The sequence below is a fragment of the Protomyctophum bolini genome, assembly GCF_963924005.1.
Source record: "Protomyctophum bolini genome assembly, chromosome: 14".
Taxonomy (NCBI): domain Eukaryota; kingdom Metazoa; phylum Chordata; class Actinopteri; order Myctophiformes; family Myctophidae; genus Protomyctophum; species Protomyctophum bolini.
Window position 1 is genome coordinate 4,134,401 of NC_137875.1, and position 104,511 is coordinate 4,238,911.

The following is a 104,511-nucleotide window of genomic DNA, read 5'->3' on the forward strand; positions in this document are numbered from 1 at the left end:
ACTTTATACAGTGTTCTGGTCTATTCTATGTAACACTGTCTGCTACTGGTACCATTACTTTATACAGTGTTCTGGGTCTATTCTATATAACACTGTCTGCTACTGGTACCATTACTTTATACAGTGTTCTGGTCTATTCTATGTAACACTGTCTGCTACTGGTACCATTACTTTATACAGTGTTCTGGTCTATTCTATGTAACACTGTCTGCTACTGGTACCATTACTTTATACAGTGTTCTGGTCTATATCTGAGCTATAATTCCATCTGACATCTTTAAGAGTCTCCTGTCTAGATTATCATGATGTTTGTCAGATTTCAATTCAGACAATAGATTTTTAATTTCAGATACATTGGTGAATAAAAATTCAAATTTGCATTATAATTTGTTCTGCATGATATCATTTTTAATAATTGATCCAGATAGATGACCGTTTGCAGGCAGCATGTCATTTCTTATGATATCAACTTTACTTATGAAATAATTGTCAAAAAAAACAGCACATTCTCGGGGCTCGGTGATGAAGCGTTCACCCGATTCAATAAATGTTTTTCTCATTTTATCTCTACCCATGATTTGAGAGAGAATACTCCAGCGTTTTTTACCATCATGTATAATTTCTACAATTCTAGATAGTTTAGGCTTTTTTCTGTTCATTTAATGTGGTCACTTTGTCTCTTAAAGAGCGATAAGCCAGCCAGTCCTCTGATCTACCTGAATCTACAGAAACTATTTTACCTTCATCTCTATCTTTCATCAAGCTTCTCAGCGTTGTCAGCTTTTCATCTACTATTTTCAATACGCTTTGAAAAATAATCTGAAATATTGTAACAATACACATCTTCTCTCATGGGGTCTATGCTGTCACAGACGGGGGTCCACAGACAAATAGATCATTTTGGGGTCTATGCTGTTACAGACGGGGGTCCACAGACAAATGGATCATTTTGGGGTCTATGCTGTCACAGACGGGGGTCCACAGACAAATAGATCATTTTGGGGTCTATGCTGTCACAGACGGGGGTCCACAGACAAATAGATCATTTTGGGGTCTATGCTGTCACAGACGGGGGTCCACAGACAAATAGATCATTTTGGGGTCTATGCTGTCACAGACGGGGGTCCACAGACAAATAGATCATTTTGGGGTCTATGCTGTCACAGACGGGGGTCCACAGACAAATAGATCATTTTGGGGTCTATGCTGTCACAGACGGGGGTCCACAGACAGACAGATCATTTTGGGGTCTATGCTGTCACAGACGGGGGTCCACAGACAAATAGATCATTTTGGGGTCTATGCTGTCACAGACGGGGGTCCACAGACAAATGGATCATTTTGGGGTCTATGCTGTCACAGACGGGGGTCCACAGACAAATAGATCATTTTGGGGTCTATGCTGTCACAGACGGGGGTCCACAGACAAACAGATCATTTTGGGGTCTATGCTGTCACAGACGGGGGTCCACAGACAAATAGATCATTTTGGGGTCTATGCTGTCACAGACGGGGGTCCACAGACAAACAGATCATTTTGGGGTCTATGCTGTCACAGACGGGGGTCCACAGACAAATGGATCATTTTGGGGTCTATGCTGTCACAGACGGGGGTCCACAGACAAATGGATCATTTTGGGGTCTATGCTGTCACAGACGGGGGTCCACAGACAAATAGATCATTTTGGGGTCTATGCTGTCACAGACGGGGGTCCACAGACAAATAGATCATTTTGGGGTCTATGCTGTCACAGACGGGGGTCCACAGACAAATAGATCATTTTGGGGTCTATGCTGTCACAGACGGGGGTCCACAGACAAATAGATCATTTTGGGGTCCTTGACATGAACATATTTGAGAAGCATTAGGTTAAAGAGCCTCCATAATGTTCATATCCTTTTAGACCAAGTGTATATTGTACTGCAGGCTGTTTGCATTTCTGTCAAATAGTTTTCAATCAATCAAATAAATGAGAAAAGGGCATGTTGTGAGCTTTTACTTTCTGCTACTTTAACTAATGTTGTTAATTCTGAGCATTTTCCCTCCACATAATGACATGCCATTGCTACGTACACATACATACATACATACACGCACGTGTGTACACATACATGTACACATACATACACAGCTCTGCATAGGAGTGGCCAGCACCACTCAACAATTTGAGAACTACTTCTTCTATCACTTTGATTTGCTTGAACATTGCTTGAACAGTCAACAAACTGAACTGTGGGCCAATGCTGCCACCTGCTGGCTCATAACAGAAGTAACAGTTCTACTGTAAAAGGGTTGACAGGGTCGTCACGTCAGCTACAATTTACAGTGGAGTCATTTATCAGACGCTCTGAATCCAGAGAGACTTACAGTAAGGTTCAACACATGGTAATACATCAAATACATAAAGAATAGTCATCAATAATCATAAGTAAGCTAAGAACCTAACATCTGTCTAACAGTAGAATATTAAACTATGGTACAGTAACACAAAAGAGTGCTATTTCTATATAAACATGCCATCTACTCTCTAACAGGAGTATAAAGCATGTAAACACACATCAGTGAATGTGTGAAACACAATGACTGAACCCACAGAAGCTACCGGAGCACATCCTTCAGAGAATTAATTAATTAGGTGCATTCAGACAGTTTGTTATAATGACAAACATTTATAAAACGTGAAACAATTGTCCAGTACTACTCAACTCCATCCCCAAAGGCAGTCTCCAAGTAAGGTCAATATAGTAGGCTAATAGTTAAACAAAAGGTGAAATAATTGTCCTACAGTACTAACTGCATCCCCAAAGGCAGTCTCTTACTTGGTCAACAGTAGGCTATAGGCCTAATAGTTACATTAGTCTCTTACTTGGTCAATAGTAGGCTATAGGCCTAATAGTTACATTTAACAAGACATTCTTGAACACAAACAAAAGTAGATAATGTGCACAAACTTGGGGAAACTCGACAACAATTGTTTCAGGAGGATATTATGAACACAAAAAGCAGTTAATGTGCAACCAATAAGCTGTATAATAACATCTATCTATAATATGTTGGTACTTTATACACCTTGATAAGGAATATGTCTCTTCAACCAATAAGCTGTATAATAACATCTATCTATAATATGTTGGTACTTTATACACCTTGATAAGGAATATGTCTCTTCAACCAAGCTGTATAATAACATCTATCTATAATATGTTGGTACTTTATACACCTTGATAAGGAATATGTCTCTTCCAGACTCACTGTGGTTGAATGGCTGCACAACCCACTTCTACAATGGTCACTTCTCTAATGTCATCAACAACAAGATTTGATGTAGGCCTATTAGTTGTCTCGCACACACACACACACACACACACACACACACACACACACACACTGCAGCCTAGTGCTCACCTCAAAGGTGACCTGTCCACTCTGCAGCCTAGTGCTCACCTCAAAGGTGACCTGTCCACTCTGCAGCCTAGTGCTCACCTCAAAGGTGACCTGTCCACTCTGCAGCCTAGTGCTCACCTCAAAGGTGACCTGTCCACTCTGCAGCCTAGTGCTCACCTCAAAGGTGACCTGTCCACTCTGCAGCCTAGTGCTCACCTCAAAGGTGACCTGTCCACTCTGCAGCCTAGTGCTCACCTCAAAGGTGACCTGTCCACTCTGCAGCCTAGTGCTCACCTCAAAGGTGACCTGTCCACTCTGCAGCCTAGTGCTCACCTCAAAGGTGACCTGTCCACTCTGCAGCCTAGTGCTCACCTCAAAGGTGACCTGTCCACTCTGCAGCCTAGTGCTCACCTCAAAGGTGACCTGTCCACTCTGCAGCCTAGTGCTCACCTCAAAGGTGACCTGTCCACTCTGCAGCCTAGTGCTCACCTCAAAGGTGACCTGTCCACTCTGCAGCCTAGTGCTCACCTCAAAGGTGACCTGTCCACTCTGCAGCCTAGTGCTCACCTCAAAGGTGACCTGTCCACTCTGCAGCCTAGTGCTCACCTCAAAGGTGACCTGTCCACTCTGCAGCCTAGTGCTCACCTCAAAGGTGACCCGTCCACTCTGCAGCCTAGTGCTCACCTCAAAGGTGACCCGTCCACTCTAGTGCTCACCTCAAAGGTGACCTGTCCACTCTGCAGCCTAGTGCTCACCTCAAAGGTGACCTGTCCACTCTGCAGCCTAGTGCTCACCTCAAAGGTGACCTGTCCACTCTGCAGCCTAGTGCTCACCTCAAAGGTGACCTGTCCACTCTGCAGCCTAGTGCTCACCTCAAAGGTGACCTGTCCACTCTGCAGCCTAGTGCTCACCTCAAAGGTGACCTGTCCACTCTGCAGCCTAGTGCTCACCTCAAAGGTGACCCGTCCACTCTGCAGCCTAGTGCTCACCTCAAAGGTGACCTGTCCACTCTGCAGCCTAGTGCTCACCTCAAAGGTGACCTGTCCACTCTGCAGCCTAGTGCTCACCTCAAAGGTGACCTGTCCACTCTGCAGCCTAGTCCTCACCTCAAAGGTGACCTGTCCACTCTGCAGCCCTAGTGCTCACCTCAAAGGTGACCTGTCCACTCTGCAGCCTTGTGCTCACCTCAAAGGTGACCTGTCCTCTCTGCAGCCTAGTGCTCACCTCAAAGGTGACCTGTCCACTCTGCAGCCTAGTGCTCACCTCAAAGGTGACCTGTCCACTCTGCAGCCTAGGGCTCACCTCAAAGGTGACCTGTCCACTCTGCAGCCTAGTGCTCACCTCAAAGGTGACCTGTCCACTCTGCAGCCTAGTGCTCACCTCAAAGGTGACCTGTCTACTCTGCAGCCTTGTGCTCACCTCAAAGGTGACCTGTCCTCTCTGCAGCCTAGTGCTCACCTCAAAGGTGACCTGTCCACTCTGCAGCCTAGTGCTCACCTCAAAGGTGACCTGTCCACTCTGCAGCCTAGTGCTCACCTCAAAGGTGACCTGTCCACTCTGCAGCCGGCTGGTGCAGCCCTCGTGGAGGAAGTAGAGGTCTTTGATCAGGAGGCTGAAGAACGGGACGACGATCTGGGAGACAGAAAAAGACAGACGGGTTGGTTTCATTGAAAGTATACTGATGATTACATTACATTACATTACATTACATTACATGACATTACATGACATTACACATTCCCCCAACGCAAGGCAGCGACCAGCGGCGGAAAGAATACTCAAATGTTTTACTTAACCCATTCTGACCTGAGATCAGTCTTCTACATCCTGACAGTTTTCTGAAAAAGCTATGTTTCTGTGTCAGTCATGGTTCGATTCTTCAAACATAGCAGACCTACAAGCTCGTAACGCGCCACTCGGTGGCTAAAGCATAACATAACGCTAACGTTAAAATGACATTTATAAAAGCTAACTGAGCATAAATGCTTAGAATGCATCCCAGGGCTTCTCAATTGGGGGTTCCGTGGACCCCCCCGGGGCCCTTGGGGGTTGTCCAGGGGGTCCAAAGTAAAAGTAGTTCAATGGGGTATCACAGGGGTTTGCACACGAGTAGACAGCAGCACGCATCAGTCTGTTTTCACTGCTTTTATGGTATCATCACTCTGGTATGATGAAGCAGGGCATTCATTTAGAAAAATAGCCGATCTACAAGCTCACAACGTGAGCCAGCCTTTCATGCACACCTAGAGAGCCATGTCCATGTGTCTATAGTTTAGTTACACAAAGCAGACAAGCACCTCTTGTGCTTTGTACACATTGTAAGCTTGTAGATCATGTAGCTCTCGCTTATAATGTTGCAGATATAATATTATACACACACATCCAACCATGTGCATTTAAGCCAGCAGATGGCAGCAGACACATGCAGTCAGCTGCTTGAAATAAAACAGCAGTGCAACCAGAGAAGAGGACATCCCATTCAGTTGTAGTTTGAAGGTGGCTGCTGGGCATATTTTGAATGTAATTGAATTAAGCAATAGGCCTATTAGTCACGAGAGGGTGTTGTTTAACGTGATTATTGCCACTTCAGTGATGCTTGCGGAACTCGACGCTGCGTATCGGACGGTTATTCTCTTGAAACCACATGTTTTCATGGAAATCATCCACCCACATTTCTTATCTCTTTACACAACTAACAGTAATAAAACAAACAGGGGAGTAAATTATGCCAGTCAGTCACACATCATGTTGATATCAGATCTAATTGTGAAAGTACAACAGAGGTTAACGTTATGAAAGTACAACAGAGGTTAACGTTATGAAAGTACAACAGAGGTTAACGTTATGAAAGTACAACAGAGGTTAACGTTATGAAAGTACAACAGAGGTTAACGTTATGAAAGTACAACAGAGGTTAACGTTATGAAAGTACAACAGAGGTTAACGTTATGAAAGTACAACAGAGGTTAACGTTATGAAAGTACAACAGAGGTTAACGTTATGAAAGTACAACAGAGGTTAACGTTATGAAAGTACAACAGAGGTTAACGTTATGAAAGTACAACAGAGGTTAACGTTATGAAAGTACAACAGAGGTTAACGTTATGAAAGTACAACAGAGGTTAACGTTATGAAAGTACAACAGAGGTTAACGTTATGAAAGTACAACAGAGGTTAACGTTATGAAAGTACAACAGAGGTTAACGTTATGAAAGTACAACAGAGGTTAACGTTATGAAAGTACAACAGAGGTTAACATTATGCGACAATATTAATTGGGAACATATTATAAGTTATCGGATAATAACCAATAAATGACAATTTAACAGCATATTATGAGTTTTACGCAATTTACTCACACTTTATTTGAAATCTGAATATGTCATTGGATTCCCCATAATATGAAAACCTAAAAAAATATAAGTTTCTATACCTTTGTTGGTGAAAAAGATGCTATGTAATATATTTCAGTACAGTGGTGGCCGCCATCTTTAAAATGGTCAATTTTGAGGCCTTAGCATCCATTTTATTTTGTTATACATACAGCAGATTTGGACTCAGCAGCCCTTAATACCCCTAGAAAACATGTATGTAATAAATTAACACGATTTGCCTTCAGCACTTTAAATATAAGCACATTTTTTGAAATCAAACCTATAGTCCATTACCTCCCGGACCCTCCCTCCCAGTCCCACACCAGCTAGCTGGGAGTCGGGGGACTGCATGGGAGAGAGGACCAGGGCTAGAAGGAACAATACTAACCTTGTAACCATAAGCTTTGCTATTTCCATCTTGAATTAACCAAAATAAAATCCACACGTGAGAGGGACAGACTGAGGGTGTAACAGCGGTAGGTAGACCTACGTCATTCAATGCTAACTCCTAATTGCATGCGAGCCAACCGAATGTTTTCTAAAAAGAAAAAGGACAACTTTCTTTCCCCATCCTATTATTATTATTATTATTATTATTGCATTTTGGCTATGTGCAAAATAACTAACTGCAAGCCAATGAAGAATTAACTAATCAGTAGCATTGACAGTATTTGTCTTAATTTCTAATTCATATTTATTTAGTTGCCAATAGTTTAGCTGTAGGCCATGTGTTTTGAGACATATGGGCTGTATTTTGCATGTCTTAAGTACCAGGTCTTATTCCCTAACTTGAGTAAACTAAAGACCTGGAGGCGTGATCAATGCCATTTGGCTATTCTGAGTGGCCAAAGAGCATTGATCACGCCTCCAGGTCTTTAGTTTACTCAAGTTAGGTAATAAGACCTGGTACTTAAGACACGCAAAATACAGCCCATAGGCTATCGTCTTGTATTGCTATAAAGTTAATGGTAAATTCTACATGCATTAAACTAGTGGCCAGTGGTTACAATGGTGGGGCCAGTGAATCGTGTTCTTGAAAGTGGCAAATTTCAGTGGTGGAGTAAAAACAAACAAGGTTACTTAAATTCCTATCCGATCATAATATCGGCCATCATGCTTTTTGATTCTCCACTAATCGTCGACGGTAATCGGACATATCGGCCAAAATCCATATCGGTCGATCACTGAACAGATAAGCATCCTGAATCATAACCACGTTGGTAACGTTTGTAATAAACCAAACAGTTTGTAAATGTCATTAACATATATATATTTTTGCAAAAAGGGTGGAAAGAAGTTTCACTTTAATTGTTGTCAAATTCTGGCATTTTTGTTTTGAACCGGGGCCACAAATGTATGCTAATTAGTCAGGCCCGGCAGAGCCATGAAACACATTTATATGTATTTTCTTTTGAGTGGTGCAACAAGGAACAGCAATGTCCGTGTTCACCTACAGTATGTGACGTTAACCTACCTGGCTATATGTGACTGTGAGCACCAGTATGACTATGAGTACCAGTAGGGGCGCTGTTGTGCCAGAAACAGAGAGAGAGAGAGATAGTATTAGTGCTGCACTGTTGCCTGCTAATGAGAGAGAGAGAGGTATAATTATATAAGGAAGTGTCACCCACCAGTTCATTAGGTATGCCTGGTTTGCTGGTGATCCTGAACTGAAGCCACACCCACAGTTGTATGATAGAAAATATCACTGTTTTTTGGCACTTTTGACTGTCCAGGTTTCAGCCTCCAGGAAGAAACCCTAATACAAAAGGGAAGACATTATTGCACATAACACAACAAGCACACCAAGGGATCTAATGTAGTACTGTCACCTCTACTCATAAACACATGAAGAATTGGAAAGAAATAAAAAGATCACGGCACTCCATCTTTAAATAATACAAACTAGACTAAAGTGCCCCTCGGGGCACATGTCTCCACCAGGGCAGGTCAGGTTGTGGCCTCCTGGTGGCGCTATCATAGGCCAATGTGAAAAGGGTGGCATTTCTTTGGATGATTTGAGGCATTTTGTTCCAAAAATGTGTTTTGCAAAAGTCCACCTGTTGGTGGCGCTATAACAGGCCAATGTGAAAAGGGTGGGATATATTCCTCAGCCTAGTAGGAAAGTCTGTGAAAGATTTCACGTAAATTGCACGCTGCGTTCATGATTTGAGGCTTTTTGTTCAAAACGGGACAATCCTGCAAACTTTGAAAGACAATGTTAGCCAATTTAGGATGGAATATGAAATACCAGACAGATCTGTCTTCAACACATGACTATAGAGATACTGTGTAACGGTTTGCGGGATTTTTGGACAAAATCTGAAGGAGTAATATAAGACAATTTGTTTTACAAAAGGCGGCCTCCTGGTGGTGCTATAACAGGGCAGAGGTTCATCGTTGGCATCCAGGGCGTGTGTGCAAAATCTGGCATTGACCGGGTTTTAACGGTGCCGGAGATTAGCTGGTAACAGACGGACACACACACAGACACACACACAGAGTGCAAAACATACTCTCTCCCCATGCCTTCAGCCTGGTGGAGACAATAATAATTCTGCTCTCTGTTTGTGTATTACAATTTATATATTATGAAGATGGCGCTGACTGGCGTTTCCCTGTTATTAACCGGAAGCTAAGCAGTCCTATCACAAACAACCCCCCCACCCCCCCGCCCCCAGAGCAAAGCATAAGATAAGATATTACATGAACAACATTTAATTGAATAGATACATATCACATGTAGAACAATCCATGAATTAATCACTTTAACACCCATTACAGAACTAGATACTGTACCACATATCATAGTACAACCCATAAATCACAGAATCACCTACAGAACTAAATGCCACAGGGAGGAGGCCGGGGAGGTGGAGGGAACGTGCACGCTGACATCTGAAAAACTACCGTCTCTTTATTCCGATCCCCCATCATAGCTTCCACAAAGTGGTCGCTAGTCTTCCTGGGGTCCACACAAAAACGTATACAATAAAAACAGATCATTGAAATTTAAAACAGATAAGGTCTAGTTATCAGCTAAAACAGTGAAACAGTCTGCATTTAACAGACACAACAACGACCAGTAAACAAAGTGTTAATACACAAACAATTAAAAAATACAATAAGAATAAGGTACAAAACAAAGAAGAATCTATAAAGGACTCATCAATTTATGTTTAAGTAATTTTTTTAAAGAAAATCTGGCAGGCATGTAAAGTGAACCCGGAATAGTGACTGCTTAAACTAGCATGTCTGAGAGGTCATTTTGACCGTTTTTTTCCCAGATTTTGAAGTTGATTATCTTTGAGCCCATGAAGCTTTTAGAAGGTTTCCCATCCATGACCATCATCAACCATCACCATTCCATCATCTCAGAATGTTTTGACATCTGAAACATTTTCTAAATATGAATTTAAGCACATGCTACTTGTGTCCTGTTAAATAAACCGCCTGGTGTACTGTGGGCGTGTGTGAGTTTGCTTGAAGCGAATGAGAAACAGACTAGTAGACAGATTAGTGGGAGTATATGATGCTCTGATGAAGGCTGCATAGCCGAAACACGTCAGCGTTACTTTTTGGTGTTTGCCAATAAAGAAATGGAAATGTGAGTACCTTGTCCCCCGGCTTGTTTAATTTTTGGATGTGCTACCTTTTTGGAATTTTTAATTCCTATTTTTTTGATGTACACTTTGTAACATTGTTTTGAAAAGTTCTTTATAAATAAAGTTTATTATTATTATTCATAAAAAAAACAACATCATTAACATCATTCATAATTAGAAGTTCCCTTTCAACACACGTTTCCGTGGGAGCCTACTGCAGTTATGAGTATTGTTGAAATCTCTCTGCAACACTTTAGAGACCTTATATTAGTTTGAGACCAGAGAGTGGTATACCAACTCTCTCTGCAACACTTTAGAGACCTTATATTACTTGTACTTTAGAGACCTTATATTTGTTGTACTTTAGAGACCCTGAGCGTGTCTTAAGTACCAGGTCTTATTCCCTAACTTGAGTAAACTAAAGACCTGGAGGCGTGATCATCAATGCCATTTGGCTATTCTGAGTGTCCAAAGAGCTTTGATCACGCCTCCAGGTCTTAAGTTTACTCAAGTTAGGGAATAAGACCTGGTACTTATAAGACACGCAAAATACAGCCCCTTATATCAGTTTGAGACCAGAGAGTGGCATACCAACCACTCCAACCAGCTGAATGAGAGAATACATCCACTTTCAAGATGAAACTTACCGAGGTCCAGGCGTTCTCCTTTAACTTTAACCTCATCTTCAGGTTCCCGTTTAATAGACCCGGTGCTGGTTGGTGCTGGAGAACCCATCTTCACCTGCAGGCTGGACTCTGGAATGAAGGAACAGAAGTTGAATATAAGACGGAGAACAGAGGGTTGTAGTTGAAGGCGTGTTATTTTCACAGTGATCCAGCATATCTGTAGCTGAACTAGCCCATTCCTCTCCATCTCCCTCTCCCTCCATGTTACAAAACATTGCGTTACCGCGAGGCAGGGTTCAATCCACTGGTAGACACTATACAGTAGATATGATCAATTAAAGTTACCGTAATATCAAAAACCAACAGCCATTAACCTACACACTCACTGGTCATAGTTAGCATCCGACCCTGGATAGCCCATCTCCCATGCTCAGGACTATTCTCTCAGGGTACCTCTTGTCCTATGTATATAGCTCCCAGCCTTATATATAAGGATTATTTATTATATGTTCCATGGTTGTTTTGTCTGTACAGTATGTATGTGTATAGTTTCATGTTACAAAGTGGACCACAATGGAAACAAGCGAAGGCTTTTTTTGTGTCTAAGTCCATTTGCCGTTTTTTTAAATTATGTCATTTTCTGTAATTTTCTTAAACTGCCAATAAAGTATTCCATCTATCTATCTAACCCATTTTGTACGGGAACCTTTTTTGGTGTTTTAAGCATTCTGTTACACTTTAGCTATTGAAAAATAGCAGATCTACAAGCTCATAGCACGGCGCTACGAGCTTGTAGATCTGCTATTTTTGAAGAATTGTGACAATGCACATGCACATCTCTGAATATATATTCTTTCACACATTCACAGTGAATGTTTTTGCTTCTGGGGGAGGTGCCTGGAACAACATATTTTCAAATGGAGGTCGGTGGCCGATTACATATATTCTTGGGGGTCCTTGACATGAAATTGTTTGAGAACGACTGACTTTTCAGAAAACTGTCGGGATTTAGAAGGCATTTGTAGAATCTTCCTCAGGTCTAAATGGGTTAAGAGAGTTGGCAGGGAGCCATTATGGTTTGGCAAAGTGCTGTTCACTATTTAATATCATGCAGGATTTACACACTGCTTTAGCTCGTATTCATTGCCATGCTTTAAACTGTAATTTCTGTACTTTTGAAACCGCTATGGTTTCGTTTGGCCCGTGTTGTCAACTTGGGTGTATAAACTCTGCATAATAATACCCCACTTCCAATCGAATGGTGTCGGTAGCCTACTTAGAATTCACTAGACATCATTGATGAATGAATGGCTTTTTTAAATATATACATTATGATAAGTTTGATTAATCATATCTATAGAAAAGTGTCTCTTACCATGCAAATATATCAGGCCATTGTGTTGTGTTGAATCATGTCCAGAAGTCAAGGAAAACATTCCAATCGGACTCTAGGCTCGTTTCATTTTCTAAAGTTGCGTTCCTTGTCGAGTGGCAACAAGGATCTGTGCCTGTGATCTGGAAAGCCATGACGCCAACTTTTAAATTAGTAGTATTTTAAAGCATCTGTGTTTGAAAACCCATTAACAACCCACTGTTTATTCCGGTTGGGAGAACTCTGAGCTGTACCCAAGCTCCACCCCACAGCTATAGACCCTGATAACACAACACCGTGGGTATGTATGGGAAAAAGGAAAGGACAGGTACGTTTACCCAGGGTAACTGGGAGGGGCTGGCGCCACTCAACAAGGTAACCTGAGACCTCGTGGCTTATTGCTTTAAAATAAAACACTACATACTTATCCTGTAAAACGTCACTACAGGTTTAATTTAACTCACAGTAAATAAAACACGACATACCTATCCTGTACAACTTCACTACAGGTCTCATCCTCGCATCAATCAGTCCACATCTCTGGTCCATCTCTCTCTGTTCCTCGTTGGAGGCCATGTGTTGAATTGATCCAGTAGATCTCTCCCTGTGGTCATCTGTGGAAATCACCAGTAGGAAAAAATATAACCTTTTTGTACTCATAAAGTAACCGTACATACATACATTACCTCACAGAACAGTGGTTACATTCAGTAACTGTTGTAGCGACTACTTCTTCCCATCAATTCAAATAGAAGTATTGCTATGAGGCTGAGCTGTCGGCAGGAACTGTGTGACGCGTTTCAATCAAATCCAGAAAAGTTCTTATTATAGTTAAGTTGATTTATTGACAAAATAAACAAGGTCCAAAAAGAATGTACTGAAGATGTTGATAAATGAAAACGTAGGTATACTTATAAACGATTAAACGACTAAACGGTCAACAGAAAATATTGAGCCTAGAGCTCACCCCCATTCTCTCACTGAATGCCACTGCCCAGACACACAGCTGACATAAGTACCATGATTAGCAGACACACAGCAGGAGCTCATCAATCAAGTAAGGGCTGTGGCACATCGAAAACCCAAGCATGGGAAAAAATAAACAAATAGAATAAAACAACAAACAAAATGTATATTTTGGCTCCTACAGTAACCTTACATACATTACATACAGTAGCTCATTGCGAACGCAGTGATTGCGAACGCAGTGAGCACTTACTATGAGACCTAGCAGATCATGTCTGTGTGTCTGTCTGTGTGTCTGTCCCGCTTTTGTGCCCATATATGGAGCTGAGTGATTTGTCCCGCTTTTGTGCCCATATATGGAGCTGAGTGATTTGTTTGTGATTGATGCAAGTGTCTGTCCCGCTGTTACGTCACCATGACTCAGCCATAACCATATAAGGAGTCCCCAAAGCAGCTATACGTCCAAAACCCAAATATGTACGAGCTGCGTTCGCTTCCCGCGTTTGCGCGTCTTACTGGTAGTCACCACGAAGGCTCAGTCACCTCCGTTTTTAGGCTGACCACTGGCAAAAATAAATAAAGGGAAGCTCCGCACACTCAGATCTGCGCACAATCAATGTATTTATTTACACAATCAATGCACACGATCAATGCATTTATGTAGCAAGCTTTGGGTCTACTGACCTTCTCTTCAGGCATAAATCAAAAAGAGACATAGGACAGAATATATGTTCATCACTTGATTGGATGATTCTGCATGGCTGACCACTGGCACAACCAGCAGCAACTGATCGACTGACCTTCAGGCATGGGGTTATACACCATTTTGAAAGGGATGGGGTAACGTTCTACTGCATCTACAGACTACTGTACTGTGACTATAGTATAGCCTATAGTAAGGGATGGGGTAACGTTCTACTGCATCTACAGACTACTGTACTGTAACTATAGTATAGCCTATAGTAAGGGATGGGGTAACGTTCTACTGCATCTACAGACTACTGTACTGTGACTATAGTATAGCCTATAGTAAGGGATGGGGTAACGTTCTACTGCATCTACAGACTACTGTACTGTGACTATAGTATAGCCTATAGTAAGGGATGGGGTAACGTTCTACTGCATCTACAGACTACTGTACTGTGACTATAGTATAGCCTATAGTAAGGGATGGGGTAACGTTCTACTGCATCTACAGACTACTGTACTGTAACTATATATATACTATATATAGTAACGTTCTACTGCAGTGTAACAAAAGGACCCTTACAGGTCTATAACTCTGAGAGTGTAACAAATGGAACCAAATGGACCCTTTACAGGTCTGTAACACACACACACGCACACACACACACACACGCACACACACACACACACAGTCACACACACACACACACACACACACACACACAGCAACACAATAATCACACATCTCTTCTGTCTCTAGGACTAGCGTTAGCAGCTATGCTAGCAGCACACTATGCTATAGTAGTTGTTGTTATTGTTACGCACCGTGCGTGTGCATCACGTGACACAGTAACAATATTACTATATATAATATTACCTGAAATCAGCGTAGCTCTGCTTGGAAGTTGGAACTATTCAGGCCCAACTTGTCTTCAATCCGCTCCCTCACTGATGCAGCCTCGGTGGATGCTGAGTTGCTGACAAACAGACGAAACCCCGTGAGTTTTTGGATCGCCACTAGATGGCGCACCACAAGATGCACGAATCATAATGATGAAGCGTTTGGAAATCGCGGAGGCAACAGTCTGGTAACGCGAGACTACTCTGAGTGTAAACAAAACAAACAACCGTCAACAAACGGGTTGTCATGGCAACGCAATTTAAACTGCGCGGCAGGCTCAGCGTCACGTCACCATGGCAACGTCCAATCGCTGCTGGTCCTCTTCTTTGTTGACGTGCCACGTCACTCAGCGTGCCTCGGTTCATTGACCAATCAGAATGGGATTGTGTCCCTGTGACGTCAGAGCCCCTGGCTCAATAAAGTCTTCACACCTGTTGATGAACTTCTATAAAATTCATCACTTCACTGAGGCTGAACAGCGTCATTACAGAGACAGAGAGAGGTACAGCACTAGAGAGTCATAATCCTACAGTACATCACATGGCCATTAAATATATGACACAGCAGCAGCAGCAGAGGTCATCAGATTCTGACCTCAGTAGCGATGACGTCAGGCGGTGTCCTCACAGGTTCCACACGGAGGACTTCAGACCCTGCGTCACCGCGGGCGGCGGCGGTATCACAGACGCGTCGCGCCGCGGTAGATGGGCCCACAACGCAGGCCTACGGTCCGCTAGCGTGACCTGCGCCATCTGCGGCGAGAGCTTCCTCTGCGTGTCAGCGACACCGTCACCTGGCGGGCACGCCCCGGCGCCAACCCTCCTCGACGGCAAGAAGAAGCCACGACGGAGCAGAAAGGAGAAGGTTCTGAGGTTGCTGTGCTCGCAGGGACTTCTGGGACTGGGAGCCGTCGGGCTGGGTTTGGCGATGGGGGTGATGACGGGGGTGTTCTTCGGGACAGCTCTGGGGGTCGTGGTCGGTGGAGTCGTCGTATGCATTGTGTATGCATTATGTCAGTGAAAGTCACGCCTGACTGACTGGCTTAAAATGACTAACTATCCACTGAACTAATACAGTGTGATGAATGTAATAGTGTTCGTTTACATCACAACACAGATTTTTTTTTCTTTTTTTTCTGTCAATTTTTTTATCCCATTCATCAGATTGTTTCCTGTAATTTTTGTCTTATTCATTTCACTTTGTGTCTACAGTATTTTGCTTTGTCTTTGTGTTAAGTCTTGCTTAATGTTGTTGCTTGTCTAATTGCTTGATCACTTTCACCTATTCATGTCCCTTTTGTAAAAAATACCAATAAACAGATTGAATAACAAAACAAAAACATTGATTGAATTTGCTTTGATTGATTGAAAATTTGATTTCACAGCATGCATGGGTACATCTCAATGACATCAGTGATATCATGTCTTTGTACCGTTTCTGGTTCGAAAGAACAGATATGTTTCATATATTACTCCTATACATTTTGTCCAAACATAAAATGTATATATACGGAGAGAAATCAATGTTAGATTACCTTTTTTTATTCTACACAGCATATCGACAGACTTTTCATACAGGAATTTGATAAAACAGTTTAACAGAAACACATTTCATAGACCAGAGAATAGAGATACTTGCTTGAAAGATCATCTTGACAAATTTCTTTAAAAAGAGCAAATTAATTTAACTTATGAAGAAAAACTGCAGGAATTACATCTCTGGTAAGGAATTCAATTTTAAATAAACGTGTAATACAATTTGCCATGATTGATTCTGAATAACAGAAAACAATGTTGAAGAATTTATATTTAACAGTCTGATGAAAACGGGCAGATTTACTCAATTACAATCAATGAAACAAATGAAGGTGCGTTTAAATGTAGGAGGTCCATTGCGTGTTTTAACATCTTTAGGCAATTCCCTCTAAGGCACCCTTCCCTTCAATGGAAAGAAAAATCCATACAATTTCTTTTGTTGCATCAATTGACTAGCAGAATCAAACTTTTCTGCAAACGCATTGTATGTGCCTTCTCCGAATGTTTTCATCCAACCAAACATTGGATCATTTCAGGGACATAAGTGCTCCATGCTATTACAGTCTATTCCTGTCAAACTAGGCTCACTTCTTGACCATGCACACATTAAAAACAGGTCTATGCCCGACGTCATTCTGGCTTGTCCTCCTTCATTCCTCAGATTATTGTAAACACAAACAGGACTATTAAAAACAACGACATGTTCCAAGTGTCCCTTAACTTAATTGACTCGAAGAAATTGAAACAAATTACCTCATTTGAATTGAGAAAATGTTGTTGTTTAAAGAAAAAAGAAAACAAGGTCACAAAATGAAAGCCAGACATGGGCCAAAGAACACTACATAGGCCTAGCTACTAGGACTTACATCCTATAAGAACTAGCCAAGAGCCTAAAGACAACAGGTCCATGCTGAATTCCACAGTGACAAATAATACCAATGCTTACTAACCCAGCATGCAGGCAGCATCAATGTAAGGGAAAGTCTAGATCTCTACTGTAGGAATAATAACCCTTTTACAAATACGCGATGGTTAACTTCTTATAATAATTCAAGTGGGATTTGACACAGTAGTTTGAGTGGCCACAACTCTCGTCTAGACCATGTAGAAACATAATCATCATCAAAACATCTTACCAAGACCTCATGAAATAAACAAAATCAGAATCACAGCGTGCAATTCTAAAGAAAAAGGCATAACAGGTATGTTGCCCAATAGGCAGTACGGTTTTTAAAAATGACTAACTTAAGACTACTGGCAATAAATAAAAATGACGGCAGTGATGGAATATGATGGAGTTCCATTGACTTGATAACATACTTGAGAAGCTCTAAATTGCAAGCTTTCAAATATTTTGTTTTATAAATTTGCCAACACTGGGCGAGTTCATAGTGCTGCAACGCAATCTACATTAAGTAGCGAACAGGGGTCAATCCGATTCATTATTACACCACATGCTAGAAATAAAAAACAAACAATGCTTATATTGATGTGCTAATTTTGACAAAGCATAATTGATTTTCTTTATCCTGGATCAACTCCTTAGAATTAGAGTAATATCGTTAACTGCAGTATTTTCTTCTATCTTTTTTGTTTGTGTTTTACTGAATGGGGTCTTTCAATAACTTATAGCAAGAAAATAAAACTATACAAGCCACATTGAACAAGAACAATAAACATTTATATGTCTTTTTTTTCTTTTTTTTAAGTATCTGGTTTCCTACAGTTCGGGGCAAAAGGTAATATGATGCATAAGACATAAGTTAATACTGCACTACATGCGTTCCCACAAACATGCTCCGTCTTCAAAAGTCAAAATGAAAAGGTCAATTTATCTGCATGTCTGACTGCCATATCTTAAGATATTGCATTTTGTTTCATTTAAAAACAGAATAATGTAGGCTAATGGTGTATGTGTTGAGCCACAACACAGACCTTTTAAGAGGAATGTTTTGCTTGAGGAGATACCTTGACATTTGAAATTCTACCTCAGAGATATTTATAATATCGGGAGTTTTTCAATTTCATCCTTTCCCCTTTCCTAAAACGTCTTAGCATTTTGGGGGGGCGGGAACCCCTTTTGGTGTTTTAAACATTATGTTATAATTTAGCTATTGAAAAATAGCAGATCTACAAGCTCAGCCGCCGAGTGGCGCGCTACGAGCTTGTTAACCCATTCTGACCGGGCACCCGTTTTGGTGTTAGCATCATGTCATGCTTTAGCTATTGAAAAATAGCAGATCTACAAGCTCATAGCGCGCCACCGAGTGGCGCGATACGAGCTTGTAGGTCTGCTATTTTTGAAAAATTCGAAGAACGACTGACATTTTTAGAATCTGATCTCAGGTCAGAATGGGTTCATCAGACCAGTGTGTGTCCAGTGGAAACCTCGTATGAATCTGATCTCAGGTCAGAATGGGTTAAGATGGTATAATATCCCGTACAGTAGCGTACAGCGTTGAAGCCAAAGGCCCCATGTACTGTAAGATGCACTGCACACAATGGTGACCCAGTCGTAATGAGTATCTTGTAAGAGAACACTGACCAAGATAATGAGAACTGCAATTGAAAATGCATAAACCACGTTAACCCTGGCATCCCCATTTTGGGTAAATAATAAAATGAAAAAAAATATTTTGTACATTTTAAAAACAGCAAAAAAAAAATTGCAGATCTTCAAGCTTTCGGCGCGTTGTGACCTTGGTGGTCAGCTACTTTCGCTATTCGTCGCATGACGAAGTATATCGCGCTTTAGTGGGGTTTTTTTTACGTTTGCCTTTGTGTATCACTATGATTGATCTGCCTATGCCAAAACGACACACAGGCACACAGACCTCCCCAAACTAGCAATACAAATACAGTAACGGAATAGAAAACACACTCATGGTAACGCAGCAAGCTACACTGACAGTTTGCATCTTTTTTTTTTTAAGGGAGCATGGGTTGAGATGTAAGGCACTAAGGGCATCCCTCCATCTTCAGACATACACAGTCCGGGGGCACACCTCAGCGCACAGCCGCGGACAGATGAAGCTGACGCCCTCCGTCATTCCGGCTTTTGTAGACAGCTGGTGGATGGTGGAGCTTCTTTTCCATACAAAAGCCGGAATGACGTCGGGCGTCAGCTTCTTCTGTCCGCGGCTGTGCGCTAAGGTCTGCCCAGGGGGGATAATCAACCATCCACCTGGGGGAGCTTTGGTAACGGGCAGCACTAGATTTGAAGGGCATCTATCGTCATTCTGGAACTCCTATAAAAAACCACCGCCCATCTACCGGTTGAAGCGTCATCACTGGCCTCCTCATTCATAATCTGCATTTCTGTTCCGTGACTCACACCACCGAGGGTCCTTGACAATAATTACAACGTCACTTAAGAGCAGCACAGAGTCATTATTCCCCTTCAAGCTCGGCAAGCAAAGGATGCGTAGACGCTCGGCCCGAGTGCTAGTTTAGGAACGGCGACAACAAAAACAAGGGATTCGGTTGGGGCAGTTTGTGGGCTTACAGTCGGGTAAACGGGCCCACGTGAAGGGGTCCTCTGAGCTTGGGAGAAGAGCAGGAGTTGGTGATCATTGTGGAAAAGGAGGGCGAGGAGGAATAGGAGGAGGAGGAGGACGAGGAGGACGATGGGTCACTGCCACTGGTCAGGGTGAACACACTGGAGATGGCCACGTCCACAATACCTTGGCACAGTTCTGAATACAGCTTCCTGGAGGAGGTAGGGACGAGAGAGAGAGTCAAAAAGACAACGTACAGCAAGGACCAAAAGAAAAGAAAGATACCCAAATCTATTTGAATGAGATTCACAGTGAAGAATATCCTAGTTAATTATTAAAATCAGAATGCCAAGAATAGAACTTTTATTATTATTATTATAACAAGAACATCATCTATACTTGTAAGGGCCAAATGAGTACAATTGTCAAGTGAATTTGTGACCATGGGGTGGCGCTGTTATCCTTGGCGTCAGGTTCACTGGCATCTGTAGGGAGGATTGACCCGGAAGGGCAATGGTTTTTGAACAGGTGAAGCAAGCAATACATATTTAAAAGCACGAAGAGCTGCCTGTGTTTATCATTGGAGCGAACAGTACAAGTCTATCAGCAGCGCATCAGCCAGGTCCAACCACGGGATCAATACCTCGAGAGACGGAGGCTCTCATAATAGTAATACTGTCCAAAGTTTTTTTTTTAGGTAGGATAATTGGGGAGAATAAAGAATGTGAAGGTAGTTTAGTTTGTGTCATAATACTAATCGGTGGAACAGTTCAATTGATCCAATCAATTTAATAATAATACATTTATTTTCAAGCTGTGTTAACTGACATAGAAATTTGGTTTGGACACCCTAAGGTTTTAGGGTGTCTTTCATAAAACTGCCTTTGTTTTTTAGTGGGCCCTAAATGGGTTAACACATTTTTTACATAGGACAGACCTGTACGTCTTAAGGATTCGAACCGAGATGTGCCAAGAACGTGTGAGGACGTCCTCCTAGCGCATCCTCAATGATACGGGGCGAGATAAGAATATTCATGCCTTTCGCTTGCCGTATGCTAACGCTCTGGGCAATTATTCACTTTGCTGTTGACTTGCATGTTGACTTCCGTGGTGATGAATGGATCGATATGCTGGCGCTTCATTTCTGCTCCTCATCCGTCTCTCCCGCAAAATATGAACGCTTTTTGGATCATATATCGTATAAATTAAAATGATCGCAATGTAAGCTCATACTTTGTAAAGTCAACTTTTTTAGGAAATTGTTTCCGGGTCATGGCTTTCAGAGTAAAAGCGCTCAGACAACTCCGGCACCCCATGAGCTCCTATTTTGAAGCACTCCCGCCACTGATTGTGTTTTAATCGAAAAAAGAAATAAATCGATAAATACAATTTCACTCCAAATGTAGAAGTAGTGGTAGACGAGAATGGCCTCGAAATTCAGAAACAGCCAATAAGTCACATGTAGTGACTCACTGAAAGATAAGGAATAAATCAATGGATGGAGAAATGGATCCATTACTGACTGTGCACAGGCAGGAGCTCCGTTGATCTCGATCAGCCACACCTTGAAGTTGGCGTCCACCATGAAGTCAAAGCCAAAGAGCTGAAAGCTCTGGTAGGACAGGTGCTTAGTGCTGATCGCTGGCTCGGTGCAGCTCAGACAGCTCCTGGGAGAGAAGACAGACACAGCATTGCAATTGTTCAGAATGTGCTGGGCCCGATTCACTAAGCAATTTACGCTCATATTTTGGGTTTTCCCGGGATGTCCGGCCAATCCTACGTTAGGTGTGGGATTCATCAGATGATTTATTTTTATTTTTTTTACAGTGCCTTTGGGCGCACAGCACACTACGCCCATTCTCACGTCAACTCCGAGTGACTTACTTACAGGGATCAAAGCTTGCCATACATGTATTTAGAATGCTTTAGTCTTCATGCCGAATCAATTAATTGTCCCAAAACTCAAATAAAATATGTATTTATGTCGGGACTGTCAGGCAAAAATGAGCTACAGTCGCGATATGCACAAATGAAGGCAGTACGCCACGTTTGATGACCGGCACGTGAGATTGGGAGTACCAAAAATACACACTCACTTTATTTACACCTGAGTGTAAACTTCCTTAGTCGTGTTCAGACAAACGTACAGTTGCCATCATGAAGGGCGAACAATGATCATATGATATTGTTTGGTGCTGCACTGTCCTACTGCGCCAATTTGTACCAACCTATAAGCACCAACATTTTGGTGCTTGCACACATGGCATCAACGCATGGTGTTGTGTGCAGGCACATTACACTTTGTCCTTTTTTATCATTCATTTTTTAAGAGCCTGCCCAGGGACTACAGATAAAATTTAGCTTCGGCTAACTCTGGCCCATTTACATTGATGTGAAAACTGACATGTTGATTAATGAGCTTTGTCCCTGTCAAATAAATAAATAAGTACCTGTATGAGTGACAAAGAAAACTTTAGATTTCTATGTGTGAGTCCTTGATGTTACCGTCTGTGACTTTAATGTATTGTGTAGACCAGGGGTTCGCAACGTTTTTGGCCATGTCTCATGCCCCCCTGCCTCCCCCCCCCCCTCCCCACTACCAATACAAACTGACTGCAAAAATGACCTTAATAATAGAGAAAATATATCATAAATGAATACTGAAACCAGATATAATCAGTTTTTGCATGCACCACGTACTATGTAAACTCTTCATTTCCATTTATTTACAAAATAATATATATTTATTTTCTCTCTTTTTCTTTTAAATAATTTGGGACCCCCACTCAAATAATTTGGCAACCCCCGCAGGGTCGCGACCCACGGGTTGAGAACCCCCTGTAGACCAGGGGTGCCTGCAATTTTCTTTTACTTTAGAGCTACTTTCAAAATGACCCCCGCGAAACAGGGTCTACCCACGCAAAGATTATCCCATTGCTGAAAATAGTTTTAAAACAATGTACCGGAATCATTCGGGTACATTTTAATAGCGGCGCTGCTGGTGTTACATACAAGACAAACACACTTGGAATGGGAAATAGAGGGGGGGAAATAACTTTGTAATGCTACTGCTACACTCTTGAAAACAAAGTATTGCATTGTGGGTTTGCGCTGACACGCCCCATTTGATGTCAAAGGGGAAAAAGACAAGGACCTACTTAATGATTTGCTTGATTTGAGGCAAGATGGAGGTCTCCAACGTAACGTTGTGGGTGGTCAGAAGGTACTGCCTGAACTCATTGAAGAACATCTCGTTGCCCTCCTCGTAGCGTCCGAAGTTCTGCGAGTGCTCCTCCTGGATGCAGTGGTTGGTCAGGTGGCTCGTCATGTCCCGCAAGTCAGAGCTGTTGTAGGGTTCCGATGCCGTGCGCAGAACTCCCTCCCGATACAGGTAGATGTTATACTGATGGTCCACCAGCACCCAGCTCCTAAAGAACAACATGTTATACCGATGATCACCCAGCTCCTAAAGAACAACATGTTATACTGATGATCACCCAGCTCCTAAAGAACAACATGTTATACTGATGATCCACCAGCTCCTAAAGAACAACATGTTATACTGATGATCACCCAGCTCCTAAAGAACAACATGTTATACTGATGATCACCCAGCTCCTAAAGAACAACATGTTATACCGATGATCACCCAGCTCCTAAAGAACAACATGTTATACCGATGATCACCCAGCTCCTAAAGAACAACATGTTATACTGATGATCACCCAGCTCCTAAAGAACAACATGTTATACTGATGATCACCCAGCTCCTAAAGAACAACATGTTATACTGATGATCACCCAGCTCCTAAAGAACAACATGTTATACTGATGATCACCCAGCTCCTAAAGAACAACATGTTATACTGATGATCACCCAGCTCCTAAAGAACAACATGTTATACTGATGATCCACCAGCTCCTAAAGAACAACATGTTATACTGATGATCACCCAGCTCCTAAAGAACAACATGTTATACTGATGATCACCCAGCTCCTAAAGAACAACATGTTATACTGATGATCACCCAGCTCCTAAAGAACAACATGTTATACTGATGATCACCCAGCTCCTAAAGAACAACATGTTATACTGATGATCCACCAGCTCCTAAAGAACAACATGTTATACTGATGATCACCCAGCTCCTAAAGAACAACATGTTATACTGATGATCACCCAGCTCCTAAAGAACAACATGTTATACTGATGATCACCCAGCTCCTAAAGAACAACATGTTATACTGATGATCACCCAGCTCCTAAAGAACAACATGTTATACTGATGATCCACCAGCTCCTAAAGAACAACATGTTATACTGATGATCACCCAGCTCCTAAAGAACAACATGTTATACTGATGATCCACCAGCTCCTAAAGAACAACATGTTATACTGATGATCCACCAGCTCCTAAAGAACAACATGTTATACTGATGATCACCCAGCTCCTAAAGAACAACATGTTATACTGATGATCACCCAGCTCCTAAAGAACAACATGTTATACTGATGATCACCCAGCTCCTAAAGAACAACATGTTATACTGATGATCACCCAGCTCCTAAAGAACAACATGTTATACTGATGATCACCCAGCTCCTAAAGAACAACATGTTATACCGATGATCACCCAGCTCCTAAAGAACAACATGTTATACTGATGATCACCCAGCTCCTAAAGAACAACATGTTATACTGATGATCACCCAGCTCCTAAAGAACAACATGTTATACTGATGATCACCCAGCTCCTAAAGAACAACATGTTATACTGATGATCACCCAGCTCCTAAAGAACAACATGTTATACTGATGATCACCCAGCTCCTAAAGAACAACATGTTATACTGATGATCACCCAGCTCCTAAAGAACAACATGTTATACTGATGATCACCCAGCTCCTAAAGAACAACATGTTATACTGATGATCACCCAGCTCCTAAAGAACAACATGTTATACTGATGATCACCCAGCTCCTAAAGAACAACATGTTATACTGATGATCACCCAGCTCCTAAAGAACAACATGTTATACTGATGATCACCCAGCTCCTAAAGAACAACATGTTATACTGATGATCACCCAGCTCCTAAAGAACAACATGTTATACTGATGATCACCCAGCTCCTAAAGAACAACATGTTATACCGATGATCACCCAGCTCCTAAAGAACAACATGTTATACTGATGATCACCCAGCTCCTAAAGAACAACATGTTATACTGATGATCACCCAGCTCCTAAAGAACAACATGTTATACTGATGATCCAACAGCTCCTAAAGAACAACATGTTATACTGATGATCCACCAGCACCTAAAGAACAACATGTTATACCGATGATCACCCAGCTCCTAAAGAAAAACGGGGTGCGCACGCTTTTCCGACACACCGAAGATCCGAAGCGGGGGGACATGCGATGCGATGCGAAAAAGCGATGGTCCGACATGCGCTGCTCCCGTGCTTGCGGTTATGGGTTAGGTTAGGATTGAGGTTTCGGATCAATATTATGTCGGAACTAAAGCCTGCACCCAAGAAAAACATGTTATACTGACGGTCCACCAGCACCCAGCTCCTAAAGAACAACATGTTGTTGATTTAAGTCTGAATGAGTTCCATTTGAACAGTCTCAGGGTTAAAATCTAAATAACACAATGTATATGACTGTGCAGAAACCCTATGGTACAGAAATTATGATTAATATAGTTTTGCAATAATTAACGAATTTTATGCTTGGGGTTATAATAAGCAAAGCACCAGTCCATTAGTTCATTACCAAATGAGCCCAACAAGTACACTGTGATGATTTGCATTAACCCATTTAGTCCTGACATCGTTTGACAGTTTTCTGAAATACCTACTGTATGTTTCTATCTCAGTGGTGCTCAATATTTCACGTCAAGGACCCCAAAACTTATCTGTATTTGGCCGCCGACCGCCATCTGAAAATATGATGTTCCAGGGACCCCTGGAACATCAGTTAAAAATGTTCGCTCTGAAAGAATATATATTCCAAAATTTCACGATTAAAAGAAAATTGGCAGGTCTACAAGCTCGTAGCGCGGTGCCACGCTATGAGCTTGTAGACCTGCTATTTTTCAAAAGTATAACATAATGCTTAAAACACCAAAAGGGGTTCCCGCCCATGGGTTAAGACTCACCTAATATCAAACTTCCGATGGCCAGGCTCCAGAAGAAGAGGTTTTTCTAGATACTTCTGAATAACATGAACCTGTCCTTGATTATCGATGTACTCCAGCAGCTCATTTGCATCGTGGGATATCAGAATTCCAGCACCTGGAACAATGAGAGCAAAGACCATCATTTAATAAAAAAAAACGTTTAGAATGCAACCACAAAATCATCAAGTTCAAGTACAACTAAAAACCTATGTAGTGAATTAGTGCAGCCCAATGAGGAACCCACAGACCCCTCACAATAAATAATTATGTTTTGGTCCTTCAAAGTTTTATAAAGAGCACAATAGTATTTTTCTTTTAATATTTTTTATCCCACGATTTTGTAAGCCATTTTTCACCCCTGTGTCAATCATCTAATGTGATCCTGGGCTCTACACACCCTCCGCCAACCTAGTCCCCATATATGGGGGACAAGGGGAGAGCAACAGACTTGAACTCATGCTTCCTTCATGCCCGAGTGTCCAAGTTGCTCCTTTACACCTGACAGGGGGGAGTTTCCCTGGTTGGACGTAGCGCGTCCAAGCACAATAGTATGTACTGTATCTTATCATGTCAGTGTTTCCCCTAAGCCAGAAGCTGATAGTGTGGGGGGAGATTTCCCGCATGCGTCGGGCCCGTGCACACGAGTGGGCGTCATTTTTGTCATTGAATTATTTTACTACTTTCTTTGCATTTTTTTGCATGTCTTTTGCCGTCTTGACTCTTTTGCGGTTATTTGCCTTTTTTTGACCTATTCGCGACCACCTACTAAAACAATCATTCTGTGGGGACTGGTCATGGTTGTGTGGAGGCCCCCCACACAATAATGCATATAGTGATAACACTGCAGGTATATCAACTCAATAACACTGTTGAAGGTGATGTTGGCATGTTGCTACTAAACGGGAGGCGGCCTTTTTTCCCCGACAGCATTCTAGCCGACGGGGCAACGGTCCGATCCGCAGCGGGGGGACATTCGCTGCGATGCGAAAAAGCGATGGTCCGACATGCGCTGCTCCCGTGCTTGCGGTTAGGGTTAGGTTAGGATTGAGGTTTCGGATCAATATGCTGTCGGAAAAAAGACCTGCACCCCTACTAAACTAACTACCTACCGGTATATACATTTTAACTTGTTACAGTTAAGTCAATAAATAGCTGTCAATAGCTTTGTTTTTGCTGTAAGACCCAAAAACCAGTTCTGACTTTGAACTCTTGGGTTTTTCTATTCTGAAATATGAGGGGAAATGTGCCATAGTTTAACATGCTCTGATGAAGACCGCATAGGTCGAAACGTTACTTAGGATCCCTGGCAAATAAGACAAATATGCCTTAAAACATTATACTTGCCCTCTACAACTAAAATTAAAAATAAATAAAAACACCTTACATATTGTATTTCTTTCATAAATAGAGAATCTTTCACTCAATAAGAGCTGCTCCTGTCGCAAGTTGATGATGTCATATGTCCATGTGGTCTAACCCTATGGAATGTATGGAGTGCACATGCTAATAATATCTAATATGCTTAGCATATGCTAAGGATAATATCAAAGCAATATTTTAAATACTTTTTATTAGCATGTGCATACCATATATTCCATAGGGCTGGACCACACAGACATTATGACATAATCAACTTGCGACAGGAGCAGTTGCTATTGGGTGAAAGATTCTCTCTATTTATGAAAGAAATAAAATAGTGTTTTTAATTTTAGTTCTAGAGGGCAAGTATCATGTTTTAAGGCATGCGTGTCATATTAGCCAGGGTTCCTTTTAAAATGTCTGTGCTGCTCCAGTGTCCTCTTCTGAGGCGCGTTGCTAGGTAGGTTGTTGTTTTCGTCGACTAAAACTATGACGAAAAATGTTCGTCGACTACCTTTTTTCACTGACGAAAACTACATGGAAACTAAATGAAAACTAAGCTATGATGACTAAAACTAAGACTAAATATACTGACAATTTCGTCAACAAATAAAAACTAGACTAAATGTTAGGAAGGGACTAGTCAGTGGACAAGAGTTCCAGTATAAGTCATTTTACACTTGGTTGCATGCTGAAAATAGCCGCAGCACGACGCGTTGTGAGCTTGTAGATCGGCTATTTTCAGCAAATGTAAAAACAGTCATTACGACGCCATCAAGGCCCGCCAAAATGCATTTTAGTCGACTAAATCACCTGTAGATTTAGTCAACTAAAATCTTATGATATTTAGTCAACTAAAATCTTATGATATTTAGTCGACTGAAGCTAGACTAACACTAAGACATTCCAGGTGACTAAAATGTGACTAAAACTAAATGAAAACTATTCAAGAGACTATGACTAAAACTAAAATAAAAATGTGCTGACAAAAACAACACTGGTTGGTAGACTCCCTTTGTCCCATAGTTTAACTCTGAAACACGAACATCTCCAACTGTATGTAGTCAATAGGCAGGTGATGATTCTAACCTTTAGCTCCAGCGGACGACTTTGCTATCCACACGGTCCCCTCCTCGCTTTCCTTTTTGGAGTGGTACGACGCTAGGAAAACCTCCCGTTCGTCCGTCTTGGGGTTGCTCTTTAGGTGGCTTAAGCCATTGGCAGCCGGAGCCACTGGAGTGTTGAGGTTTGTGGGATAGATGATGTAGGACTCTGGGAACCAGCTGCACGAGTCCGACATCTCTGGGCTGGTCTTAATGAGCCTGTGTGACGTCAAGGATGGACATTATACTCGACCAACGTTGAATAATTTACAAACACAAAAAGCACACAACAACAATAGCATGAAGTAACCACTTAAGGCGGCAGTGGCTCAGGGGTAGAGTGGCCGGATGGTAACCGCAAGGTCGCCAGTTTGAAGTTGAACCCGGGCTCCCCTAGCTCTGGTCCATAGCCAATGCTTGGAACTCAGACCAGCCTCTCCTCCTCTTTTGCATATTTAAAAAGAACGTTTTTGCTACTCACAAAAACAAAGGCGGGTTGTGTCATTAGAAAGCCTACTTTCCTTAGTGGACGCACTCTGAGCCCCCCCCACCACACGTATAAACGGTACTTTTTGGCCAGAAAGGGATTTTTTTTCACCGTAAGTACTGTTTATATGTGTGGTGGCAGGCTCAGAATGCTTCCACTAAGGAAAGTAGACTTTCTAATGACACAACCTGCCTTTGTTTTGGTGAGTAGCTAAAACTTTCTTTTTGTTTACGTTAAAGAGGAGAGGCTGGTCTGAGTTCCATGTGAGAGTTAAAAGCGAAAGTAGCATAGCCTTAATGCAGGGCAGAATCATAGAAGCATTGGCTATGGGCCAGAGCTAGGGCTCCCCCAGAGTTAATGTCGAAGTGTCCTTGAGCAAGACACTGAACCCCTAATTGCTCCTGATGTGCTGGTTTGTGCCTTGCGTGGTTTCCGCTGCCGTCAGTGTGTGAATGCACTGAATGGGTGAATGTAATGCACAATCTCTGAAAAGCGCCTTGGATAAAGGCGCTATATAAATGCACCAATTACTGCATGTAGTCCCTGAGAGACAAGTTGGTCGATGGGAACTTTTCTCTAGATGGCATTACCTTGGCCTCCAAGGCCACTGTGAGGAATCTGGGAGTTACCTTTGATCAAGACTTGTCTTTCAAATCTCATATCAAACAAATCTCAAAGAATGCTTTCTTTCACCTGCGAAATATTGCAAAGGTCAGGCACATCCTGTCCAAAAATGACGCAGAAAAACTTGTCCACGCCTTCGTTACCTCAAGGCTGGACTACTGCAACTCGCTATTATCAGGCTGCCCAGGCAAGTCTCTGAAAAGCCTACAGTTAGTTCAAAATGCTGCGGCGCGTGTGTTGACAGGTACCAGAAGAAGAGACCATATCACTCCTTCACTGGCCTCCCTACACTGGCTCCCGGTCAAATACAGAATAGAGTTCAAAGTTCTTCTTCTCACTTACAAATTCTCAATGGTCAGGCACCACAATATCTCAAGGATCTCATTGATCCCTACAAACCAAATAGAACAGCAGTGCGTTTGCAATATGCAAACATGCTTACTGTTCCAAAAATATCAAAAGTTACAATAGGAGGCAGGGCGTTTAGGTCCCAGGCACCGCAGCTGTGGAACCTTCTCCCGGCTTCGGTCCGTGGGGCTGACACGCTCTGCACATTCAAGACTAGGTTGAAAACCTTTCTCTACGACAAAGCCTATGGCCAGACTTGTCTCCGGGTCTAGCTGGATACCATGGTCGTACCCCCCCCCCCCCCCCCCCCCGACACGGTCGAGGCAGATGGCCGCCCACCCTAGAGTCGGGTTCTGCCTGACGTTCCTTCCTAAAGGGGAGTTTTTCGTTACCATTGTCGCAATATTGCTTTGCTCTGGGTGGATCTTTGTTGGTTGTAAAGTGTCTTGAGACAACTTGTTGTGATTTGACACTATAATAAAATTGAATTGAATTGAATTGAATTGAGTCTACTTTCAAGGAATCTCACAACGCAGCACAATTTAGGGTGGGGGGGTTCATGTGGTTATTATAAACCTAAAGAGTTCTGGGCATTCTGGCAACATTTTGAGCATATACAGTAGTGACGTACTTGACCAACGATGCCTTTCTGCAAAGCTTGTCTGCTCCTCTGTAGTAATTCACCAGTTGCACCAGTCCTGGTTCATGACCTGCAAGAGAACAAAGTTTACATAAAGATGCATGATTCAAAGGAGTGGACAGTACAGAGTACGGACAGTATACTGCAACTGTGGTCACTATGGCAGCCGTAGGGTTGTAACATTTATGTGTTTAAAGGGCCGGGTCGCCCTCCTCAGTCCATTTCTGCCTAGTCACAGTTTATGATCCAACTTGGGTGGGACGTACTGGACAGAATATAAAACATCTGCGATGTGCATCACTGTTGTGATGCCCATCAACATCGGTGCTGCTATAGTCACGGTTAGTATATAGGCTATATAAATAAAATAAAATAAAATCAGAAAATGTCATTTACGGCAACACAACAAAAGGAAAATCATATTTACCCAGACGTCCAAATGGCAATCTGTTCCGTTCGCCCAGCATCAAGTTGAATCTTGGATTGTCTCTTTTCAGCCTCTTCCAGTGTCCAGTTGACAGGAGTATTTTGGCAACTTTTGCATAAACGGTGCTGCTGTCGTCGCGAGAGACAAAGGTATATGTCGGAGCATTCATGATGATGATGATGATGCCAGGCCAGCCACACAACCACAATGTTGACTGACAGACAGACTGGGAAGGTGGATGAATAAACTATGGCAGCTTGGTTCTTTAGTTACGACGAGGCTGCCTGCATCACATTGGTGTTCCACTGGACCGTTATCTTCTGTATCTGTAGCATGATGATGATGATGATGAGGCAGTCATATCCAGTAACACCTCCCCAGTCCCACGAACACGAGTGTTTTTTAGTTACGCTCTAATTCAGAGCTATGGGTTCAAGAAGTGAAGCATATAACGCGCTGCACACATCAGCCTACAATTACTTCATATGTTGCTTTACAGACATAGTTTTAGACAGCCCCCCCCCCCCCCAGACCAGATTAGGGTGTGCCTGTCTGTCTGTCTGTCTGTCTGCTTGGGGGGCTGGTCATCCACTGTTGATAGAATAGAATACAAAGAAGGAAAAAAAAAAGACCACAAGCCAAATTAAGGCAACAATAAACTACCCGGAAAACCCCCTCGGCTCTCGGTCTCTATAGCTTCATGTGTGCCACTATCCCGGGCACTACTTCTACTAGTACGCCGTAAAAGTCAAGAGGAGGTATAGCTTCAGCTAGCCTAGCCTAGCTAGCTACTTCTAGCAGATGTTGTGAACAATGGTGGTGGAATCGCGTAGCTATGTTTGCCCCTGTAGACCAGTGTTGCCAGATTTTGCGAGAGAAACAAGCAAACCAGGTCTATGAAAACAATTAAGGCCCAGGATAATTTTATTTATTTATAACAGTTTGCAGAATTACAGTACATTTCAAGTACAACTCAATACAAAAACTGTTAACTGTGAGTGGACGACAAAAGCATCACACTTGTTTACAATAGGGGGGGGGGGGACCATTTTCAATTCATCAAAACATAGACGTACGAATATGTACAACTATATAGTCAAAACAGGAAATCAGTATAGAGGAGGTAAAAAGGGAAAGGAAACATATTATACAGTGAGGGGGAAAATATATTTATACGCAACTTTATAGAAAAAACAAGCCCAAAGCCGCTTATAATAAGCGGACATGGCGAAACTGCAGTAGGCTTTTTGTCTTGAGCTCAGCAGCAGCTGCTGTCATATCCTCTGTCGTCACTACCCAGTGACACTTTGTTGATTGTTTATATTTACCTTTGTCAAAATATATATTGTTTTTATTATGATTTTTTTTGCCCTAACCATTCAAATATTAAGTGTCACGGGCAATACATACTACATAGGCTATCCCAGAAAGCAAAGCGGTCGAATGAATTCTATTTTTGTAATTCTGCATGATGGCCACAAGATGGCGTCACATACTTCTCTATTAACAAATACAATGAACAGTCGGCAGGCTCCGCGCGCGCGCACACACACACACACACACACACACTACTGTGCGGAAGAAGTGTGTTTACTGTGTTATATCGTGCTGAAGCAAGCCTGACATGTGTGTGATGTGTTTCCTGCTCCTGCATACGTTTCATTTCAGCTAAAAGCCTAAAAGTAGAATAATGGCTTCTTCTTTACTTACAGCCAATAAAGCAACTTACCGTAGCTCCTAAAACCAAACCACCCACACAGGGCGAACCTGGAGTTTAAATAGAGCGCTCCCAAATTCCAGGTCCCGTCCCATTACTTTTGTGCCAAAGTAGTTTTACTTTCTTAGTTTGGCATACCATACATGTATGTAAAAAATATCGCTTATGTAAACGTCTCTCTTTGTTACACTACATACATGGAAGTCAAGAATAACGTCAACATACTGTTGAAGTTGAAGTGAGTGAAATAACAGAAGTTAAAGAACCAGTACAAGGTGGTATAGATGGGATCCGAATGCGGCTCAGTACTGTCTCCCGGTCCACAGTGTCCACACAGCAGCAGCTGGCGGGAAGTTGTTTCACACATAGGACAGCAGAGACGAGACATACCAGGCAGGCAGGTATATTATGACCGTTTAACCGTAATTACAACTGTCATTTATAGGGTTTATTATTCTATTCATATATATTTGTGTTGTCGTTGTGTAGTAACTGCTGGTGTGTACGTCTTGTTCTGACTGATGAATTTGAAAATGGAGGACCCCGAAATGAATGCTGATGCAAACAACAACAATAAGTCTTGCTATTTTCTAGATTCTAGTTATCCTCGTAGGTAGCATATATTTTCTATTGACCTGTACTTTCGCTGAACTGTACCCCATTCTACAAACTGTGAATACAATAAATCAATCAATCAAACGGGCTGTGCAGCTATAGGTTTACCGCCTGTGTTTACATTGTACATATTAGGCTATCTCTCCCATGCAGTCCCATTGAATAGTAAACTAAATGCTTACTAATATGCTCAGCATTTAGGCCATGCAGATTCCAGCTGAATCTGCCAAAAAGAAAAGATATCCAGCTCGATCAATCAATCGACACTGATTGCAAAAACCTTACCCCCACCCCGCCATGCCCCAGAGCTAATGTTGGGGAATTAAACTTTTCTTTTTAATGCGTGGGTAATGTGTTTTGTGGTTCTGTGGCGTCTGCTGTGGCTGCCTTGGTGGGTTCATGTATTGTTAATGACTCCTGTCCCTCTATCCTTCCATGCAGGCCAAAGTATGAGCGGTGCACACCTGGACGAGTGGCAGAGGAGGTCCTTTGACATTTCATCTGGCACCTGCACACCTGAACAGACGGCAGACGCCTATCGACTGCACATCCTCGACATTCAGTATGCATGGGCAAACTCCCAGCTCTCTCAGGCCGGCGCGGCCAGCCTGCTCAGGACCTACTCGGAACGCTACGCAGCAGTTCTGGACTCGGACGATCCCCGCGCGGGTCTCAACAACTACGCGGACGGCGCTCTGCACCTGGCCCGCAGTCAGAAGAACCACAGTGACAAATGGGAGTCCTCCCTGACCGCGGAGAGCGTCCTGGGGCTGCCGTGCGTGCAAAAGATGATTCGGGCGACGGGCACGAGGGCAGGAGGAGGAGACTCCCTAGTGGCACCGGCAGATGTTAACATAACTGTTGGACAAGAGAGCAGAGGCAGCTCCCTGTCTGCTCCCCCTGCCCCGGTCAGGGCAGAGCCTCCATTATTCAAATCCACAGGACCCTCGTTGCCTAAAGCAGAGGGCAGTGGCGTCTTTACTAAGCCTCAGGGTGGATCCGCAGAGAGCCCAAGAGTCGCCGAGGGAATTTCTTGCAGTGCCGGCTCATTCACAACATACCCCCAACAACCACAGACGCATGCCTTACGTGGACATACGGCCCCGGCTCCTCCACAGGGAAACACTTACAACCAGCAGCAGGCCAACTCGTTCCCCGTCTCTAACCCGGCTAAGCGGAAGAACTTCTACAGCTCGGACAGAGACGGAGCGAGGGTCAGTGGCAGGGGCGCGCACAGTGCTCAGGCGGGACCCGAACCGCGGGCTGGAGGCAGTTTCAAAACGGCCCGAGAGCAGTTCATCGCCGATCAGCATAAAAAGAATAACCACCACCACCACCACCAACCCCAGAGAGGTCAGGCCCCGGCTTTGGCGGCCACGGCGGCCATGAAGAAATCCCTGGGATCCAACGGGCCCCGAGGGACCTTCTCCAAATTTGTGTCACCTCTGCCACGACAGGAGGACGAACCGGGCTGGACCGGCGACGCCTCTGCCCAAGGAGAGGCCCAGGTGGTCGACGAGCGCCTGAAAAACTTTGAGCCCAAGATAATCGAGCTCATCATGAGCGAGATCATGGACCACGGACCTCCCGTGGGCTGGGACGACATAGCCGGTTTGGAGTTCGCCAAGGCCACCATAAAGGAAATTGTGGTCTGGCCGATGTTACGACCCGACATTTTCACCGGCCTCCGCGGCCCGCCCAAAGGCATCCTCCTGTTCGGGCCCCCCGGAACGGGCAAGACCCTCATCGGGAAGTGCATCGCGTGTCAATCGGGCGCCACCTTCTTCAGCATCAGCGCCTCGTCGCTCACGTCCAAGTGGGTGGGCGAGGGGGAGAAGATGGTGCGAGCGCTGTTCGCCATCGCCCACTGCCACCAGCCCGCCGTCATCTTCATCGACGAGATCGACTCCCTGCTGTCCCAGCGGACGGACGGAGAGCACGACGCGTCGCGGCGCATCAAGACCGAGTTCCTGGTGCAGCTGGACGGGGCGGCGACCTCGGCGGAGGACCGCGTCCTGGTGGTGGGCGCCACCAACCGGCCGCACGACATCGACGAGGCGGCCCGCCGCCGCCTCTCCAAGAGGCTGTACATCCCGCTGCCCGCCGCGGCCGCCCGACGCCAGATCGTGACCAACCTCATGGTCCGCGAGAAGAACCGGCTGGCGGAGGAGGAACTGGACGGCGTGGTGGCGGGCACGGAGGGTTTCTCGGGGGCCGACATGACCCAGCTGTGCAGAGAGGCGGCGCTGGGGCCCATCCGGAGCATCGAGCTCAGGGACATCGCCACCATCACCCCCGATCAGGTGCGGCCGATCCTCCACCGTGACTTCCAGGAGGCCCTGAAGACCGTACGCCCCAGCGTCTCGCCCAAAGACCTGGAGGTGTACGAGGAGTGGAACAAGACTTTTGGATGTGGACGGTGAACTGGGCCGTGTTGATTTTTCGTTGACTAAAATGAAGACGAAAAATGTTCGTCGACTACCTTTTTTCACTGAGGAAAACTAAGCTATGATGACTAAAACTAAGACTTAATATACTGACAATTGTCAACAAATAAAAACTAGACAAAAAATGTTAGGGACTAGTGGACAAGAGATCCAGTAAGTCGTTTTACACTTGGGTTGCATGCTGAAAATAGCAGATCTACAAGCTCGTAGATCAGCTATTTTCAGCAAGTGAAAAAAAAAAAACAGTCATTACGACGGCCTCAAGGCCCGCCAAAATACATTTTAGTCTACTAAATCAACTAGATTTAGTAAACACTAAAACATTCCAGGTGACTAAAACTAAACAAAAAAACTATATTCAAGAGACTATGACTAAAACTAAAAATTTGCTGCCAAAAAACAACACTGGTGAACAGGTTACCTATCCACATTGTGCCTGGTTGCACATAAAGGCCTAAAACAGAACACCTCCACTTGTCACAGTCAGCTGCTGCAGTCCTCGCTCCAGAGTCCAGACCATGATTTCCATCCCGCTGTCCTTTGGGCTCTGAACAGAGATTCCCGTCAGGATAATGACGGTGTTTAATCAGAACATTTACTGTGCTCTGATTGTCATAAATTTGAGTCAATCTATTTTCACTCCAATATCGGTTTTGACAAAGAATTTTGCATTGTTAAGTTATCCAGATAATTTGTAATTTTTTGTTAATCTCTAATAAAATGTGAGATTGCTTAAGACCTCTCTAAAAACATGTATGTTTTGTCAGAAACGTGACACAAAGCCAAAACCAATGTGGGGAAAATGTACTGTAAAATGGTCTCCACTAGGTGCTGCTGATTATAATCTACACAGTGTGTGACCAATCTCTCTGGGGTGTGCCAATCTTCTTGGTGTCACTAACATTTATTTCTACAGAAATGGTCCTGAAATGTTCCTGAAACTGGATGTGCCAACTGGCTGAGGAAGTTGGGCAACACTTTGCTCTTCCTCCCTTCCTGTTGCCTGGTGATTAAGATTGTGGGCATGACGATGAATATATATTTTATCAGCATTCAAAACCATACCGTTTTATTGTGCAATATATTACAAGACAATTTCCTTTTTTTGGTGAAATTGCATGGCATAGCACATGATACCTTTTTTTTCCCTAAACAAATTCTTCAATAACCTAAAGTTGAATTCAATTATTTTCCTGGAAACTACTTTCCGTTTGCGTTTTTGTTCACGTTTAAATGTGTCGTTTAAAGATGTCCCTTGCAGAATCAGATATTTAATAAAGTTTCACAAGATTGTTCCTATACCAGTTGTGCTGTTTTCACTAATGGTCTCTCCACACAGCAGAAAATGTGTCATTGTGCTGCCAAGTGTTATATTTATCCAGAGCCATGTGTGGTCAACAGGGATTGTAAGTGTTGTTGGTGTCCTTTTTATAGCTGACTGGACGTACATATGGTCATATACAGTCGTGCCATTGAAGAAGGCAGACAATTATAGATTGTGCACACATGAAATTATGTTGTCATGTAATTTTCATGAAACAATCTTCGAAAAACTGGAAGACCATGAAAAAAAAAAGGCTTTCATTTATTTTTCATCTTTTTGTGAAGTCCCTAATAAATATTTCAGATTGTGTGGCTGGCCACAGTATAGAAACTTTGTTGATTTAGCCAGCAATGAAAAGTAGTCACACACACACACACACACACCCATGGGGCTGGCAGGAGCCTCTTGCAACAATATAGGACTGCACAGCTTGTCTGGGACACAGGGACAGATGCTCAGAATTCCTCTGGTACCGACAGGATGGTTAGGTCCTTGGAGTATGGAATGAAAATCATGCCATATGCTTTAACCCATTCTGAACGGGAACCCGTTTTGGTGTTAGCATCATGTTATGCTTTAGCTATTGAAAAATAGCAGATCTACAAGCTCATAGCGCGCCACCGAGTGGCGCGCTACGAGCTTGTAGGTCTGCTATTTTAGAAAAATCAAAGAACTGACATTTTTTAGAATCTGATCTCAGGTCAGAATGGGTTCATCAGACCAGTGTGTGTCCAGTGGAAACCTCGTATGAATCTGATCTCAGGTCAGAATGGGTTAAGCATGTACTTTAATTTTCGTGACAGTGCAGCAATGATTGTTTAGCAGCCGTGATCACAAGCTTGATTTTGCAAATTATGGCGTGCGTGCGTGTTTGTAATTACATTTGTGACCTTGACATTTTCAAATTACAAGTCTGGCATATGGGGAGAATGCCACTACATATTAGAAGTGGGTTCTAAATGTACATTTGAGTATAATTCCTTGACATTTTAATAAATAGAATGAATTGGTTTCATATATTATTCAACACAACCAAAGGGCCTTTTTTTCTCATGCTTGTTTGCGTGTGTTGCTGGAAATCCTCCTAAGAAATCCACAGAAAAACGTATAAGATTTATGAACGCACAGCTCATCTCTGCATTGTTGTTATTTCATCAACATTTTTGGCCGTGTGACCTTTATCAAGACAAATGTACCATAAAATGTCATAGCATTTATATATACGTGTGTGTAAAATTGTTAAATTAGTGTCACGTGTCGTGTGAGCTAGGGGCATATGTCCCGAGAACATGCTTGTAAGATCAAGCCTTCAAACACGTTCAACTGACAGAAGAGAACATTGATGCACAATACAGAGTAGCATGCTGTTCATATACTGTATACAGTGAGTGGAACCTCCCTAGGGAGATATGCTTCTTATTACAGGTTGAGGTTAATTTCAGGATAATCACCCGGAACTAATATAATTATAATTTGTGAGCACACACACACACACACACACACACACACACACACACACACACACACACACACACACACACACACACACACACACACACACACACACACACACACACACACACACACACACACACGTCACCTTCTTAGACATTTCGTGTTGATGAATATGCTCGGTCCTATTCAGGCATGCCATGTGCAGAACAGATCACACTCGTGTGAAGTGAGGGGCGCTTGGTAATGTTAATGTATAAAGTGATCTATAAACAAACAGTAAAAGTCCATAGACTTGGCTGCCATATGATGTCATTCCGAAAGCCAGACGTTGGACGGGCTAACGCTTCTTAAAAGAAAAGGTCTCAGTGCTCTGAATTCCCAATTAAGTGTAATGAAGGTGCTTGTATAGCGACTGATAGCAATCCCCAATGAATTGATCAGTGACAGGCTATGACTGGGAGATAAAAACTGTAATGACGCACACAATAAAAGGATTCACGTCCAAACAAAGGCTCATACAGTATGTTTAAAAATATATATTCTCTTTCAGTGCACCAAATACTACAATACAAATTTCCAATAAATATGAGATACTTTTCATGGAAATCATTCTCCTGAGCATGGCCCAGATACAGGGTACAGCCCAGGCAGTGTTGATTTAGTCGACTAAAACTAAGCCTAAATATACTGACAATTTTGTCAACAAATAAAAAACTAGACTAAAATGTTAGGAAGGGACTATAGTGGACAAGATAGATCCAGTATAAGTCATTTATTTAAATATTTATTGAAATATGTGCAGAGGAATAACTTTAACAGCGAGCAAAATACGAAATGTCACTCAAAATGTTTGAAATGCAGTTAATAAAATATCTCTCCCAGCTCACCCCATACCTCCAAGTTGAAACCAGCCATCATCAGGTGAACATGAGACACCTGACTTATAGCCACAGGAGGCCACCCACAAAGCATTGCAACTCCCACCAATTGAGTGCCAATGCTGTGTCTCCACCCATCACATATGATATCAATGATCCAATCTATAGTGCACACAATGCTGCTGCTACAGACAGTGCTGCTCATTACACACAACAAGGACCAAAAGGTATGAGAAAGGAACAGGGGGAAAAGTTAAAAAGCCTTTATTGGTTAGTTATTTAATGAATTAAAAACTGTGCATGGTGACAGGGATACAATGAGCCTTCCTCAGGGTGTAACCCTCAGCAAACCATTTTCCCCTTATATACACCACTAAAATGGCTATACTAAATGAGTGGAATATATAAATGTAAACATGAACAGGACTAGAAAAGTATACAAATATAAATAAATATAAATATGGCTGAAAAAGTATATAGACAACGGGAACAGAGAATATATATAATGCCTTATTGAGGTTATGGAACATTTCCAGAGTGACAGATTAAAGTTGTGAGGCAGTGCATATGCTATACTATACTGCCAAACCAATTTCTTACAGAAACCCGGGACTTTGTAATGTAAGTTGCAATTCTTCAAGAGCGTCAAAGAGAAATGAGAAATTCATAAAATAAGCAGTGAATTTATTTCTGTGCGAATACTCTATTAAGCAACAAATATATCTACAGAGATACATCCAGTGGTTTTTTGCAGCATTGTCATCAGCAACAATCATCATCGTTAATTCAGTACGGGATGATTGAAAAACCTATGAATGTGTCTTCCATCACTTAAATTAGGGTATATTTCAAACGTTCCAGCTCTCTGTTGGACTGGGTTAACTTTGATTCCGAAACTAGTGAGTGTATATGTCAGTCCTCTGGCTGAAAGGGGAAGTGAGATTTGGGATTCTGGCAGGGCCAGAGACGGTTGGCCAGATTATCCCCTCTCATGCAAATATCGTCCCCTCCCCTGTCAGGTCCCAGTGAAGCGTGGGGGGACTCGGCGCTGGCCAGCCCCACAGCTGCTTCCCGTTTCTTTTACGAATCACACAGCAGCCATCTGGACACGGTTGTCGCTGCGCAGCACTGATGAGCTCCTCAGCTGGCCTCGGTGTCTCTCTCTCTCTCTCTCTCTCTCTCTCCAGACAGGCCTGGCCCTCTGAGCCCCCCCTGGCCCTCTGAGCCCCCCAGTCTTATGCACCACTGCCCGACCCACTCTGTCCCAGATCTCTGCTGCTCCTTGCTCCTCTGAGAACCAGGTGTCGTCCCCCCTTTCCCTCCCATGGTCCATGCAGGACCAGGCAGACAACAGCAACTGTACAGGGTCTCGGACGCTTAATCATGGGCCTTCGTTTCATTGACATTTGCCTCCTCGATGTTTACAGTATGTTAACGCATTGGACTGGCATTCTATCTATACTGTATGTGCTTGGATCTCCTATATTATATTAATATGAAGAAACAAGGTGTGCCGTCTGAGTTTAGTGCAATATGAAAATGGGATATCCATTTTGCAAAGTGGAGTGACTAAATTCAATAAATGCATACATCAAATTAAGTATTTATTCATTCAGCATTATAAAACAGCCACAGTGGTTGCTGTTGGAGGAACTGTCAGGACTTTACGATTCAATTCATTTCCTTGACAGGTAAGAGTGAGCAGCTTCTTGAATGACACCTTCATTATTTCTCGTACGTTTTCCGCAATTGGAAATTGCGGGAAATGGAAATTGCGGAAATTGGAAATTGCGGAAATTAGAAATTGCGGAATTTGGAAATTGCGGAAATTGGAAATTGCGGAAATTGGAAATTGCGGAAATTGGAAATTGCGGAAATTGCGGAAATTGGAAATTGAAAAGTGTGAAATTATATTTTACATATTCCCTGCACTTGATATTATTTAGGACCAAAAATGGGAGCACAATAAAAAATGAGATACTTTCCATGGAAATCATTCTCCTGAGCATGGCCCAGATACAGTCAGGAACAGATGCATACTGGGAAGAATGAATGAATTGAGTCTGGTATATTCACTCTTTCAAGCAACAAACAACCTAACCACATTCCTAGATCCTAAACTAAATTATAGCTACTAGTACTACTAATACTATAACGATGTGCCTATATATAAGTGTATGAAAAATAGCTCACTGCAAGTTATATCCAACAGCAGTGAAACAATTCCCAAATTTCCATTATTGTGTCACGAATTCCAGAAAAATAAATCAGTTGTTTTTTTAAACACTAGTATAACGAGAAAACAAGCATAAGTACTCTTTGTGTATATGTAAAATATCATTTATTGATATTTTGCAAGCATAACATTTCCCTCAACACTCGATTATCCCAGAGTGTTGCATACAATTCTCAGCCATCACATACCGTATAAAATAAAGAGCCGGTTAAAACAAATAAACATTTCTTATCTATTTCTTAAAAATAGCATCCAGCAGCAATCATGTTTTAAACCCCAAATTCATGTCATACAGTTGAACAAAAAACGGATGCAGTTTAAACTCTTTTAGATTCAAACATAGAAACACAGTAATAAATATAAAAGAAGAACAACAGCATGTGTTTGTTGTATAAATAATATCAAAGTGGCAGGTTGAAAACAATATAATAATTAAAAAGTTTTAAATTAAAATAAAAACTTACAAATTTGGCTGTGCATTTTTTGGAGAAAGGAATTTGAATCCTTTTGTTTGGATATTAAACCATATTATAAATCTAGGATAAAGAAAGAAAAATATTTAATTTCAAAAGAAATGCTGCCGCCTGGATATCAGAAAGATGACATATTTCTTATAAACTTTATACATTTACCAAGTAAAAATAAATAAATGATTGAAAACCCTACATACACAACTATGGCGAAATTATACACGTTTTGTCTTCATCGAACAATCATTATTTTCTTTAAAAAACACACACACACACACACACACACACACACACACACACACACACACACACACACACACACACACACACACACAGGTAAATTTGTTCTCTCCCTTAACAAATAAATTAGTCTGTGTACTTGTCTTAATTAAATGCGTTCCTCTGTGTTCCATAACCATGCATATTCCGTATTAAAAAATCACCACTTTCAACAGTTTCTTTGACAATGTATGAGTTCTCTATTATATATAATATATTGTGTGCGTGCGTGCGTGCGTGCGTGCATGGGTGGGTGCGTGTGTGTGTGCGTGGGTGTCACGGTGTGTGTTTGTGTGGGACTGCGAGTGTGCGTTCATTATCTTACATTTTGCTCATTTGAACGGGGATGATGTAGTCGTCTGCTATAGAGCACCGCAGTCCCGCCCCCTTTCAGAAAAGTGAGTGGCCCAGGAAGTGGAAGCCCCATGCATTCTCCCATCGGCACTTTTAATATAATTTATTTAAAGACGGTTACGCCGCGGACAAAGCCAATTCGGATCGTGACGAATCATGACAATGAACACAATATTTTGGGCCGATCAAATAATTTATAAGACGAAAAATAAAACAAATAGTGTTGTCTCCTGACTTTCTTTTCTTCTTTCTAATGATTTGATCGTCCCAAAATATTGTGTTCATTGTCATGATTCGCCACGATCTGAATTGGCTTTGTCCGCGGCGTAACCGTCTTTAAATAAATTATATTAAAAGTGCCGATGGGAGAATGCATGGGGCTTCCACTTCCTGGGCCACTCGCTTTTCTGAAAGGGGGCGGGGACTGCGGCGCTCTATAGCGGCCGCTGCGAGCCTCAGTAGCGGTGCTCTCCCCGGGTCATGTGAGAGGAGAACTCGTTAGCGGTATATCCTCAGTAGCGGTGCTCTCCCCGGGTCATGTGAGAGGAGAACTCGTTAGCGGTATAGCCTCAGTAGCGGTGCTCTCCCCGGGTCATGTGAGAGGAGAACTCGTTAGCGGTATAGCCTCAGTAGCGGTGCTCTCCCCGGGTCATGTGAGAGGAGAACTCGTAGCGGTCCTGACTGCGGTGGCCACAGAGGTTGCACTCGAAGGGGTCCCTGAAGCCGTGGCAGCCCATGTGGATGGTGTACATGACGTGGTCCAGGAACAGAATCCGACAGTGTTCGCAGCGGTGCGCCCGCACCTGCTCCCCGTCCCCGCTCACCACCTTGAAGCCGCCGGGCTCCATGGCGTCCTGCACCAGGCCGGCCCGCATGGCGTCGTACTGCCTCTGGTGCTCCTCCTTCATCATCAGGCCGTTCCGGTGGTTGGTCAGGTAGATGAGGCCGGACGCGGCGCCCCCGCCTCCGAGCGGCCGCTCCTCGTTGTTGCTCTCGGTGTCGGTGGAGTCCTGGCCGCTCTGGCTCCTCGGGGACCCGTCCTTCTCACTGCAGGCCGACTTGGACTTGGACAGCAGCAGCAGGTTCTCCGCCGCGTTGTCCTGGGCCGACACGCCGTCGGGCAGCAGAGGCTTGTTGTTGTGGAGGGAGAACATGTTGGGCCCCCCGTCCCCCGCCTGGGAGGAGGCCCCCCCCGGGGAGGTCTGCACCAGGGGCCGCAGCGACTCGGCCCCCAGGTAGCTGATGGCGCTGTTGATGGCCTGGTTGATGACGTGGTCTCCTCCCTCGAAGGACAGGTCGGACAGACGCTTCTCACCTGGGAGGGTCAGAGACGTAGGGGTTGGTTGATGGAAGGTCAATAATCTAGAAGTGATAGGATCCAAAAAGAAGCACGCGCACATCTCCAGAAACTCTACAGGTGCTGGTCAAAAAATATACGTATAATGAAAAGGAAGGGATGTTGTCCGCACACTGTTTCTCTGCTCCCAGGAAACGTTATTAGAACAACAACGTTTCGACCCTTACGGGTAAGGGTCCAAACGTTGTTCTAACGTTATTAGACCAACGTTTCGAGTGTGCGGACATCCCTTCCTTTTCAATAATCTATAAGTCTCATGTGACGTTGCTTTGAGTTATTGGCCCTTTTTCTACTGTTTCTGTCTAAATTATAGTTAAAATTACATATTTTCCGCCTGTCTTCTTTGATAAAAAAAAAAAGGCTTATCTTAGAATGAATTTAGGTTTCGATCGGTAATAGTGGTAATTGATCAAACGAATGAGCATTTTAAAATACACAAGGCTAACATTTGTAAAGACCAAATTAAGGTATAAAACGGTTAAATTATATAATTTAGTTTTATTATACCGCATGCAGAGTGGCAGTGAGTGAAGTAACATAACATACTGTAGTAACTGTACAAGATTATCTTCGTATAGTGTGACCTATGCTGTGTATACATTTATCATGGATGCAGTTACTTTTATTTTCAGCAAAAAAAAACAAAAAAAACGTTGGCATATGCAGAGGAAGCAGACTTCAGGCCCTTACCCACAAACTTCTGTGGCATAGTGCTTTTACGCTTAGCTACATTATTAGCTAGTCTGTCGAGCACCAAGGCTCTGTCAGGCCCCGTCTGGCATAAGTCTTCCCTCTGTTCACTCTGGTTGCTTTCTTCCTTTACTACTGGAAAGCAAGACAGAAAAGTAGATTTCAGCGTCAGAGTATTTTGATACCTTTCAAGAAGGTGAAAGAGTGTGAAAGAGGTTCCCTGTGTGTACTTGCATGGTAACACACGTGCCTCTTTCTCTTTCCAAAGCACAGAGCTGACTATTCTAGGAGCATGCAAAGCTACTTGGTCTGTGTAAATGTCATCTTTTTTTTTTTTACATACATGTAATTTCATTTCATCTTCGCTGTTAGTGCACGCATCACTATAATTTGAAAACAACAATAATAATAATAACTTCAGTACATGCAGATAGTATAGCCTATATTAACCACATTCATCCTGGCATTCCCTATTTTGGCCAGATCTACTACAAGTTGAGCAACACATCGCATCGCCGTTTTCAATATTTTCGTGGGACTATATATAAATTAGGGGCTTTAGTGGGTTACGAAAAAAAAAGGTGATCCTGCGTTCAATCAGATGAAACAAAAAGAAAACCGAAAAGCCACATTTTAATTTAAGAAATGACATGAATTAATTCTGACTTGTCGGGGGGGTTTGTATCATTGTAACACTGTCAGCATGGCACGCTGTTGAGGCGTGCAGTGAGTCCTGTGTACGTTCAGTGCAAAGTAGGTCATCAGTGTGTGTGTGTGTGTGTGTGTGTGTGTGTGTGTGTGTGTGTGTGTGTGTGTGTGGAGGTGAGCCGAGGCATCAGTGTTGTTTTCGTCGACTAAAACAAAGACGAAAAAATGTTCGTTGACTACTTTTTTTTCACTGACAAAAACTAAATAGAAACTAAATTAAAACTAGGCTATGATGACTAAAACTAAGACTAAATATACTGACAATTTCGTCAATAAATAAAAACTAGACTAGACTAAATGTTAGAGGGGGGGGGGGGGGGGGACTAGTGGACAAGAGAGCCAGTATAAGTCATTTTACACTTGGTTGCATGCTGAAAATAGCAGATCTACAAGCTCACAACGCGTCGCAGCGTGACGCGTTGTGAGCTTGTAGATCGGCTATTTTCAGCAAGTGTAAAAAAAGTCATTACGACGCCATCAATATAATACATTTTAGTCGACTAAATCAACTTCAGATTTAGCCAAAAACAACACCTGTGTAGATGCTGTTCTGCAGGCCCATGTGTGTGTGTGTGTGTGTGTGTGTGTGTGTGTGTGAGAGTGTGTGTGTGTGAGAGTGTGAGATTGTGTGTGTGTGTGTGTGTGTGTGTGTGTGTGTGTGTGTGTGTGTGTGTGTGTGTGTGTGTGTGTGTGTGTACCTGTGTAGATGCTGTTCTGCAGGCCCATGCACTGGAGGTAGTTGTGACAACGCTCCTTGTGCTCCTCCAATGAGCTGCGCTGCTTGTAACTCCTCCCACAGTAGGCACACTTGTGGGGCTTTCCAACTGCAAAACAATTCCGATGCATCAGGGCAAGGTAAGGCAAGGCAGGGCAAGGCAGGGCAAGGCAGGGCAAGGTAAGGCAAGGCAGGGCAAGGCACATTTACTTAGGCCTTGTCCACACGTATCCGGGTAAACGGATAAACGTAGGTTTTTATATGCGTTTTGGGGGGGTCGCCCACACGCAAACGCGTTTTTGGTCCATATAAACGCATCTTTTGGAAAACTCCTGCCACAGTGTATTTTTTTTAAACTCCGCCTGTGTGTTCCCGTGTGGACAATGTAAACTGAGTTTTGCATGGGTCTTTCCATTGGTCATATGGACAGAGAGATTTAAGAAAACGAAAACGCTACGTTTATGTAGGTGTGGATGAAGCCTTAAATATTATCAATATTATCAAAGTGCTTTACACACACATCAGTGAGCAGAGATATGAGGTAGAATGGTATATATAGTCAACTGTTTGAGCGTAAAAAATAATGGACCTGTGTAAGATAAAGTGACACACAGGATTTGGCAGTGTAGTACTAATCATAATAATAATAATAATAATAATAATAAGTGTAATGTTTTGAAAGGACCAAAAACTAGTATATAAACCCAATGATTGCATCAACAACGAAACACTTCTGCAAAACATTGTTCTGTGCAAATGCAGAGTGAAAACAAGAATGACGAGGCATAACTGCCAGGTGGCAGAAAGCTGTCGTTTATATGAACATCTACACAGCGTAATCAGTTTGTGTGCCTCAGCCTATCAGCTCACGGCTTGTTCAGAGTATGGGTTTTATGCCGGCCGACGGCCGTTCATTCAAACTATGGGTTTTATGCGTAAGTCTTCCATTGGGCAGCGGAGGCCTAAGGTTTAGAGGAGACAGGCAGGAAAAATCTGGGTCGGGGAAGTGATTGGTCATCACTCACCCCAACACCGCTGAAGTGCCCTTGAGCAAGGCACTGAACCCCCACAACTGCTCCAGTGGAGCTGGATACAACAGTATCAGACTGAGGTTGTACTGGTCAGTACAACAGTATCAGATTGAGGTTGTACTGGTCAGTACAACAGTATCAGATTGAGGTTGTACTGGTCAGTACAACAGTATCAGACTGAGGTTGTACCGGTCAGTACAACAGTATCAGACTGAGGTTGTACTGGTCAGTACAACAGTATCAGATTGAGGTTGTACTGGTCAGTACAACAGTATCAGACTGAGGTTGTACCGGTCAGTACAACAGTATCAGACTGAGGTTGTATACTGGTCAGTACAACAGTATCAGACTGAGGTTGTATACTGGTCAGTACAACAGTATCAGACTGAGGTTGTACTGGTCAGTACAACAGTATCAGACTGTGGTTGTACTGGTCAGTACAACAGTATCAGACTGTGGTTGTACCGGTCAGTACAACAGTATCAGACTGAGGTTGTACCGGTCAGTACAACAGTATCAGACTGTGGTTGTACTGGTCAGTACAACAGTATCAGACTGTGGTTGTACCGGTCAGTACAACAGTATCAGACTGAGGTTGTACCGGTCAGTACAACAGTATCAGACTGAGGTTGTACTGGTCAGTACAACAGTATCAGACTGAGGTTGTACTGGTCAGTACAACAGTATCAGACTGAGGTTGTACCGGTCAGTACAACAGTATCAGACTGAGGTTGTACTGGTCAGTACAACAGTATCAGACTGTGGTTGTACCGGTCAGTACAACAGTATCAGACTGAGGTTGTACTGGTCAGTACAACAGTATCAGACTGAGGTTGTACTGGTCAGTACAACAGTATCAGACTGAGGTTGTACTGGTCAGCTCCCTGCAGGTTTTAATGTGTCTGTCCGTGTGTCTCTATGTGCAGGGCGTTGCTGAAAATGAGCACTTGTGCTCAGATACTACTCTGGATAAATAAAGAATAAAAAAAATAAAAGGTTTAGAGGCAGCCTAGAGACGAGGCAGCCATCATCATCATGAAAAACGTGTCCACTATACGGTCGCTACTAGAGGTAGGAGTGAATGTACGCCAGGATGCCTTTTCAAGCACCTGGCAAAAAGTGAAACCTATCCACTTCCCCATGGTTTCTCCTCCTGACAGAACAGAACGTAAACATGGGCCAGTTGTTTTACACGCTTAGATCCTATGACTTATTTTACACTTGCTGAACATAGCCGATCTACAATCTCACAACGCGGAGCAGCGCGACGCGTTGTGAGATTGTAGATCTGCTATTTTCAGCATGCAACCAAGTGTAAAATGACTTATACTGGATCTGTTGTCCACTATAGTCCCTTCCTAACATTTTAGTCTAGTTTTTATTTGTTGACGAAGTTGTCAGTATATTTAGTCTTAGTTTTAGTCACCATAGGATAGTTTCCATTTAGTTTTCTTCAGTGGATAAGGTAGTCGACGAAAATGTTTCGTCTTTAGTTTTAGTCGACGAAAACAACACTGCAGCGTACTCACCAGAGTGGGTGCGTAAGTGACCGGTGAGCGCGTCCCTCCGGCGGCAGGCGTAGCTGCAGAGGTGACATTTGAAGGGCTTCTCCCCCGAGTGCAGCTTGATGTGACGTAGCAGGTTTCCCTTCTGCGTGAACGACGCGCCACACTGGTTGCACTGGAATGGACGTTCTCCTGGAGAAAGCAGAACAGAAATACACACGTGTCATTGTAGAGGAGCAGGTGGAATATACAGATATGCAACTGTACATCTTAGATATGAAGTTATGAACCACACACAGGGACTATTATAGCGTGTCATATAATAGGCGAACATTTGCAGGAAATCTCTTATTTTCTGGAGAAGAGATTTGGGTAACACTTCACTCAAAGGTCGGGTCTATAAATGCATTATAAAACTACCTTTACTTAGTTAGTTATAAAGTGTGTGTGTGTGTGTGTGTGTGTTATAAGTTGCTAACTTGCTATGCATAATTATAAACATTTATAATGAGTATTCTGACTCATTATAAGTGCATTTTAATGCATCATATTATTTATGTTATAGTTATAAATGTGACTGTAATGCATTACAGACCCAACCTTTAAGTAAAGTGTTACCTGGTAGTTATAGTGTGCTGTTCCACTGATTTTTATAATGCTTTTAATTTGACCAGCACTTACACATTATATCATTATAAGTTATTATACTTCATAAGCCGTGTTGTTATGCATAATTAATATAAACATATAACAAGTGTTATAAAGGGACAAAGAACAAATAACAAATCTTGCATACAGAAATGTATGTGACAAACAGTAGGAGTAGGAGTAGTGCATGCAGTAGGTTGTTAAACCAATGCCCTTGAATCTGATATGGAAAATATTGTGTCTACAATAAATGTAACAAATATTGTGCATTACGAGTGTATCGATTGACTTTAAAGCGTATTAAGTCTATAGCGAATCAGGACTTTCTCACTAGCATAATCATTTAACAGTCTGAACTTTGAACCTTGAGAACAGGGCAGGATCCCTTAATGATAACACCCATGTAACAACGGAAAAAAAAGCATTCGACTGGCTAATAGCGTGAACAAATAGCTGTAACAGCATTTAAACAATCTCAACGGCATGTAACAACCACACGTAACAAAACCTTCTACTGACAATAGTGTACTGTAAAAACAGTACACCTGCCTTTTTGATCTGGCAAAGAATCTACTTCCTTCGCCGTCTAAGATCCTTCGGCGCTAGTAGACGGATTCTTCTTTTGTTTTTCCCTGTTATTATGAGTGTTCTTCAGTACTGTAGTACCACCCGGTATGGATGTCTGTCTGCAGCCCTAAAGTCACAATGCTGCAACAACTGAACATTTTTGTTCAAAGATTGTTGGACAACAACTTCAGAAACTTTATACATCCACATATGATAACAGCATCCTAAGGTTAGCAAGGAATATCACCTCTAATACTAAGCATGTGTTGTATGGAGAATATAGGTTGCTACCTTCAGGAAGGAGATATGGTGTACCAGCATACAATAAGGTCAGACTAAAGAGGTCCTTTGTCCACCGGTCGACCTTGAGGCTTACTCAGGAGTCGGTGGATATTGATCTTATCTTTCATGTCTTTATGTATGCAAATTGTCTTGTTCTTTGTGTTATGTCAAATGTGTTCTGCATACTTGGCTGCTGGGTCGCAAGACAAATTTCAGTGTGAACTGACAATAAAGTACTATATCATATCATATCATGTTACTGTTGTGAACGTATAAGACCAGGCTGCCACCATGTGAATGTATAAGACCAGGCTGGCTGCCACCATGTGAATGTATAAGACCTACAACAAGGAAATAGAGCATGCACCTCCACTCTAGCCCAGGTGCTAGACAAAAAGGCAGTACAAGATGAAAAATAGAGTCTGCAACACTGGTATGAAACTCAGCTCCACTGGTTTATTAGATTCGACGTTCCGATCGCTTATAGGATCTTCTTCAGGAATCATCATTCCTGAAGAATCTAATAAACCAGTGGAGCTGAGTTTCATACCAGTGTTGCAGAATGTATAAGACCTGCCATGTGAATGTATAAGACCTGCCATGTGAATGTATAAGACCTGCCATGTGAATGTATAAGACCTGCCATGTGAATGTATAAGACCAGGCTGCCATGTGAATGTATAAGACCTGCCATGTGAATGTATAAGACTGTGAAAGTGGGGGTCACTGTACTACTACTAAGAACAAGAACAACTAGATGAAGCTACTCTCCAGTGGACCATTGGACCAATCAGATCCTGCACCCTGGGAGTTTCACACAGGGGGGACTGACACTCCATTTCTCCGTGCCACCGCCACTCCCCCCCCCCCTCCCCCCCCCCCCCCACCCCCACCCCGGCGCTCTGATGGAACAAGAGCCTTTCAGACTCAGCCTGCCAGCTCCGTAATGCTCCATTGCCTAGGGTCAATTTGATCTGAAAATCTCATTTTTTTCCCCTCCTCTTCTTCTTCGTCTTCGTTCTCTATAAAATAACCCATTCTGACCTGAGATCAGATTCTATAAAATGTTCTTCTAACATCCTGACAGTTTCCATTCTGACCCGAGATCAGATTCTAAAAATGTTCTTCTACATCCTGACAGTTTCCATTCTGACCTGAGATCAGATTCTATAAAAATGTCTTCTACATCCTGACAGTTTTCCATTCTGACCTGAGATCAGATTCTATAAAATGTTCTTCTACATCCTGACAGTTTTCCATTCTGACCTGAGATCAGATTCTTAAAATGTTCTTCTACATCCTGACAGTTTTCCATTCTGACCTGAGATCAGATTCTATAAAAATGTTCTTCTACATCCTGACAGTTTTCCATTCTGACCTGAGATCAGATTCTATAAAAATGTTCTTCTACATCCTGACAGTTTCCATTCTGACCTGAGATCAGATTCTAAAAAATGTTCTTCTACATCCTGACAGTTTTCCATTCTGACCTGAGATCAGATTCTATAAAAATGTTCTTCTACATCCTGACAGTTTTCTGAAAAAGCTATGTTTCTATATATGTCAGTCGTTCTTTTGATTTTTCAAAAAATAGCGGATCTACAAGCTCGTAGCGCGCCACTCGGTGGCGCGCTACGAGCTTGTAGATCTGCTATTTTTCAATAGCTAAAGCATAACATGATGCTATAGCACCAAAAGGGGTTCCCGTTCAGAACGGGATAAGAGCGGCGCATCACAATGCAAATGCGAGCCTCATTTGAATAAAGCGAAGGAAACACTTTGTGTTGCGAGCCAGTCTTCCTGATCAGCGCCTCTGGAATAAAACCAATATCCATCCTCTGCGCCGTGTGTTGTGGCATTCTGTGAGAACGTTTTAACCCATTCTGACCTGAGATCAGATTCTAACGCACAGAAGAATGGTGGTTCTTTTAACGCATTTTGACCTGAGATCAGATTCTAAAAATGTCTTAAATCCTGACAGTTTTCAAAAATAGCAGACCTACAAGCTCGTAGCGCGCCACTCTGTGGCGCGCTATGAGCTTGTAGGTCTGCTATTTTTAAATAGCTAAAGCACGACATAATGCTAACACCAGAATGGGTTCCTGCCCAAAATGGGTTAATGTTGTTTTTTTTAGATACACCCCCCCCCCCACACACACACACACACACACACACATACCCCCTCCCCTCCTATAAAATAAGAGTCACCAGTGAAGCAGCAAAAATATATTTAAAAAAAAAGGAAACTCATTAAAAATGCATTTCAGGAGCAAAGATTCACCCCAGAATATTTTCTATTTAAATAAGAGGCACTTCATTATATCTTTTATTATACATTCTTTTTTGCATTTACATTAGTCTAGTGTTCCTTTCTTCCATTTTGGGTTTCATTAGTTTCTAAAGCTTGACAGTTAAGTGCCTTTTTCAAAAATGTTCCCCACCACTGGTTTGGGGTTCGTCACAATAGAATATCAATTTTCAAATTTGAAAAAACTTTTAATAGTCAGATAATTGTCATTTCAGTGGAGATTCCATTTAATTGCTATACCAGTGGATATCCTGCCTTTTCGATTAAGGGGCATGTTTTGGGGGACTACATTCAAGCCGCGCGATGATCGGCTATACCGTTTGCTTGTCATGTGATGAATCTAAATCATTTAGAGAACAATCATCGTCGCTAATGGCATTCTCAAACACTATTTCACGCACCGCAGAGAGGTCTATATATCCACAGCGAAACTGCATGGATCAGATGCCAATGCGAACTACAAGTCAGTATGGAACTATATTGTCAGTCAAAGACTGGTTTAACCCATTCTGACCTGGCACCCATTTTGGTGTTAGCATCATGTTATGCTTTAGCTATTGAAAAATAGCAGATCTACAAGCTCGTATCGCGCCACCGAGTGGCGCGATACGAGCTTGTAGGTCTGCTATTTTTGAAAAATTGAACAACTGACATTTTTCTAGAATCTGATCTCAGGTCAGAATGGATTAATCAGACCAGTGTGTGTCCTAGTGGAAACCTCGTATGAATCTGATCTCAGGTCAGAATGGGTTAATGAGAGTTCACTATACTTCTGTCTCTAGCTTGAGAGAGTGAACTGTCACAAAGTTTAGGATTGAGTCTTTCTTTAAGGATTGAAGAAAGCGTCACTGTTGTACTGTATATATGTTGGCCTCACAGCTATGAAGAGCTCTGGAAATTACGGTATGTTAGGTAGACTATACTATACTGTACTGTACTGAGTAAAGTACACACATAGATCAAGACCTTCTAAATCTAAAAAAAATCCATGCACTTCATCCTAAACCTAACATAAACCTTTTTGTCAATTATTGGAAACAAGGCAAACTGAAGCAATGCTTTATATCAGGGGTGCCCATGCAGTGCCCTGCACATGTTTTTGACTTGAGAGAGCTATACTTTCAACACGACCAGTTCAACAATAAGATCTACCCCCCAGAAAAGGTCCTTGATTGCTGAAACTATAGTTTAAAAAAGTACCTGAGGGGGCTTTAATTGGAACAGCAGCGCTGGCGTTACATGTAAGACAAAGGCACTTGGAAAGAGGGGGAAAGGGAATCCTTCTTTTTTTTGGGTATATACGGTATAACGTTGCATTGCTACTGACATTTTGTGCGCAACATTCTTGAAAACAAAGAATTGCATTGCTGGTTTTGAGCTGACAGGCCCCTTTTTGATGTCAATCAAGTCTTAATTCAAGTGGCTTTTTTGTTTAAATGTATATATTTATTTGTTAAATGGTCTACCTGCACAACCTTTGTGATCTACTGGTAGATCACGATCTACCTTTTGGGCACCCATGCTTTATATAAACAGCTGCAGAGAGAGTTAACCCATTCTGACCTGAGATCAGATTCTAAAAATGTCTTCTGCATCCTGACAGTTTTCGGAAAAAGCTATGTTTCTATGTCAGTGGTTCTTCGATTTTTCAAAAATAGCAGACCTACAAGCTCGTAGCGCGCCACTCGGTGGCGCGCTATGAGCTTGTAGATCTGCTATTTTTCAATAGCTAAAGTATAACATAATGCTAACACCAAAAGGGGTCCCCGCCCAAAATGGGTTAAATGAACGCTCAGGATTTGACAGTGTACTGGGCGTCACCTCTCACCCTCCGTCCTCCCAAAGCCTCATGGTCTGTACTCTGTCGTACGACTGTGTGTCGCTCAATGAAAACAACTGATTGAAACCAATTGGAAAAACGGTTCTCGTCTCTCGAGTGACGCAGCCGTGCGATGAAGCATGAACAAAGCCGTAAAGCACCCACTTCACCACTTTTCAACTTATACTTCATATAATTGGTCCTCACTAATGTTATAAAATACCCCCCGAAAGAATCTACTCGGTCTGTGTCTCATATAGGAGGGCTGTGGGCACAGTTCAGAAACAGGTCCACACCAGTAACATCATCGTTAGGCAGATTTATTTTTTAAATATATATTATATTTCGATTATTTTATCATTGGGAGAACATAAGTGGCTTCCATTATGGCATTGCAACTTTTGAGGAAAAGCTTGGATTCCCCCCGTCGATGATGTCACTGGTGGACAGGTTTCTGAACTTCCCACAAGCCACATCCTATGACTGAGAGTCTGAGACACAGACCGACAAACTGTGTGCCATTTTATCATGAACATTAGTGAGAGGACCACTTATATATACAGTAGGTAGGTTGAAAAGTAGTGAAGTGGTCCTTCAACACTCCCTTTAACACAGTGGTTCCCAAAAGGGGGTTCCGGGGACCCCCAGGGGTCCTTCAGGGAGTTCCAGGGGGTCCCCACTCCCAGCTAAATGATAGTTTGGAAGCAAAATGGACCCTTATGGGTCTGTAACTCAGAGAGTGTACAATTTGTACACCCTCAGAGTTAAAATAAACATTGATTTTTAAAATATAAATTGGTGTCTCACTCTCAGAGATATAAATGCCATTAAATGGGGGGTCCGTAGACTAATGCATGTCAAACTGGGGGGTCCATGAAATTAACAAACGGGTTGAGAATCACTGCAAGAGCCGTAACAATCTTCTCTTATGTGGGGGGGGGGGGTCCCTGGCATATCTTTGTCAAATGGGGGGGGTCCGCGGGGCTAAAAGGAGTGTCAGCGTGGGGGTCCCTGACATGAAAAGGTTTGGGAACCACTGCTTTAACCCATTCTGACCTGAGATCAGATCCATACGAGGTTTCCACTGGACAACACACTGGTCTGATTAACATTAACCAGCAGTGAACCCATGGGCAGGAACCCATATTGGTATCTTACCCCCTCAGGCCGGGAACCCATATTTGGGTTCTGTACAGTATGTACAGTATTCAAAAATTATTATTTTTTTTGATGCTGCTATATAAATATTTGAAGTTTTTCAGAAACCTTAGGTCAGGATTTAGAGGCGTTTTTAGAATCGGCCTTATAGGCCTAAATGGGATAAATGATAAGGGGCGAATGAATGATCTTACCGGTGTGGCTTCGCTTGTGCACCATCAGCACATTGGGGCCAATGCAAACTATCCCACAGATATCGCACTTGAGCTTCCCGTTGGGCAGGCGGATGGCGCCGGCCGAGGAGAAGGCCGCCGTGGCGGCGGCGGCGTCGGAGGCGGAGCCCGCAGCCGCCTGCGAGGAACCGTTTGGAACCTTGGCCCCCGAGGCATCGAGCACCACGCGCAAATCTTCCGCGCCACATGACTCTTCCTCCTCCAACTCCTCCTCCTCCTCCTCCTCCAACTCCTCGCCATTCATCATCTCACAGGCCAGCCCAATGTCCTCATCACTGCGAGGAGTGCGAGCCTCAACTTTAATGTTGCAGGCTGAAAAAAGAGGGCAGTGGGGCCACTGTTTAGAACACACGTCGTGCATGGTTTCCACTGTGTGAAGTCATTATAGAACTACATGTGACATGATAAAAAAAAAATGACTGGGGTACTGTTAGGTCTGTCTATCTAACTATCTATCTATCTATCTATCTCTCTCTCTATCTATCTCTCTCTCTGTCTGTCGGCCTCTCACTCTCATTTCTGTTTGGTTTGATTGGTTCTTTTTTTTGGGAGGTTTTAGTTTGAAATGACTCGTTCTAAACTAAAACTTTTACTTCACAACCATTCCATAGAGTATGTAATTGTGTATAGGTTTTTTTTTAATAATCCTTTGTTTTTATCATAATCCCCAAGAAATCTGAAAACGTAATTAGACCGTTCTTTGATTCACAAGTGGTTTTATGTGTTGTTAAATAAATAGTCATTAGTGGGGTTTTTTTTGTCAGTGTTATAAGCTTGGGGGTTTTCCAAAAACAAAACTAAATACATTTCTTGAGGAGACGATGATGGCGATAGCCTATCTTCAGATGAACACACCGGTGATGGGAGCCTATCTTCAGATGAACACACCGGTGATGGGAGCCTATATCTTCAGATGAACACACCGGTGATGGGATGAGGAAACACGTACAGCGAGCATCTCTCAGTCACACATCACAGTCTTTGTGAAACAAAATATGACGGCAAGATAAACAGGAAACAGAGAGACACAGGAAGCACTGTGAAACTAGGGACGGCAGCGCTACGTATCAGAACAAGAGAGTACGATAAAAACACATGCGTGTGACAGTGTGACGCGTATAGCCACGCACGCACGCGCACACACAACACACATACACACACAACACACATGCGCACACACACACACACACACACACACACACACACACACACACCTTTTCATTCCCATGTGCACAGAGGGGCCTAAAATGGGGCCCAAAGATCTAGTGACTACTTTCGAAAATGAAAAAAAGGTTAAAAAAATAAAAAGAAGATAAGAAAGAAAGAAAGAAAAAAACCCATCCTTAATATTTGTAACTTTACAGCTGCTGAAGTGAGTAAAGTATACGTTTGTGTCAACGTCCCTGTTTTCCCACCAGAAGCCTGCATGTTGCTTTTTCGCGACATTTCACACACCTCCAGAGTATTGCTGCAAGTCCCACACAAGTACAAGCCTGTGGTTTGTGTGTCATGGTTAGCAGCCTGATTTCCCCATGCCTCGAGCCCTGTTTGTTCAACCCCGAAGAGGAAGAAGTGGAAAGCATGAAACATATATAGGAATCTATGGAAAAGGGGAAGCTTCAGAAACAAGGCCCTGTCTAACAGAAATACCAAGAATTATGGAGAAGTGACATAAAGGGAAGCACAGACAGGGAATTGTAAAACACCCTGTAACTGAAACAACGATGGAGGCATGTTTTCACCGGCCGACAGACACAGAGGGAACAAAACTCCCATTATGCATCATTTACTCAGAGGGGAAAGTGTGAGTTATAAACTGACATTAATGTCCTTTTTCTGCAGCTTTCAAATCAAATGTTCCTAATAATGCCATACCACCACAAATGTCTCGTTGCCAAACCTGACCTGCCTAATAATGACACTGCAATCTTTACTCTTTTCCAGAGTAAAATTGTAGGATGTACATAAAGAAGTTAAATATTTTGCCGATGATGAACACTAATATATAAAATATTATATCTAATGTCAGTCCAACCTCCATTCAGAATTGAACGTTGTTCAACGCAAGAATAAAACCTAGATCTACAAGATCTAAAACCTATAGATCTACAAGATTATAGCGCGGCACCGGGTATGACCTTGTAGATCTGCTATTTGTTTGAAAAATCGTAAAAAATGTGGTGCAAATCTTTCAATATATAATTATTTCAGACTTCAGAGCGAACGTTTTTTAACTCAAGTCTTTGCTTCTGGGGGGGGATCCCTGGCTGGAACTACATATTTTCAGATGACCAAATACAGATAATTCTGGGGGTTCTTGACATGAAAAACACCACTGACATACTGTACAAACATACGGTAGGTCTTTCAGAAAACAGTTTCTTTCAGAATGGACCTCAGGTCTAAACTGGGACAGAGAGGCTGTAACACTGCCTGGTAAACGTTGAGAACAGGAAGCCGCTCTTCAGACCGGAAAGGGTATATATGACCAATCATGATGAGGTGTTCAAAAATGTGTTTTCAAACGTCTTTAGAATCCTTTACATCTTCTAAGCACCTTGCTATAAGACAAGGCCTTGACTCATTTGGTTTCCAGAAGCCCTCAATTGAATTGAATTGCGTTGAATTGAATTGCGTTGAATTGAATTGAATTGAATTGAATTGAATTGAATTTAATTGAATTGAATTGAATTGAATTGAATTGAATTGAATTGAATTGAATTGAATTGAATTGAATTGAATTGAATTGAATTGAATTGAATGGGGCATTGGGGTGTTGTGCTAATTCGCTTATTTCCATCGCTCAAAAAACATTTTTTTTTGTATATCCTCTCTTCATAATGTAAATAGTATCCCAAACGGCACACTTTACTATACTTATTTAGATGGAAATAAGAAAATTAGCACAAAAACCCAAACAGCATATTAGAGGAAATAGCCCAAATTTGCACAAAATAACACCTGGACCTCTTTGGTGGGGACGTAACAACTACAAATAACACCTGGACCTCTTTGGTGGGGACGTAACAACTACAAATAACACCTGGACCTCTTTGGTGGGGACGTAACAACTACAAATAACACCTGGACCTCTTTGGTGGGGACGTAACAACTACAAATAACACCTGGACCTCTTTGGTGGGGACGTAACAACTACAAAATAACACCTGGACCTCTTTGGTGGGGACGTAACAACTACAAATAACACCTGGACCTCTTTGGTGGGGGACGTAACAACTACAAATAACACCTGGACCTCTTTGGTGGGGACGTAACAACTACAAAATAACACCTGGACCTCTTTGGTGGGGACGTAACAACTACAAATAACACCTGGACCTCTTTGGTGGGGACGTAACAACTACAAATAACACCTGGACCTCTTTGGTGGGGACGTAACAACTACAAATAACACCTGGACCTCTTTGGTGGGGACGTAACAACTACAAATAACACCTGGACCTCTTTGGTGGGGACGTAACAACTACAAAATAACACCTGGACCTCTTTGGTGGGGACGTAACAACTACAAATAACACCTGGACCTCTTTGGTACAAATAAAGGTAAGAAAGCAGTCTAGCCTTCTCTGACCCTTGTTCTGACTAACAGCGGGCTGAAATGCTGCCTATCTGACCCTTGTGCGACAGAGGGAACCATGACAGCCTGCATAGGCTGCAGCTTCTCAGGGATAAGGGGAAGTTAAGTTATGACTAAATTGGGAATAGGAAGAAGAGCTTTTACTTTATGTCACATTTATCACGCTCGGTTCGCACATCCTGATTTACACTTTTTGGGAAGCAGGTGTCAGAACGAGAGCGGAGGACAAACAGCAGGACTGGCAGTAAAAACACGTGGGTCAACTTGATTCACGCCTAACTGTCGTCAGATTAGAAAATGAGATTAACTAGGGATTAACCTGCTGTGTGATGCCTTTAGTTTATTTACGCACAGCCGGACACTGAGATAACAATGTAAATGTAGCCTAAATAAATACTATATATGTATGTATGTATGCCAAGAAGCACAGACATGAGTCTGCAACTCATACAGGCTAGATAAGAGAGATATGAAGAAAGGTTGGTTAACTCTTGCAACCTACTGTGGAAGTACACGGGTTGCCTGCTGGAGGTTCCTGTTAAAGGCTTGCGCCTCCACACTGCCTGGAAGTTAGCCCAGTGTGTGTGTGTGTGTGTGCGTGTGTGTGTGTGTGTGTGTGTGTGTGTGTGTGTGTGTGTGTGTGTGTGTGTGTGTGTGTGCAAGGCTGTGGAACCACATAAAAAAAACAACACGCATGCTTAACGACACGCGACAACAGGAACAGCAAAAACATGATTTTACTTTTTTCCCCCTCACTCTGTTTGAAAAGAGAATGCTTTGCATCCACGTCTGTCTGGGGAACAAACGCTCGTCTCTGAAATATACGTATATTGTAAGCTTTACAGTAAAGTAGCCTTTATGTGCTTATTAACCCATTTAGGCCCGACGTGGAAATTAAAAAGAAGTCTTCTGAAAAAAATATATATTCAAAGAGTTGTGCCACATTTTCACGATTTTTCAAAAATAGCAGACCTACCTACACAAGCACGTAGATCTGCTATTTTTCAATAGCTAAAGTATAACATAATTGCTTATAGTTATAAAAAACACCAAAAGGGGTCCCCCGCCAAAATGGGCTAATTCAAAGTGACGGAGAAAATGAGTCACAAAAATCACAATGGCATTTATTTTTTGAGTCGTTTTCCCTGTAACTTCGTCACTTCCCTTACGTCTGTTTCTTTCTCACTCGCTGTCTCTTTCACTCATTTTATCGCCATCTCTCTTGCTCTGTTGTTTTCTCTCTCTCTCTCTTTCTCTCTCTCTTTCTCTCTCTTTCTCTCTCTCTCTCTCTCTCTCTCTCTCTCTGGAAATGGAAACAAGCCTATAAGGTCCTACAGGGGCTAAAGTGTTAACAAAGTGTTCAATCAATCAATAAATATAATCTTTTTCCTGAATAAGACCGATATCCGAGACCGATATGGTATTTTTTATAGGGGCGATTCCGATCAACACAATCAACTCTTCCCTTTTCTTTCTCAAATTACTTTTGACACATACTGTACTGTACTGTACTGTACTGTACTGTACTGTACTGTACTGTACTGTACTGTACTGTACTGTACTGTACTGTACTGTACTGTACTGTACTGTACAGCCTCGGCCTCAACGAACATAGATAACCGTGATTAGAAATGCCTGTCCGTCGACTACAGTATAGTGGTTGTCAAACTTTTTCATGTCAAAGACCCCCCCCCACACACACACACACACACACACACACACACACACACACACACACACACACACACACACACACACTCACACACACACACACACACACATTTTGAGCCAAGGGACCCCAACACAAGATTTTTTTTGTTTGTTTTGTTATTCTTTTCAAATAGCAGCTTGTAGATCGACTATTTTCAAATAGCCGGTGCCAATATTAACTCATTTTGCTGTGGACCCCTCAAGGACCCCTAGGGGTCCCCCCTGGGGGCCCCTGGGGGCCCCACTTTGAGAACCACTGGAGATGAAGACCATGATAGAAAAGTGAGTCTTGGAGTGTTGTGAACTGCAGCTACCGTCAAATCCAGAGTGGCGATTTAACTTTACTCCAAGAGTGAAATCAACACTCTGTATTTGAGTGTGTGTGTGCGTGCGTGCGTGCAGGTGCAGTGTGACCTATGTGGTGCAGAGATGTGCTGATCTCAGATCTGTGTGAGCTTGGCCCTGTTCCTATATGTGGTGCAGCGATGTGCTGATCTGAGATCTGTGTGAGCTTGGCCCTGTTCCTATATGTGGTGCAGAGATGTGCTGATCTGAGATCTGTGTGAGCTAGGCCCTGTTCCTGAACTCTTTATCTCCCGGAGTGTTGAAACGGTCTCTTCTTAGGAAACACATCCTATTTCAGTTTCCTCTAACATCTCATTACTTTACTACTGCGTCGTTGCTTCAAAATCCTACGCAGCAATATCCATATATAGTGTTCGTTTAACCATCGACTTTTTTTTTTACTTTAAAGTGAAATAAACACTGGATTTTCCCTGTCGTACAACGCTAATCTTTGCCGTTATCTGGACACGGTGTTAAAACACACTGAATGGATTAATTGTACATGGAAATCTTTGTCATACATTAAAAAGAGCAGATGTTTTTTATTTTTCACAGCGGTGGCTCTACTGTTGGCAGTTAATAAATGTGTCTTTTTGCAGCTCAGATGATATAAAAAAAGGCACAACTCGAACAATAACTTAACATACTTAACGTTCACTATATCATATCTGATTATTAATCCTGTTGTGATGTAAAAACCGAGGTGCTTTTGCCAACGTTTTCCTGGAATGTGACGATTAAGCTACATGCATGTATTCCAAGAATTACTACGTAGGCCGATAAAAAAAACCGTCTGCTACACCGATGACCCCATGCTATGATATTCCCTGGTTCAATGCTCCAATCACTCAAATCAAGGCCACATTAGCTATTCATTAAGATTCTGTTTATTAACCCATTCTGAACGGGAACCCATTTTGGTTAGCATCATGTTAATGCTTTAGCTATTGAAAAATAGCAGATCTACAAGCTCGTAGCGCGCCACCGAGTGGCGCGCTACGAGCTTGTAGGTCCTGCTATTTTTCGAAAAATCGAAGAACGACTGACATTTTTAGAATCTGATCTCAGGTCAGAATGGGTTGATCAGACCAGTGTGTGTCCAGTGGAAACCTCGTATGAATCTGATCTCAGGTCAGAATGGGTTAATAACATGCCATGGATCAAAGACATGTCTTTCTTTCTTTCACATGTTCATGCCAATGACCTAAATGCTGTTTATCTGGATAGCATGTCTCCCCGTGGATGAGCATGGGATTAAGCTACTAAAACTCTTAACCCATTCTGACCTGAGATCAGATTCATACGAGGTTTCCACTGGACACACGCTGGTCTGATTGACCCGTTCTGACCTGAGATCAGATTTTTTAAAAAAGTCAGTCGTTCTTCGATTTTTCAAAAATAGCAGACCTACAAGCTCATAGCGCGCCACTCGGTGGCGCGCTATGAGCTTGTAGGTCTGCTATTTTTCAATAGCTAAAGCACGACATGATGCTAACACCAAAAGGGGTTCCCGTTCAGAATGGGTTAAGGGGCTGTGCTTTTGATATCGCGATTACTCTCTCAATTAGCCATTTTACTCTGATTTGGAAATAAAAATAAAGTTGTTGTTTTATTTTAATTTCAGGAAACTTATACTGTGTCGGAGAATGGTTTAATTTCTCCCCATTTCCACTCAGTACTATGATTAGTTGTACAATTAATGCAAAAAATATAGCAATACCCCCAAAATATAATAATACAGTTACATTTATCATTTATTTAGGGTTTTTCTTGTTCTATAATTGCTTTTGTTCCTTAATTCTCATCCGAGCTTTCATGGCACACAAACATAGGGTTTTAACCCTGTGAGAACCACTGACACAGAAACATGGGGTTTTTCAGAAGACATTTGTAGAACCGGCCTCAAGTCTAAATGGGTATTAACCCATTCTGGGCAGGAACCCCTTTTGGTGTTGGCATCATGTTATGCTTTAGCTATTGAAAAATAGCAGATCTACAAGCTCATAGCGCGCCACCGAGTGGCGCGCTACGAGCTTCTAGGTCTGCTATTTTTGAAAAATCGAAGAACGACTGATATAGAAACATAGCTTTTTCAGAAAACTGTCAGGATGTAGAAGACATTATTTTAATCTGATCTCAGGTCAGAATGGATTAATGACATTGGACACATTGGACACATACAGTGAGACGCTCAACTCATACCTTTCACGTCCCCTCGGTCTCGGTGGTTCTGCTGGTGAGTGGAAGAGGCTGACAGGTCCTCTGGGACAGCCATGGGTTCCTCCTCCGTCTCCTCGGGCAGATCATTGCAAGGGGGACTGTCCCGGCCTGCTAGGAGGAGGCACACACACACACACACACACACACACACACACACACCACGCCATCACAAACCATGGAACTATATACTGCAAAAAGCTAAATTCACCCTCGCTACTGTAGGGGTCCTTTCTTTAATCTTTACACCCTCTGAGTTAAATTAACTCCGGGATTATGTTGTGTGTGTGTGTGTGTGTGTCTCATTCGGGGAGAAGCAAAAATGACCTCTGGGTCGCTGCCGGTAGTTTTAAGTCTATTGTTAAACTTAACGCTCAGTGATGTAGAGACGTTTTTACCTGGCATCTGGGACAGTCTATTGTTAAACTTAACGCTCAGTGATGTAGACGTTTTACCTGGCATCTGGGACAGTCTATTGTTAAACTTAACGCTCAGTGATGTAAGATGTTTTTACCTGGCATCTGGGACAGTCTATTGTTAAACTTAACGCTCAGTGATGTAAGACGTTTTTACCTGGCATCTGGGACAGTCTATTGTTAAACTTAACGCTCAGTGATGTAAGACGTTTTTACCTGGCATCTGGGACAGTCTATTGTTAAACTTAACGCTCAGTGATGTAAGACGTTTTTACCTGGCATCTGGGACAGTCTATTGTTAAACTTAACGCTCAGTGATGTAAGATGTTTTTACCTGGCATCTGGGGACAGTCTATTGTTAAACTTAACGCTCAGTGATGTAAGATGTTTTTACCTGGCATCTGGGACAGTCTATTGTTAAACTTAACGCTCAGTGATGTAAGACGTTTTTACCTGGCATCTGGGGACAGTCTATTGTTAAACTTAACGCTCAGTGATGTAAGATGTTTTTACCTGGCATCTGGGACAGTCTATTGTTAAACTTAACGCTCAGTGATGTAAGATGTTTTTACCTGGCATCTGGGACAGTCTATTGTTAAACTTAACGCTCAGTGATGTAAGATGTTTTTACCTGGCATCTGGGACAGTCTATTGTTAAACTTAACGCTCAGTGATGCAGAGACGTTTTTACCTGGCATCTGGGACAGTCTATTGTTAAACTTATAACGCTCAGTGATGTAAGACGTTTTACCTGGCATCTGGGACAGTTCCTGGTTCTCCTCCGTCTCCATCCGATGCAGGTACTCTAATAGGAGAGAGATGGAGGAGATGTAAAGACGCGTGTAAGTTTAATCAAAAAGCAAAGGCTGGGGAACATTCTCTATAAGAAAAGCACGGAGGGAGCAGAGCAAAAGGGATGTACTTTATCTCCGCGTGACTCTTATCACCCCGGGGAGATCGCTCTTGTCACCGCCGTAGACAACACCGTTGTCCTCCGACGTTACATTACAAAGAATTACAGACATTTTCATTACGAGTCGGACAGAGAGACGAGGCCGGGCAGGGAGAGAGTCTGGGTGGGGGGGGGGGGGAGGGGATGGGGGGGGTTGTCTGATGGGGGCCTGCCGGTGGCAGGGTGCTGCTGGGAATGGGCTTTCAGAGCACATTTGTTATTTATTGTTAATTTCCTGCCACGTAATCATCCAAAAATGCAAACTGACTGCCGCAAAATTAAGCAGAAAATTAACTGGCCCCCGGGTCACGGAGGACGCGGGCGTTCGCCGTGCCCAGCCGATCGTGCGTTCGTGTTCTCTCTAATTTACTGAGCACGCATGGCTGAGCCCGCGGCCTGAGCACAGATGGGCGTACGAGAGAGAGAGCCACAATCAGAGACAGAGAGAGAGAGCAAGAGAGGAAAGGAGATAAGGCAAAGAGACAGAGAGAGAGAGAGAGAGAGAGAGAGAGAGAGAGAGAGAGAGAGAGAGAGAGAGGCAGACAGGAAGAGAAGAGAAGGCCTCAGAGAGTCAGGAATGAGCTAAGACAAGCAGGACTGCCTGCAACACCTACTGTCTGTATTATATGTGACATTAATTAAACACCTTGATTTTTGAAGGGAGAAGCAGGTGAGGAAGGAGACTATACAGGGCAGTGAATCTTTAAAAAAATAAAATAATTATAATACAATCATATTTTCTTTTAAATATCTGATTCATTCATATTACTTATTTATTAGTTTTGTTTGTTTTTCCAGGACGGGGCGATTGGGCACAGGGTGCGCCTCGGCCAGGCCTGAATAATATGTGAGAAGTCACCACCAGTGTCCCACGTGGCCCCCTACCCTGCATTAATAATGCAGGGGCCTCCAGCCTGCAGCAGATGGGCCCCACCACTTCAAGAAGCCCTCGGTGGGGCCGCTGCCCTCGGTATAGGGGCCGCTGCCCGGCTCCACGCAGCCACACAGGGAGAAGTGAAGCTCCTGGAAATAGCGAAACGAGAGCCCTAGGGAGATGGGGAACCTGGGCCTTCCTGTTTTACACTGACAGATGGCTCCACACGTTTGGAACAAAAACAGTGGGAAGCAACAACTAGGGCCATTCTGTTGCAATGCATGCATTGCGTGCATGTTCTGTTCTCGTGGCCTGTGGTGTGGTGTGGTGGGCAAACTGAAGTCAGGGGTTCGACAGACACGGCAGACACCCGGGACCCAAAGGGCGTCTGAGAGAGGAGGAGGAGGGAGGGGGTTCAGAGGTCATTGACGCAGATGATTTGGCGAAGATGGTTCAGGAGTGCATTGCGTGCTGCCGCGCTGAACCCACGGTGTTCCACCACTCTTAAGCATCTGGAGTTTGGAGATTGTTGGAGGGAGGGGGTGAATTCTCCTGTGCCCTTTTCTCTGGGCAGATGGTGAGAAGGGGAAATACGGATGTGTCGACATGACATGGAGGGCTTTGACATGAGCAACGACAAATACATTCCTATATTCAGCCCGCTTGTGTGTAGGCATGTGGAGAGTGAGTGAGGCCTGAGTCGTTCGCTGAAAATGGCTGATCTATAAGCTCACAAACACGCCCCGTCACTCTGTGTTGTGAGCTTGTAGATCGGCTATTTTTTTTTGGTGCATGACAACCAGCGCGCAACAACTAACTATACATATCAACTTTAGCCAGGGCGTGCTAAGAAATGTAACACCTTCCTTTTTACCCTTTACTTTATCTTGAATAAGTCACTATTTAGCAAAGTCTTAAATCACTTCTTGTGATTCCCTGATTTGTGATTTGGTTTAAACCCTGCTATAATTAAAAACATCCATAATCTTCCTTTATTTTTTTTTATTTTTTTATTGATGGGGCATGGATGTTGTGCAGAGGGAGATGTGTCAGCACACAGCAGGCCAGGGGTCTGAGAGTGGTGTGTGTGTGTGTGGGGGGGGACGGGGGGCAGGTGGAACCCACGCTGCTGCACACAGAGAAGCGCGCTAAGCAAGCACAGAGTACAACATATGAGAGTGTGACACAGAGTGTGAGCACAGAGTACAACATATATATGTGAGTGTGACACAGAGTGTGAGCACAGAGTACAACATATGAGAGTGTGACAAATAGAGTGTGAGCACAGAGTACAACATATGAGAGTGTGACACAGAGTGTGAGCACAGAGTACAACATATGAGAGTGTGACACAGAGTGTGAGCACAGAGTACAACATATGAGAGTGTGACACAGAGTGTGAGCACAGAGTACAACATATGAGAGTGTGACACAGAGTGTGAGCACAGAGTACAACATATGAGAGTGTGACACAGAGTGTGAGCACAGAGTGCAACATATGAGAGTGTGACACAGAGTGTGAGCACAGAGTACAACATATGAGAGTGTGACACAGAGTGTGAGCACAGAGTGCAACATATGAGAGTGTGACGCACCGAAGGACTGGAAAACTTTTGGTTTGAGTCCGCCGCTATGTGAGGAGAGACAGGAAGAGGCTTTGTGGGTTAGCGTGTGCTCGTGTGTGCGTGCGCGTGTGCGTGAGAATGTGTGATATATGTCAGGTGGGTGGGTGGTGGATGGCGGGGGGGGTGGGCGTTTAGAGGCGTTCACACTGAAGGCAGGTTGCAAACCAAAGGTTTTGCACCAGGGAGCAGAGCTAGGGGTGGAGATGAGAGACAGTCAAACCGTCAAAAGAAATACCAGCAAAACTTTGGATTTTGCAAAGGAAAGTGCAAGAGTGGCGTGCGTGTGTGCGTGCACGCGCGCGCGCGCATGTCATGCATATTTAGAAAGCTAAAGTGGTGCGAATAGTGAATACATGAGCCGTTGCTGATGAGCGAACGCGGTAATTAACAGAGAAAAATAAATGGGCAAAAAACGAAAACAGCACAAAGCCTTCAGTAAATTAATTACCATCCCTGATCGTTGCCGTGTTGTTGTTGTTGGAACACTGAGCGGGCTAAAGGGTGTCTAAGTCGTTTTATATTAGAGAATGAATTATACGCATAGAGCAATGCCCTGATCATTCATTTACACTCTGAGTGTTAAAATTACACTCTCAGAGATAAATGAACGCTCAAAATTGTAGCTGGAAAAAGAGGGGAAAAATCACACACCGAGGTATTTATATAGTTTGATGTTTTCTTTGCCATTTGAAAACACTTAAAAAATGTAGACAGGTGTAATAATAGAACACATACAATATATTAGTATAGGATTACATAAAATTATTTCTCATTATATCTAATGTATTCAAGCAAAGTGGTGTTTAAGAACGTGATTACATTTGGACATGTGCTTGTTGGCCCCTAACACTGACCTTATCATGGGCACAAGTGTATAACAATATAATGTTAATTGAAATAAGAATGTACTTGTTTTATTTTTTTTGTACCCATATACTCCACACGTTGTATATAATATGATATTATCTTTCCATTGTTTAAATAATTATGAATGTGACGTGAATTTCAACGTGTTCAAAGTAAACTTAACCCATTCTGAACGGGAACCCATTTTGGTATTAGCACTATGTTATGCTTTAGCTATTGAAAAATAGCAGATCTACAAGCTCATAGCGCGCCACCGAGTGTCGCGCTACGAGCTTGTAGGTCTGCTATTTTAAAAAAATCGAAGAACGACTGACATTTTCTAGAATCTGATCTCAGGTCAGAATGGGTTCATCAGACCAGTGTGTGTCCAGTGGAAACCTCGTATGAATCTGATCTCAGGTCAGAATGGGTTAAGACTGCAGGGCAGCAAGCCGTCAAATAAATCCCATCAGTTTATGAGAAATTAATGTGTGTGGTGTATTATATATATAAATAAATATATATACCGGATTATAGGGAAAAGACATTGTCCTTATACACTTGGAATGTAATGTGATGCATGATCACCTTTTTTGTTCAATTCAGATAAATATGCATATTGGAGATTCTCATCAGTAATTCATGAAATGTGCAGCAAAGTAGGTTTATAGTGATGATGTGCTGCTGCGTGGAGCCTATCCCATTCTGACCCGAGATCAGATTCATACGAGGTTTCCACTGGGACACGCACTGGTCTGATTATAACCCATTCTGACCTGAGATCAGATTCTAAAAAATGTCAGTCGTTCTTCGATTTTTCAAAAATAGCAGACCTACAAGCTCGTAGCGCGCCACTCGGTGGCGCGCTATGAGCTTGTAGATCTGCTATTTTTCAATAGCTAAAGCATAACATGATGCTAACACCCAAAATGGGTTCCCGTTCAGAATGGGCTATTGTAGGGGGGGTGGGGGTTGGGGGTGGGGGGCGTTGGGGTTCAGAGGAAAAGGTGCATTGAAAAGAAGTTTGCTTCATTTACATCTTGACACACTTCACTACTCTGGTATTCAGAGACTGAGCAATCATTTTAACCCACATAAGACGGGAACGCATCTGTGTCACCATACACTAGTATATATGGCTTTGGACTGTGCACTTTAAAACCATGATTTTAAACATTTAGCTGTTGGAAAAATAGCAGATCTACAAGCTCGAGTGCCGCGCTACGAGCTTGTAAATCTGATATATATATATATATATTTTTTTTAATCGTGAAAATGTGCAAGGCGCAAATCGTACGTTTGAATACTGTATATTCTTTCAACAGTGAATGATTTTTAACTCATCTTTGCTTCTATATTATAGATATAGGGGAAGCCCTGGAGCAACATATTTTCATATTTTTCGGCAGCCCTAATACACATCATTTTTGGGGTCCTTGACATCATAATTATGTGACGGCATGTGTGAGCACCACTGATATATAGAAACATATACTGTACGTCATGTAGGTCTAAATGCATTAATAACTGTCTTCCTCTGCCCCCGCCTAGTTCTGTTCCTACTGACAAGAAAGATGATGTATCTGCTGACATATTCTGGAGACCGCGTTCACATTGAGAAACAAAACAAAGAAAGGGGGGGGGGGGGGAATATCCCATGTATTGTTCTTTCTATCGTTTTGACGGAATTGGAGCTCATGTAAAAAAAATATAAATAAAAATAAAAAGTTTTTAAGAGAGTCTGTAAAGTATACAATACTTTTTTGTCAGTATACCTATAGCCTGTCGGTTTTTTGGTAAGTATTTGTTTACAAGTCAAGTGAGATTACAAGACTCTGAACTTCCCTTAAATGTTGGGAAGTGCACGGTACGTATGTGGGAAATAAAAACTTCACATCAAAATAAAATCTAGATAGCTTATTAAGGCTGTGCTATTAAAAAATATATATATATATGTGAATTGGAATATAACCCAAAGTGTGTGTGTGTGTGTGTGTGTGTGTGCCCGTGCATAATGCGTATTGTATAATGTATACAAACTTTACAACCCCAAACTATCAGTTACAATAACATCAATGTGTCTAAAAAAGAGTCAATCTCATAAATTGAAAATGCTGGACCCTGTTGTAAACAAGTGTGAGTGCTTAATCATGGTCAGGTGTGTCCAGACTAAAGTAACAGTTTTTGTATTGACCTTTCGTTTGAAATGCAGTACCCAATTCTACATGAAATAAAATGTTCAATCAATCAATTAATGTTCCAATCGTGCAGCCTATTTTTAACTGTATAGAAACTTTAACAAAGTGTTTTAAAGCAGAAAGCACCGCGGGTGACTTTATTTCCTCAAATGATTTCACAATGAGGAGCTGCAAGGTTTTGAGTGTAGATAGTGAACGGTCCCAATCCGCTGTCAGCAGCAAAAAGTTTCATATAGAGTTGTCTGCCTTTTAACAAATATATTTTTGCTCATAGTTCATCAACTAATGATGAATGTATCTGTTCACTCACGGTCCTATAGCCTACCTGAACTATTTTTGTCAACGATAAAATTTTAGGGGGTTTACCGGTTTAAAACAACTACAATTATTCCGCGTCATTATTTCCTGTAAAATAAAAACCGTGTGAAAAGATCTCCACGCTCCTTATTTGTTTTACAAAACGCATAAACCAATGTACGATAGGCTATTTATTCCATTAAATTAGCTATATGAAAACATGCGGTCTATAGTTTTCAGACTAGGCCTACTTTATGGGGTGCGCACATCAGTTGCAAGTAGCCAACAGGTGACAACATCGGGCTATTTAGAAGAAAATAAAATTATCAAAGAACGAAAATTGAAATAAGTTGGTAAATAAGTTACAATGTGGACAAATAAATATAGCCTACAATTGGCCGAGAATGAGAAGTGCATCGATCATTTCCAAATGACGCATGGGGGAATTTTTTTAACATTCCACACATTTCCATAAATTTGTGGGATATTAGATGAGGAAAAATGTGAAATAATTTGAATCAGTCACAAACTTTTAGACTTTGTTATAACCCCCGTTATACAACTTGGACCAGCATGAAGACAAACTTTACGCATGCCGGTCAGGATCTGACAACTATGGCGCACCACCTGCACCCAAAACTAAGGACAGCGTTTTCCAATTTCCAGTCAGGTGAAAGTCATGTCCCTAATGCTGCTCTTAAATAAAGAACGACGCATCGTATGGGCTACAGATTCTCTCTCTCTTTTAGATCGGCGACCGGTTAAAAAAAAAACATGGCGTGTGTTAATAAGTTACCTGCTATTCCTTGAGTTTGCAATATGAAGTTCTTCCAACTCTCCCCAGCAGCTCCATGTGCTGAAGAAGTTCGAAGCGCCGCGGAAGCCCCATGGTGGCGATGGAAGTCTGCCCTGGGTCCCTCCCCTCTCCACTGTACTTCCTCGTTCCAGCCCAACATCATGTCTTCCTCTAGTGTCTCTGTGTCTCTACAGTACAGTGCTGCTGCCTTACTGACTTTACTGATACTGAGGGCATTTTAGCTTTGGCGTTTTTATCCAGAGGGCCGAGTCGTGCTGTTCGGGGAGTCGTCGATCGAGGAGGCACCAGCCCTTGGCACTTGCTTTGTACCGTGCCAATAAAAAGGCTGACACCCAACAGACCATTACTGGCAGCCATGCATGAGATGGGATGAGGCGGCGCGGGAGGGAGAGTGGACCATTCATTTGTTTTATTTATTTATTTCTCTCTCTCTCTTCTCTTCTCTCTCTTCTCTCTCACAGGAGGGATATGGATTGGGGACTCCTCACTTGCATATGGGCACAGCTCTCCCCTTCTGTCACCTGTTCTGGCACTCTGCAAAGCAATCCATGAAATTAAAAACAACTGGTTTTTGTTCATATGTTGTAATTGCATTCTCTCTCTCTCTTTTTTCTTCCCTTTTCTTTTTGTGCATAAGAAGAACACCTAATCCATTTACTTTTTGACACTTTAACTATCTAGTCCATGTGTAGGCCTATAGCGTATAAAAGACCCTAACTCTTTATAGTTATACAACGTGTTCTTATATGTGCTTTGTTTTGGGCCCTGATCTAATGATTTAGGAAATATATAATGTTATACTGTTTGATGCAGTGTTAAATACATGCAGCAGTGTACAAACTAAATGCACTGTATCCATTTCATCATGAAATACACAAGTGTTCATTGAGTGAAAAGCAGTCAGTCAGCAGTCATCTATGGACAAATCTGATACCTTTCCATATAACTACAGTGTCCCTAATAAAGCAACACATGTACAGTAAGCATGACTAGTGTATAGTAGGCTTTGACCTGCACCTCCCAGAGTCCCAGCTCATACATACATCATGCATGTGATGCACGAAAGTGGTTCCCACACTTGTTCATGTCAAGGACCCCCAAATTGACACTGCGGACCCCCCATTTGAAAAATATATGCCAAGGACCCCCATAAGAGAAGATTTTTTCGGCTCCATCCAGCAGTGATTCTCAACCCGTTTAATTTCAAGGACCCCCAGTTTCACATGCATATTTAGTCTACACTATACAGACTCCCATGTAATGGCATTTACTGTATATATCTGGGACGCCCGGTTTATATTGTAAAATCAATGTTAATTTTAACTCTGAGAGTGTACAAATGGGAACCGAATGGACCTTAACGGGTCCATTTGGTTCCTAACTATATTATTCAGCTGGGGACCCCCTGGAACTCCCTCAAAGACCCCCTGGGGGTCCCCGGACCCCACTTTGGGAACCACTGACGTACGAGTCAAGCGCCGTGCACTATAGGCCCACATTATACAGCAGCATACATGTTGTATTGGGGGGTCTTTAACCCATTCTGACCTGAGATCAGATTCATACGAGGTTTCCACTGGGGACACACTGGTCTGATTAACCCATTCTGACCTGAGATCAGATTCTAAAAAATGTCAGTCGTTCTTCGATTTTTCAAAAAATAGCAGACCTACAAGCTCGTAGCGCGCCACTCGGTGGCGCGCTATGAGCTTGTAGATCTGCTATTTTTAAATAGCTAAAGCATAACATGATGCTAACACCAAAACGGGTTTCCGTTCAGAATGGGTTAAAATATATATATATATATATTATATTTATTGGAAGTGGTGGAAAGCAACTATAGCGGTAAGTAGTAAGTACATTCACTCGAGTATACTGTACTTGACAACTTTTGTTTTAGGTTATTAGAGAAAGATTTTTTTATTTATTTTTGCCTCATGTTTCAAATGCCCCCGACCTCCTGTCAAAAATAGCTAAAATCGCTAAAATGAAAGAAAGCAACAAATGAAAAAAATTATAAAATAACACTCATCTTTTACTTTCTCTAATAACTTCCAAAAAAACATGAACCTTGGTTAAAAAAAAATAAAGTTGTCCTTTAAATAAATTTTTTGAGGTATTTGTACTTTCCAATTCCCAATACTTTTACTCCACGACATCTCAGATCACACCTCTATACTACATGTATTTTAAAAGTTTACTTAGTTACTTTGATTATTATTACAAAACATTAAACACTTCAGCCCTTTATACATTTTGTACATTTGGAAAATATCTATAAGCTCAGAAGGTGTCGCGATGATGCAACACATTGTGAGCTTGTAGATCTGCTATATTTTCAAAATATTTGTATACATTTGAATACTTGAAATGAGCATACTTTTGAATACATTTTGATGCCAATACTATTATTTATCATATCGTTTTTTCATTAGTCTCAAAAAATCGAGATTTGAAATAAATGATGGGTTAATATTAACGAAATAGTTAATAAATAAGCACGTGCTTTTTTCCTCATCATTCCATCATTTTCAGCCATATTATTATCGAAACTTTGATTGGGTAAACGGTGCATTTATATAGCGCCTTTATCCAAGGCGCTTTACATAGATTGTGCATTATACATTCACCCATTCACACACACACATTCATACACCGATGGCGATGGAAACCATGCAAGGCACCAACCAGCACATCAGGAGCAATTAGGGGGTCAGTGTCTTGCTCAAGGACACTTCGACACTAACTCTGGGGGAGGAGCCCACAGGGTTCGAACCAACCTTGCGGTTGCCATCCGGCCACTCTACCCCTGAGCCACCGCCGCCACGGTGGGGGGTGAATGTACTGTAAAGGCCTATTCATCCTCCAGTTTTAGGTGATAAGCTATAAGTACTCACCTTTTCGGTGGTTAGTAAAAGCAGAGAGATGTGTTAGTGGCTTATCACCGCGGCATGACGTAACCTCGCGTCACCAGGCTTTCCACCTCGGAGGAAAGCCTGGTCTGTGATACTAAATCGCTGTGTGATCCGGTCGGGAGCAGATGATATGATATCATATATGTAGATTGATTGTTTTGTAATCATCAGGACTTAACCCTCAAACCGGAAGAATAATATAAGCAATAAAAGCATAGTTTCGCGGATTTCTAAATTCCAAAATAAATATAAATGTGAGTGTGCTTTCCAGAGACTACATAGCGTCTGTATATTCTTTGTTATCCCAATTGGGAATTTCTGTTCTCACCGCAGGCTACGAGAGAACGAGTTTTATTGGGAAGGTATATTATCCTTCCGGTTTAAGGGAAAGGAAGTTCTGGTTTCGGCCTCAATGACTACAAAACAATGACTACAACATGACTTTCTTAACCCATTTTGGACTGAGGTAGTTTACAAAAAAGGCTTCTGAATTCTAACAGTTTTCTGAAAAACCCATGTTTCTATGTCAGCGGTGCTCAACCTTTTTCATGTCAAGGACCTCCAGAATTTTCTGTATTTGGCCGCGGACCCCCATCTCAAAATATGTTGTTCCAGAGACCCCCCCCCCAGAAGCAAAGATTTTAGTTAAAAATGTTCGCTCTGAAAGAATATATATTCAAAGATTTTCTCCACATTTTCACAAATTTTCTAAAATAGCAGATGTACAAGCTCATAGCGCGGCACTCGCTATGAGCTTGTAGATCTGCTATTACATAATGTTTGAAACACCAAAAGGGGTTCCCGACCGGATCATGAACCCGAAAAATAAATTCTGCTGCCCATGCAGGCTATAGGCGTGACGTCATGTTGTCGTTTTCGGCGGTCACCTTATTAGCCTAAAACTGGAGTATGAATGAAGAGGCCTAGAAGTGCTCAGGGAGACCAGCTAGGCCTCACTCACACCTACACTTGTGTGCCGTGTCTTCCGTGTGTCATGGCATGCATTTCCAATAGAGCACCGAAGTCTGACGTCAATATCGGTAGAGGACGCAAATCCACCGGTTCATGTACTTTTTATTTGCATTGTAATCCCCATAGGGGGGGATTTTAGATCGACTGTGTTTGAAAAATAAACATGTCATCCCGGCCGCTTCACTCATATGGATATGAAGAATCAACTGACAAAATGCTAATGTTACTGTTACAGAATTAGTCACATTTTCGCTAGAAGCAGACTGTATCATATATACTGTATGAGTGACTGACTGTTGCAAACGATACAGAGACACCTCCCTGACAATAACGCAGAGACAGCTTGTTTATTTTTGGACCACAACGCTTATAGTAGAGTCTACTATAAGCGTTGTGGTCCAAAAATAAGTAATTTATCTATGAGTATACTAAGTAGACACTCATAGATAAATTACTTCCGCGAACCAGGGGGAATCGAAGGGATGAGCGAGTTACGTCAGGACTTTGGTGCTCTATGGGAGTCACATTGTTGCATGGGGGGGGGGGGGGGGGGGGGGCAGAAGACAGCCATGCAACAACGTTGTGTCATGACTCCCATTGACAATGCATTGATCCATGAGTCATGACACACGTGACACACAAGTGTGTCTTAGGTGTGAGAGTGAGGCCTTAATTACACAGGGGTATTTAATCAGGGCAACAGCTTGGCGTGCTGTAATTGCCCCCCCATATATGTATGACCGTCCCCCACCAACACCTCCCCCCCCCCCCCCCCCCCCAGTACCCCACCCCCCAACATCCCACTCTCCTCAGGCCCTATGCATGCCGACTGCCCTTATCTTAGGAGAGAGTTGCATGTTCAGGATCGCTGAGTCACCTATTGCGGGAGGGAGGCAGGCATGAGGCCTTATCTCCAGAGAAGCACAACATTCAGGCAGTTGGTGCAAAGGAGGAACTTTGGGCAGGACCCCTGAGGGCAGCCATGTCTTCACCATGGCCCCCTATATATGCATCATTACAGCAACACTTACTGACTTCCTCCCAGCCATGGGTTCTAGTGCACTAAGGCGATGGAGAGAGGGCCACTATACATTATTTCCACACTCACTCCCAGAGGGCCACATTGCATATTTCCACATACAGTACATAAAGCTCATTTGCCAATTACGCATTTTGAGCTTGTAGATCAGCTATTTTTGCTATATTTGAGTTGAATCCTGATTATTATTATAATTGTTCTTTAAATTGGAATCCTGAAAAGTAACCATTTTATTTAATTTTCAAATGCAATTTAGTTATAGTTATGTTAACTTTATGAACTAAATACAAATACATTGGACATAAAACATATAACATTGTCATACTAGTCATTAATTAAGCTACATAAATATAGACTGAAGTAATTAAAAGCGGATCATGTTTTGCATGCTTGGAATTGTAACCGCGGAAATCAACAATACATCAGTATTCTGATATTAACCTGCGGGACCCACATTAAGTGATGGTGGTGGTGGTGGGGGGGGGCCGTACGAGGCCCCGGGGCCCCCAGTTTCCCATGTAATGCTCTAGTTGTCTAGTAGAACACCCATGCATTAACCCATTCTGAACGGGAACCCATTTTGGTGTTAGCATCATGTCATGCTTTAGCTATTGAAAAATAGCAGATCTACAAGCTCATAGCGCGCCACCGAGTGGCGCGCTACGAGCTTGTAGGTCTGCTATTTTTGAAAAATCGAAGAACGACTGACATTTTTTTAGAATCTGATCTCAGGTCAGAATGGGTTCATCAGACCAGTGTGTGTCCTAGTGGAAACCTCGTACGAATCTGATCTCAGGTCAGAATGCGTTAATGAAAAACAGCATTGTATAGCCGAGCGAGCCTTTTGTCCAAGCCCAAACTCCTGAGAGCAGCCGGAGGAGCCCAGAGGTAATATAGTGGAACAGTCAGAGACGTGACTCAGCACACAGCAGCAATTCTCCAATCGTTACCAACAGAGGAGAGTGTGGACCTTCAGGACACAGAGATTACAGTCCTATCCCAGCAGAACACACACACACACACACACACACACACACACACACACTGCAGGTTCTGAGGCCACGTAAGGACGACGATATGTTTGGACATAAAGCCGTGTTTCAAGACGAAAATGACTGCGGAGTGGTAGTGCGGAGGAGGCAGGATCAAGGGCTCACAGCCTCACAGTCTCTGAATAACCCATTCTGACCTGAGATCAGATTCTAAAAATGTCTTCTACATCCTGACAGTTTTCCATTCTGACCTGAGATCAGATTCTAAAAATGTCTTCTACGTCAGTCGCTCTTTTCGATTTTTCAAAAATAGCAGACCTACAAGCTCATAGCGGGCCACTCGGTGGCGCGCTATGAGCTTGTAGATCTGCTATTTTTCAATAGCTAAAGCATAACATGATGCTAACACCAAAATGGGATCCCGCCCAAAATCCTGGAATAAAAAAATAAAAAAAAGACAAAAGCAATGCTGTGCTTTTGTTTTTAACTGCTTTTTTCTGCTGCATTGTTTTGTGAAGATATACCTACTACTGCAACATGCACAATTAATGTAGTGTCACTCTAACACAAACTAACCATAACATTTGGTTCCTTAATTCGTGTATATCCACCACAACCTCTGGCAACGGCATGTTGCTGTAATTAATATCATTACTTGGCCCCAGCCTCATAACATCATCAGGCAAACGTATAGCCAGTGTTCGGCTGCTGAACAATAGATTCCGCCTGGTTCTTATTTCATGGATCTTTAGGCAGTATTCAGTGTCTCACGTTGGGATACAGCGCAGGCAGCATGTAACCCTTAATTGGTTTCAACACCTTAATAAGTCAAAGACGTTCAAGACTGATAATCACATTAAATAGTCCAATTTATCTAAAAAGTCAATTGGAAAGTGAAAAACTCCCTATTCTTTAGGAATGCATTATGCCGGCGTGGATGTCAGAGTAAATTAAATTCCCCTCTGCACACCAAAGCATCAATTTCCTTATGGTAATTATCTGCTGGAATAGATGTGTCACAAGAAGGAGTCAGGCATGCTTGACATTTAGCCTTTTTATGGAGAGGCGATGAGCAAAAATTAAGATGAGGAAAGAGAAATTAATCTCCCGCCCAGGCAGGCAGGCAGGCATTGAGATATCCTGGAGGATAGCAGCTGAATCAATCATGCTGTTTGTGACCCTGCTTTGAAAGGGAGCCAAGCCAATAATGATATTCAGATCTGTTGGTGACTAAATTGGAAAATTTGAGGTTGAGGACAAGATTTCTTTTTTTTTTCTTTTCTTTTTTTTATATTTTGCAAGAGATGAAGCTCAAGCAGTAATACGATTCATATGAGAATATATAGTCTTTTCTTAGTGGTATTTTGATATGACAGCAAACAGGTTCTAACTGATTTGGAAATGCGAGTGTCTTTTTGTGTCCATTTATGTTAACAGTTCATAAAGTTAACATAACTACAGCTAAATGCATTTGAAATTCAATAAAAAGGTTACTTTTCAGGATTCCAATTAAAAAATAGCTAAATATTATTCAGGTTTTCAATTCAAATATAGCAAAAATAGTTTTGCTACGACAGTAATATGTGGCCCTCTGGAGTGAGTGTAGAAACCAATGACAGAATAAAGACTTTCTCTTGCATCTCCAAAGACAAAGAGTCTGTTCTCCTACGGTATATGGCAGCGAATGCTGGACCCTGAAAACAACGGTGCATGAGTCAATATAGACTGGCACTATACCAGAATGTTGCATGTTATCATCAACATACACAAATCTGTGTGAGGGAATACCAAGGGTGAACGAGAAGTCTGCAGGCAGGACACTGCCAAAGACATCAAGAACTGCCAGACAGCACATAAAAATTATACTAATACTAATCATCATCATAATTTTTCGACCGCGGTCGAGGTCATGGATTCCACAATGCTACGCCAGACTTCCCGGTCCTTCATTGCCACCCCCAGTTCCTGCCTACTGAAGCACGTGTCCCTAGCGAGGGGAACGACAGTGTTCTACCTCTGGTCCGCCCTGAGGCAGGACTCCAGAGAAGAAGGGAAGATATAACCTCATTGTCAGCTCTGTATAGCAGTGGCCGGCAAACTGTGTTCTTCTGGATCGGACCAGAGAAGAAACACGGGGAAGGTTGCCGTATATTAGATCAGTCGATGGGTGGCTCTTCCAAGACAGATTTTGCGCTCTCTCTCATTAGAAGGCGAGTGTTTAAGTGCCATCCAACCGTTTCTCTGGTTTCTTTTAAAGTGTCCATGTCTCGGAGACATAGAGTAGAATCGGCTCAACGGTCGTCCTAAACATTTTTACTTTTAACATCTTACTAAGCTGGGATGACCAGATCTTATGCATGTCATTGCAGGCTGACCAGGCCATACCCTTCCTAGTTTGAAAGTCAATTTGGGAAGAAGATATATATGAACCCAAACACTTGTAGTTAAGTGTTGTTAAGTGTTTTTATAATGTGGTTATTGTTGGATTTGCATATGTTTACGTATTCAGTTATCGTCTCGTTGAGATAAAGACCAACACAGTTGGAGGCCTGCTCAAGAGACTGAATAATTGATTCCAATGATTGACTGATAAGCGTGATGTCATCAGCGAAGTCAGTGTCGGTTAGGTATGAGGAGCCACGGAAGTGCATTGTCAAGTGTGAAGTTGATTGGAGGAACGTTCTCCAGAACTGGCCCACTCCAAACCGCCGGCCATATTGACTTCACACTTGGCTATAGTCTATATTACAGACTTATTGGTGGCAAAACCAAATGTAAGAACCCTCAGGTCCTCTGATAAAGGCCTCCTGAATATTCCGGTGACAAAATTGAAAACCAAGGGGGGGCCGGTCCTTTGCAGTGGTTGCTCCCACACTGTGGAACGCCCTACCCCTATCAATTAAAAATGCAGAGTCTGTTGAAGGTTTCAAGTCCAAGTTAAAAACTCATTTATTTAGGTTACATTTTATCTTGTAAATGTCTACTTTTAGTTTGAATAGCACTGTTGTCAAGTTATGTTTCTGCTCTTACTTTTTGTTGTGTTTGCTCCTTTGTGCCTTTGTGCCTGTTTTAACTTGATTGTTTATATTGTTGTTTTTACTGTACAGCACTTTGTAACTTTGTTTTGAAAAGTGCTCTATAAATAAAATTTACTTACTTACTTACTTGGCTGGTGTATTGCTGGTAGTGCAGTCATTATTGTTGATATTATAAGTTGATGGCAATTCTCCAGATACCAAACCGGATTTTCCAACTAAGGCATTGGTGGAGACCACGTGTCACACAAGAGCTCAGATTTGTGGGGCCAGGTGTTATCAATTACTTTCTTCATTGAAGAAGCTCTATGGGTTATATTAGGGATGTGCCGATGAGACATTTTGGCCCGATATCGATATCTGATATAATTAATTGCTGTTATGGCCGATAACCGATATTACCGATGTCTATTATGATCTCATTCTGTATCGAAAAATTATAATAATTTTGTCCATGCTGAAAAATACATGTAACAGGGCACTGCAGGCAGGTCAGATTTAACTTTAATACCATATATTTAATATTGTGAGCTTGTAGATCTGTTCAAGCTGTTACTTTGGGCTTGTTTATCAGTAAAGACAGACCGATTAATTAATCCGTCTGATTGATTAATCGAACCGATGCGGATTAATCTAAAAACAACAAAAATCGGCCGATACCGTTGTGTTTGTCAATTAATCTCCCACCATGGCTGGTCTGATCAGACTCATATCAAACAACTAAGTATTGAATCAAGAAACAAAAACACACAAAAGCCAAAGTAGAGTAGTTACAATGACCCCTACATTGTTTTAAATTTGATAAACACAAATGACACACTAATTAATGTCCATGTATAATCATTAGTTATGCTGTGCGATGCAAGTTATCACACAAACTAAATTTATTACACACAATATCACCAAATGGCGAGCCTCCTAAAAGACCATATGTTTCAAATAGAAATGAAATAGAAATGAAGAGAAACTATAGTTTGTCCTTTTTCCTGTTTTAAGTATAGTGTATGAAGCTGTAAAAAGAGCAGGCCTAATCCTGTAGCTGACAAAACAGGATGACAGAATCGTCATCTCAATTTACAGGAAACAATCAATTCACTTTTATTATACCAATATGCAATATGATATGAACATTATAGACTGTAGCTACAACTTAGTGGCTAAATTAACTCTGGAATCGGATATTGTGACAATGCTAAAGAAAAAAAAAAACTTATAACGGGTATATATTGTTGATATTCTTAAAAGTAAAAAGATATCACCTTTCGGTGCTTCCCCTTCACCATTTCCTCCACACACACACACACACACACACACACACACACACACACACACACACACACACACACACACACACACACACACACACACACACACACACACACTATATATACAGAGAGAGAGAGAGAGAGAGAGAGAGAGAGAGAGAGAGAGAGAGAGAGAGAGAGAGAGAGACACACACACAGACAGACAGACTTAGTGAGAGGAGGAGAGGGAGGGAGATATAGGGGGTGAGAGAGAGCAGGGGGAGAGAGAGAGAGAGAGAGAGAGAGAGGGAGGGAGAGAGACAGACAGACAGACAGACAGACTTAGTGAGAGGAGGAGAGGGAGAGGGAGGGAGATATAGGGGGTGAGAGAGAGAGGGAGGGAGAGAGTGGGGGGGGAGAGAGAGAGGGGGGGAGAGAGAGAGGGAGAGAGAGAGTGGGGAGAGAGAGAGAGAGGGAGAGAGAGGGGGGGGAGAGAGAGAGAGAGGGGGGAGAGAGAGAGGGAGAGAGAGAGTGGGGGGAGAGAGAGAGAGAGGGGGGAGAGAGAGAGGGAGAGAGAGTGGGGGGAGAGAGAGAGAGAGAGAGGGAGAGAGAGGGGGGGGAGAGAGAGAGAGGGGGGAGAGAGAGAGGGAGAGAGAGAGTGGGGGGAGAGAGAGAGAGAGAGAGAGAGAGAGAGAGGGAGAGCGCATTTAAGAGGACAAAAAGGAGAGCTCATCACTATACCCAGAGTTAGAGAAGCTCACTCATCTAAATCAGGGAAATTATGCTAATGGACCGCCTCATTATTCTCCAAGTCAGTCAGAATCATTCACTGACATCACATCATTAGAGATGTATTCATACAAACAGATTGGATGGACTTAAATAGGGAAGCTGACACCTTGAAACTTTCTTAACCCATTCTGGGCGGGCACCCATTTTGGTGTTTTAACTGGATTATGTTATTATACTTTAAAGCTATTGAAAAATAGCAGATCTACCAGCTCGTATATAGCGCGGCACTCGGTGCCGTGCTACGAGCTTGTAGATCTGCTATTTTTGGAAGAATCGTGGAAAATGTGGCGCAAATCTTTGCATGCGTATTTTTTTCTATTCTTAGAGCGAACGTTTTTTTAACTCAAATCTTTGCTTCTAGGGGGGGGGTGGCCAAATACATTATATAATCTCTGGGTGGTCCTTGACATGAAATAGTTTGAGAACCACTGACATAGAAAACTGTCATGATTTAGCCTCAGGTCTAAATGCGTTAAATGCTTTTGTCTATTATTCACACACTTGTGTTTTTGTGATTTAGACGGAGACGGGAGCCACTGCTCTCCTGGGGTTCAGGTTTAGACGGGAGACACTGCTCTCCTGGGGTTCAGGTTTAGACGGGACCCACTGCTCTACCAGGGTTCAGGGAGGGGTTCAGAGGGGTTTAACTTTAGACCAGGGGGGCAGTCAGACAGATATTTCGTGAAGCCACTAAGGAAATCGGGACTTCCTGAAAGTTCATATAATGGCCTGTTGTGGCGCTGTCATTGGGCCCAAAAAAAAACCCCATATCTCCATAGAGGCCCATGTATTTGGGCCCAACTTCACCTAGACTGTATTACGGTCATGAATACTTTCTGCTTCCAGTCACTAGTTTAAAGTCTCATTTCTCATGTCAGAATATTCTTTTTGGAAAACTATGGTCCCATTTATTTAAAAAATGACCATAAAGTCGCGTATGTTCTGAGGGGCGTGGCTACCGTTACAGTCTATGATCGGGAGCCACCCCCCGTTCGAGTCAAAATAAAAACCAACTAAGAAGAAGGGGGGAAGTCCCGCCTCGTTGTCTGGGCCAGCCAATGGCCAGCTGGGCCAAAACGGATCTAGAAAGATGGCGACTTACAGTTCAAGGACTGACAGGCTTCATTTTACGTCCGTATCAGACCCGGAGAACGCTTTGTCCATATTGTTTTAGAGTCTATGGTTTAGACGGGAGCCACTGCTCTCCTGGGGTTCAGGAACGGGTTCTGTGGAGTCACCGTGGTCACCATTCTGGACAGGCGGCCAGAATGGCCCAAAGCGGGAGTTCTTACGCCCTGGTTGGTCCTGCGAAAAACAACAACAACAAAAAAACGGTATATTTTTTATAATAAATTGAAACTCTTTAAGTACGCTTTTCAGAATGCACCACAAAGCTAAACTTTCCAAACTTAGCAAAGACCCCCCTGTGACTCTGAGGGTGTACAAATGACAACATTTGGTGTGTCCCCACCCCCACGCATGCACACACACACACGCACGCACACACACACAGGTCAGGGGTCAGAACCAAGTCTATAAATAGCGGTACTTAAACTAGCATGCAGAGAGTACGTGGTGGCTAGTGAAACTCCAGAGGACATCTGACAGTTGCATGAAAGGTAATAAATCAGTCAGAGAGTATACTTGTCTTGCGTTGTTGTCCTTTTTTTCTGTTTTGAGGGAAAACTATGGGAGGCCAGCTTAACCCATTTCGGCCTGACGTCGAAATAAAAGAAATATTCTTCTAAATCCTGTGTCAGTGATTCTCAAACATATTCATGTCAAGGACTCCAAATATAATATATATATATATATATATTATATGAAATTGGCCACCAACCAGAAGCAAAGATTTGAGTTATAAACTCGCTGTGAAAGATTTCAGGCACATTTTCACGATTTCTCAAAAAAATAGCAGATTTAACAGCTATTTTTTGAACAGCTAAAGTAAGTAACATAATGCTTAACACACCAAAAGGGTCCCCCCCGCCCAGAATGGGTTAATCAGCAGAGGAAACAGATCTTTGGGGGGGTGGGGGGGTTTGTTGGGCACCAGGAAAATGGATCTGGGTTGTGAAAAACCACCGTCACCACGAGATGCTCTGGATCCAACCATCTGGATCTATGGCTGCTCCAAAAGCCGGTAAACTTCGCTCAACTGGGGGCTCAGTTAGGAAACAGGTTTTTACATCCTCAACAGACACCCAAAACTCCCAGGGCTGGGGGGGGACAGGGGGGGTGGCTTAGACGGTGGCTGGCTGGATGGTTACCACAAGGTTCCCAGTTCGAACCCAGGCTCCCCCAGAGTTAGTGTCGAAGTGTCCTTGAGCAAGACACTGAAGCCCTAATTGCTCCTGATGTGCTGGTTGGTGCCTTGCATGGTTTCCGTGGTCGCCATCGGTGTGTGAATGTGTGGGTGAATGTAATGCACAATCTATGTAAAGCGCCTTGGATAAAGGCGCTATATATAAATGCACCAATTAATAGTATAGTATATTGCTCATTGAAATCATCACCAAGCCTTGAAAATACATTTTCAATGTGTGTGTTCCTTCACCATGTTGTATTATTTGACCAGCAATATTTAGTTTTGCAGCATACTGTAGATCTATTCAATGTTATTGTCTTGAAAACGTAATATACTATAGAACGTACTGCTGCTGGCAGGCCCAAACCATGTCTCTCAAAAAACGCTATATTTTTATTTTATAAAATTAAATTCAATTAAATAGTGAAAATAGCCGGCCTACAAGCTCACCAGACGCCTTGTGAGCTTGTAGATCTGCTATCTTCACTACTTTTTTGTGACACACACACACACACACACACACACACACACACACACACACACACACACACACACACACACGATCATGACTAGCACTTAATGCACCCTCAGGCGGAATGTTCAAGGAGTGCTTTGATCGCCCTCTAATGGCCTGTAGGGGTATAACTGTTATTCCATGTTAAAGGGTGCTGTGTTTTGTACACATTAATTTGGTTCCATAGACATAATCCATTATGTGAAAAAGAAAAATACCCAGAAGCTGTACTGTACTTCATAATGGTTTCATAATGGCTACAACAACACTGCATTAATGCATTTAGACCTCAGGACAATTCTACAAATGTCTTCCAAGTCCTGGGAGTTTTCTGAAAAACCTCATGTTTCTACAGTATGTCAATCGTTCCCCCCAAAAATATATGTAATTGGCCGCCGACCCCCATCTGAAAATATGTTGTTCCAGTGACCCCCACCCAGAAGCAAAGATTTGAGTTAAAAACTCTCGCTCTGAAAGAATCAATGATTTGAGGCACATTTTCACGATTTTTCTAAAATAGCGCACCACTCTGTGCCGCGCTATGAGCTTGTAGATCTGCTATTTTTCAATAGCTAAAGTATAACATAATGATATAAACAGCAAAAGGGCTTTCCGCCCAGAATGGGTTAAAGTAGACATACATACTTCTGTGTTGTCAGTGTCACTCAGTGCAGTCTTTATTATTATTATTCATTAAATAATTGGACATTTGAAAAGTGTGACTCTCTAGAATGATCAATAGTAACATTAATTAGCAACATGTCATGACAAAATGGTAGCATCAGCATGTAGCTTATGACCTTAATTGGCACAATAATTGTTGCAGAATAACATTCGAGCAATGTTTATTTGAAATGGTTTAGAAGTTAACTTTCCTATGCATGATGCAAGCTCATTATTCAGCATTGCAAAAAAAAAATACAGGTCTTTAAAACCTTCACTAAAAACGCTCCACATACCACGTCCCAAACTCTTCTCCCTTCTGGCTCCAAAACTATGGAATGCACTTCCCATTGCAGTCAGAACTGCAGCCTCACTCCCAATCTACTGTAAACTATGGAATGCACTTTCCATTGCAGTCAGAACTGCAGCCTCACATCCCAATCTCCCGCCGTAGTCTGAAAACCCACCTCTTCAGACTCCACCTTAGCCCGTAGCACTTGCCCTAGCCCCGGCGACCTACAGTTGCATAGGCGCAACTTACGTAATTTAGATTGACATTTTATGTAGACATGGCACTCTCTAGTGTATGTATACACTAAATAGTTTCATTATATAGATATTCCGCTGTTAGGTTCTTAGCTTATGCATATGATTCATGATGACTATTTTGATGCATTTGATGTATTACCATGTTTTTTTGTTCTTGCTTACTGTAAAATCGCTCTGGATTAAGGGCGTCTGCTAAATGCCTAAATTGTAAATTTAAATCTACTAGTTGACTCAGTGGAGTGGAACCAGGCTAGAAATGTACTTAAGTCCTTTAGCTGCAAATACACTATACTTTATATTAATTTCTCTCTCTCTCTCTCTCTCTCGCTCTCTTTTTCTCATTTGGTTGTTTTGTAACACCAGGTGCAACTATATGCAAATTATAGCTATCTTATTGTGGAATTAACCCATTTAGGCCTGACCCCAAAAAGTATATGTAATATGCCGCCGACCCCCATCTGAACATATGTTGTTCCAGGGACCCCAAAGATTTGAGTTTAAAACTGAAACTCTGAAAGAATATATATTCAAAGATTTGAGGCACATTTTCACGATTTTTCAAAAATAGCAGACCTACGTACAAGTTCATAGCGCGGCACTCGGTGAGCTTGTAGATCTGCTATATTTTTCAATAGCTAAAGTATAACATAATGCTTTTAAACAACAAAAAGGGGTTCCTGCCCAAAATGGGTTAAACTCTTGATTATCTTGCGTTTTTGGAACTGAAGTGTGATTGTGTTTCCACTGTGACTCACCCAGCCGAGTGTGCGCTGATGGGGAGAGTTGGCAGGGAGCTCTCAGTGCTAGGACCAGAATTAGCATAGGCTGCCTTGCCAGCGTACCCTGGGATGGTGCAGCGGCTGGCAGGAGAATGAGAGAGTTTTCACAATATTTACACTGTAGGAGGCAACTGGGTATGATTACTGTCAACGTCTCGCTGCCGGCTGGAAACCCTGTATGTCCAAAACTGTTAAATCCTGTTGATACTTTTAGGCCTGACGTCAAAAGAAATCCTGACAGTTTTATTAAAAACCCATGTTTCTATGTCAGTATGTCTCAAACATATTCATGTCAAGGAACCCCAAATATATAATGTAATTGGCCGCCGACACCCATCTGAATATATGTTGTTCCAGGGACCCTCTCAGTAGCAAAGATTTGAGTTAAAACTCGCTCTGAAAGAATATATATATTCAAAGATTTCAGGCACATTTTCACGATTTTTCAAAAAGCTTTTTCAATAGCTAAATTATAACATAATGCTTAACACCCGCCCAGAATGGGTTAATACTTTTCGTTGGTTTGACATTTATAAACCCCACAGACTTAAACCAACTTTCACATCAAAACCTACAAATAAAAAGCTAAACTAGCAGAACGCAGGACCTAACAGGACCTGTTGTGTGAGCTTGTAGATATTTTTGCTACTATTGTGTGACACTGTATTATAACTAAAGAATTAATTTACAAAACAAAAGAAAAAATGAAATATAGGAGATAGGAGGTTTCTGCCCGACAGCAACTCACGCCGTTTTGGAATCTGTCCTAAACACATAAATTGCTAACTGAATGTTTGAGAATGGTTTTCTCAAACTTTTTCATAACAAGGACCCCCCTGAATTGACATGTATCTGAAAAGGGACCCCCAGGAGAAAAGATTTACGTAAAAACTAATTCTACAAACAAAACAATATAGTTTCCCCATAAACGTATATAATTATTATAACATTACATGGCACAAATAAAGTAATGCGCTGTGAGCTTGTAGAGCTGCTATTTTTAAGTGGTGCAACCACTTCTACATCCAGCTTTGTCCACCTGTGTACCTGTGTACCTGTGTCTTTGAGCACGAGTATGTTACTCATTTATACCAGTAGGGGGCGCCAGAAACAGAGAGAGGGGTAGTGCTGTGTCTCTAATGAGAGAGAGAGAGAGAGAGAGAGAGAGAGAGAGAGAGAGAGAGAGAGGGGAGTTGCACCACTTGGTTCACACAGGTGTGATTTTTTTAATAGCAAACATTATAAATGGATAAAGTGGTTTAAAATGATTACAATGCTGCATTAACAACATTTGCTGCATGGGGACCCCCTGGAAACACCTCAAGGACCCCCTGGGGTTCCCCCGGGAAACCAGTGATCTAAAGGCCAGTCCACAGCAATGCAACTCCTTGCGAATGCAATTTGGGATTAATGGTTGCATGTGTTGCAAGTAGTGTGCTGCAACTTGCAAGGAGTTGCATAGTTGCATAGGCATGTCTGTGATGTGACATACATTTCATGTACTTCACTATAGAGTGTCGCAGTCCCTCCCCCTTTCAGAACAACGAGTGGCCCAGGAAATAAATCCCAATCCATTTCTCTTAAGTGTTTATTTAAAGACGGTTACGCCGCGGACAAAGACAACTCGGGCCGATCAAATAATTTATAAGAAGAAAAACAAAACAAATAGTGTTGTCTCCTTCCTGCCTTTATTTTCTTCTTTCTAATGATTTGATCGGCCCAAAATATTGTGTTCATTGTCATGATTTGTCACGATCCGAGTTGGCTTTGTCCGCGGCGTAACCGTCTTTAAATAAATACTTTAAGAAATGCCTATGAGGAAAATGAACGGCGATTTATTTTCCGGGTCTCTCGAGGGGGCGGGACTTCGACGCTCTATACACAGGCATAGATCGGTGCCGTCCGCTCGTAGTTCGCAGCGGGACATGCGCGGCATAAATGTGGTCGATGCTCCGTGTGTACTTGGAGTCACATAATTGGTCCTCTAGTTTCATAATCCATGTGAAAGTTCTGGCAGAAAACGTATGTTTAGTTAAATATCTCCACTTTTCCCACGGGCTTCACGTGGGCGACATTCTCTCCGGGCGGCGAGGGGCTCGGAATTACAGATGGACTGAATTTACCAAAATCTTCCTCTGATCACCACAAACATCACAAATTAAACCAGGGAAGCACAAATGTTTGGGGCACACACAATTGACAGGTGCGTTTCCAATGGTGCTGGGTAATTAATCACACCCCCTGCCAAACATTGCGTTGCCCCATAAGGCCATACATTTATTGCTTCACTGGACAATTTGTGATGACATTTGCGTTTCCCCCAAAGGAAGTTTTGTTCAATTCAAGTCCATCGGTAATTCCGGGCCCAGCTCACCCTGAGAGAATGTTGTCCGCCTGAAGCCCGTGGAAAAAGGGGAGATATTTGACTAAACGCACGTTTTCTGCCAGAACTTTCACATGGATATGAAACTAGAGGACCATAATGTGACTCCAAGTCTTAGGAATTATGTATTGGGCGAGTACACACGGAGCATCGACCACATTTATGCCGCGCATGTCCCGCTGCTAACTGAGCGGATGGCTCAATTTACAGAGTACCGGTAAATGCATGTAACTAATTACTGAACAGTGGTTCCCAAAGTGGGGTCCGGGGACCCCCAGGGGTCTTTGAGGGAGTTCCAGGGGGTCCCCAGCTAAATGATAGTTAGGAACCAAATGGACCCTTATGGGTCTGTAACTCAGAGAGTGTACAAATGGAACCAAATGGACCTAACGGGTCCATTTGGTTCCAGCTAAAAGAACTTTGATATTACAATATGAATTGGGGGTCTCAGAGATAGAAATGCCATTAAATTGAGGTCCGTAGCTAAATGCATATCAAACTGGGGGTCCTTGAAATTAAACGGGTTGAGAAACACAGCTAGAGCCGTAACAATCTTCTCTTATGGGGGTCCCTGGCATGTCTTTTCACATGGGGGCCCCGTGAGGTAATTAGTGTCAATTTGGGGGTCCTTGACATGAAAACGTTTTGGGAACCAGTGCTTTACACCACTGTGTGACGGTGCCTCTAAGGCCTCACTCACACCTTCACATCTAGCATACAGTACAACATTGTTGGACGCTAGATGTAAACAAAGGGTTAAGTGTCATGGCCGCCCCAATGCATTTCCAATGGAAGTCACATGGTTTGACACAACATTTCTGTTGTACGGCTTTCGGCTGTGTTTCGACTGCCCCCCTCCCCCCCTGTGACTCCCATTGGAAATGAATTGCGAGCTTGCATCAGCTATACAACAATCTGTTGTGAGGGTGTGAGTGAGGCCTTACTGTGCAGTGGGCGTGTACGGAGGCAGGCGGTTCCTCAGCATGGTCAGAGGCTGAAAGTCTTCCTGTGAGTTATCTATACTGTCCATGTTCACTGATCCAACTGTACCGCTGCAACACAAAACAAACATCAATCACAGGATACACAGGTGTCCTCAAATGCACCCACTCACTCCATCACCCACAGGTGTCCTGAAACACACACACTCACTCGATCACCCACAGGTGTCCTCACACACACCCTCTCACTCCATCACCCACAGGTGTCCTCACACACACCCTCTCACTCCATCACCCTCTCACTCCATCACACACAGGTGTCCACAAACACACCCTCTCACTCCATCACACACAGGTGTCCTGAAACACACCCACTCACTCGATCACCCACAGGTGTCCTCACACACACCCTCTCACTCCATCACCCACAGGTGTCCACAAACACACCCTCTCACTCCATCACACACAGGTGTCCTGAAACACACCCTCTCACTCCATCACCCACAGGTGTCCACAAACACACCCTCTCACTCCATCACACACAGGTGTCCTGAAACACACCCACTCACTCGATCACCCACTCACTCCCCTAATAGTCGGCCTTCTGTTGTAAAGCTCTCTCTCTCGTTGTCTCTTCCTGCAAGATGTACATTTTTTTAAGCCTGTTAAAATAGCATAATAGCATAAACATAAAGCATGATTTTAAAACGAAATGTGAGACACCAGAGGAGTTTATAAATTATAGCCAATAGGCCTATGGTTGGAATATGACATCAAGGCATTTAATAGCAACTCAAGTAGTCACCAGTTGTCCAGTATCGCTTTTCCCACACAAGCGATACTTCTGTCCCTCAAATGAACAGTTTGGAACCGTAACACATCTTGCAGGATATTCTCGTCAAAACCAATCAAATTTGATATGAACTGAACAGTAAAATCCAACACACAATAGTGGACCCTTCCACTTGTACACTCAAACGAAAAACGGAGGACTTGACTGTTGCACTTACCAGTACAGAGGTATTTGACCAGCTTTGGGACATGGACTGCAGCTGAAACACAGGATAAGTTGTAAGTTGTTTTAGAACAGTGGATTTCAACCTTTTCAACCTTTTCTTCTATATTATTTATTCATTTGAGTCACGGACCACCATTTGAACAGTCTACTCTAAGTCCACACTAAGTATCCATAATGTATAAATGATGGATAAGGGATCAGGACAGCTAGGCCTTTTCCAGGAGGGGGCAGAATAATCTTTGGACTTTTGGAAAACTAAAGAATATTTCGTTATCGTTATCGTTGGATAATATTTTGTCCACAATTCCAGCTGTATTGATGTTGGTACCATTAAGAGAGATACGTTGATCAAAAGAACTAATTCTTCTACATTCTCTAATTGTGTAGACTTCTGGTTTAAGTACGTATAGCGTGATGCAAATGATTTACAATAATTTTACTCTTGAGAACGTAAAATGAATCATTTTAAACTCTCGAGGGTTAAAGCTCTATAGTAGTCCCGGGGCTGAGCCAGATCTTTAACTTAACTTAAAACTTAAATTTTATTCATTTTTCATGAACAGAAATAGACAAGGACATACAGAAAGCAAAAAGACAAACAATTGAACATTACGGTATGTGTTGCCAACTCAGTAAATAAAAAGTAACAAGTAACAGTAGATAAATGCTATAATTGTAGGAGATCACACACAGACAGGATAATAATAAAATGCAAACACTATGTGAGCGTACGCGTACAGCCGTACACACACACACACACACACACACACACACTGAGCCAGATCTTGGTACCACCGAAGGTGACGGTAAAGTTTTTGTATTCCTAGTTTATATTTTGGTATGATAACTCTTCCAATTCAGTAGCTTAATGCCAGATATCGCCTGTTATACGTATGTGATCACACAACCTATAATGTTGCTCTGGAGAGGGAAGTCTGGAGCTCTCTGGTGGAGCTGTTGCCCCGCGATCAGACTACGGTTGAAGATGGATGGATGGATGGATGGACAACCTATAATCCTGTCATTTAACTGGGGACCACCTGGTACCCTATGAAGGACCACTGGTGTTCCTCGGACCACCATTCGGACCACCAGTCCCTGCTGTGTATTTAGAAATACACAGCAGGGGATTCAAACTGATTGTTATTGCCACATGAAAGGACGAACAGCAGAAAAGCCTACTATGATACGGGCTTCTTGGCATCCTCCCTGGCTCTGGGCTGCTGTCTGCTCCACTGGGACCCAACCGCCTGCTTCCACAGAATGACAGGGAAACATTCATTTAGGATTATTATGTTAGACATCTTCCACAGGACGACAGGGAAACATTCATTTAGGATTATTATGTTAGACATCTTCCACAGGACGACAGGGAAACATTCATTTAGGATTATTATGTTAGACATCTTCCTCAAAACGTAAAAAGCAAGACAAAACAACAACGTTAATTTAGTTGCCTCTCATTTTCCCATTGGAGCCCACTCCCAAGTCTCATGCACGTCCCCGCACACACACACACACACACACACACACACACACACACACACACACACACACACACACACACACACACACACACACACGTTCTCTCTGTGCATCTCTCTGTGGTACTAAAATCTTGATATTTAGTCGACTAAAACTAGACTAAAACACTTCCAGGTGACAAAAAATGTGACTAAAACTAAAAGAAAACTCATTCAAGAGACTTTGACTAAAAACCAAAATCAAAATGGTGCTGCCCCAAAAACACCACCGCTCACCTGCCAGAGCTGAGGTCGACTGTGGTAACGCCTCCAGGCGACGCGCTGACTCACGGGGTCGGCCATGTTCTCCAGGGTCGTTGGCGGCGGCTTGAAGCGCGGCGGTAACTTTGAGTCCCAGCCGACGACCTCGTAACTCCTGCAAGTTCAAAGCAGAGAGGCGAGACAACATTTGTGGAAATGAAGGCAATTGAAAATGCTGTATATAAGTCTTAACCCATTCTGACCGGGAACCCGTTTTGGTGTTAGCATCATGTTATGCTTTAGCTATTGGAAAATAGCAGATCTACAAGCTCGTAGCGCGCCACCGAGTGGCGCGCTACGAGCTTGTAGGTCTGCTATTTTTGAAAAATCGAAGAACGACTGACATTTTTAGAATCTGATCTCAGGTCAGAATGGGTTAATCAGACCCAGTGTGTGTCCAGTGGAAACCTCGTATGAATCTGATCTCAGGTCAGAATGGGTTAAAAAGCCGTAGCTTGCGGAGTTAGTTCAGTCAGATATACTCGAGCGGGTTCATGCTATATTCTCAAGGGACAAAATGTATTCGAGGGGTTAATATGCTGCATTACTATGTGGGTGTATTCAGTGTAATTGTGTCAATGTCATTCGCTGATGTGGCAGTCAGCTGACCAATTGAGCGGGGTATTTAAGCTCACCTAAACTGCATGCATCCTTCCTTCTTAAAGCCTATTCATAGTCCGGTGGTGAGGTGACCACCGGAGATGAAATAACGTTGATATATATATATATATATATATATATATCTATATCTCCCTGCTCATAATGTTTAATGATGGTGTTTAATCGTGCCGAGCAGGGAGAAAATTGCAACAGAGCCGATCGCCAAGATAATATTTTATATGCACACTTCTATTCTGATTCTATGATAAATATTGGTTAAATCTATTTGTGAGTTATCTGACTAAAGGAGAGGAGAAAATAAAATAAATACATAAAATAGATGAATAAAATGAAATAGCGAATAAAGTCATTAGAAATACCGCATCACATATGTGTCTGCCAACCAGTAGCTGTTTCCATCCATTGCTGTCCAAAATTATTGTGTTTCTTTCTCACTCTGTGTTTGATTGCAACCATAGGTCGCAGTTTACTATGAAAACCTGCATTACATGTCAGTCAGTGCGTCACGCCTCGTGACACGCTCCATATATGGCCGTCTCCATTATATGAAGATCACGACACTGACCTCATCAAACCCTGGATAAAGCCAGACATGGAGAAGACTGGATCATCACCTAGATCTGCTTATATGGAGCCCGGGACCAGCAACTCTACATCTGACCTCACTGACACAACCCATTCTGGGAGGGAACCCCTTTTTGGGGTTCTAACTAAGCCTTCTGGACGGGTTCTGTACAGTATGTACAGTATTCAAAAATGTAACAAACTTTGATGCTGCTATATAAATATTTGTTAACTTTTTCAGAAAGCTTAGGTCAGGATTTAGAAGGGGTTTTAGAATCGGCCTCAGTCCAAAATGGGTTAATAGTTTAACTCCTGCTTCTTCTTAACCCATTTAGGACTGAGGCCGATTCTAAAAACGCCTCTAAATCCTGACCTAAGGTTTCTGAAAAACTTCAAATATTTATATAGCAGCATCAAAAAATGTACATTTTTGAATACTGTACATACTGTACAGAACCCAAATATGGGTGCCCGGCCTGAGGGGGTAAGATACCAGGTTAACTGTGCCGTATTAAGAAGCTCTGTTGTTTAATATAATTTCATATTTTGGGGTATTTATGACATTAATTTTTAAGTTGAAAGACAGATCCTACCGTACTATACTTTTGACTCCATAATGATCCACTTAAGCCGTATTTCAAATGCAGTAGTATAGTGAAAATAGTCACTTCTACGTCATTCCCACACTTTCCCTCAACACCAAATCTCTTCACTATAAAGAATATCCAATCTACAAGCCCACAATGCATTGCAATGTGACACATTGAGAGCTTGTAGATCTGCCATTTTTAGCCAAATGCTCACTTATTAACGACGTGCCCGGGATAGGGACCCACTGTTCCAGAAAAGTGTTTTTGCAGGACATTGTTGTCAGTGATTTAATAGTTAACCCATTCTGACCTGAGATCAGATTCATACGAGGTTTCTACTGGACACACACTGGTCTGATTAACCCATTCTGACCTGAGATCAGATTTCAAAAAATGTCAGTCGTTCTTCGATTTTTCAAAAATAGCAGACCTACAAGCTCGTAGCGCGCCACTCGGTGGCGCGCTATGAGCTTGTAGATCTGCTGTTTTTCAATAGCTAAAGCATGACATGATGCTAAACACCAAAATGGGTTCCCGGTCAGAATGGGTTAATAGTTAATTGACCTTTTGGATATAAAATGTCATCGGCTTCATCGTTTTTTATCCTATTAAGACATTTTGTGTGAAATATTTGTCATAATTAGCATATATTGAATTACTTCATTGTGGCCAGAAATATGTTTTGTGAGGTCATGCTCGAGTCCAAGTGGATGTGTTTGTTCCACATGTTGAAGAAATTACCCTCAAGGTGTTCCCCCAGAGAATGGGACGGTCGATATCTGTCTGTCTGGCCACGTCTGTCACCTGCAGAGACATAACAACCCTCCAGCCACCAGGGTTCTCAGGTCAACCTTCCAATTGCCCCTTGCTGTCCCCTTAACGACCCCAAAAACCAAAGGCGACCTAAAGGGGCCTTCTCAGTAATTGCCCCCAAACTCTGGAATAGTCTCCCCACTACACATCAAATCCAGCCCCAACCATCGACCGTTTCAAATCCTCCCTAAAAACTCACCTTTTCACCATTGGAGCCTTCAGCTCCTAGTCCTGTGAATGTTTTAAGTTTTAAATCAGCAGGCTTTTTTGTTGTTTCATGCTCTTTAAATGTTGTAATATTGTATTTTTCTTATATGAAGTATTGCTAAACGTTTATTTAAATTTTGTATTTTATGATGTAATCTTTATATGGAAAGCACTTTGGGTCAACTTCTGTTGTTTTTAAATGTGCTATATAAATAAAGGTGACTTGACTTGACTTTTAGACCTGAGGACGATTCTACAAATGTCTTCTAAATGTTTTCTGAAAAACCCACGTTTCTGTAAGTGGTGCTCAACCTATTTCATGTCAAGGACCACAAAAATGTAATTGTCCGCCGACCCCCATCTGTTGTTCCAGGGACCCCACCCAGAAGCAAAGATTTGATATTTGATATATATTCAAAGTTTTGCGCCACATTATCACGATCTTTCAAAAGTAGCAGATCTACAAGCTCATAGCGCGGCCTGTCTTTGCCAAGGTGAAATACAGCCATTGTAACCTCTACTGTAAGTGTGGATTTGAATAATTTAACGATTTAGCTATACCCGGCAAAGCGGGTGCTATGCTTATGTTTTTTTGTTTTGAATCACCGGTATTTATAAAATGTTTTCTGATGCAATGCTTTGTTTTGATTCACTGTAAAGGTCTTCCTTAACCCATTCTGGGCGGGAACCCATTTTGGTGTTAGCATTATGTTATGCTTTAGCTATTGAAAAATAGCAGATCTACAAGCTCATAGCGCGCCACCGAGTGGCGCGCTACGAGCTTGTAGGTCTGCTATTTTTTGAAAGATCGAAGAGCGACTGACATAGAAGACATTTTTAGAATCTGATCTCAGGTCAGAATGGAAAACTGTCAGGATGTAGAAGACATTTTTAGAATCTGATCTCAGGTCAGAATGGGTTAAGTTCCTTCCCCCGAGGTGTGTTATGTTCATGTACAGTACATACAGTACATGGTTTCATGGAGCTCCACGAAAACAACAGAAACATTCAGCCTCCTCATAGAACATCGATGAAGGGGCACAAAACCAAGCCCATTAACGTTGGTTCCAACAAACAACAAACACCAACATAATTAATGATGAATATATTACATCATTGTTGGTAGTTATAGCTCCCGTCTTACATACTAAAAAAGAACACTCCCACATTTGAGCTTGACCACAGCTTTGGGGGGGGGGGGTATACAGTACTACCGGGGATGCACAGGTGTACAGTGCATTGGCTTACAATTGACAAACTGTGTGCTGGGGGCCAAGAGGACATTACAAGTAATTTGGGCCCCCAAATAACCTAATCAACGCACCTAATCAACCCCACGTCACCAGACTTTCCAAGACGCACCACCAAGTACCCAGAGGTCTAGGTTTACTGGCTCCCCCCCTCTATTTTCACACCGTGTCAAGTACCGTGCCGAATCGAATGGCTACTACTTTGCATAACAACAGGACAGCTTTAACTGAAAGGAAAGGAAAGGTACCATGTTTACCCTGCAGGGTAACTGGACTAAGCTCAAGAACTTGTTTACAGCCAGGCCCTGCTCATAGAACATTTCATGGTAGGGGTTCAATCAATGCCTTGTCCATAAAAGCACTTCAACGGTGGTAATTTTAACGTGCCGGTCCGGGGATACGAACTAGCGACCTTCCGATATCAAGACCGCTCCGCAAACCGTTCGGCCACTGCTGCCTAACTGTTTATACCTGAGCGCACGTAGCCTATACTGTAAAAGCATGCACACAGTAGGCTATGGCTCCAGTAGGCTATGGCTCCAGTAGGCTACTACTGCTGCTCTGTGGTGTTCTGCACACAGTAGGCTATGGCTCCAGTAGGATATACTGCTGCTGTGTGGTGTTCTGCACACAGTAGGCTATGGCTCCAGTAGGCTACTACTGCTGCTCTGTGGTGTTCTGCACACAGTAGGCTATGGCTCCAGTAGGATATACTGCTGCTGTGTGGTGTTCTGCACACAGTAGGCTATGGCTCCAGTAGGCTACTACTGCTGCTGCTCTGTGGTGTTCTGCACACAGTAGGCTATGGCTCCAGTAGGCTACTACTGCTGCTCTGTGGTGTTCTGCACACAGTAGGCTATGGCTCCAGTAGGCTACTACTACTACTGCTGCTGTGTGGTGTTCTGCACACAGTAGGCTATGGCTCCAGTAGGCTACGGTTACTGCTGCTGTGTGGTGTTCTGCACACAGTAGGCTATGGCTCCAGTAGGCTACTACTACTACTGCTGCTGTGTGGTGTTCTGCACACAGTAGGCTATGGCTCCAGTAGGCTACGGTTACTGCTGCTCTGTGGTGTTCTGCACACAGTAGGCTACGGCTCCAGTAGGCTACTGCTGCTGCTGTGTGGTGTTCTGCACACAGTAGGCTATGGCTCCAGTAGGCTACTACTACTGCTGCTCTGTGGTGTTCTGCACACAGTAGGCTATGGCTCCAGTAGGCTACTACTGCTGCTCTGTGGTGTTCTGCACACAGTAGGCTATGGCTCCAGTAGGCTACTACTGCTGCTCTGTGGTGTTCTGCACACAGTAGGCTATGGCTCCAGTAGGCTACTACTGCTGCTGTGTGGTGTTCTGCACACAGTAGGCTATGGCTCCAGTAGGCTACTACTACTGCTGTGTGGTGTTCTGCACACAGTAGGCTATGGCTCCAGTAGGCTACTACTGCTGCTGTGTGGTGTTCTGCACACAGTAGGCTATGGCTCCAGTAGGCTACTACTACTGCTGTGTGGTGTTCTGCACACAGTAGGCTATGGCCCCAGTAGGCTACTACTACTGCTGCTGTGTGGTGTTCTGCACACAGTAGGCTATGGCTCCAGTAGGCTACTACTGCTGCTGTGTGGTGTTCTGCACACAGTAGGCTATGGCTCCAGTAGGCTACTACTGCTGCTGTGTGGTGTTCTGCACACAGTAGGCTATGGCTCCAGTAGGCTACTACTGCTGCTGTGTGGTGTTCTGCACACAGTAGGCTATGGCCCCAGTAGGCTACTACTGCTGCTGTGTGGTGTTCTGCACACAGTAGGCTATGGCTCCAGTAGGCTACTACTGCTGCTGTGTGGTGTTCTGCACACAGTAGGCTATGGCCCCAGTAGGCTACTACTGCTGCTGTGTGGTGTTCTGCACACAGTAGGCTATGGCCCCAGTAGGCTACTACTGCTGCTGTGTGGTGTTCTGCACACAGTAGGCTATGGCTCCAGTAGGCTACTACTGCTGCTGTGTGGTGTTCTCCACACAGTAGGCTATGGCTCCAGTAGGCTACTACTACTGCTGCTGTGTGGTGTTCTGCACAGACACAAGAAGAATGCCTCCTAAAAAACAGATTCATTCGTCCAAAGCAAACCTTGTAGTTTCACTATAGTGTGCAGTAAAGATGTTTGTCTGGCTATTTTAAGTCTACTTTTGTGTTTGTATCTAAAACTCTTACACACAATTTAACAATAGGCTTAGGCTATATCAGCTGTTCTGTGTGCATGCCGCGGTGTGCACGTGCACGCGCATTCATGTGCGTGCCCGTTACGTCATTAAAACGCTGTGGTACCAGTAAGAAAGCCACCATGACACCACTGTTGGGGGACCACTGGAACCATGACAGATCAGTGCTATGTTTGAGGGAGGATGATATTTATTATTAGGAGCCATGTGTGGATGCACTGCCACGTCCATTGTGTTTTGAAAGGGTGACCAATGACCATGCCATGTTGTCTTGTCTTGTCTTGTCTTGTCTTGTCTTGTCTTGTCGTATGTTTGTCTTGTTTTTGTTTTAAAACTTGGTTCAGGTTATGTGGTTTGTATCAGTGTCGCTTCCATGTTAGCATAGGACTATGAAACTTTTTATTTATTTTATTTTATTTTATTTGATGCTGCCACAATATTTTGTGTATGGTGCTCACAACAGTTATATATGTACATGTTATTTCTTTGATATGTTCCGTATGGGTGTGTCACATATACTGTCATTTTGTTTGATTTACTGTATACCCTGAATCTTGAATAAACAAAACAGTGAAAAAAAAATGTTTTAGGGAGGATGGATAGGAGCATGCACTGACCTCTGAGCCTCTGAGGTGTAGATGAGCCGACTCACTGCCATGGAATAGTCTGCCCTCTCCCTGAGATCCAAACACCCCGAATCCTTCAAAAGTAAATGGTCAGTGTTTCATTTGGGGAAAAATGCTGCCGTGAATTATATCACAATGTATCAATAAATGCTGGCGGATTTGTTCTGTTAAAAGGTTGTTGTTATCGCCTACCTGAGCTCCTGTGTCGTTTTCCAGGAAAAAACGTTGTAACTTCATGGTTGGACTGAGGTGTGGCATCCGGTGTGACTTTGGCCTCACCTTTACAGGACTGGTCCAACCTGGAGGGATTATTATGAGATCATTAAAGGACTACTTCACTCATTTTAAACGATATCTTCATATCATTGGTACTCACTCTGTGTCTCAGAGGAGGGCTGTGGACAGTTCATAAACCTGTCTACTCACTCTCTGTCTCAGAGGAGGGCTGTGGACAGTTCAGAAACCTGTCTACTACTCACTCTGTGTCTCAGAGGAGGGCTGTGGACAGTTCAGAAACCTGTCTACTCACTGTGTCTCAGAGGAGGGCTGTGGACAGTTCATAAACCTGTCTACTACTCACTCTGTGTCTCAGAGGAGGCCTGTGGACAGTTCAGAAACCTGCCTACTCACTCTGTGTCTCAGAGGAGGGCTGTGGACAGTTCAGAAACCTGCCTACCAGTGACATCATCGCTAGGCACTGGGCAGGATTTGCCATTTCAAATTATTAATACTTTTTGAGGTGTGTGTGTGTGTGTGTGTGTGTGTGTGTGTGTGTGTGTCTCTATTATGAGACGATTCTAATCTACCCAACGTTATTCTTCATAGAGAAAAACGTCAGGACTTCTGTCAAGTCTTCTGTACTTTACAAGAATAGCAAATCTGTGGTTTAGCTTGGATTCCCCATCGATTATGTCACGGCAGGTTTCTGAAGGATTGCATTTATCAACCCATTCAGGACGCTATCTACAGCAGTGGTTCCCAAAGTGTGGTCCGGGGACCCCCAGGGGTACCTGAGGGAGTTCCAGGGGGTCCCCAGCTAAATGATAGTTTGGAACCAAATGAGGCCCTTGTCTAACTCTGAGAGTGTACAAAAGGAACCAAATGGACCCGTTAGGGTCCCTTTGGTTCCATTTGCACACTCTCAGAGTTACATTAGAATTAATTTTACAATATAAATTGGGGGTCCCAGAGATAGAAATGACATTAAATGGGGGTCTGTAGACTAATGCATTAGAGTACCATTTAAGGCGGTGGTTCTCAAACGTGGGGTCCGGGCCCGGGGACCCCAAGAAAGGGGTCCTTGAGGGGCTTCCAGGGGCCCTGCAGACATTAATGATGGATAGTTACAGTAGGAACCAAATGGACCCTTATGTGGCTGAAACTCTGAGTGTACAAATGGAACCAAATAAACCCATTATGAGGGTCCCTGGTCTTTCTAATGCAGGGGTTCTCAAAAAGTGGGGTCATCATTATATCAGCATTTTTTTGAAAATGTTTTGAATATTTTTTGTCATTTATGTATGAATGTATGTAGGCTATATATATATACATATGTAGCCTATGTATTTTTCTGATGGGGGTCCGCTGCCAAATAGGCAAATTTAGGGGTCCTTTGATATGAAAACGTTTTAGAAACAACATGCTTTTAAGACCTTTGTAGTTTAGCTACAGAAGGCTGTAGGCTTAAATACTACAGCATGCAGAGGAGAAGTCATAACAGAACCATCTAAACACTACAGCATGCAGTCATAACAGAACCATCTAAATACTACAGCATGCAGTCATAACAGAACCATCTAAACACTACAGCATTCAGAGGAGAAGTCATAACAGAACCATCTAAATACTACAACATGCAGAGGAGAAGTCATAACAGAACCATCTAAATACTACAGCATGCAGAGGAGAAGTCATAACAGAACCATCTAAACACTACAGCATGCAGTCATAACAGAACCATCTAAACACTTGACTACAACATGCAGAGGAGAAGTAATAACAGAACCATCTAAATACTACAACATGCAGAGGAGAAGTCATAACAGAACCATCTAAATACTACAACATGCAGAGGAGAAGTCATAACAGAACCATCTAAATACTACAGCATGCAGTCATAACAGAACCATCTAAATACTACAGCATGCAGTCATAACAGAACCATCTAAATACTACAGCATGCAGAGGAGAAGTCATAACAGAACCATCTAAATACTACAGCATGCAGTCATAACAGAACCATCTAAATACTACAGCATGCAGAGGAGAAGTCATAACAGAACCATCTAAACACTACAGCATTCAGAGGAGAAGTCATAACAGAACCATCTAAACACTACAGCATGCAGAGGAGAAGTCATAACAGAACCATCTAAACACTACAGCATTCAGAGGAGAAGTCATAACAGAACCATCTAAATACTACAACATGCAGAGGAGAAGTCATAACAGAACCATCTAAATACTACAGCATGCAGTCATAACAGAACCATCTAAATACTACAGCATGCAGAGGAGAAGTCATAACAGAACCATCTAAACACTACAGCATTCAGAGGAGAAGTCATAACAGAACCATCTAAACACTACAGCATTCAGAGGAGAAGTCATAACAGAACCATCTAAATACTACAACATGCAGAGGAGAAGTCATAACAGAACCATCTAAATACTACAGCATGCAGAGGAGAAGTCATAACAGAACCATCTAAACACTACAGCATGCAGAGGAGAAGTCATAACAGAACCATCAGCATTCAGAGGAGAAGTCATAACAGAACCATCTAAATACTACGGCATGCAGAGGAGAAGTCATAACAGAACCCTCTAAATATGGGCAACTGGCGGCCCAGGGGCCACATGCGGCCCCCACCATCACTTAATGCGGCCCTCAGGTTAATATCAGAATTCTAGTTAGCTGAATTATTGATTTCAGAAGTTATTGATTTCAGTAAGTATTCAGGATTTCAATTCAAATATAGCAAAAAATAGCTGATCAATAAGCCCCAAACGCGTTGCACTGCGACGCGTTTTGAGCTTGTAGATCGGCTATTTTTGCTACAACAATAATATGCAACGTGGCCCTCTCTGGAGTGAGAGTGTAAATATAGTCGCCCTCTCCATCGTCAAAGTTGCCCACCCCTGCTGTAGGGCCTAGTGGCCTACAGTAGCTAAAAGCCTCAAATTGCCGTTGGCGTTGCACTCATTCATGCATTTATTCACACTTACCACCAAGGCTTGCCCTCAAGGCTGCTTCTGGGATTCTCCTGGAGTTCCAAGTCTTTTCATCGACCTGCAGTGCCACGGACTGCCGTGATGATGATGATGATGATGATGATGATGATGATGGCGGGGGTCGTGGTCTCTGCCATAAACCGGAGGACACGTGAGGGAAATCAATGAAACTTGGTCTAGTACCTTGGATGTCCAACTCCACCTGTGCGCCGAGACTGAGCTGTCCCGAGCAGGGGTCGAGCAGAGGGACGTCGTGTCTGAACGGGGCCAGACTCCAGAGGTGCGTGGTCGGCGGGCGGACGGGCCTGGGGGTTGAACTGAACGAAGCCACTACTAGTACTAGTGTTGTTGATGTTTCCTCCCGTTTGTATTAAGCTGGGGAAGTCATAGTTTCCACTCTCACGGGGCAGGTTCATGCGCTTACGCAGCAACAAGTCATTAATAATATCACCTGATTGACCTCCTCCTCCAGCCTCGTTGGAGCTAAGCAGTCTGACTCCACCATAATACGGTTGTTGTTGTTGTAGGCCTACAGAGGAAGACGGCGTTGGTCCCAAAACGACATTCATAGCTATTGTTGTCCAGACTAGTCCAGAGTCTTTGTTTTTTGCCGTTTGGAACTTTGGATCAGTGTTGCCAACTCTCCAGTA

General features: G+C 42.8%; 3 protein-coding genes across 7 annotated transcripts; 1 reads left to right on the forward strand and 2 right to left on the reverse strand.

Annotated features, from left to right (window-relative positions):
• Positions 1-16,456: 16,456 nt before the first annotated feature.
• ttl (tubulin tyrosine ligase) lies at positions 16,457-31,923 on the reverse strand. Its single transcript, XM_080782378.1, has 7 exons — positions 31,131-31,923; positions 30,695-30,773; positions 28,591-28,823; positions 26,122-26,257; positions 23,107-23,376; positions 21,472-21,615; positions 16,457-20,160 (listed from the first exon to the last, which is right to left on the reverse strand). Exons 1-7 carry the CDS (start codon positions 31,297-31,299, stop codon positions 19,953-19,955), a joined length of 1,239 nt encoding a protein of 412 aa, XP_080638504.1. The 5' UTR covers positions 31,300-31,923; the 3' UTR covers positions 16,457-19,952.
• A 1,303-nt stretch (positions 31,924-33,226) lies between these two features.
• fignl1 (fidgetin-like 1) lies at positions 33,227-37,210 on the forward strand. The gene is made up of 2 exons (XM_080781697.1): positions 33,227-33,248; positions 33,904-37,210. The coding sequence occupies exon 2, from the start codon at positions 33,912-33,914 to the stop codon at positions 35,883-35,885; it is 1,974 nt and encodes a 657-aa protein (XP_080637823.1). The 5' UTR covers positions 33,227-33,248; positions 33,904-33,911; the 3' UTR covers positions 35,886-37,210.
• A 6,118-nt stretch (positions 37,211-43,328) lies between these two features.
• On the reverse strand, positions 43,329-71,978 carry ikzf1 (IKAROS family zinc finger 1 (Ikaros); the record flags this gene model as incomplete). 5 transcript variants are annotated; one of them, XM_080781873.1, is made up of 8 exons in its annotated part: positions 43,329-44,220; positions 44,953-45,087; positions 46,359-46,484; positions 48,936-49,103; positions 55,888-56,238; positions 63,782-63,907; positions 64,964-65,017; positions 71,801-71,978. In XM_080781873.1, 8 exons carry the CDS (start codon positions 71,961-71,963, stop codon positions 43,532-43,534), a joined length of 1,812 nt encoding a protein of 603 aa, XP_080637999.1. In that variant the 3' UTR covers positions 43,329-43,531. The 5 variants fall into 5 exon arrangements, with proteins under 5 accessions (XP_080637999.1, XP_080637996.1, XP_080637995.1 ...); XM_080781870.1 differs by having other exon boundaries at positions 44,953-45,084; positions 63,782-63,910; positions 71,801-71,960; XM_080781869.1 differs by having other exon boundaries at positions 63,782-63,910; positions 71,801-71,960.
• Positions 71,979-104,511: the final 32,533 nt, after the last annotated feature.

Bases quoted from the DNA above. Each gene is read 5' to 3' on its own strand.
- ttl (XM_080782378.1), bottom strand. From the start codon at position 31,299: ATGAATGCTCCGACATATACCTTTGTCTCTCGCGACGACAGCAGCACC. The intron at 30,774-31,130 runs GTAAATATGATT...GTTCTCTTGCAG, and splicing joins ATTGCCATTTGGACGTCTGG to GTCATGAACCAGGACTGGTG. The intron at 23,377-26,121 runs GTGAGTCTTAAC...GTTGTTCTTTAG, and splicing joins CATCGGAAGTTTGATATTAG to GAGCTGGGTGCTGGTGGACC.
- fignl1 (XM_080781697.1), top strand. From the start codon at position 33,912: ATGAGCGGTGCACACCTGGACGAGTGGCAGAGGAGGTCCTTTGACATT.